This window comes from Ptychodera flava, chromosome 5 (genome assembly GCF_041260155.1).
Source record: "Ptychodera flava strain L36383 chromosome 5, AS_Pfla_20210202, whole genome shotgun sequence".
NCBI lineage: Eukaryota > Metazoa > Hemichordata > Enteropneusta > Ptychoderidae > Ptychodera > Ptychodera flava.
The window spans coordinates 23,847,667-23,972,967 of NC_091932.1; the positions used below are offsets into that span (position 1 = coordinate 23,847,667).

The 125,301-nt window shown below is 37.7% G+C and overlaps 3 protein-coding genes across 5 annotated transcripts; 1 reads left to right on the plus strand and 2 right to left on the minus strand.

Moving 5' to 3' along the window:
- Positions 1-10,347: 10,347 nt before the first annotated feature.
- LOC139133331 (apical junction molecule ajm-1-like) lies at positions 10,348-27,082 on the minus strand. The gene is made up of 11 exons (XM_070699874.1): positions 27,004-27,082; positions 20,541-20,738; positions 19,905-20,074; positions 18,989-19,170; positions 18,100-18,300; positions 17,395-17,594; positions 17,012-17,144; positions 15,853-16,020; positions 14,392-14,672; positions 13,522-13,707; positions 10,348-12,225 (listed from the first exon to the last, which is right to left on the minus strand). Exons 2-11 carry the CDS (start codon positions 20,679-20,681, stop codon positions 12,079-12,081), a joined length of 1,809 nt encoding a protein of 602 aa, XP_070555975.1. The 5' UTR covers positions 20,682-20,738; positions 27,004-27,082; the 3' UTR covers positions 10,348-12,078.
- A 215-nt stretch (positions 27,083-27,297) lies between these two features.
- Positions 27,298-62,786, plus strand: LOC139133332 (protein FAM91A1-like). Of its 3 annotated transcripts, XM_070699875.1 has the most exons (22): positions 27,298-27,517; positions 28,895-28,979; positions 30,360-30,569; positions 31,087-31,154; positions 32,557-32,586; positions 41,319-41,435; positions 43,004-43,093; positions 43,347-43,409; positions 46,381-46,487; positions 48,900-49,048; positions 49,501-49,613; positions 50,969-51,069; positions 51,525-51,611; positions 52,010-52,095; positions 52,618-52,746; positions 53,464-53,551; positions 54,735-54,845; positions 55,252-55,365; positions 55,858-55,921; positions 56,741-57,146; positions 58,013-58,082; positions 58,723-62,786. In XM_070699875.1, the coding sequence occupies exons 7-22, from the start codon at positions 43,006-43,008 to the stop codon at positions 58,867-58,869; spliced, it is 1,923 nt and encodes a 640-aa protein (XP_070555976.1). In that variant the 5' UTR covers positions 27,298-27,517; positions 28,895-28,979; positions 30,360-30,569; positions 31,087-31,154; positions 32,557-32,586; positions 41,319-41,435; positions 43,004-43,005; the 3' UTR covers positions 58,870-62,786. The 3 variants fall into 3 exon arrangements, with proteins under 3 accessions (XP_070555976.1, XP_070555977.1, XP_070555978.1); XM_070699876.1 differs by lacking the exon at positions 32,557-32,586; XM_070699877.1 differs by lacking the exon at positions 32,557-32,586 and having other exon boundaries at positions 27,315-27,517; positions 41,319-41,454; positions 43,022-43,093; positions 58,723-61,993.
- Positions 62,787-69,125: 6,339 nt separating this feature from the next.
- Positions 69,126-120,576, minus strand: LOC139133333 (acyl-protein thioesterase 1-like). The gene is made up of 7 exons (XM_070699878.1): positions 120,045-120,576; positions 103,119-103,150; positions 100,336-100,401; positions 81,794-81,912; positions 77,576-77,751; positions 76,127-76,291; positions 69,126-72,172 (listed from the first exon to the last, which is right to left on the minus strand). The coding sequence occupies exons 1-7, from the start codon at positions 120,105-120,107 to the stop codon at positions 72,119-72,121; spliced, it is 675 nt and encodes a 224-aa protein (XP_070555979.1). The 5' UTR covers positions 120,108-120,576; the 3' UTR covers positions 69,126-72,118.
- Between the last annotated feature and the right edge of the window lie 4,725 nt (positions 120,577-125,301).

The window sequence follows — 125,301 nt, forward strand, 5'->3', positions numbered from 1 at the left end:
AATCGATGCTTTGGCGTATCGATCATGCTCAGGTCGGGGACATCGTCACAGAACCGCTACGAACCAAAGCATAGGCTTTCACCAACTGGTGTTGCTGATTAATGCGATTAAGCTAGCAAAATTATGAAATATATTTGTTAGTCTTAATAAATCAACCTGTACCCGCCTTATAACTGAATATCTAAGACTCATTCTCTATTCCCTTCTAACTACCTTGGTTTTTTTTTTTGACTATTGAACTCTTTCAACCACACTGACAATACTCAGTTGGTTATCAACAGTAATTTTAAAACAGCGTCTTGAAAATCATGTGGTGTTGAAACGCCTTAGGCTGAAACAGTTAAACAATTGAGACCGTTCATCAGCAACTCTGCCATCCAGGCAACATGACACATAAACTAGAGAAGCTGAACATTGAATCCGTTTCTATCAAGCTTCGTAAATTGACTTATTTCTTATGTTTGGAAGTCAATGATCCAAAGCTAGATGTAGGACCTGGATAAAATGCTATCATAAACTTTTATGAATATCAGCAGTAGTGTATTGATCTTGCAGTATGCCCATTGTCTTGTCCGTGTCATCAATGGGACTGCAACCACAGCCAACGAGTCAATCGTTTTGAACTCTCTATGATCACAGGAATTACAGGGAATTTGCATCCAACACTCTTCAATTTCAAAAAATGCAAGTCCACATCATTATAGCAAAGCCACAGTGAGCTTATTGGAATTTTATAAGTATGAAGATAGCTTGTCACCTTGTCTTGTCCCACACATTTGATGATGTACACATTGTACATGCACATCAGTCTTGACAATACTAAAGTACGTACACGTATTTTAAAACAAAAGTGAAGTACTAAAATATGCGAATTCAAAGCAAAATGTGTAGCTTGATAGCTATTTGTGCCACACAATCTGTGCTGATTATCTTATCTTCTCTTCTCTTGTAATTGCAGAGAAAACCGCTACAATGTCGCTTGCAAGACCTCAGATGCGTGGTTTACTGCAGAGTAGGATCAAGCGTGATCTTCTAATCGGGACAGTTCTGGCATTTATTGGTGCAGCAGTAGTCAAATACACAGGTATAAACATAAGTCTTGCCGCTGCCTCCAAAATGTATTAACCCTTTCACCCCCAGTTCCCTGTATACAGGTCCAACTTTACCATAGAAAACAATGGATTTGGGACAAACCATGGTGGTGAAAGGGTTAAGAGTCCTCACTATGCAGATTTTGTTCACAATTGTAGAGCACAGGCGGAAATGCCACAAAGTTAATCTCCAGTATACGGGCACAGTACATTTAGTTCATCTCTTGAATGTTATTAGGCAGCAAACGTGCCACATTTATCAAGCGTGTCAATCATAGTGTGGCTCTCATTTTCAGTGCCCATTGAAGCCAAATCGGTTTCCTGTCCTGTACTTGCCATTACTTTACATAGGAATGGTCAAGGTATATGACAGTCAATAATTTAACTTTTCTAGGAGTAGCGTCATTACAATCATTGGCATACTGTACATGCATGCTGTAGGTTATGTTTGCAGTGTGTGATATCTGTACACTAGTCATATTTGAAGGGCTCAAAATGGTTTAAAGAGTACTTCGTGCAGTCATACAGCTTGGGTAAAAAAAACCCTGAAGTACCCCATGTATGCCAACAGGCAAAATGGGCGTCAAGTCGTCACTGAATATTGTTCAGTTTATGAAATGAACAATACCTGAAATTGTACAGGACCTGGTGTATGCCATTTATGCCTATCACTAAAGTAGTTGATATTAAAAAATCAAATTCTTTGCTCGTAAGCGCTCAGCTGTGGCAACATACACGACACGGTTTGTTCAACTTGTCCCTATTATGTTAAACTTTGTTATGTCACCAGTTGCTGAGCCCAGAAAGAAAGCCTATGCAGATTTCTACAAGAACTACGATGACCAGAAAGCGTTTGAGCAGATGAGAGAGGCAGGCGTGTTCCAGTGCGCACGACCTCTATCAGAAGTTGCAGAAGAGGAATAAATAGTTCAGTCTATGTGAGTTTTCCGACCTTTGGCATTGCGTCTCAGCCCTTGCTCTGTCACTGCCGTGCCAGGCATAAAGCACCAGTAAGATGTATCAATTATTGTTCATATTTTATATTTGTGACATATAATATAGGAAAATTGCCTATTTCCTCATTCAATTTGACTTTGCACATGTAGTTGTTTAACCCTTACACCCCCAGTTCCCTGTATACAGATCCAACTTTACCATAGAAACAATGGATTTGGGACAAACCATGGTGGAGTAAGGGTTAAATGTCATTCAAATGGTTGGGAAATCTTTACCACTAAACAGTAGAATACTTCCCATGCTCCTTTCTGCTCTGGCACAAAAAGCAGAGTACACAGTGACATTATTGGAAGTACGCAATCATTTTTTTGGTGAAGACATGTTCCCAATGGTATATCAATGCAATCATATTACGTGTCATTAGCAAATAGTTCCCCATTTCGGACCCATGTAACTTTGTTCCCAAACTTCAATAGCCAAAACACTGCTGCTAACTGGGAGTTTTGACTCGGTTTTGGTTAGAGAACCAGGAACTGTATTATACTAGTATATTACAAAAAGAACAAAAATCACAGAAATTCATCATAAGTAGCCGATGGAGCTGCAAGGCGTAATCAAAATGTTCCCATTTCCCAATCTTTGTAAAGAGCGGCAAGAAGTTCAAACATACAACAGTTCATGAAGCTTGAATGTGTAGAACGATATACATATACAGCGTTCAGTTTACATCGCAGAATACTCTAAAGAGATGTTCAGAGGAGAGGCCAGTATTTCTTTGATCATACTTGTACTTACAGAGATTTTTTTTCTCTCTCCTTACAGATTGCATAGTTTTGTTGTCGTAACCTGTGTGCAAGAGTTTCATCCAAATACATATGTTTTATAAGATGTTGTCCGGTCTTTTTAGAGTAGTGCAGACGAGCTAACTCGGTCCATAGTTTTCCGGGAAATGATTTGAAATGTATTTAATACATGTGTGCGATACATGTGAATTAAACTGTAATTTGTTTTGAATGCCAAGCCTGTGTTTTGTACACTATTTGCCAGTGTTGTTGTGTGTGTGTGTGCGTGTGCGTGTGTGTGTATAGTTGATCTTACCAGAGAGCCCTCGTTACCTCTAACTTATTCATAACTTTAACATGTCAGCTGGAAGGAAGCAAGGGTTTGATGTGTGATTTCATTTGTCACTGTTTGGAAACTGCTTGCTGTAAGATGTACTGCATGGTGCAGTACATGCAGGCCTGCAAGTATCAGTTTGCTTAAGTTGTGTTACAGTGTACTTGTATCTCTGAAAAAGGAAAAGTGTGTTTTGATTTTTGAATCCAGTGATGCTTTCTTGATCGGAAGCAAATTTGTATGAAGATAAATTGTCACCTTGAAGATATGTGGTGACAGAGAGCCATTGTACTTGTAGACAATCTAGGGATACACACATGTATGTGAGGCCCACTCATATAGTACAATGGAGAATGGATTTCTGTAAAAAAACAACAGAGGATGATCTTTTGCCACAACGATAGACTTGGTTAGACTGAAGATTCTGCTGTGTGTGGGGCAGTCCATCACCTTTATTAGTAAACATGTAAGGAGAGGAGGGCATGTAGCGTGTACACTGAAATTTAATGCTTTGCTTTAACTCCCTGTTGCCGTGATTTCAACAAATGAAAGTTCCTCAATTATCTCCACCTGTCCTTTGGGTAGGATTGCTATCAAATTTGACCAGTGCAAAACTTTACCTGGCCAGGGTCCTCTCCACAAAGGAATTTTCAGGGATTGGCCACCCCCCTCTGTTTTTGGAGCAATGTACTGTATACTAGTATGTTAAAGCCCCACTAGCTGTAACTCTTGAAATTTGTTGACCTCAACATATCTTCCTATTCTCTTTTTGTTTTCTCTGAATTCTACCCTCTGATATGGGATTTTACTGCATTAGGAAACCATTCCTTTGTGAAATATTTGACATGTAAATTCAAATTTTAACGGTCATTCTGATTTCCCCCCATTTTCAAAAATTGGTAATATTACAAAGGAAATGAACATACAATGTCACAGTTGAAAACATTCACCCCTATGCATAACATTTGACTACTCTGTGCAGTTTATGTGAAGATTTCAGTGCAGATATGCACAGTATCCATGGTTTTTGCTTTTCCCCATGGAGCTGCGATTTAATGTTTTGGGCAAATATTTATTCACAGTGTAATATTTATCTTGTTCAAAATTGCATGTACAGTCCCAGGGGGTAGTTAATAAGTGTATACACACATAAATTAGTAAATTCTCAGAAACTTATTTTAGCTTGAAAGTGCAATCATCAAAATAATGCTAAAAGATACAGCTAGTGGGGCTTTCATAACTGTACAATACACTTTCACAATAGAAGAATATGCAAATTAGGCATTGTCATGTAAATTGGCCACACTGTGGAAAGCACCGCTGCTGCCCTGAACAGGTAGCTACATGTACATGCCTTTTCTCTGGCATTTGGCAGTGCAGTAAAGGTATATATAATTGTTTTATGTTTCAAGGTGGCATTGAAAATGTATGATTGCCCATGAATGGCAAATTATAACTAAATAGTGGTTTTTGTGTTGAGTATGATACACCCCTTTCCCTTCACCCTCCTGTGTATGACCTCAAACATGTGACTACTAACTCTGTGATTTGGATGGACATTTTCCCATTGAAGGGGAGAAGTTGATTTTTGAAAATGTTTGAATGGAAACATGGCATGAAAAAACATTTCAGTCGTGCATGGCCATTGCTGATGATTTAGTCTTGCTGTCATTTCTTTACGGCCAATACAACTGTGAAATTGAAAGATATTCACAAAAGTTCGCTACATTTTGTGTGTAAATAACAGAGGTATCAATTAATTGATCCATTCTCAGAGTTGTTTTACTATGGCTAGGAAAAATTGCAGGACAAATGTAAAGAATCATTGGGGAGGGAAGTGCACACAGTCTACAGTTTAACTTGGCCTCTGATTTACACAGGTTGTTCCTCTGCTGTACGTGTCAGATTTAAATCACAAACTTTACCAATTTGAGGATAGTCATATGTGAAGCACATTGTATGCCACTATGAGGGTGCATACTGTGCTATGACAGCCATGGTTAGTTTAATTTGCTAAATTTGAACTGCAAGGGGCGTTCCATATTAATGACAGGCCGACGTTAACACATCTGGTTAGAGAGGCAGGACCTGCCCGCAGTTTATTTCCTTGAATGAGACGACACTACACAACATGAGTGGGTAAACCTGTTTTTGCGTTTTCTTGCTCTCAAAAAAAACCAGTATCATTCAGCCTCAGACTGTTGGTTGTACTGTATATTCATTCTATCTCATACAGCAGCACCAATCTTTGTAAAATCTGCTTGTTCTCTGTTCTTGTGAACCCTTTGAGTGTTCAATAATTTTTTCCCACCAAAACTTTCAAAAGTGCAACATTTTCACGAATTTTTCTGTTATTTTTTTGATGATTTTGGGCCAAATAGACATCACATTTCATTGGCTAAAGCTTTTCTTCAAAATGTTGGCAAAAAGCTGAAAAAATTGACTGGGTATGTTTTATAAAGGCAACAAATATAAAGGCTACAAATATTGACTTTGGCGCTAAATAAACTTTGTTGCCTCCACCCAGAAAAGATGCCGGCAAGGAACAGTGAAGGCAAGATGGTGTCATCTCTACGTCTACGTCTGACTTTTACTAGATTGAGATCTGCACTATTGTTTTACTCATTCAATGTGTAATAGACTGAAAACTCACAGGTTCAGCCAAAGTGAAACAGTTTGTGATTCCTGTTTTTAGAATCTTCTGCGAGAGACTGGGGCAATGAACATAATGAGTAGTCTGGGAGTCTTTGCAAGGTATCAGATACTTGCACTCAGCAAGAATCGTAAGCTGCAAACTTGAGGCAATTTTGAGGATCTTACAAGTATGACTTTTCACACAAGAGCTTTGGCAACATAAGTATTTGTTGAAAAAAAATGCTAAAAGAAATGCCAGGTCGATTTTTCCCTCGGCAAATATTCGCAATCACTTTTTTATTTGCAGCTTCTTTATTTTCAATTCCTGAACATTTCTGGATCAATGTTCCACATAATTGAATATCATTACTCATTTAATGGTAAAAACATTGTAAATATTGTTCACAATTGTTTTGTAATTGTTCCTTCTCGACAGAATCAACTGGTTTGACTATTACAACATTTCTTCTGTAAGTGAAAAGTGAAATTATTTCTCTCTAAATCTATTAAAACATAATTCAAAATGAATAGATAATTAAAGGGACATCAAGCATAACTTTGGAAGATAGTTTCATTAATTTGACTCATAAAAAAATAGTGTCAATGACACTGTTCCTCCATTTTGCAGCGATACTTACTACTAGTACACACATGACATTGCATTCTTACAGGTTGACTAAGAAAATTCCATTGCAAGTCCAAATTAATCTTATACCCCAGCAATATGAAATGCTCCATCTCATAATGACTTTTAAACGTCTGACAGAAAACAACTCTAGGATCAAGACTATCATGTTTTACAGCAATCCAACAAATACTTTGGGAGAAAATGATTTTTTGACAAAAAATGGGAAAAATTGCCCCAAAAATACAAATATGAAAATTTCACCACAATTTGAACAAATCTGACAAAGGTCAACCCTAGGATCATACATACAAGTTTTCAAGGCAATGGGATGAGCGCTTTCAGAAAAGATTTTTTGATAAAAAACGGGAAAATCGCCCAAAAAATACAACTTTCAAAATTTCACCACAATTGAAGAAATGTAACTTAAGTCACTATAAAGAGCCTGCATACCAAGTTTCAACCAAATCTGGCCAGTGTTTACAGAGTTTTAGCGATTTGCAGGATTTTTCCTTTTTTCACCTTCATTTGCATATTTTTGACTTTGACATGTTTATTTCAACAAATTCACATCTCCACCCCTCGATGCACCTGTCCACCAAATACTAAGATGGGAGGTGCTGTGATTTAGGAGTTTTTAACGTGACAGACATACATCCGCACATAATAACTAACATACATACATACATACATACATACATTACATACATACATACATGTACATACATACATACATACATACATACATACATACATACATACAGACAGACCATAGACCCTCCAAAAAACGCGGGTCTACAGACAGACAGACAGACAAACAGATAGACATGCATACATGCATACATTTATTTTTACGGCTTTTAACCTCCAACAGCCAACCAACTTGTCAATATTAGCTTGATCAACTTGATACTACAGCTTATAATAATATAAATGAGAGTTAATTACATTCTAATTAAAGTACAAGACTTGCTTATCAACATTTACGTCATAAAAAAACAGCATATCTGTTGGTTATAAAGAATCTTCAGCTGGTTATCTTTATCAGTATTTCATCCTATTAACCAAGCACATTTTAACTTTCAAATTAACATTGCAAGTAAGTTCTGTTGAATAAGTTGAGCCTTGTAGGTACTCAGAGAAAGCACACAGAAGAGACAAATGTTGCAACTTAAGAAGTCAAAGGTCATCAAAAGCATTATAAGGTTCCGTTCAGTTTTTACGGCGGCGGGGGGGGGGGGGCCGGCAAAATCCAGGGGGGGGGTCATCAAAATTTTGGAATCGCAAAGGGGGGGGGTCATCGCTTTTTCACTGGTAAGAAAGGGGGGGTCACCACATTTTCAAAAACATAATACCAACAATAAAGTTCACTTTATGCCATGGCCATGATCGACCCTCTTTACCGGCGGGCCCCTTCGGCGGCCCACTACAATAAATATACATTATGTATTACCCATGACCCTCTTAACAGGCAGACGCCTTTGGCGGCCCACTCCAATTAGGTTTACTTCATGCAATGGCCATGATCGACCCTCTTTACCGGTGGGCCGCCTGCGGCGGCCCACTCCAATAAATTGACTTTATGTATACCCCACGGCAATCTTAATGGCCGTGCGCCTTCAGCAGCCCTGTCCAGTAAAGTCTACTCTATGCAATAGCCATGATCGACCCTCTTTACCGGTGGTACCGGTGGCCCACTAGAATAAAGTTGACTTTACGTAATGGCCCATGACCCTCTTAACCGGAGGGTGCCTTTGGCGAACCACTCCAATAAAGTTCACTTTATAAAATGTCATGGACATGAGTTGTCTATGGAAATGAAGTTAAAAAATGCCTTACAGTCGTCCTAATTAACAGACGTTTCATGGATGTGGCTGAGAAGTTTGTGACACTGGCATCTCTGCTACACGAATAAAAGTGCGCGGCGTACCGGAGTTCAAATCCAAACCATGCGGGTAAATTTGACGTATGGGTTTTAGTTATTTTTAAGCGGGGGGGGGGGGGGGTCATCAATTTTTTCGTCTGACAAAGGGGGGGTCATCTTTTTTTCACGAAAAATGCAGGGGGGGTCTATATTTTTTTGAACACCGGCGACACAAGATTTTGCCGCCCCCCCCCAGCCGTAAAAACCTGGCATACGCTCCAAGGAATCATGTTAACACTTTCATTGCACTGTTTACACAGATTGCATAATTGCTATAAATAGCACATGAGGAATCTTACAGTCCAGCTTTACCATAAAAACCCTATCACTTGTGACCACTCTTTTAATTGATCACTCTATATTTTTCCTCAAAAAGTAATTTTATTTTATCCTTACCAAGTCAACCATAAATGGAAATTGGAACTTTCTCTATCTCTATTTATTTGACCAACCTATCATGACAAACTATTATGAGCAATTTCTTTTAGATAACATACAGAGCACAATATATGACGGTTCAGAATATGTCAAAGTTGGGATTCAGGAAAGTTGCCTTTACATGTTTTAATCCTCCAAGATGGTAAGCATTTCACCATGAACTGTCAAAAAAGTTGAACATTCTAATAATTCTACACTAAAATTATTTTGGCTTTGTTGATATCCTCATTAATTCAATTATTTAAAATTATATTATTTTTTTCTGGGTAGTTGATAGGGTTTATACAGTACAATAGTTACATACAATGTTAGTCAAATTCAGTTAAAACATCAATTACAGTCTAACATTGCATCATTCCTATAAATAGCACCTCAGCCTGGAACAGCACAATCATAATCTGCTCATTCACACAGGCAGTACTTGACTTTGAATGAATGACCTACTACATTTCACCTATGTACCAAATTTGATAGTATGACAAAAAGTACCACAAAATTTGCAAATTTCAGCTTGAGTTCACAGAGTCATCTTCAGGTCACTCCTAGGAACCTGCACACCCAATTAGAAAGTAATGGCATACACAGTTTTCAAAGAAGATTTTTTTTACCAAAAATGCAAAAATTGCCCAAAAATACAAATATGCAAATTGTGCCATAATTTTGATGAATTCTATTTTGAGTTTTCACAAGGTACCTGCACGCCAAATTTTAAAGCGATCCAACCATCGGTTTAAGAGGAAAAGATTTATTACTAAAATGGCAAAAAAAGAAAAAAAAAATCATTAAAAATAGAAAGCATCAAATATTGACATCAAATCTATATGTTTAAATGAGTTGGGCCCAGGTACCTAAAACCCAAATATGACAATGATCAGATGAGTAGTTCCTGAGTTATTGATTTTTGACCATTTTCGCTTTTTTTTCTACCTCATTAGCATATCTATGGGCCTAAAAAGTTCATTTTAACAACGGCACATCTACATCATATATGGCATCACTACACCAAAAATCAGCTCAATATGTGCAGCGGTTTTTGAGTTTTTGCGTTGGACGGACAGACATCCATACATACATACATACATACATACATACATACATACATACAGACAGACATCTCACATACAGACTTTTTTCAACCATATAACCTCCCATGCCCTATATGTATGGCAAATGGGAGGTAACAAGAACACTATCTTTTTTTCTTTTCTCCAAAAAACATGTTGAAATATAGAGTACATGTATAAGCTTTGCCCACACAACACTCTGAGTAAAATATGCAATGTTATTTGTTGACTACTGAATTCTACACTAAAATTCCAATGTCAACAATGAGTGCCGAAGTCAATTTTTGTCACCTTTACAAAATGTAACATAGACATTATTTTTCAGTTCCAGACAATTTTTTTCAGATTTCCCCCTGTAATTTTGATAAAAAAATGTAGCCAATAAAAAGTTATGTCAGTTTGGTCCAAAATCATCAAAAAAATTACAGAAAAATTCCTGATAATTTGAAAACTGATACACACAAAAATTTTGGCGGGAAAAATAGAGCACTCAAAGGGTTAAACATTCCACAAACACATGCTGTATTGATCAAACGGTCACTGGGCATTCCACACATGAGTCAAGGAGTGGAAAAAGATCCTATATTTTATCAAAAAGATAAAAATACTCGAAAATGCATCAAAAGTTATAGCAAATGGGTTGTGAACAGCTGTGGAAAATCAGATATATTTACAAATATAATATTTACAAATGATTGCCATCCTAAAAGTGTGGAATAAAATCTTGTGACAAAGTTGAAAATTGATTTATACACTTCAAGGAGTACACGTTACAATACCAGTATACCTTCAAAAATTTCCACACGAATGATTTTCCGCTGTAAAATTTCAGCTATTCAAAATACACGTGTTGGATCAAACTTGAAATTATACTTTGACCAAGATTGAATAGCTATATACAAGCTACTGTATTTTTATAAAATTTCGGTCCTTATTTGCACAAAATTACAATGTAAATATCTTGAAAATCTACACTGATTATACATCTTTATACAAAATATCATTTTTACCTTACAAATGCATTAAGGTAGTATGTGCCTCGAAAGTAAAAGACTCAAACATTTTGCTCAAATTTTCCTCAGGAATCTTTCAACTATTCCCTTTCAAATCAAGAATAACAAAATCAGGCGTCATCGTGCAAATTTTGGCACTAGAAAAACAAATCACCCAAGATTTACTGATATTTGAAATTCAAAATGGCTGCCATCCCTGTGTTAACTCTGTTGAGAAAAATAAAACTTTGATTTAAACTAAGACAGTGAAAGTTTTTCTGACTCAAAGGGCTTCAAAATGAACCCCCCCCTATAAGTGGTAGATCAAAAAAAAGAGTTGAAAAAGTTTGAGAGTCAAATATCTGTCCCAGAGGCGCATTCTACCTTAACTGTTGGAATGTCTTTTCATGAAGTCACCTGCACACATGTACAAGTACAGTACTCTTACAAGTAAACAAATCATGCTAGTCACTGACAAGAGAACACCTAGTGTTTGATATTGTGCACAAACAATCAGTGCATCCTACGGACGGAAAGGAGGACGGAGATTTCAGAATTTCTTTAAACCTTTTTATGGGCAACAGATTTGTTCTTGAGAAATGCCCTGACTGCTTGTCAACTATACTGAGACATGCTATCAAGATGGGATTTAAGTACACCTCGAACGTGGCTTAATTTCTTTGTCTATAATCAACACATATTGTACATACGCTGGTACAGATTTGTAAATGCTCAGATTTGTTTTTAGTAAAACAGATTTAAACAGTAAAAAAAGAGAAAGACACAAAAAATGAGATTGCTCAATCTCTAAACATGATGGACTGAATGAACTGTAACAAATTTTAGTCGAATGTACTCAAGTCTTTCAAGAGTGGTATTGGTCTCCTGTCTTTTGGAGAACAGTTGGATTTCAGAGAGAACTTCAGTTTTGCTCAACAAAATACAGTAGAACGAAACGACAATCAAGCTATTCAGAGTAAGTCAGCACAAATGCTCTAAAAGTGCCAAGGCTTGAAGTTACATCAGCCTTGAATTCCTGAAGACTAAACACACTTGGAAACAAAAGTCTTCAAAGCAAACGGTGGTTGATACTTACAAAAGGTTGATCACTTCAAATTCACATTTTGATGTCACTCATACTTTCTATGGCAAAAGCATATCTTTTGTAAAGGCAGGTTGGAAGAAGTGATCATTAAAAAAAAGACATTTTTATTTTTTTGCAGAGAATGCTGATTATCTAGATTGTGATTGTGAGTTTTCCTGTTTTCAGTTCGTGTTTGTAAGTCTTGGCTTCTCTCTTGCCATCCTTTGCTGGGCCATCCACATCTTCGCCAGCAGCTTTCTTCTCTTCTCTGTCCTCAACTTCTTCAACTGTGGCTGTTGCCTGTTTAAGGTGTATGGAGAAAAAAACAAATCCTGGATCACTTCTGAGTGAACAGATACAGGACTGTACACATGCATAATATTCTGATGGGATCAAAAATCAGGAAGTTGTGATAGTATTTCGGTCAGCTCAGCAAAAGGTTTGGAAACACGATAAACCACTGCCTGTAAAATAGCGAGCTCGTAATCTAACTTGTTTCCAATTGTCAGAAACAGAGTACTTGTAAAGAAGATCAAAAAAGCTCAGATTTTGTTCACAAAGCTGCGTACTAAAAACAGTTTGGATATTCTAATACTTATCATGAAGTGTAGCAGTCAACATCTAGGACCGTCATTTTCACAGTCATGTAATTTCAATTTTCTGGCGAAAAAAAACACCGGATGGATATTCATTGTAAAATGCTCCACTTTGTCGTTAGTTTTATTCACTTCTATTCGTTTGAACTTAAGATTAAGTTCAATAGCTACTTCATAAACAAAGTCTGGCTTAGGAGTTAAAAGTGCTGAATGTACAAGTATGGTGATGCCACAATCTCCCCTTAGCACGTTTTGGACAAGTTAGGTAGAATGTGGCTCAGGAGCAGTTTTTACAAGCCTTTTCTTCTAAGAATCTGCTGTTGTGGGAAGGGGGGGAGCTCAACGTTAGCTTGTGGAGTAAAGGCTTTCATCCTTTTGTTTCTGTGAAAATCCACAATTTAATTTTTCCCACAAGTTAACAAAGAATATACATGTAGCTGCCATCTTGAATTTAAACCATTGATAAAGTTTAGTTTTTTGTGTCCCTAATCCAAAACTGTGTGTGATATCCCTCTGAATCTTATTCTCGAAAAAGAGTGGTTTAAAGTTCCTATAAGCAAAGTTTGAGTGACACCTCAAAGCTTTCAGTTTCGGGACACATGTTACCTTTTGGTAGAATGCACCTCGGGGACAGATATTCGCACTCCCAAATTTTTTTCAATTCTTTTCTGGTCTACCACTTGCAGGGGTTCATTTTAAAGCTCTTGGAGTAAGAAAACTTTTCAATGGCTTAGTTTTTCGAAATTCGAAAATTTTATTTTTCTCCATAGAGTTAACAAAGGGATGGTGGCCATTTTGAATTTCAAATATCGGTGAATCTTGAGTTATTTGTTTCTCTAGTGCCAAAATTTGCACGGTGACCCCCAATTTTTATTCTTGATTTTGAAAGTAAATGGTTGAAAGATTCCTTAAGGAAAGTTTGATCAAAAGTTTTTAAGTCTTTTACTTTCGAGGCGCGAACTACCTTAATGGTGAAAAGACTGACATACAAAAGACTTACCCAGACATAAAAGACGGCAGCTCCTGCACTGGTGTCCCTGACTTCATCCAAGTCGAACTCATCTAGCAATGTTTTGGCTCGTTTGGCCATGTTGACGTCCACTTTGCTGATATCACACTCAAGTACACGTCTCTTCAGACCTTCCTTGCCAGTCTTGCCGACCAGAGCTTGCATCCTCTTCCACTCCTGACAACAAATATAATACAGATGTTTGTCCATGTTTTTATTGAGACAACTGCAATCACCTGGGCACATCACTATTAAAAATTTTGCTATTTCTTGATATTTGGATGCATGTACACATTACACCACAGATAGCATTGCACCATACAAAGATACATGTCCATTACAGGAGAATGATATTTTTTTGGATAAAAAGTAAACACTTGTCTGTTCTATTTATACCTTGCATACTTGCATAAGATTCAAAGTATGACAGATATAATCAAATATAAAAGAGAGAGAGAGAGAGAGAGAGAGAGAGAGAGAGAGAGAGAGAGAGAGAGAGAGAGAGAGAGAGAGAGAGAGAGAGAGAGAGAGAGGAAGGAGAGAGAGGGTGAAAAGGAAGGAAGATACGGAAGCACACACACACACACACATACACATACTTCAATGTACTCCCATGTATACACATCTGCACATAGAAATATACATATATACCCATTGTGACGTTATGATTAAGGAAATAGGGAAAAGAGAAAAAGATTCCTACACACTTCTGAAATACCAGTGCAGGTTCATACCTCCCCTAGGAAATGCAAACCTATACAGTACCATTGTATCTTTACATCACAAGCACTAGAAGGCAAGAAAATGCAAAATAGATGTAGAGTAAATAGCACAGTAAACACTTGTTGTCTGACCCCTGACCTTTGTCTCCTTCTCCTTGACACCAAGCAGCAGGTACGTTCCAATCATGACTTGATGGACAACCCTCGGTGGTTTCTGGTAACTACGGATTTCAGCCACCGTGGATTGTTTCAGGTTCATGATCTCGTCGCGCAGTCTCTTCAGACGCTTGAGTCGCAGCAGCATCTTGTTGGCCTCGATCATCCTGTGTGGCAGATGCACGTCGAAGCCTTTCTTCTTGACAAATGCAATTCCTTTGTCCAAGTCTTCGAGGCTTCTTCGCTCCATGGCATCGCGTAACACTTTGGAGGAGAAAACAACAACAGAATTACATTGAAGAAAACTGTCAGATGATAAGATTTCGCAAAGAATAAAATATGACTTCTCCCCATAAATTCTAATTTATGTGTACATGTCTCACAAACAAAGCTTCATGTACATGTGAAAACTCAGAATTGAGCCAAGCCAGTGATCAAAGATCTAGTACATCTTTTCCTTGGAACAGTGAGTATGGAATTTTCATTATCCAAACTGACCAGAGAACATCAAAGCTCTGATACATGTACAATAGAGAATGTGTGTAGGACAAGCAAAGTTGATTGCCAAACTGCTTAAAGGGGCAGTCCTCGATCCCTGGTTCACACATGAGTCATTATTGACATTGGGTGTTTACATGGTGTTAGCCCTTTATTTTCCATTGATTTTTTCAAGTCGGTCCATTTGCTCTGAACTAAAGCTGAGAAATAACCGGCCCCTGTAAATAAAGTTACTCAATACCATACTGAATGGACTTGTTCATCCCTGAACAACACTGCATTGCTTTGTTAACCCTTTGAGTGCTGCAATTTTTCCCACCAAAAGTTTAGTGTAACATTTTTCCAATTTTTAGAAATTTTTCTATCATATTTCCAATAATTTTGGACCAAGTAGACATCACATTTCATTGGCCACATTTTTTTAATCAAAATTTTGGCAAAATCTGCAAAACAATTGACTGTGGTATATTTTATAAAGGCAACAAATATTGACTTTGGCACTCATTGTATTGATAATGAAGCGAAACTCAAACCGCTCTTCAGACTTTCATGCAGTTATTTCACAGCTGTACATCTTACTTACACATGTTTAAACATAGCTAACATTTATATAAGTACAGTGCAGTTGTGTAACTACTTACATCACAAATCACAATTCACAAACATGCAAAGACATGCTTACATTGAGTCGGGCTGAGATAAAAGGTTTATTTGAGAATGTTATTATGTTTGTCTAATGAAAAGCAATATTTGAAAAATTCAGATTTATGTACAACTATTATTACATCAAATCCGGTAATACAACTGTGCCCCTTTTTTGTAGCTATGGAGGAAGGCATGTAGCACAGAACTAAAGTAAAATGTCATTGGCTTAGCACAATATAAATACACATCAACTGCTTAGCTGACCAATTAGGAAACACCTTTCAAAAATTGTACTACTTACTCTCATCCGCATCATGCACAGCCAGAATTCGTTCACCTTTGGCCAGATCACCATCATCATCTGACAGTTTGGCCAGCTTGAATTCTTTGACTGACCATTTAATCTTCTCTCTGTCTCGTTCCTTGATGGCCAACTTGAGGTGCTTTCTGATACGATTGTTTTTGGCCCCTGTCAGATAGATCAAAAGACCGTTCATAAACTCTGGCAGACTTGTTCACCACAATTTATCACTATTTTATTGTTGTTGGACAGATATTTGGACTCTCAAACTTTTTCAATGCTTTTTTGGTCTGCCACTTGTGGCGGCTCATTCTGAAGCTCATGGAGTACCAGTAAATAAGTGGAGTAGTTTTGTAAAAATTGAAAATTCAATTTTTCTTTTCCCCCATAGAGTTAACACAGGGATGGTGGCCATTTTGAATTTCAAGAGTCGGTTAATATCTGATAATGTGTTAATCCAGCACCAATTTTTTATTTTGCAGTGACCCCTGATTTTTATTTTGAGATTTTGAAAGGAAATGATTGAGAGTTTCCATGCGAGCAGTTTGAGCAAAAATTTCAGTCTTTCAATTTCAAGGCACATATAACCTTTAGTTAGAGTGATAGTCTGTTTCTTTCTTTTCCAAATTGTCTGAGCTGTGCATTGATTATCCTTTGGGATAATTAACTTTATTTTACCTGGTTCAATGCTATTACTAAAATTGGTGAACACATATTGGCAATATATAGTATGAGAAATTCTGTAACATCACATATTTTCCTTAGGGATTTGTCAAAGTACAGTTCTGGTGTGGTCCCACCATGACTGGATCAATTTTCAAGATTTACATTTATGAGCCCCATGAAAGGCCTAACAAGCAATACATCATTGCAAATAGTGATAACATGCAACTTTCACTTTTGCCAATATTTGAGTTAAGTGAGCTTTACCTCAAAAGACAAGATATTGAGTTCATCAAAGGATAAAAGTCTAAACTTATTCTGATGCAGTAAATTTGTTTGCACTTCATTCTCTATCACAAGGTTCTTTGCAGTGACTCATTTAGCCTTTGAAGGAATCAAGGCGGGGAATCTACAAAAAACGTCTGCTATGGATTTTCTCATGTGATTTCCCAACATCTTACATATTGCATTAAAACACGCAGGAAATGCAGCTTACTTCTAGCTTTTTCTTTCGCTTTCTTTTCTTCCTCCTCAGCCTGTTTCCTAGCGGCAGCATCTTTTGCTGCCAAGGCGGCTTCTCTTGCTCTCTTGGCCTCCTCTTCAGCTTCTTTTTCCTTCTTGATTGCTTCCTATTATCATTATTGCGATAAGGAAAATTGGACCGAGCTAAGTATGATGCAATGGATAGCTAGGGTTGTAACAGATGCACTGTATGATGCAATGGCTATGCTGCTCTGACTACAATTCAACAGTTTAAACTGACTGAATGCCATGATTATAATTCAACAGTTGCTTTTCAAGTTTTCAGTGAATGGAAATCTGTACAACCTAACTTTCTTCCACAAGTATGGAAACGTTCTCTGATCCCAAATAATTTACCTCAGTTTCTTCTTCAATATTTTTCACACGCTCTGCTTCTTGCTTCTCCTGCTCTTCCAGCGCCTCGGCTCGTCTCTTAAGTTCTCGCTCAACTTCCAGGGCATCTTGCACTTCCTCTATCTCGATACCACGCTCTCTCTCTTTCTCTTGAAGGATTCGCCGCTGTCTCTCCCTCTCCTCTGCTTCCAGCCTTCCACGCTCTGATGGATAAAGAATTAACCCTTTGAGTGCTGTATTTTTTCCCAACAAAATTTTAGTCCAACATTTTACCAATTTTTATGAACTTTTCGGTAATTTTTCTAATAATTTTGGACCAAATGAACACAACATTTCATTGGTCTCAGTTTTTTATCAAAATTTTGGCAAAAACCTGACAAAAATTGACTGAGGTATATTTTATAAGGGTGACAAAAATTGACTTTGGCGCTCAAAGGGTTAAAGTGAAAGACATTCCAGTGGCTTCAAAGCTGGAGAGATATCTCCACCAAACAAGCAACTTTTTGTTATCTATTTTCCATATTGGGAACATATTTCTTAGAAGGATACAGTACATACAGTACCAGTATGCAAAATTAATAACAAGATCTTAAATTCTGTCATCTAGTCTCTACTTGACAATATGGCAGCTTATGCTTTAACTCCAATTTGCATAATAAAACTTCTTTCTGTCATGCATGTGTTTGAGATTTTGATAACTGCACGCACCTTCTTCCTCTTTTAGCTTTTCAAATTCAAGTCTTTCTCGTTTCTTTTTGTCTTCCTCTTCTTTTCTTCTTCTGTCTTCTTCGTCTTGTTGTCTTTTGATTGCTTCCTGTTGTTGCTTCCGTTCTTCTTCCAGTTGTTTCCTGGCCAGCTCTTTGGCTCTTTCCTCGGCTTCCTTCTTCTCTCTCACCATTCTGATTCTCTCTGTCCAAGAAAGATACCGGGATGGTTTGTAAGAAACTATTGAAGAGATCTAGACTGTTCTTCCCAAAATTCATCGTATTATGTAACTATCAAGTCAAGTTGGTTAAAACTAAACAGGCATCCCTATGTTGAATTTTAACAAAGCCTTGAACATTTAAAGGCCCCTGAAAACGTAGCATCTGAAAACATGTTTGGGTACTGAGTAAACCTGCTATAACATCCCATGCGAATTAAGTGAAAATGTGCATATGTTTTGGCTCAATACCATTTTTTTATTGACAAGGTAGATGAGCAAATGATAGAACTTGCAGGACAAAAGGGATGATCTAACTTTTCTCCAAACAACTGTGGGTAACCACAGACAACCCTGAATTTCACATTCAGTAACTTGGGACAATAAGCTACCATCCTTGAGAAAATTTGATGCATAAGTGTATGAAATATGGATATTACATAGGCATGATTTTAACCTGTTCATCCCTAATTCCCTGTAGACAGGTCCAAGATCACCACTGATAACCATGGGTTTGAGCCAAACCATAGTGGCGAAAGGGTTAAAAAGTTTATCATTCAGTTGCAACCTAACAAGTAAATTCCTGAGTATCAGTAATTTTGAAGACTCAACTCACAAGTCTGAACAAACAATGTCTCAGTCAGCTTAGCAGCTGTATAAATGTGCAATATTTACCTTCTCTTTCTCTCTCTTCCTCCATCTTTTCATGCAAGATGTCTTCCTTGCTGGGAATGTTACACAAATCAACCTCTATTTCAGCAAGAGAGACCCTGCTGCCGGGTACTGGTCGGCTGTGCAGGAACTTTTCCCATTTTCTTTGTGAGAATAGGTTCCCATGCACTGACTCCATCATAAATCTGCAAGTCACAGAACAGAACACAACAGTATTTCGTGATCATAACGCTATAATAATATTTAATAAGAAAGCTTGATACATTGTCAAAGCTACCACACAAGTAGTTTATATGTACACTGTACTACCTATGACTTCTGTATTTTTTTTTAAAGGAAATATTGAGTGTAGACAAGATACCACTATTACTTTAGTATATAGTGCAATGAGGAAGTATTGATTAAGCATACCAAACCATTGCTTTGGCAATAATTGGTGTACAGGTACAGTAATTTTTCTCTCTAACTCCCATAATCCTTGCACCCCCCCCCCCCCCCCCCCAAACAAATTATTACCAGTCTGCAATCTGAAGTAGAGAGGATGCGCTGCCACTTGGTGATCAATGCCTTTGATACTGTCTTTGATAATATGCACATTACAGTTTATCAAACTTTACAAAGCTTTGTTCATAACTCTACTGGTTTCATATTATGTAGGCTTAAAGTATTACCATGTTATCTAGACCTTCTTGGAATACATGGGATTTATGGGTGAAAAATCAGGATTCACTGTACAGACTTTTGTGACATATTAAAGAATAACGGTTGCAACTTGTGTAGGTTCTTGTTGAAATCATGATATCTCTATGTGAAACCACTGTAGATTTTTTCACATGTACAATGAAGACCGACTCAGTTAGCAATACCATCCTTTCGACTTCAATGTGTGGATACAAAATTGAGCAAAAGATTTCAATACCGTGCTTGATCCTCAGTGATTGTATCCACCTGCTCCCTGTCAAGCAGCGCAAACTCCCACTTGAAATCCTGCAGAAGGTAGTACCTGCGATCCATCTCTTGCAGAACCTCAAACAGTTCACTGGGGTCACAGGTGTCAGCGGCACAGGTGTAGTGCATTGATGCAATCACCTGAGGGGGCAAATCACAATGCCATAATTAAAGACATGCATTGACCATCATTCTGTTAGTAAGTCTGGAAGTGTTGCAACTTAAAAGACTGCAATTCATTCTACTATGGGTATGGAAAGAAGCAAGGAAGATCACATATCTGAAGTGGTGGTTTAACCCTTACCCTGCCATTGTGCCAATTCACATGTCACCATCAGGTCAAGTTGGTTAAAACTAGTGAAGCATGACTCATGTCCCATTTGAAGGCATGCAAAAATATAGATCTTATAAACATGATTCCTACAGACTAAAGCTGCTATAACAGACCAAGCCAAGTGGGTAAAAATACATATGATTTCGGCTCAATACTGCTTTTTACTGCCTTTGTAAAGGGTGAAATGTTAACCACCATAACATGTAAAACACTGTAATTTTAAACTGAACTAGAAAAGGTCGGTTTTTTGAAACTGCTTGGGTCACTTCTCACCTGTTGAATACTAATGCCACCCAACCTGACACTTTCATGCAGCGACTGCAACTCATAAACGGTCAGTTCTCCTTTCATTCCAACATCATATTCCTGGAATATTTGGTCCATCACCAACCTTCTCTTTTGCAATTCCCCCATTGTGTTCCGAGTACCTGGATTATCTGGCTAAAGCATTTATGTTATGGTCTATGGAAGCTGGACAACAAAACAAAATATACATGATCATCCTCAAACCATGAAAAAGTCAAATCAAAATTGGGCGTTTTTTTACACAACACAGGAACTCCAGAATGACTTGAACACCAAAGTTATAGTGTGAAATTGCAATGAAGATAATTAGTTCTGGGCATAGACCTCTGGTTCTGCCTGCTCCATGATTGGGGTACATGTGAAGATGGTGGTAACATTTGCCAAAGTTCGATTTTTTTCCCCCAAAATTAACATATGATGATGATGACAGGGTTCCCAGACACTTCGCACCAAAACCACTTCGCACCATACCATCTCGTCCCATACCATTTCGCACCAAAACCACTTCGCACCAAAACAACCTCGTACCAAAACCACTTCGCCCCAAAAGTCACGTCCCCAAACCACTTTGCCCGAAACTTATCGCTAACTGGTAAAGCTGAAAATAACCACCTTTCTGTCATCCTGGGACTGAAATCTTGAAAGTGTACGCATTTCGCGAAATTGACATCGTGCAATTCCGCGCAAGGCACCTGAGTTGTAGCATTTGCGCGTTTCTTTTTTCTTATTCTATCATTTATGGTTTCATGCAAAAATAAATGGTTCGTGCTAGCCAAAATGTCCTAACACATTAATGCTTCAAGTTGCAGGTAAAAACAACCTTATGATACGTCGTAACATCGTTGTTTCAGAACGAGTCGACGGTACTATACTTTGGGCGAAGTGGTTTTTGTACGATGTGGTACTGGGGCGAAGTGGGGTTGGGCGAAGTAGTACTTAAGATGAGGTGCAGGGCCTGAAAATTACGCTTGCCCGATGCCCGGGACAGACTGATTTCTAATACGGACTAGCGCAAAACTAGCCCTCACTTGCCCGCGGGCAGAAAGTTCAGAGTCAACTCAGTGTTTTGCCAAGAGTGCATTCTTTCGTCTTTTGACGCAAATTAGAAACAATGTCCCCAAAAGTACCAGACATGGGTCACTCGGACGCACTCAAATCGGGGCTTATTTTTTTCGTCTCAACGAAAAAACTAAGAAAAATCAGTTACTCTGTTACAGTTTGTGATTTATGGTAAGCAATAGCCTGCGTACGATGCTGTGTGTTCCGCTACAGCTAATCGCCCCGCTCACCACAATCAGGTCAGGTCACCACAGTCAGGTGTTTGACACGGATCATTCTGTTATCCCTCGTGGATTTGAAACTTGTGGTGAGCGGGGCGATTAGCTGTAGCGGAACCACACAGCATCGTACGCAGGGCTAGGTAAGCAAGTCGATGTGCGTCCACTAGTCACTGGACCCTTGGCAAATGCAGGGCCACGTACTGCTCCACTCATTTTACATGTAAAATGTAACGAGATAATAACCAGACAATGATGTTGAAGCGGAAGCCTAGATCATTTTAAATAGAACAACTAACTTTTCACCAAACAATTTGGACAGTGAAACAGTGAAACAAACTTTATTGACAACCACGGTTACTCTACCCAACTAACCTGCTAGCTATATTTATAGTACACAGTGTGTATATACGGAGAATGAAATTTCTAGCCACACTGCACGGAGCATCAAACGGCACTATGTGGTGTGATGGAAGCTCACAACTTTACCTAAAAATATCAGTAACTCCAAATTTTGATGAAGCACTATATCCCTGTCTTTCAAAGTAGTATTTTGCCGTCAGAAATTTCTCCAGGAAGGAGTCTCATGCCACTCTTCGACGATGCTGAAGTTATTTTCGTATTCGTTTTCGTATTCGTTTTCGTATTCGTATTCGTATTCGTATTGGAGTCACTGACAAAATTTTTTATTTTTAGTCAAATTTCGTACGTATTATATAAAGTTCTGTCTTTACAGAAGTTAAAATGCTTTTTATATGACAATATATCAATACTTCAATATTTGAGAATGTAAGTTGAAAAAGATCCAATCTTTTAGGCCCTAGATTGAAAGATATCGTTGCTATAATTAGAGGAGAGATTTAAAAACAAACGGCCAGTACACAGGCACTCCTTAGCTGGGTAGTCTGTTGAATAGATCGATTTTCGGTTCGATCTATCGATCCCGTAGTCGATATGCGCGCCATTGTAACCAAAATACTCACTAGGTTACAGTGGCGGGCATACTGACCACGGGATCGATAGATCGAGCCGAAAATCGATCTATTTAGCAGACTACCAAGCTATTAGCGCCTGTGGGCCAGTAGTAGTCTTTGGAGGAAAGATTTTTTAAACAAACATCATTTTCGTATTCGTATTCGTATTCGTTTTCGTATTAACTTTATCACAACAACCAACTTAAACATTCTGTTGACATCATTAGTATCGATAATGGAAATTTAGCTGACCCGCCCAATTTGACGAGTTGTAAACTTAAAAGGTAATTTTCTTGTTTTAAACTGATATCTCTGAGAAAGTGATCGTCATAACGACAGTGAATGCAGGGCTCAACGTTATCGCATGCCCCTAAGTCGATGACATGCTATATTTAGACTGCTGTCGCAAAGAAAATATCATCTCATATGATGTGGGAAAGCGTCATAAAAGAAAACGAGATGAATAAAATGGTATCATAGGCCTATGTTCCGATCGGTACATTTGTTTCCCTAATAAAGATTAAATTAATGTGTGAGCTGTTGTCAGAGTCTTTATTTCAGTACGGCCCATCTCTTTTCTTTCCTTGCGTTTGCGTCAACTGTCATTGCCAGAACATGTTGATCAACTTTATACGTTATGATAAGATACACCAGAATGCATGGAAATTAATTTGTATCGCGAAATATCGAGAAATACCTGTATTCTATGATAAATAGACTTCAGCTAGTCTAGTAGCTGTCGCAACTGGCTCGATCGGTTTCCGTCATTTGTTACTGTGCGATCCAGTTTTAGTGTTACGCAGTTTGCCCCGCTCTACAACTCCGTTCTGCAGGTCACTCCAAAAACTTTCAGCAGTACTATTTGGGGGACCAATTAAGCCGCTAGCCGTAGATAGCTACTTTTTTCAACAAAAACTCTGAATAGAAATGCAGCAACTATCAACTTTCGATAGATATTTTGTAGGCAAGAGAACAAAACTCAAACGTATATGCGCATTTAATCCTAGCTGTGATATCGCAGCGGTACAAAATTGTGGCGTGTATCGAACTCGCTCGGGTCATTGAGGTCATCGCCACAGTCCCATCCATGGTCTGTTCTCTACTACCTCCATGGTTCTACATAATTGCAGTCGCTACCCGGCAGATTTGCCATGATATTTCAACAAATAAAGTTGCTTGTATTTAGATCTAGCTGAAAACAAAAACCTTTATGAAACAGGATAATCCAGTCAAAGCTTGATGAAATCGATGCTTTGATCTGCTTTCCAAAGGACGATTTCCGGAAATGGTCTAGCCGGTCACATGCCACTAACGCAAATATTCATTACGCACGTGAACGCATGAAACATGTTGCAGTTACTGGTTGCTTGTTTTCCCTTGTCAGCTATATTTTGATGACTTTTTATGCTGGGATTATGATTGGTTCAATTGAAATGATGTGACAGCACTAAAACTGCTTCTGATACTTGATTGGATTGTAGTAAATTTATCATTAAATTCATGGGATATTTTGACAGATCATTCAAGATAACATCAGCAGACACATTGGCAGGGCTGTGCAGTGGAGAGAACGCGCTCAAACCTTTGAGTAACTCCGCTCAACGGCTATGCTTATTCAATGCGTATTTTGGGGTCGTGGCCTTTCAGGACAATGCTCCGTGAACACTGAGCGAATATATGTTGTATTGATCACGTATACGGTATGGAGAAATGTCTTGAAAAAAATTCAGTCGCAATCTCATAAAATTTGGTCGCCTATGCGACTGAAAATGGTCGCTACTTTGAGCCCTGATTGAATGTAATACATGAATTATCGGTCGGTCCGGTTTTATGTATAATATTGCTCACATCTTTACTCTGAAAGATAAACTACCTATTGTCATTGATTTATGTTACTTTCTCCCCTGTAGCAGCACGTACAACTTAGTCGTAACTTGCAATTTTGTAATTTTTGCCTTACCGCACTCCCTGAGTTTTGTAAAGTATTGTATTGTATTGTTATTATAATTTATTTCAGGTCTACGTAGAGCCATATCAAAATCAAGTAAAATACTTGAAATACAAATTGTAAATGGATATGATTATTCTAAAGTGAATAAAAAAGGATGACCGGATACAACAAGTTTCACATTTTTTGTTTCGATGGTTGTCCTGGACAAGTTCCCCGTTCATCATAGCTTTCCAGTGTCACCCGTTTTGCAGTGCCTCACACCCCTCTGCCCTCCCCGCAAAATAATGGTACAGCCCGGGGCAGCTCCTTTGCATCCGCTCTCACGAGTCCCATTACTTGGCACTGACCACTGATTTTCGGGTGCATCCAGCTGCCCGGTCAGAGACATTGACAAGCGAAGATGCTGCCTTACCAGATCCAAACCGATTTTAAGTATTTTTTTTTCAAATAAAATGAAGTGAACAAAGTTCTTTGAAATCTACAAATGCAAATTTATGTAAATTTAACCAAATTTGGCAGATGAAATTACGAATCAAATTATCACAATATTTAAACCTCAGTAAATATCGTATATTGCACGTTTCATACCTGAAACCTGGACTAAAAATAACAATTTCTGTCAGTGACTCCAATACGAATACGAATACGAATACGAAAACGAATACGAAAACGAATACGAAAATAACTTCAGCATCGTCAAGCTTGTGTAGGTAACCATGCTGAATTCCTTATATGGTCAAGACCCCTATCTTGATTGTAGCGGACCTTAACAAAAGCCACCTAGCTTGTCAAAGCCGTCGTATGGCAAGCTATGCTAAGAGAAAGGAGTTCCTCTCAGATATTTAGCGTTTTCAACCTATTTTCTTTTGCAATTTCAATGAAAAAGTATCAATCAATTGGGCAATTATAAAAAGGAAGTGAACTTTACAGCACTAGTGAAAAAAAAAACCATGTTAAATGTCTGCATTATTAGACTATTGTCTTCAATCACTTCTACTTTTGTAGTCGTAAGTGTGATGAAACATCTTACTAGTATTATTTCTGTTAACACATCTTAATGCGGTAAATGGAAAGAATTCCTATAAACGACGAAAGCATATTCAATAATTTTCATTACAGTAATGTACTTTTTCACAATTATAAACTGTAGATACCACCAATTTGTCACAAACCATTCGAGGTCCCACAATCTGGTAAGAGCAGAAATCTTTTTTTTTTTTGAAAATTTTCAGGGCAAGTGAGTTTCTGCTATGGACAAGTAGAAAAATAGAGGCTACTTGTCCGGGGACAAGTGGATAAAAATTAAATTTTTCAGGCCCTGAGGTGGTTTAGGTACGAAATGGTTTTGGGACGAAGATGTGTCGGCGAACTGGTTTTGGTGCGAAGTGTCTGGACCCCTGATGACAGTCTAAGACAGTGCTTTTGTTAAAGGTGGTAAGCATGTAAATGTCAAAATCCATTTGACTGTGGTTCCCCTTAGTATATCAATGCCATCAGATGAGTGGACAGTAGCCCTGCGTACGATGCTGTGTGTTCCGCTACAGCTAATCGCCCGCTCACCACAGGTGAGCGGGGCTATTAGCTGTAGCGGAACACACAGCATCGTACGCAGGGCTAAGTGGACAGTAGAAACTTCAACGATGTTCATCAACCTTAGCAAAAACACTGTGATAATGATGATGATGATTATGATGTTTGTTACTTATGTTTCAAGTGCCTGAAAGATTGGATATTCAACAGATACTGCTCTTTGAAGCAGCGAATTGAATACAAGTGCGATGATTACGTTAACAGCATGACTACAGGGTACAGCGGTACGGTATTTGGTGGCACTTATTGCTTGCTGTTCACGGTTGTGTTTCAGAACAGTGCCGATTCCACAAAAATAAATAGAAAAGTCAAACCATCGGGACATCTATCCTTCAAGGAAAGTGCGTATAAATGGTGATGTGTTGGAAAAATTGCACACTCCGTTCTCTACAAATAGTGTAGTAGACACGGAACTGCGGTAATAAGAGATGCGGGGAGACCGGGCCCATCTGTTGTTGTGTTGTCAGCTGTGGCACTTTCTGTGCAACCGGTGTACGGTGCCAGCGTTTTGAAAGTTATGTGCGTTTTGCACGTCTGTTATACTTTTCAAAAACATATTCTTAGATAGAAAATTAGAGGATGGACTTTGTATAACGTAAAAGAGGCGAACATCCTGGCTAGCTTCAGAGGATTCTTACCTGATCCAAGAAGTTATTTCGTGAACGTCTTAGGAGGTCGGTCTTGTAATGTTGACACCATCTTGAAAATAGATACATTGACGTCAGAGATGAGATATGTCATTTGTAGACAGATTATTCGTCACGATAGGGGCTATAATTCCATTGATTTCTATAAGAATGAACGACTAGAATTAGTAAAACTTCAAAAGAATAACAAATAAAATAATTTAATATTAATATGGTCTTAAAATAGTACTTTTTTCGGAAATTTGATACTTTACATTGCTGAAAAGACTGTCTGTTTATAAGTGCATACATACGTATTGAGATTTGTCCAACATGGCGGTGTTCAAGGAAGGATGAGGTTTACTTCGCTCGTACGTACGTCGATGCACATGATTTTACGTTGCAAATATAAAAAAACCGATCGCCTGTTATACTTTTCGCTCAAACGATCGAGATGAATGCCGACGTGGAGTTCCACATCAGCCATAACTATCCGTGGGCGAGGCTGCCGGCTAACATAAAGCAGGTAAGATTTTCATTCACTGGACTGGATGCTATTCGAAGGCAATGTTGACCCAAATTTGTACACATTATTTAAGAATTTTGGTCAGTTGTGCCATTTTTAGCAATTAGTCCCATACAGTAGTCGTGGTGCCTACATTGCGAACGTAAGCGTCTATACATACCAACAGATGGAGTGTCTATTTTGTGTAAACACAAACACAAAATTAAGACGTTCATCTTTTATGAGTAGTCGCGTTACCGGTCCGCGGACTGTGCCACACCCCCTCACTACTTAGTCGTCAATGAGATGTCAGTGTGTTTGAAGGAGCAATGTTTGGAGTCCACGACTAGCTCGACATTGATGATCAATGTAAAGTTCATTTTTCTCATGTTGACATAATATGTCTGTCATCTTCAATGACCGACAAGAACTTGGACTTCGATCCTCACTTCTTCTGTGGACGTTGTACGTCATCTGATATGAGTTTTCATTGACTCATTTAGATACAATAAGCTCAAAATATAGTTTGATATTAAATTGGTATCTGTAAATTGTGTAACCAAACATTTTGACTTCAGTGTATTGCTACTGAGCAGTCCCAGACTCCAAACGCAAAATGGTACCTGACTAATCATAATCACATACTTTCCCTCTAGATTCTTGGAACCGAGAAAGGTCTTATCGATTTTGATGCAGCTGTGCAATGTAAAGAGGTTTCACTTACAAACACATAGGAGATTTTGAGTTAAGCTCTAGCACAGTGTAGAGTGAAACACATACCACTTCAAATCATCCTGTTACAGAGAGAGGGAACTGAGAGTTCTGACAACATTCATGGAAAAGAACTTTTGATCTGTTTGTCTGAGCAGCTTGGTTTCATGGTTTCATTTGGCTTATCATCTCCATCCACATGTGTGACATGAAATATTGTTGTCAGTTAATTCAAGTCTGGATGTAAACAGGTTTGTAAAACCTGAGAGTGCACATCGCACATAGACTAGTTGTGACAAATCAATTACATGCATCAGGTCAGATTACGTGAAACCATATAGGTGATGCAGCAGTCGGAGAAATGTCAAATACAGCAGTTACTAGGGCTCATGCAAGCAAGAATAAATATGTGGACATGGAAATTGTTTTACATTAATCATTCGTGGTAGTGACATACGTGTCACGGATAGGGACAGAGTACTAGCCTAAGGCCCTTGCCAACCTGTTTAGCTCATATCCACATGTTTGAGTCTACGTGTCTTGACAGGGGTCCTCATATGTACTTTGGAGTGATGCTAGTGGATGTTATGAATACCAGTATAGTCATTTAGCAGGTTGTAGATACACATAGAATTTTTCCCCTTGCCATCATCCATATCATAATTCATTTGTTTTGTTTACTCACAGTTACTTGGTAATTCACAAAAGGAGTATGAGAAATGTGTTTTCAACTTCAGTGTCAAGAATCAACTCAGATTCAAGAGAAATCTCAGTAAGTATGTTTTTCTGTATTGAAGTTCATTCGAGACAATCTCCCATTTGAGTGACAGATAATTGCATGCATGATTTAAGTTGTGTTAACTCGTTTTGACAGCATTATATATGTTGCCTGTGGCTGAAAGTGTGAATACTAAGATAAGTGAGTCTGACGGTATTTAGTTAACATGCATAGAATTTGAAATTACAGCTTCCTGTTATAAAAGGCAATGATGTGTGCATTCTGGGTATGGTTAGAGCTTCCCAATAACATCCTGCAAGAATTATTTTTTCAAACTCACATTCTCAGAAGGAACGGCACTGTAAATAATGAAAAGATAGCATTGTTCAGGGACACTTAACACACTAATTGGTCTCTGAATCTATAGCGTAGTTGACATTTCATCACACACAGGCTCAATGAGAGCATTCAATTTGCATATATGACAGCATGGGGGAGCAGAGTGAGACAGGATCATCATGTCACCATATTGATGGCAGTATTTTGTTGATAATATTATTAGAAACACACAGTCTGCGGAAAAAAACAAATTTTAAGACGGTGCAAAAGGACTTTAGCCATTTACCATTTTCCACTGTCCTTGTGTAAAGCAGAAGTGACGTCGACTACAGAGGTCATACCACTGCTGAAATCCCTCGGTAATGTGTATGCTGCCTTTAAATTACTCAGGAAGTGAACTATCCAGAGCAATATAGCAGTAGATTATAAGCCACTGCCCCATAACGGCAGCCCAGGGATACATTAACCCAAGATTATCCTATTTTGTTCAGCCAGGATTTATTAGTACAGGATTGCAGACAAGCTTTCTCCCTAGAACATTAATAGATAAACATATCACTGTGTCTAGCCGCACTATTAAATATTTGATGCATGCTCCCCAGAGTTGTAGCTTTCCCTTGTAACTCATATTACATGTAGATAATTAATTTCTTCTTTTAATGAAATCCATGCAAAAGATGGGTAATGGCTATATAACTAAGATAAGACAAAAGTAAGATAACTCTACGAGGGCTAATGAATCTTTGGAATATCAATCTCAGACGATGTAATACTGATGGTTGAGTTTTCAGCGACATTTGCAAAGGTTAAAGTGCATCTTCTAAGGTCATGAATATGTTCACCCTGATCAAAATGAAAGCAACTGATAACCTTTAGTCCTACCATATCTATCCACCGGACATCTTTGTAGATATTAATGTTGATCAAAGTCGATATGTAACCCTACTCCTATTAATGTCAGAGTATTTCCTGTGGGCATACCGGCATATTGGCTGCTCCTAATAATTATGTCCCCAAGCGGCATGTACATAGAGCTTAGAAAATTGGATATGACATTCTTATTTCATAAAAATTAATGTCATTCTTCGTTTTCAGTCCGGCAGGTCAGGAAAGATGAAAAGAAGTACTACGAGGGTTTATTGAAATACAGCCAAGAACACTTGATGTTGTACCCGTATCATTTATCCGATATCATGGTCAAGGGTCTTAGGATTACGCCGTTCTCGTATTATCTGGGAATCATGCATGACATCATGTCCAGTGAAAGAAGCTATGACTCACTGCCAAACTTTACAGCTGCTGATTGTAAGTATTGATTGAAATATTAAGATTTATTTATTAAATAAAGTAACATGTATTTCATTTGTGTATGTATGTATGTATGTATGTATGTATGTATGTATGTATGTATGTATGTATGTATGTATGTCTGTATGTATATATGCATGTATGTATGCATGCGTGCATGCATGCATGTGTGTATGTATGTACTGTTTATTCATTTGTTTATTTAAATTATTTATCTATTTAAATTATTTCTTTAGTTATTCGTTTGTGAAGAAGCTGTCTAGTTATTTTCATCAAAGAATACTTACGTGTAGTCACAAACAACATGAAAATTCCACAGCATACTGAAATTTTCAATCAATAGTTTGGTCAATGTTTGACAGACCTACAGTACTGTACATGTCTATCATGAATAATAATGTTGGATGCAAAATAGTTTGAAATCAAAACCGAACACCATCCTGACTACAGTGTGTTCACCTATTTTTATCATGTGAATATGATTTGTTTTCCTGTCTTTTTGATCAATTTCCAGGTCTGAGACTACTAGGCATAGGCAGAAATCAATATATAGATATAATGAATCAATGTAGGTCTTCAAAGGTAGGTGTTGGTGCTTTTTACATCAAGTCTCCTAAACTGGGATGTTAAAAACCCCTAAATTTTGAAATTTTAATTTAGAAAGCAAAAATTATACCTTACATATAATACATGTACCTATCAAACACAAACATACTGCCGCACAAAAACATAAATGTTTTGAAAGTCAGACTTAGTCAATAATTTTAACCCCAATGTCTCCATCTGTTGGTCAGTCAAAACTGTAAGAAACATCAGTCTTTGCACTGAATTTTGTAAACTTTCATCTGTCACTGGTCAGCTTTGACTCTTGAAGTTGAAAAAAATCCTGTGAAACTTAGGAGACGTGAAATAGTTCATGAAACACAAGCAGTTGGCATTCAAATGTTAATATGGTTTTGAAAGTTGGAAAATGTCCACAGCTACTGTACTGGACTAAACAAAAGGTTATAGCATATGCATATAATGAAGATTTGTACTTTAAGCATGAAATCAGTTCATGCAATTGGAACAGCCAGTGAGATCCAATCCTATTTGTAATATATATGTACTTAGATTTCCTCATGTTTTTCCCTAAAGCTATACATAGTAATAATAATGTCTGTAATTTGAGAGCCGGCTCGTAGATAAAACAAGGAAAATTAACTTGAGATACAATTTGCGAGGAAAATATGAAAATATCTAAAAAAACATTCAACATGAAAATAAAGAATAAACAGTTCAATTGAATAAGATTGATATATGCGTAGAAACCATTCTTTCATAAAAGTTAGATATTATTTGTCACCATGCTGATTATAATTTATTGTAGTCATTTTCCTTTCAAATTAGAAATGTTGTACTGGTATTTTCTTCTAAGACATTCATAAGACCACCACACGTACATCGTGTGGGAGTTGCACATATTTCACAGTCATTTTATCGCTGCTTTGATTTGCCGCAAGGCAGTTTGCAAGCAGTACACAGATGACATTTTAGCTGTTTACCGTACACCTACATTATAATCCAGTAAGTCCTACGGGATGTTTCACATGAAATAAACAAAGCAGGAGGGATAAGAAATACAACTCTTCTTTTTGTGCTTCTTCACTTTTGTACTAGTCGTGAAATCAAATTTTTTTCTTCTGGAATAAGTAGAATCCTAATACACATTCAAGGCCATGTTGAAAGCCTACTTTAGCCTTCTGTCGTCTGTTTAATACAATAACATACATTAAATACAGTACAACTATTTATCATGATTACCAATGCACATTAACAAAAAAAACTCTTTCCACACATATATGCGTACATGACCAAGTTTGCTTTTGTATAATTTCTCGACTGCATTCACAGCAAAATTTGAGTGAAAAAATTTGTTACAACCATTTGTTCGAAAATGATTTGCTTGTTTTGTTTTGTTTCGTTTCTTTATATGACATCACAGCCAACCATACAACGCCCCGGTAGTATACAAGTAAGTTTTGCCTTTCCGTCGCAGTTGAGTGTCGCCATAGTTTCATTCCTTGGATTGTATATTCAGCGATGTTCCTACTTGCATTTCTTTGTTTTTTTTCCCCTCACACTGTGTCCTCATGCACATACTCATACACTCATTCCTTGTCTACTTCCATGATCACCTCATACCAGTACTTGTAAAAAATTTGTTTCCTACTCAATAAAAAAATTACCAAGTTGACGGATCCCTCAGTGTAGGTGTGTGAACATTCTACTATAGTTGAGCGATCATCTTCATGTATTATCTTGGCTAACTGCTAAAACTCTGTATCTCGTTCAATTATTTTTCGTCAATTCTCACGGCGCTGCCAAAGCAACCATGTCAGTAGCTGCAAATCATAAGTTGTCATGTGTGGGTTTTGTTCACGCTTGCTTGTTTTACATTGTAACTTGCACCTTATCTTTGCTTATTAAACGTTGCGAGTGTTAGTGTAGATATAACGATAAAGAACACATATAAAAATTTTCGAACCTTATATTTGCTAAACATCGCCATACTCTACTGCTACATGTATTATGCGTCGTGTACATATGACCATCATAATAATGGACCAGGTATAATTAAATTTTATTGAACGTTTTGCAATGAAGTGATACATTTGTACCCAGAAGCAGGAAAAAGTCACACAGTAGTTTATGATCAAATGTGATATGAGTACTGGTACTGGAATCATGTGACTAGTACGATCAGCTCAGTGAACTTGTATTTTGAAAACTTGTACTTATTGGATTCTGAATCTGTGAACATAATCAGGAGCTACAGACCGCTGCAGAATAATTTGTTGATTATAACTACCATCTACCGGTACTGTTTGTTGTTTCTTTGTGGTTGAAGCTACAAAAGTGTCTGATTCTTACTCTTAGGTGCATGCATGCATTGATGTGTCAGTCAACACAGATGATTAACCCTTCAAGTCAATCTTTGTTGCCTAGATAGAATACATGCTAGTCAATTTTTTTTTTCAGATTTTTGTCAACATTTTGATAAAAAAAGTGTAGCCAATGAAATGTTATGTCCATTTGCTCTAAAGTTATTAAAAGAATACAAATAAATTCATAAGAGTTGGTAAAATGTTGCACTGAACTTTTTGCGGGAAATATTAGAGCATTCAAAAGATTAAAGGTATACAGTCACCTGTAATCTAAATATGCCCATATGTGGTCAAAGGGGCATTCCTTGGTATTCAGAATGCCCATGTGAGGGCGCTGTTTTTAAAAAGCAGCCACCAGCTTAAGGTAGCTTTCCGCCTTTGTTTTGGTATTTTGAGTCAAATACACGATTTTTCTTTTATCCCTGAAAAGTATTCCTATAATATTGATCTTCCTTGTGTGTAGAATATCTTCGTCGTGAAGTTCCTGTTTTTGGGTGAAATTTTGGAATAAAAATGTACGAGAGGCACAGGTGTACATTTTGGCGTTTGAGACTACCGTTAAGTCTTGATTGACAAGGGATTACGCTAAGCAGGCAGCGTCACAGTATTCACATGCACTTAGACAACATCCGCTGTGAAAATCCCATTAGCACCTACCGTTCACTGCGTGGGTCAAGACCATAGTGTGTACCTGGCAATTAGGCGTCGAAAGGTGGGTCTTACCGTTTTTCTCATAGGGGGGGGGGGGGCGCTCCCAAAAGATCACAATTTATCGACAAAATCGGACAAGGTCAGACTTATGACATTGTTGACGATAGAATTTCAGATTACACAAATGGCCCACACACTAAATGTTTTATCTGGGACATTTTTGTGCTTTTGTAAAAGCACCAGGAGCGGTGGATAAGTTTCGTAATGTATCTTTGAAGAGGCTGTCCCGTATACAGAAATGGTACGTTCCACTGGCGGCCTTAGTGACAGCGGGAACACTTGAATACCGACCGCAACAGACACCCTTCACATCTTCAACACTCAAGCAACATTCGGCCTCTTTCGGCCGAAGTTTCGGCTTCTTTTGGCCCCAAGACATTTCGACACCCCCGTTACGATTTATTTTTTCCCTTCAAACTTATTAGTGACTGACAGACCAGTCATATTCATTAGCGTGACCTTTGCGTTCTGACCAGTATGACTTTTACAGTGCCGTTTAGGCGCCGCTTTTCAAACTTTGACAGTGTCGGCGGCTATTGCTATTGAAAATGATATGAAACTCTTTTCTCACGGTTTTTCACCATGTTCTCACAAACTTTAAAGCATGTGAATGCTGACACTATACTTCTCAGTGTTTTGATTTGTAACATTTGGCACGAGTTCCCCAACCAGGTAGTGCCGAAACGTCTTTGGTCGCGTTGCCTAAACGTCTTGGGGTCGGAAATTGTGCGGCCGAAACGACTTTGCGCCAAAAGGTCTAGAAACCCGACATTGTCCGTTCGATGAGAATACTAAGTGAGTTGAACAATTGATGAATAAAAATGAAATATCAGAAATCGCGGCACTGGAACTACTTGGGATTAGAAAATACAAGGTGGAAACAAATTGCATGGGCTTCAAGACAGCGACAGGAAATTTTCCCAAGGCAAAATACCTAGCGATGCAGAAATCACACGCCACAAAACAATAGCTGCTTTTGTTTTCAGACGTTTTGGCACAATGGCAGTGAACTGATAATGTCGAAGTCGTTTCAATCCCGCGGTCTCGTTTTTCCTTGTCCCATTTCGTCCGCGTTATTACCCAATAAGGCCAAAGTAAGTAAATTCTTTGTTTTGCGTCCGCGCGCGCCTAGGTTTTTGGAGATTTTTCGGAAAAAAAACACAAACTTTCCTTTCAAAATTTCGCCATTGGTGGCGCTATTTTGTCGCAAAAACAAGTCGTGGCTTTTAACTTTGCGACGAAAACTCCTTTACGGCAGTAAGATTTCACTAATGGACCATGCGGTGACGTAAAACAGTACTCTCTACACATTTACACCTGTCGATACTCTCAGCCTCACGCCATGGCCTCAAGTTCTCGCTGTCTGCTGTGGCTTTGCCTGTTGTGGCTTTGTCGTCACGATAAAAATGGATGAAAGCAGGGAAATAATCGAAGTTAAAAAACAGGAAACCTTTGCACGGCAACTTGAAGGCATGGTCATTGCGAGCAATCGGGACTTGAACAGAGAGAGATTCAGTCGGCCGATTGGACTTGGGTACCACGACTCAGAGAGTATGGCAGACGGAAAAATCGGAAAGTGTTGAGGCGTATATCCTAGTTAATTGGTCTTTTAGGTTTGCCAAAAATTTGGTTAATTCGTGCATTTTAACTTGAAACAAAAAATAAACCAGTGATCAGTCCTGTAAACGAAAGGCCTTTACGTACTTTTTTGTTCAGTTTGGGTATGGGAAAGTATATTAGAATCCCTCTGTGAAAGTTCAAACTTGTAGTAGGCGGTCGTAGCTGCTCTTGAAGGAGGTCACACTTTCTGCATTAATGACATCGGCTGGTAATTTATTCCAGGTGTCCACAACTCTTGCTGAAAAAAGTACTTTCTTGTGTTAAGTCGAACGGTTAGTTTATGAAGTTTGGGACAGTGTCCTCAAGTTCTCGAGTCGGCTGCTAACTCAAGTGAAAGGTTACAGTGGTCATGGCCTTTGATAACTAATTCTAGCGTTGAATCATGTCGCCGCGAATTCTTCTTTGTTCAAGTTGTTTAAACCAAGCTGTTTAAGTCTATTTTGATGATTGTAGTGTTGGGGTTTAGGTTTTATTTGCCGTGCTAAGATTTTTATGTCCTTTTGTAGCCATGAAGACCAAGCTTGTACTGCATGTTCGAGCTGTGGTCTCACAAGTTGCTTGTAAAGACGAAGAATGACATTTTTTTTTATTCGATCGACAATGATCATTTGATGAGATCTACATTCTGTTTGCCTTTTTGCAAACATCACATTTGCCTGAAGGTTTTAAGGTAGAATGAAGTAGATCGCCCAAGTCATTTTCTTCAGTTGTACGTCCCAGTGAAATATTGTTCATTGAGTATTTATTGAAGGGGTTCTTGTAGCCAATATGCGTCCGCCAGTGTTCACTCATTTTTTGTCGCTTGTCCAATCAGCTTGTAGAATTCAGGATCACTACAATTTCGCAAGGGGTGATATGTCTTGGTATTGTCAGTAAATTTTTGAGTTCAGAACTAATTTCACCGCCAGTATGATTGATGTAGATTAGAAAGAGTACTGGTCCAAGAACTGAACCCTTTGGGACACCACTTGTGACGTATTCTCCATTCCAATGATGCTCCATTTATGACTACTTGCTGTTTTGTATTTGTCAATCATGCTTTGACCCACTGTAGAATATTTCCATTTATGCCATGATACTTCATCTTTTCAATCAATCTGGGATGTGGTACTTTGAAAGTGCATGGAATAAAGATGTGAAGCTTCCACCTAAATTTGGGTCTGATGAGTCTGTGTGTGAAGACTGACAATTGCGACATGCTTTCTTTTATTTGATGGATAGGAAAGGTGCTGGTTTTACGGATGGTCCCGAGGAAGCTACAGGGAATACTTTTGTCAATTATATCACCAATTTTTTCTTCTCTCTGATGCTATCTTTCTAAAATTGAATGCAGAGGCTACAAGTTACCATATCTGTCTGGTGTTTTTTCAAAACAGACACCTTTCAGCAAAACCATGACATTCCATCAGAGCATAAACATTACAAGAAACTTGAAAAAAGCATACAAGAACTTGAGGACAAAAGACCGCTACTGTATACTGTTATAGTGTACCCATTCCTTAAACTGTCCAGATTGAAGTAATTTGATGAGGCTGTCAGGTTGCTGTGCAATGGTATTGACATGTGGACACTTTGAATGCACAAGAAAACATATAAAACTAATAAGAGAAAAGCAAACGTGAAAGAAATTTGATCCATTTGTCATGAAAATGCATACAGTGATCATACAGTGTATCACACTGTTACAGGAGTATTCATGTGGTTTGAGAAAAATTGTCCAATACAGGCAAACAGATTTTGTGTTAAATTTTCTGTGTGTGTTTTTTAGCCTCTTACCCGCGTACCTTTTAGGATTTTGAGTGGACGCAAAACAAAGAATTACTTACTTTGGCCTAATCGTACAATGCAACCACCCTACCACTAATGAGAAACCGACCTTGACAAGGTAAAAAATAACGTCGACTAACAAATGTTCATCGTACACCGGACGAATGTGAATCAAATGATTTTATTGGAATGGACACGACAACATTGTTATCAGTTATCATGGCAGTAGCCAAAATGCTGCAGGACCGAAGACAAATTTCAATATGAATTTGACCGTCACAACGTAATAACGTAATCGCCCTGAGTTTTCATCAACATGTCATCATTGGTCGGTAAACCATTGAATGAGACGCTTACGGGCTAACTACTTGAATACAGTGCAAAACACCATCATAATCCTGAGATTTACATGTAATGAAGACGGGTCTGATATCATATTCGCCTGGAATCGATGGTACTCATGTTGGACACGAACAACAGCAGAGAGTCATCTATCTGTGACGTATGACACTTGACGAGCGGTCTATCGCATGCAACTTGCGCTTGATGAAATGACGTACTGTTCTCTATGTTCATGTTTTCTCAACTTCTCTCCTTTGACTTTTTTGCTGCCGACAGGCGATTGGTTCATTTTAGCATAAATGACTCCAGAAACTGTCTTCACCCACAGAAATGCTGTTCAGAGTGAGGACGAACTATTGTCTCACAAATGCTCGTAGTTGTTAATCGGTTTTCAAGGTGCGTGAAGATCTAAAAATGGCTGCTCACTAGAATCCTCGGTTACTCTAACCGTAATGAATCACAGCATGGAGCTGTTCTTTTTTATCTCCATGATCACAGACACCGCAAATGTACATCCACATACAAACGCAGATATTTTATTGTCAGCCAATATTGTTTTCCCTATATCACTCATCGGGCTCGCTTTCATTCCGCAGCCGTGAGTCGTTTCCGAGGTCGAATCGAATGCTGCCATAAACTTACACTGTAGTGTACGCTTGTCATGGAGGTAATTAGTCCAAGCGCTCGTGTAGACGGCATCGAGATGCCGTAGCAGTTCCGACAGTTAGGTCGAACAGTTAATACTCTATTTAAACCTTACAACTAATCAGTCAACAGATTATGCATAATCCCTTCCCTGGCACTCCCCAAGTTTATTTACTCATCAGCTACTGTGTAGATTGCGCTCTAAAAAGAGTACAACGCTCCCAAAATTCACCCTTTTTAGCCTCATTTCGACCGTTGACACTGATTTCAATGAGTGAATATACTGTTGAAGTTGAACACTTTGATTTCACTATCTGGTTTTAGTGTTTTGTCGGTTGAGTACATTGTTTATTGCCATTCAAGAGGAAAAAACCGAACCAATTTACTAAATCGCCTTTTTCTCAGTTCGGCATTTTGTCACATTGCAGCACGTTCAAAAGAGTTTAACTCGAGAACGCGTGAACGGAAGTTCACGAGATTTTCACAGACGTTTGTCAAGTAGGTTGTCTCCAAAACCGTGTCTCAGTTTCTTTATGAAGATTTTTAAAGTCGAGTTATTGCTGCTTAATTAGGCGGCATTGTAAGACTAATCGGTGGATAAACTTTGACTCAACGATGTGAAAAAACTAAGGCCTTTTTCAAAAATCTGAGACACGGTTTTGTAGCCAGTATTCTCAAGATCAATTGCCCGTTAACACCTAAACAATAGCCCCTCTCCGCTCAGACTTAAACTTTTTTACGTGAGACCACCCATTTTCTTTACACTTTCACTAAGATCTTCAAAAAAATTCATCGCACACTAATTTTTTTGATAAAACAAAAATATTCGTAGAAATAGCTTTCAGGTGATATATAATACTTGGGTAAAAGTACACATCTTGATGGCAAAATTCACGTTTGAAAATAGGTCGTCGCAAAGGCGGAAAGCTACCTTAAAGTCTGTGATTGTTTAGATTTTCTCTTTCCATGGTAACTGTGGCAAAATTGGAACAGGTGACAGTATGCCTTTAAAAAACTACAGGTCGAAGTTTGTCAGATCTCACCTTGAAGAAATATCTCAATTAAATTTGATAAAGACCTCTGCTTGCTTTTAAAGCACACTAAGGCTTGTGAAGTACACAACAGTGAAAAGTTTGAGATATTTTATGTATCAAAAGACAGATTGGAGCTTGAGTAAGAATGATCTCCCAAGGTCACTGATGGCGACAGTATCTATGCACGTGATAAACATGAATACATCAATAGTTTGGCAGAGGGATGTAAAGTCAGGCCAAAAATTATTACATTTTGTACATGTCTCAAAAGTGAAAGTTGTTCTCACACTTTCCTCTTGGAAACTTTACACCAATTCTTACGATCGTCAAGAATAAAAGTTGCTTGTCGCTCTGCAAATTTTGTTACTATAAAGGAAACAAATTATCTTAAATTTACCAGTATTTGAAATTCCAACTGGCCGCTATTACCTTTGTTAACTCTATGGGGAATAAAGATCATGAAAACTTCTGTTGTTTGAGTGAATCTGAAAATATTGAATATAGAATAACCATCTCTAAGGTGCTGTTACATAACCCATGCTATGACAAAGAATGAACTCTCAAACGGTCTCGGTTCTGATTTTCTGATCCTAAGTTTTGAATTTTACAAAACACAAGTTGCAGTTCCGTCAAGAATGGTATTGTATAGTTTCTTTTCACTGTACCATGGACTCCAGAGCTTCAATGAATCTAATTACACAATGAACTTGCAATAAGATAACAGAGTAAATAAGCTCTAAATGTGTTAAGGTAGTGGAAAAGGCTATTTTCAGTACACTTTCCTTTGGGAATAATACACAAATTTTTGTTTGAAATCATGGTAGTTTATTCAAACATATTATGTAAACGTAATCATTCTCAACATCAAAGAAAATTGTTGATGTTGTAATAATCATATACTTTACCAGCTTTAAATATATATGAACACAATAGTTATATGTGTCATTTTTGTGTATAATTTCAAATTTGACGTTAATTTTTTTCTGCTACTAGGTATAAACTATGCACAACATGAATTCTCTGTATGGCTCATGATTTTGAAGTTGTTTTCTTTCAAGTATATGGGGAAAATTGATGAGTTGCGGAGAAAATAGTTTTCATCAAGTTAGGAGATGAGTTTCAACAGGATAACCATACATACGTGAACTTTTAAAGGACTCCCTAGCTAATTCCTTAACTGCAAATTGAATTGAAATCTTGCATGTAACATCATATCGGCTGAAGGCACTCACTTCCTGTATATTTAATTTGTAGTTAAATACCTTGACGAAAGCAAATGGCCTGTGTTTGGTTTAAATTTCACTTGTTGCGCTAGCCTTTTCTGCTGCTTTAACATTAAATAGCTGCTGATGGATAGATGTCCCTATCAAACAGGTTCCTCTGATGATTGTGTATCATCAAAAGCTGGACTGTAATTTTTTTTGATCTTAGCATCAAATAGTGTTTGACCTATCTGCAGATTTTAAGTGAGCGCCATGTGTCTGACAAATTTGGTTTGCATTCATACATGTACATGTAGCAGAAACAGGCGCCTTAGTTTGTTGACCAGATAAAGCATAAATACAAAGTGTGTTCACTAGAATAGACAGAGCATCATAACATCTCAGGATTGATGAAACGGGCATGACGCTAAGACTAACACTTATCAACCGTAACTTGTGCTACACCAAGTACCTCTCTGTTGGTTCTTTTTTCGGCAGAAATTTTTCCGGCGCAAACCGATCAAAGACTTGTTACCAGCCAAGCCAGTGGAGGATGTGATTATTGAACAATGGTGGATTGCTCAGGCAGGGTACGTGACGGAGGATGATGTGAAGGTAATGTATTTGAATACTAGCTGTTCTGTTGCACAGACAACAAATAACAATGCTATTGCTACGATGCACTTGATGTGGTGAATATAAGTTTATTGTGTGGTGAGCTTTCATCCTTTATGCCATGCTGGGATGAGAATTTCCATATGATTTTATTGGTCAAACCAGTGGATCAGGGGTCAAAGGGTTAATGCATCAAACTGTTGTAATCAAGGTGAATGTACTTGACCTTTACTTTGGATCTTGATGATTGACATTGGGTGATACCTGTAGGTAGGGACAAAAGGACATTGAAATCTTGGTCAGGATATAGTCTCTTTCTCGAGGGTCTATGGTCAGGACAATAATATACTTTGTATAAATCACAAAATATTCAAGGGAGCACCAGTTTTGCTCAGAAGCACCAATATGTATAAATATGTGGTCATTAGTTGATGTCAATTTGAATTCAAGCATCACATTGTATTTTACTGATAAATGTGATATCCATATATTTGAACTGCGTCACCCAGCACAATACTAAGTATTTTCTTTAAGGTAGTATGCACCACGACAGTGAAAAACTTAAAATTTTGATCATTTCTCAAGGAATCTTTCATCCATTTACTTGCAAAATCAATAATAAAAATTTGGGGTCACCGTGCAAATTTTGGTACAAGAGAAACAAATAACCAAAGATTTACTGAAACTTGTTATTCAAAATGGCTGCCATCTTCGATTTTCAAACACTGAGATGAAGAAAGTATTTTTCACTCAAAGAGCTTCAAAATGAGCCCCATGAGTGGTAGATCAGAAAAATTTTGACAAGTTTGAGAGTCCAAATATCTGTCCCCGAGGCACATTCTACCTTAAGATACCGGTAGTTCTTGCAAGAAATGAGGCACAGCACAAAGAATACATGTACATTTAGCCAGTTTGCCAGGAAATGAAGTGAATATCTATACACTGGTGTACCAATCCTGCAGGTACATGTCTGCAGACTGGGGTATTCAGGGCTCGAAATACCTTTTTTCAACCACCTGTCCACTGGACAAGTCAAAATAAAAAGTACCTGTCCCAGTGAGAAAAGTACCTGTCCAAAATGGCATAATTTATTCTAAGAAACTATACTAATTTCTACTAATTTCAATTCAATTCAACAAACACATGTCTGTGTCGTATGCAAACTGGCGTAACAGTGCCCTCGGTGTCGAGATAGCTCTGAGAATCTCCCAATCTATTAGAGATTTGAGACGTGACCTTAGATAAATCAACATGGCTGCCTCCTGTAAATAGTGATTAGATATTATCGAACTTTCTTTTACTTTTTTCTGACAGGTAATATCCAAATAATGATTTTCAAAATTTTAAAAAGTACATAAATTTAAACTTGTAAATATTTGCTGTAGCCAATAGGTTGAAATACTGGTTGCAGGCTGAAAAAACCTACCTGTCCACTTGGACAAGGACTTTTCAAAACTACTTGTCCCAGGCCAAATTTCACTTGTCCGGGACAGGCAGACAGGTATTATTTCGAGCCCATGATCTAGGTTCAGAAACTAATTTTCTGGTTTTATGTTTTTCACATGCAGGCATGTTCTGTGGGAGAGAAGCATGGTATGACAGAATTATTGACAGTGGTCCCCAGCTAGCTGGTGAAATGGACTACAACATTGTACATAGTGAGTAGCACAATGTCAATTTCTATTTATTACCGTGTATTTATGTAGATGTATAACCTGTTCACCCCTAATTCCCTGTAAACAGGTCCACAATCACCATTGATAACAATGGTTGTGGGACAAACCAAGGTGGTGAAAGGGTTAAATAGCCTACATTGACCATAATTCTGTAGCTCATACCAGTATACTAATTCTAGCATTATCTTTGTTGAAAAGATGTCAGTTGACACTCTATTTGTTCGTGTCCTTTCAGAGCTTTATACCAAAGGATTAATTTACCTAGATGTACCAATTAGCGATGATGATTGTATTATTGGTAAGTTTGCCAATTTTTCATCTGTCTCTCAACATTTACCCCTGTGTGCTTTTCATGTACAATGCATACCTCATCTTCCAATGTTTACAGCCAGATACTTGTCGTCAGAGCACATTTTTTGGCACAATTGCACTTTTGCAACACAACAGTGTTGCAACTGTCATCATACCGTATGATGTGACTGTCATTGCTTCCGCGTTATACTGGTATACCCTCCACCCCCATCCCCTACCCCTATTTCCCAAATGTACGGTAGAGGTCCAACGATGCTGCAGAAAACAGGCTTCACTGAAAAGGCGGTGGTCGTCGGAACTGTGTGTTTGCGACTTTCTTGTTTACAAACAATGTATTTTATGCATGGTATCTACCAGTAGATGCATCGATCACGTCAACATAGCTGCAACATTTAAATTTTACGATATTCATTGTTAACCAACATGTTTTAACTTTCATGAATCGCCAACGTACTCTAGATACAGTGCGTACATTGGGTGTAGGGTTCCGTGGCAACCTTTGAGCAGAGTTACGACAACCGCCTCCCTTTAAATCTGCATAAGGAAGAAGGGTAGAGTGTGCAGTACAATAGATTACTGACAAATCTTCTTGATTTGCATTAACCCTTTGACTGCTGTAATTTTTCCCGCCAAAATTTTAGTGCAACATTTTACCAATTTTTATGAATTTTTATGTGAGTCTTGTAATAATTTTGGACCAAATGTACATCATATTTCATTGGCTACAGTTTTTTATCAAAATTTCAATAAAAATCTGAAAAAAATTTACTGGGGTAGATTTTATAAAGAAAACATAAATTGACTGTAGAGCTGAAAGGGTTAATGGATATTTGAATTCTGATTACGTCTTGTCCTTTAAAGAATCAGCTGATGCTTTAGCTTCAAAATTGTAATAAGATATATTTGAGAAAAATGTATTGCAGAAAATTTGATAAAGGTCATTGATAAATGGGGTTTACAGTAGTATTACACTGTTTACAATCATAAAATGAGTAACTGGGGCTCTACCGGTACATGTAGTAGGAGTGGAAATGTTAAACTGAAAACTTTCGTACTAATCTTAGTCGCATGCTTTTAATAAAACAACTTGCCTCTATCATATTGGCAGAATCAAGTGTTCTTTAAAGTTTATCTGCAAAACCACTGGAAACTTCCTCTGAATTGCCTCTGCCTGCCGCGAACAATTCATCATTTTCCAGTTCCTACAGAATGTGCACTTAGAGAGTAAAATGTGAGCCTAAAATTACATTTGAAAATTCATGAGACGTTCCAGATATGTAAGGGTAGCTCAAACCCCTGGGACCGCTAACTGGAATTCCCAGTTGGCTCAAAATGCACTTTGGGACCGGTCCCAGTTGGCCTCCAGGACCACTCAGTTCACTGGAGGGACAGGTCCAATAAGTGAACTGGGACCACTTTGAAAAAAACCCAGTTACTGATACTTCATATTAGCAATCTGTTAAATGTTTTTTACCTTTTTGGGACATTGTTGCAAAGGGGCGCATCCTGGCTGCAACACTGCAACTCATCAAGGCATACAAATTTTCTTTGGAAAAAACAAAACAAAAGGCTATACTAAAATTAGCCATGGTTCATAGAATTGCAGTTCATTTGAAGTATGAGTGATATCTTAATTTGGACCTAGTTTTATTTCTGAACAGATAGTGTTTGGTCTACAACAATAGAAATGCATGTAAAGGCAGAATCATTTCCTGTTATGAGAGGAAACATCAATGAGGTATGAATAGACAAATAAACAAGTCATTAATTAACAAGCATTGACAGCTAGTAGATATGTAGTATACATATGTTAATAGCTGTCTCAGTGTTTTCTATTTCAGTCTGTATTGTCTGTCAAATCTCTGTGGAACTATGAGTCCCAGAATTGAGACCTCATTGTGCTAGAGTGGAACTGGGATATTTTAGCTTTCCCACACAAACAACATACACTTTTCACTAACAGCAACAGAAGAGGAACAAAACAAATGCATGCTATTGCTACAAAAAAAAACATAGTTGGGTGAGAAACCTCTTTCCCATTTTATGGTTTCAGTTACATCTTAGTTCACCTCCAAGGCCAGTCCTAGAGTTGAACTTGGACTGGTCCTGGAGGCCAACTGGGACCGGTCCCAGAGTGCATTTAGAGCCAACCAGGAGTCCCAGTTGGCGGTCCCAGTTGGGGTTTGAGCTACCCTTTAATGCATACCTCGACTTTCCTCTGAATTTTCTGTGCGTAGTCAAGATTTCTCTGATTTCATGAAGTAATGATAAGTGAACAAATCATATTAACCTTTTTAATGCCAAAGTCAATTTTTGTTGCCTTTATAAAATATAACAAAGATCATTATTTTGATCAAACCTTCAACCTTTGAAAAGTTATGTCCATTTGGTCTAGAACTATCAAAAGCATTATAGGAAAATTTATAAAAATTTTGAAAATGTACCTCTAAAATTTTGGTTGTAAAAATTACAGCAGTCAAAGGGCTAATAGGCAACAGCCATTATCAAGTACTGTGAAAGTAGTGATAACTGTGTCAAGTACACAGTCTAAACTTAACCAGGGGCTTACAGCGTGAACATTTTTACATCTGCATCAGTTGTGTACACATTAATTCTAGTGTATGTACTTACACATACCCGTATATCCAACGAGAAATATGTGGTGCAATGGTAACGTATCTTCATTCTCAAAACTGCTGAAACTCCTGGGGGATTTCTGTAAAGAGAGAAGATTTGCTGACTTAAAAAAGCAATGTTAGAGAGTACAAATCATGTTGAATTGTGGGTAATCTCTATTGCTGCATTCATATACTGGTACATAAGTATTGATATACCGGTATGTGATGATGAATAATGTCGCCTTTTTTTGTCAAACCATTGCAATTAAACTGTGACTGTCTACAAACCCAAATATATTGAAATGTATAGTATGAAGCATTGTTAATGTTCTATTCCAGTTCCACCTTTGGAAGGCTTCGTCATGAACAGAGTTACCGGAGATTATTTTGAAACTTTACTGTATAAAATATTTGTATCCATAGATGAGCACACCAATATAGCTGAGGTAAGAAATACCATGATCATTGCAATTTGCAGGCAATGTCTTCTGCCTTTTCCCCTGTGAACTGTATTAACCCTTTGAGCGCCAAAGTCTATTTTTGTCCCCTTTATAAAATAAATCCCACTCAATTTTTTCTCAGATTTTTTTGAGAAAAAACTGTAGCCAATGATTAGAAATGAGATGTCCATTTGGTCTAAAATTATCAAAAAATTTCAGAAAAATTTATAAAAATTGGTAGAATTTTGCACTAAAATTTTGGTTGGAGAAAATTACAACCCTCAAAGGGTTAAGGTAGTATTCATGATTTGGCCTCCGAGACATGTACAATTAAGCTTTGATCATTACAATTTTTGAACAGAATACAGAAAACAATAGATTGCAATTCATGTACCGGTACTTACATGCATATAGGGAAACCTTATATAACATTAAGCAATTATTATTCTCTCGGTATAAGGTTGTGGCAGAACATTTTCATGAACTCTTGTAGGTACCAAGATAAAGAATATATGTCTTCTCTGAAATGGAGTATGACATAAAAATCTGATCTGTTAACATTCTCGTACAATACTGCAGAAATATGGTTTGGATTTTACAAGTCATGGGACTCAGAAAAAATTGTTCAGATTACAGCGACAAATTTGTCAAGTTTTCAAGTTTAATCATGCAAACATGAACTTATTACAGTTCTAACATTGAACAGATGAAGGGTAGTGAAGAAAAAAAATGACAAAAAAGATTTCACATGGAAGAGCTACTTGACATTGACAATCAAATCTCTTCTGTGTACACTGTAATCAATGTCAGCATTATATGCATATACACAGTCACAATACCCAATGATATTACCTTTCCAGGCCAGTTACTATGATTTAGTTGAGCATTTGACACATTCACCCATATCATATCATACGGTTAGTGTCATGGTACAAGAGTATATCAACAGCGACAAAGACCAGTGTTCGCGGTGACTTTTTTCTCCTCGCGTACAGCATACGCATTAGTCTGCTAAAATTGCGTAATGGCTGGATTTGAGTGCGTAATTTCACTTCCGCACTAGATTGATGAAAAAACTCACAGCAAAATACAATGTGCCGTTGAATAAACCTACACTACATATTCGGATTGTACGATGTAAGATTATTTTAATGAAAACAGTTTAACAAACAACTTGAACAATGTTGAAACTAACAGCGAAGGGTATACATGCAACCGTCACAACCCAAAAGTTAGAGTTATGGCAGCTTATCCAGACGGTTTCTGGACGTTTCGGCACCAAGTCGCTAGTCGCTTCGGCCCAAGACGTTTCGGCCTTCCAATTTCAGGCCCCAAGTCCGAATCGTTTCAGCACCGCAACCCAAGACATTTCGACACCGCTACCTGTGGGAACTAGTGCTGGAGCGTGATGTTACAAATCAAAGTACTAAAAAGTATAGTGTCAACTAACATTCACGTACATGCTTAATCTTTGTGAGAACATGGGAAGAGAAAAAACTTCATATCATTTTCAAATCTGTGACACAAGTTTATCGATATCAATAGCCGCCGACATGGCAAAAGTTTGAAAGCGGTGACGAAACAGCACGGCAAAATTCACACAAAATGCACATAAAGTACTGGTCAGAACGCAAAGGTCACGCTTACGAATATGACGGATCAGTCAATTACTAAATAGTTTGAAAAAAAAATCCGATAGCGAAATGTCTTGGGTTGCGGTGCCGAAGTGACTTGTGGCCGGAAATTGAGAGGCCGGCTAGGCCGAAACGACTTGGGCCTGAACGACTTGGTGCCTGAACGACCAGTTACCACCCAGACACTTCTGCAGTGTTCAAAATTTATCGGGATTCCGACGAGCTCTACCAATGAATCATTTTTTCACGGACTCGTAGAGCAAAGTTGAAAGAAATTAAAACAAATTTGTCTGCTTCGATGCCATGCTGCATGTGTGCTTGATCAAAATTTGGAAACAGCGAGACGCGATGATCGCGCACGGTTGGCATTTATATAATTTTTCGCAACATTTCTGTCAATCACTCACTTTCAGAAACTATCGCTCGCCTGAAAATTAGCAACGTAATTCATAGGCACAGCTGACATGATAACGTGCCTAACGTGATAACGTGTGGACAGCGATGCCGATTTTTCAGACAACGCCCAGAGAATCCGAAACTTTCCACAAAAAATGAGTGAATGACAGAAATGTGTTGCAACAAATTTCGTCTGGTTGTCGCCTAAGCTCAGTCGTGGGGAGTGCTTTCGGTGTTATCCTTTGCGTATAGAAAACGCATAACGATGAAAAAAATGCGTAGAGAGTCAATTTCAATGCGTAAATACGCACGATTTTTGCATAAACGCGAACTCTGAAAGACTCCATAAATTAATTTGAACACATAAAATTTTCTGTCTTTGATACAGCTGGCCAATGTTCTGCAGATTGATTTACAACTTGTTAAGAATGCAGTGTCAGTGTACTGTAGACTTGGCTTTGCCAGGAAGAAAGGTGTAGACACAGACTCCAGTAATGTGCATCCCAGCTGGAGAGATAAACAGATTGCGCCAAAGAGGTAAGTTTAGGAGGAGAGAGAGAGAGAGAGAGAGAGAGAGAGAGAGAGAGAGAGAGAGAGAGACAGACAGACAGACAGACAGAGACAAAGACAGACAGACAGACCGACAGACCCACTGACCGACCGACAGAGAGAGAGAGAGAGAGAGAGAGAGAGAGAGAGAGAGAGAGAGAGAGAGAGAGAGACGGAGAGATTGTGGAAGGAAGATAGAGGAGAGGGAGAGATATGGACAGACAATGTGAGACAGACTGATACATGGAGACAGATAAACAATGGTGACAGTTGGAATAGATACAGTTCTCACTATGTTGCTTTCAAAGATATGTGTATTGTAATTTTCATGAACCATAGCAAGAATTAACATTGTTACACTAGCATTTTGATTTGAGTGCCGTAACACTAGCAAAACAGTCCAGTTTTGTGAATTGCGTGCATGTACTTGTACCTTACAGACCAAATCAAGAGGAGCAGTTATTGATAGATTGGACGACGACAATCAATGAGAGGACATCTGCTTCTGATCCATCTGAAGATACTCCAGAGACGGCCAGTGTAGAGGATGCAGGTACAGTGTCTTATTAAAGGGGAAATTTACCCAGACTTTCTTAGGTAATCAGGTCATTATTTAGTGAAAAATAAACAAAATAGCATTGGTTTCATTCACTTTCACCTGCACGTATTAGCGCAGTGGCCACAAGCTGAACGCACGGAAACCGGAAGTGACGTATCAAACTTGCTAGTCACAGCGGGTTCAAAGCGAGGTCACTTATAACCAAGCTCTTCTACGCCAAGTAGAGTACGCGTACGCGGTACGCAAACCACAGTGCTCGACTGAAAATCATAATGGTGAAGATAATCGGTATAACTGCAAGCCTGAACGAGCAACCAATGATCCAAGACTGACATCGTCAGAAAGTTACAGCGACTCGAGTTCAGAAAGTGACTATTCTAGCTCCGATGACGAAGTTCAAATTACTCTGGGCAATCAATCATGCCTGTCACGTCATTGTCAATCCAATCGCTGTGAAATCATGCCGACACCGAAGTAATGCCAATGCTCTAAAGAGATCGACATTCATTCTAAAAGTGCAAGCATTTTAATGTGTTACAGAACACCCTGATGTAGCCATGATTAGTCTAGAACCAGCGGTCCTGTCTACAGCGTTCCGTTTCTAGTGCCTGAGCGTACGCACAGTCCCATATGTACAACTACAAGCAAAGCACTTGGGGCTGGATATGCCCCAGGCAGTTTTCTTTTAGGCTTGTAGTTCAGTAGTTGGACTTGCAACTTTCGCTAAAAGCAGCCCTTCTCAAAGTGGTATTCGCAGAAAACTTTATTTCTGCTCGACTTAAACATCGACACCGAGTGCTTGGCCCCTACATTCTGTAGCCATTCTATACACTGTAAGTGGAAAATCTTACAGTTGCACACGCCGACTGCTTCATTGACCAAGTTTACGACGTCACTTCCGGTATTTTAGTACACCGCTGTTTGTTAGCCAGTGAGTGAAAGTGAATAAAATCGACTCGAAAGCCTTTCAATGACCATATCAGTTTAATATTCCCAAATTAATTTTCAGGGTAAATTTCCCCTTTAATGAATCTGATCATACAGCCTATACTCACAGAGTTAAAATGTACTAATATCTCTTCTAATGCACCAGATGATGGTCCTTGTGTTTGAAATCAAAGAATTATTCAAAAGAACTTCCTTTAGGTTGTACTTGCATATATATTTTGATAAAGCAGAAAATTTAATGCTTGCTTGAAACATCCTATCTAACACCACAAGAGCCATCTCAGCTAATTTTTAAATCAGTTGTGCAGACGTTTAATAAAATGTTCATTTACGAAAGTTTGTAAGGTTTCATCTTTTATACATTTTGACTGTATTTTCTTGAATTTTTCCTGCTTTTTCAGAATCTGGAGTAATCGGCAGTAGTAGTGGACACAGTAAAAGAATAGCTTTTCTGTTTGATTCAACTCTCACAGCTTTTCTCATGATGGGAAATCTATCTCCAGTAAGTCATCCACTGAAGTACCTTCGAAAGGTTTTTTCAGAACTAGTGTGTGTCTGTTTGTTCTGTTGTCAAATGGAGAGAAGAATTCTAAATGAAATACAGTAATATATCAATATTTTAACCTGACTGCACTTTTTAAATAGTCCTAAAATGTTTAAAAGTAGAGTATAGATATATCCAGTTTGGATATCTGACCAGGATATGATTTTTGTAGCTGATGTAACATTACATGTATGTTGGATAGGAGATTTTCAAATGTGACCGTTTTGTGTACACCACTTTCCTATCATACAGAGAAAAGGTCTCCTATTCCACCGGAATAAGCGCAAGAGCATTGCAATACATGTATACTGTACTATTCATAGAAAGTGATGGCAACATCGCTTGAATTTCTGTAAATTTGAGCACAACCTAGTATCTGTTCCTGTAATACACTGCCTATGGTGCTTTTGCAGGGTTTGAAAAGCCACGCTGTGACCATGTTTGAAGTTGGTAAACTTTCAGATGAATCGCTGGACAGTTTTCTGACAGAACTTGAAAAGGTGAGGGGTTTGTGAATCAGCGAACTCCTATTTACTATATTACTTGTCTGCTTACTGTCTTGAGTTTGTTTTCTAAAATTGTTTCAGTATCATTATGCCATGTAACAGATCTCTGTATTGATTTATTGATTGATGGCTGTGATTTAGCATCGATCCGTCAAACAGACACCAAAAGAAAAGGCACCCTTTTCATGAAAGCAGATTAACTGAAAACTGAGCGGATAAGTTTTAGTCAGATTCAAGATGTAAGACTATGCATCACTTTTTGTATAATTTTGAAAGAGTTTGGTATATAACACACACACTGTACCGGTACTGGTAGTTTTGTCTCATGTCTTGTGATTTTTCCCCACATGCTTACACAGACCAAACCACTCTTTAATTTTTTTTCTCACAAGGTTCCCCAAGAGAACGTCGCTGAAGGAGAAGCTCAGAGATATTTTGATCATGCAGTAACTCTAAGAAATACTATTGTCTTTCTAAGGTAATTTGGCTTTTGCAATATCCCGGCCAAACCATTTCAAGCTTGGTTGGGGGTTGGGATGGGGGGGGGGGGGGGGGTGTTTACAGTTCACTTATTACCAGACCGAATTTTAGTGAATGGATAGTCAATTTTTTATAGTGAACTTGAATATCAACTTATTATCTATGTCATATCATTATTATATTTGAGAGGCGGTAGATGACTGTGTAAATGTGATGCATACGTGTTCAGTGATTTTTCAAGAGCAGATAGGGGTCTCAACCGTGATTGAATACAAGAATGATTTATTAATAATATCCATAGTTCATAATTATGATAGTCATATAATTTTTTTGCAGACAAACATAACTAATGAACCTGTGAGATAATTGCATAATTGCATACACATATATTTGTCCCTGTGTGTATACTGTGTGTCTGGGCAGACAAAACATATACCACAAGCAGCCATTCTTGGCCGGTAAAAATCAGTAGTTCATTTCTCATAATTCAAGTTTTCATCTTTTATGCTGTCATTTCCAGACACAACAAAGACATCACTCTGGATCCCGACTTCCAGAACGCCGGCATGAGTATAGACCTTCTGAGGTGTGAAAGCCTGTTAGGTTTGGACCCAGCCACATGCAGCAGAGTTCTGAACAAAAACTATGAGTGAGTAGTGGCAATGATTCACTACACCACTAGCCAAAGCAGTGCCTGATTTCATAAACAGATTTATTCATTTATGCAATGTGCGGTAATGAACATTGTCTGCATATGCAAATCAACCAGTGATTATTTAAGCAATAAAGCACACCCAGCAATGGTATATCACAAGATTTTGACCAGTTCACGACATATATGCACGAGCAATAGTGAGTGCATATATAAAATGAACTGGTCAAAATCGAGTGGTATACTGTTGCTAGGTGTGATTTATTGCTATCATATCATAACAGTGTATTGAAATTCTGGCGTGGAACGTAAAAAATGGATTTTTGCTCGAGCTTGAGAGCTCAGGCGTATGCCAGCCGTGGTATATTGCCAATATACCATGGTTCTTTTCATGTCTCGACCAATCAGATGGCTGTATTTGGGCCATCAATATACTGGTATGATATGCTACTCAATTTTGACCAGTTCACTTCATATATGCACTCGCCCTTGCATATATGTCATGAACTGGTCAAAATCTCGTGGTATACCATCGCTGGGTGTGCTTTATAGCTTAATCAGTAATCAGTTTAAAATCATGCACTATATACATTACACACTAATGCTCTGAACTGGATTGATATTTCAAACATATATTCATTCTTTTCATATTTTAATTGACCATTTCCAGGGTGGACTTGTCTTCAAATGTTTGGTTTGCGTTTCTGTTTACAGATTACTTGTTTCCATGGCACCACTGAGCAACGAAATCCGACCAGTCAGCAGCTGTACACCACAGCATATAGGACCAGCAATTCCTGAGGTATGTATGATTATCAGCTCAGTATTGGTCGTGAATTACACTATTGATTTATATTTTATACCAAGATATTATAATGTGTTCTTGTTGTTTATATCGTTATCAAGTCATTTCAAGTTCAAATCAGTTGTGTTTCTTCTTGTATTACACATATTCCTATGGCAAACTAGCACAACTTTGATCAATCAGGCCATTTCCAGCCTATGTATTCATACACACAACGATTCTAGCCAATCACAACGCAGCCCACCAAAATTGTTTTGTCTAGCAGGCATTCCAACCGAGCCTATATAAACATGTATTCCATGTATTTTTGGCAGAGTGCACTTCCAGTGCCCAGCACATGCATGTATTTTATGTGAGAGTAGCCATCAATAAACATGCGTTCCCAGTAACTGTTCAGCCGCAGGTGTCATTGTCTTGTATCGTCACCCACTCATTGCTGTGAAACGACCCCCCTCTATGGTAGCTTACCCATAGCATTTTCCTGAAAACTCATCTATGTTGCCTTTTGGAGAGCTGAGATGTTGGAAGCTGCCTTCAAATTGCTGAAAGTTGATTCGCTGAAAATTGCTGCAATGCCAGTTACTTAAAGTTTGTTTCAGACTGACAGCCATCATAATAAACACTTCTTCAAAGCTCCTCACATGCGCATTGGTACACTCACACCACTGTGCTCACACTAACACATCAAAAAGGAGTCAGATCTAGCGCACTTCTAATGTATCCTAACATGTAAACCACAGATGATATATGGTCCGTGTGAGCACTGCTGTGAAGGGTGTATTCATGGCAGCTGCTAGTTTCAGCAAAGCTGGAAGTAAACATACTGATAATTGTTACAGTTACTTGAATTACAAGTTGCCTTTGAGCAATTTCAAGTAAACTTTGAAACATCTCAGCTATCCAAATGGTGAGCTGCGATAATTTATTGAACCAATCTTTTTGAGATTGGGGATTTGGCCAAGCGGTTTTGTCTGTGGCTTCTCCGCTAGTTGACTGGGTAACGTACGTTGTGAGTTCTAACCCGATTGAAACCACCATATATTCCATAGTATATGTAGTAATCATGTTATACTTTTCACAATGGTGTGTTATAAACTTGGAACAATATCTCCATTATTCTGTATTCTCTAAGTTTGGTATTTTTTCATTCCTTGGATGACTTTTCTGTACCTCTTTGCAGGTGAACTCTGTTTGGTTCAAGTTATACATTTACAGTCTTGTCGGTTCTGGTCCTTCCACGCTTCTATTAGTGAAAGGTACCAGGCTCAGAAGGTTACCGGAGATCTTCCAAGTGAGTAGACAAAAATTGAAGTATTGCTTTAATACCAATGTGATATTCAGAAGAGTTATAAACAGACAGGGGTAACATGTAGAGAGACAGACAAGGAGATAGGCACATCTATATATGTACAGACATACAGATACTCTTATTGCCGTGGAGATGCCTACTTGTGCTGGAAATGCTTGAAGTATGGTGTTGAAATGGTCATTGACAGAAACTTGTAATTGGTAATAAAACTCATCCAGGTATTTGATGTCAAGAAAACTTCAGAAAACTAAGAACAGAATACAAAATTGGAAAGTTGCCCACTCAGTCTCAATTACTGATACACATATACACAACTGAGTTGCATCATAGATAGTAGAGAAACTACTATAGAGGTGAAACATTGTCATGGTATTTTCCTTCACCACAGGACTACGAAAGACTACTTATCACCACATGGGGTCATGACCCTGGTATTGTCAGTACGTCAAATGTCTTGCTAACGCTCAACGATGCCTTGACTCACTCTGCTGTTCTTATACAGGTAAGCTCTTAGTTAGACGTTGACTTGTTCACAGCACGGGCAATCTTTTTTATTTCTCTTACACAGCTATCTGATTTGGTATTTTGGAAAATTTCGGTGCAATTTGTGATATCACTTCAAAGCATAATCTTGCTTCAAGTGTGACACGAGTAAATGGTTATCAAAAGAACCTGAAAAGGAGGAACACTTCCAAACAAGTGAATCAGAAATTTATCATCGAGCATTTCCCCTCAACAAAGGTATCAACGACAGCAATATAAAGACAGTGTGTTATGTCACCATGTTGGCATTAGTTCAGGTCAGTGACCTGTGGACCAGACCAGTAATCATAAATATGAAATAGCAACTGGTACATAAACTACAATTTTTGATTATGAGTATAGCATTTGATATATCCTTTAATTTTTATAGTCTACAAATATGGGCATTGATGATGGTTCGGTCTACCATGTAAAAATGATGGAATTTTTTACATTTGATTTCTTGATCCAGGCTCATGGTTGGCAGAATGATGGTGAAGTAGTCTTTGTACCTTTTCCATTCAATAGTGTGTCAGGTAGGGTGGATTTTGATCATGAACATAATGACCTCTGACCCCATCTCTCACTTTTGAAAATGCAGCTGTAAAATATTGTTAAAAGCCAAACATGTAAGCCTATTGTAATTGAGACATTTTAAATACATTTGGAGTAGGACCTTATTGGACCAGAATAAATCTGTCACCCGTATGTATTTCTTGATATCTAGATGTGTCTATGTGCATAATACATGTCTCTGTGTCTTTCTGTGAGTATGTACCTGTTCATCTTAGCCCTTTGAGTGCTAAGGTCAGTTTTTGTCACATTTCTAAAATATAACGCACACAATTTTTTTCAGGTCTCACCATTTATTTAGATTTTCCTGAAAATTTTGATCAAAAACTGTAGCCTACGGAAAGTTATGTCCATTTGATCCAAAACTATCTGAAAATTTACAGAAAAATTCATAAAATTGGAAAAGTGGTGCACAAAAATTTTGGCTGGAAAAATTACAGCACTCAAAGGGTTAAGAAATAACTATGTCCAGTACAAGAACTTGAAAACCAGTGCATGTAAACAATAACAAGACTTTACCAAGGCCAAAATTTGCAGCATTTCTCCAAGTTTTAAAATTAGCCCCCACAAACAGCAGACCACAAAATACTGACAAAATCGAGAGTCCGAATATCTGTCCCCTAGGTGGTACTTTTTATTCATCGGATTTACAATCTCCATCAAAGCAGTGTACAGTCCCAGTACACCAACATATACTTCTCTTAGCGTCCTGGTATACTATATGTACTGTGTAGATGTTGATGTTTTCATGGCATTTTCACTCCCGTCACCACACTGTCTAGGTGCTTTCAGTAGGAGGAACATGGAGGTTCACCCAATCATTAGAAAACTCTCAGACAAACTGGACCTCAGCCACTCCTGTGGCTACATTACAATGCTCAAGACGGGCAAACCAGACGATACAAATTTACAGGAAACGCAGGTCGTCAAGGAGATCCAGGACGCCACACAAGAGCTTCCTGATAGTGAAGCAGAACAGTCGTTGCCTGGCAACCAAGATGAGGGTGCCAAGGCTCTGAGAGAGAAACTCACACTTGATGTGGAAGGAAGCGCAGCGAGTGCTGTCATGGAGACGGAGGAAGACTGGGTGCCTTTGGACTTGTTCTTTGGAATTCCTCTCTTTGATGATTATGCAAATAAGGCGGTCTGTCACAGGATAGCCAAGCATAAACTCTGCAGCAGGGAGAGGTGAGACACTATCAGAGTTATATGCAAATTCAATCACAATGACTGATAAGTTAGTTTTCGTTCGTGTGTGCTTAGACTCTCCCACAACCCGCATTTGCTATGCCACATGTTCTCTGTTGTACACTGATGATATGTCCTCAACAGTCTGGTCAAATGAAACCCAAAGGCACTGTTTATCAAAATATAGGCATGCTAGGTCACAGGGGCTAAATTGTCTCGTAGCGGTAGGGCAGTGGTTAGGGTTCCGGCTTTCACTATCAGAAGATGGTTGCCAGTACAACCTGCTGTCCAGGTCAGTCTTTTCAGTCTTAAGTAACCAGTTGAAGAGAAGCTAACCTGGCTGATGAGGACACCATAACCCAACCTACGGTGTCTTTAGAAATTTTTTGCTATGGTATAGCACACAATGTGAAAAGCATGTCCCGCATATATGAATGTTAATCCATGGATGTTCATTTATAATGTTACTGAATGTAGTGTGTTGAAATAATGCTCTTTAACCCTTTTCCTGCCAGACAGTATCACTTCCCCATCAGCCAAGTCAGTAAAAAGCGGTATTGAGCCAAAACATGACGTATCTTCACCCATTTGGTTTGGTCTGTTATAGCATCTTTAGTCAAAAAAATCAAGTTTACAGTATTTATGTTTTCAACAGCCTTAAAATGTACAGTATTATGTTAAAATACGGTACACCATATGGAATATATTGTGTTTCATTAATTTTCACCATCTTGACCTGATGGTGAAATATGGACTTGGCAGGAAAAGGGTTAATAATCATGACTGTTCAGGTTCAAATTCAGTTCTGAACATGGCATACCGGTACAAATTTTACCAGGATATTTTATTTTAAATTTATATTTCAGTCTGGCAAAGTTATTACATTCCAGTCGGAAGTTGTCTCTCCAGGTTCTTGGTTTCATAGACAGGCAGCAGGTATGTGTACATATGGATGATAATCTATTATGACTACTTGCTTTCTCGTTGTACCCCCAAATTACAATGCTTATGGTAGATAAGTAATGAGATAATACAGGTAGGAGTCTGCGTGAATCCTGGCAAAGTGAAACCAGAGTTTAGTCATGCACAATACAGAGAGTGGGTTCATTGGTAATGCCATTGGTTGAGATTTCAATGTCAAAGACATGATATTTTATTTAATTTTCATGAAATGTGCATGAGGTAAATAGCTTTTTGCTACCATGAGAGCCACAAAGCCAGAGAGTGTTCATTTGATTTGAGAAGAAAAAAAACACAAAACCCTACAGGAGTATTACTATCAGATGGGTACATAGGTTATATCGTGTACCGTACATACACACATTTAGAAAGTAATAGTCTATACTTAGGAAAGAGATGGACTGAACAAGAGACACTTACTGAAGTTAGAGGAACAAGGTGACACTAATGGAAACAGAGTAATAGAAACGAAAATGCACCATTGTTAAAAAAACTGTCCTCAGAAATTACCATCAAGAAAATTGCATAGTTTGATTTGCGATGCTGAAGTTAGAGCTGTCTTGGTATATCGACCAATCATGTAATATATTTCATCATTTTTGTTTTAATTTTGCAGAACACACGTGTCAAAACAGAGAGCAGTATAGACTCAACGACGACGCAGTCTGTGAATTTTAATCAAAGTACTGAATCCTGTATACCCCTGCCGACTAGGAACATCCTCTTCCATGATGGAAAACTGCAGATCTGGAATTACAACTGATCATGTCTATTGGAGTCGCCTCTTTACAACTGTAGCATTCTCACGACTCTTAAGAAAATTTCTGTACTTCATCAATTTTATTCACCTATTAGAACTATCGTGTCTAACACACACAACACATAAAAAAAAAGCACTCTAGGACTTCAAAACCTGTAGAATGTATATTTTATCTGTATTTTTCCGTAAATTGTAAATTAGAGCAAATTAAAAAAGAATTATACAAAGGTGTGCAACTTAGAAATCAATGATAGAGTTCATTGCTTTTTCTACGAGTGACCAACTTTGAAATTTTTCAACTCTTTGGAAAGCTTTTTTGATCAGAGAGGTGTGTAACAATAGGCTGACTTAGAGAAGAAGAGCTTTGTGATATTTTAGCCCCCATCAGTGGAGGAAAGTGTGTAGATCTAACAAACAAACAATCTTACCAAGCAGCCATGACTGTTCTAGTATTTGTGAATCTGTAAATGACGTCAACAGTATAAAATTTTTGGTCGCGTTTGATTATTTATTAATATTTACAGCAAATCTTCAACAAGTAGCCATTACACCCTGAAAAGACCAAATTCACCGCAACTTTTTTTCTTCCGCATGTGTGCACATGATCTTCATCATTCTGTCATTTAAAATTATTTTCAGTATATCTTTTTGCAACCTTTCAGTCACGTTTATGAGTGCTTTGTCCAGTTCCCAGGGGAGGACAATTGGATTGTACAGAGTATATTTGACAAATTTGTTAGTATTAACTGCCTTTGGATTTCTACAATGTTTTGAATAGTTCTATCTGCCAGTAGAACAAAGTACATCACACCTTACTCAAGAAAAATACTGTAAAGATAATAGCGCCGATCACAAATGACGTCACTGTTCTCCCTCATTAATATGATAAATAAATATTTGTCTGCATTTTCCACATAAATGACGAAAATAAAACCTGCTAGTGTTACAATGGCTACTAAAAGTCACACTTATTCACGTGAATTTGTGGCTCAGACTCAAGCTGCAACAACATCTGCGCATACAACGAAAAAATTTGTCCGAATTTTAGGCAGCGTTGTCCAAAGTCGTGTGCATGCAGCTATATTTAGCAACAAACCTAAAATTGCGATCAACTCTATTGTTTACAGTTGTTCTCTCATATTCTAAAAAAAATGTAACTAATGCCTTCATGATCTCATTACTTCTCTTTTCTATTCATGTCCAACAACTCCGAACTAAAACGACTAGATTGTAAACTTAATCTTATAATACATGTTGGCCCTAGAAATAGTTTTCTAGAGTCAAAGTTTCCACTACAATCTCATTACAGGTCTTTTCTATTGGTGTCCGCAACTCCAAACTAAAATGACCAGATTTACAGATGAAATAAGTGTTCTAGAAAACTGAAAGTTGATCAGCTGTGGTGATAAAGACGACTTATCTTACATTTACAGTCAACTCCAATTCCTTTCAAGCAAACATACTCTTTTCATGAAGTAAATATTATCAGGGTCAGTATAGATACAAGGTATAATGGGCTACTATGTAGGTTGTTTGTGAAAGAAGTCTTGTGATTGGCTATGCATTTCAAATGGGTTTCACAACATAGATTCGGATTGGTCAAGAGACTGCTTGTGTGCCGTTGGAACATTTAGCCAAACAGCTGAGTGGCGAGTCAGATTTGCCTTTGATCTTGTAAAATTATGCATAGATCTTTTGGAATTAATAAAGGTATGGTGTTTCTGAGAGAAGTCTGGTATTCAAAAGCCTTCAGAATTTTTAGTTCCGAAGATCAAATTTGTTACCAGCACTTTCTGCGCACATTTATAAACTGAGTTAAGGAGCATAGGACTTAAAAACTACTTAGCATATGACATGGCACAGTGCTGAGCTTCTTGCTATTTTGTTTGTGTATTCCCTAGGATAGTTTCAATCTGCATCATACAAAAAATTTGGAGTGTGTGGCTTCACAATTATTGTCAACAGTTACAAAAGTGCTGAATTCTTTTGTCATATGAAATGACTTTGCTTCCAGTAGTTGATATGAAAAATGCATTTGTCGGGATTCCTGCTAGTTAGTCTTTGTCCGAGTAGTTGTTTTAAGGTTCTTTCTGAAGCTAGTTGCCGAGGGCTTTCTTCTAAGTTCAAGTGGAAGTTTATTCCATATTTGAGGCACAGTACGCGAGAAAGTTTGCCTACCATATGACCCAAGATTGTAGCCTGGTTCCTTCATTAGACATTTAGCAGATGAATCTGGTATCCTGGTGCTTTGCTTCAAGCAAAGTTTGGAAGGGAAGTTATGTGCAATTGAACTGAACACACATTGCACATCTGTGTCAATGCATGGAGACACATGTATTTCCAACTCTCCATCATTTACAAACTTACTCAATCCAAAATTTCAAATTTCTTAAAATCTGATTATTGTCTTTGCTAACACATATCCAAGAGTAATGTACAGCTTTTAAGTGTTCAGGTCACCATGATTTGCATATTTCCTTATACGGTAAAAGAGGTGTGTCAACCATGTTCTACTCATAGATCGTCAGCATCATTGTATGCTATTGGTGGCGTCCTGTCTTTGTGTGGCAACCCAAGAGAAAATCTTAGATTTCCTACCATAGAAATATAGGTGAGAGATTTTCTGGTTTCGGTCAGAAATTCCAGTAAATAAGGGTTTATTTTTAAATCAGAAATTTATTTTGGCTGTATATGCATCAATAATGGTCAAACGAAAAAATCATGTATGATGGACCTCAAAAACACGTGAATTTTAAGTACAATCTGAAATAATTGTCCTTACACAATGACAAAAAGTGTTTGAAGCTCGAGATATTTATTCAGTCATTTTTGCTTTCTTTACTGCTGATCTGTGTGATTGGATTTTCCGCAATAGTACTGAAAATCAAAATTAATGTTAGAAAGTAAACAGTACAGACTTTGTTGTTTTCTTGTGTAATGTTGTAAGCGAGCAAATGTTAACTGGAATCCCAAATGACTTTAACCTGCACTCCCAATAGCAAAACAATTGTGTAAAAGAAGACATGAAAAAACGTCACCTTTACAAATCTTGGACCTGTATTTCATAGAGACCAAAAAAATAGTAAAGATTCAAAAAGTAAACGTTGTGGAGTCACCATCCTGCAAATGTTGTGGTATAATTATTTTTTTTTCAAGTTTTTATTGCAAAAATTTTTGTAACCAACATCTGTGAAAATTTCCTGGTTAACATTTTTAAGCCTAAGCCTTTATGTAATTATCTTGTATGTTAGTCCAGTCATGCAATTACATCAATCTTTACGAAGCAAATACTTTTTTTTTTTTCTTTTTTGCAAGTCTAAAAGACTCGGCCAACGCTTGGCTCTTGTACTATTCAACATCATCTTAGGGAGTACATTTGTAATTATTCGCAAAAGAAGACACCCCAGTATTCTTTAAGCGAACAACTGAATTGTTTTGCATTGTGATGCCGGGCTAACACACTCAAAAACAGGTGTGAAATGGTCTAATTAACAAGCTTATCTAAAGTGATAAATTTTTTGCCACTTTATAACTGTAAAAGATAACTTGAAATACATGGTTTTGAATACTTAAAGACAATGACAATACATATTATGTTTGAATTAGGTTTTAATTTTGTTAATTCCTCAGTTTTGATCGATGTTATTAATGATTATGTGCTGCCTATTTGTAAGATTTTGTAAAATATTTTCATCAAAAGGCCACTAGTCCAATAGACTGTATTCATGAAAATCCACTGTCAGACAGTACAGACATTTGTACAGCAAATGTTAACATGTCCAGCATTGTTTGGCCTAATGTTAAGTGCCTCTAGATTTCACATGCAAAAGCTTCCATTTCTTCTGTAAGATAGTCTTAATGCCACGCTATCAATGTACATTGTAAGCTTTCAATAAAATTTCAAAAGTTTGATGACAAAATGGCCTTGGTATGTCGTATTATTTCACCATAAAAATCGACGCGTACATGCATTGATATGAATTCTGTTTACATCGTGAGAGCTGAATTAGTGCTGAATACATTGTCTGGTCAAAACATGAACAGTTTTAGCTTGTATACAGCTTGAAACTTGAGTCAAGGTGTGATGTATGCAGTCCTTTGCATGGAAATTGTTTAGACTGATTTTGTCTCTTTTTGGCCTTTTACTTGTCACAGCAATATATTTCAGGCTGTTTTGTAAATGAAAGTCACTAGATTTTCTGAACACCTACCCACAAAGGTTTTTATCAAGTTACAACAAATGTTGGTTAAAAATAATTGTTTGTGGTGTAACTTTAATAAGTACATGTTTGCAGATGTGATGGGCCATGTACAATTTTAAATGTGTGTGCTTTGCTTTGACTAAAATTTCCATTGGTGACTCCGGATACGGTAAAGACAGTAGAATGAACAAAAATGAAAAAGTATCCAACATATTGCATTGACAGTTGAACAGTGATAGAGTTCATTAAGTATATGTGAGGGTTGCAAAAAATACTGTAGAATTTCACAAGCAGCACTCACCCTTGCCGGGAGTACTCAACTGTGATCAAGCTTTAAAACTGAAATTTTAACTTAAGGACGCCAGCATTGTTTATGGCCTGGAGGGGGGGGGGGGGAGGAACGGGAGGGGGGATTGAAAACTTTGAAGACGTGCTCAAAATGTAGAGAAGAAGAAGAAGAAGGGTACGTAATTTTTGTATCAAGTAAACAGAAACACCTGTCAGATTGCACCATTGTACACATCAATATCTCAAAATTTTTGATGTTCGTGCTCTCCCCCTTGGAGTGTTCTAACAGTGTTCTGGTAAAAGACAAATTGAAAACACCTCTTAGATTGCACCAGACTGCACCATTGCACACAGCAATTTCTCAAATTTTTCACAGGATCTAGGACAAAACTGAACTGTTGTGAATTTATCCTTTATTATCACAGAAACATATATTTTAATTGACTTCAGTTGAATAACCATTTTGAAATTTAACCATACCATATTCAGGCTTTTCATTAGAAGCTTGCAGCTTGAGAAATGACGTAAGGAAAGTCACAAACTTTTCCATTCCTGCATATTCTTTGGTCTTCAATCTCTGGCAAAATAAGAACTGTTTGAGTCATGTATTGTCATTGTTTGGTTGTTGAATAATGTGACTCAAACACTGATCATCTGAAGTCAAAAGCAGACAAAAAACCTACATTTTATGAAATATTTTTTGTCAAAAGTCTACAAAGGGCAAAAAAGGGAGGAGATATATATATATATATATATATATATATATATATATATATATATATATATATATATATATATATATATATATATATATTATATCTGACTGTTAGCCTTCCTACAGCACTGCCCCCTCTCCTACCAGGGGAAGTCCAGATCGCCAAAAGTTTTGATGGATCTGATATTGAGGGCGCCCTTTTCAACAGTTGCTCTACTGAGTGCTTGCCAACATGTACGTCTTCTACAGCAGAAACTTTTACAAAAACTGTTGCAACACTGATGTCCACTGAGGAAAGACAGTTTGACAACTCTGTGAGTGCCTCTAGATTTCACATGCAAAAGCTTCCACGCTTATCATTATATACTGTAAGCTTTCAATAAAATTTCACAAGTTTGATGGCAAAATGGCTCTGTATGTCATTATTTTACCCAAAAAATCGACACGTATAAGCACTGATGAGAATGCTCTTCAAGAATTAAATGGGTGCTGAATAGATTGTCTTAATTGTCAAAACATGAACACATGACATTATGTTACAAAAATTAGACTATTATGGTATAAGGGGGTTGCCTTTACACTGGTTCAAAAGCTATCTTTCAGAACGTAAACAAACCGTCAATATAAGCAATGTATTTTCGTCATATAGGTCAATTAAATGTGGGGTTCCACAAGGGTCTATTCTTGGTCCTATTTTATTTTTGTTATATATAAATGATATTGTAAATTCTACTGATATATTCGATTTTCGTCTATTTGCTGACGATACAAATATGTTCAAATTTATTAAAAACACAAGTGTCATCAACCTTGACCAGATTAATGTTGACTTTCAGAAGGCTTGTGACTGGTGCAGTGCAAACAAGCTCACTGTTAATGTAGAAAAAACAAACTTTATGTTAATTAAAACACCCCAGAGGCTGGTAAATACAGAGGGCAGCTTGAGTGTGGATGGAAATATGGTCTCGAATGTCTCGTCGACAAATTATCTGGGGGTAATTTTAGACCAGCACTTGACTTGGAAGGCTCACATTGATAAAGTTAGAAAATTAATCGCCCCGATGGTTGGAATTATTTCTAAAATTCGTCATATCGTCCCCAAAGAAATTTTGCTTTTGCTTTATAATTCCATGATTTTACCCCATATTTGTTACTGTATTGAGATCTGGGGGAATACATTCAGTTCTTTACTCCAACCTATCCTAATTTTACAGAAAAAGGTTGTCCGCCTTATCACATTCTCTGCTGCGCGAGCTCATACCGCCCCTCTATTTCAGCAACTGGGAATTCTAAATGTCCATAAGCAATGTGAATTTAATACTTGTACTTTTATCTTTGACCTTAAAAATAGTCATTTCTCACATTCGGTATATCGTTACCTCGATCCAGTGCCTCATAGTTATTCAACACGTCTTAAAACTGGTGAAAACTTCTATATTCCTAAGGTTAATCTTACTTTGAGCCAACATAATTTGAAATATGCTGCAACTATGCTATGGAACAAACTTCCAGATTCTATAAAAAAGTTAAATGACAGAAAGCACTTCAAACGTCATTTAAAAGACTGGCTACTTGCCTGTTGATACTATTTTCCCAAAAAGTTGTGGGGTTTTCTGGTCACGTTGTCTTGTTGTTTTATGATCTGTTGCTTTATGATTTCCCGTAATGTATTTTTGATCTGTCCCTGATATGAAATATAGTTTGCAAATATTGCTATAGGTTTTTCTGTCCATATCCGCAGATGTACACCTTATGTTATCTATATAGTATAAACATTAGGGGCCACAACTCGACTAGTTCAGAAGAACTATATTGTGGTCCCCGCTAGGAATACCTGCTAAATTATAGAACATAAATTTAGCAATTGTACCAATTTCTCTATCTTTATTTTTTTTTCCATGTGTCTTTTGAGTGAATGTAAGTTTATATTTCTAGCGAAATAAACTGAACTGAACTGAACAGTCTGCAACTCTAGTCGATGTGTGACGCCTGCAGTCTGGTGCATGGAAATCGTTTAGGCTGTTTTTCTCTCTTTTGGCCTTTTACTTGTCACAGCAATGTCTTTCAGGCTGTTTTGTAACTGTTCTGCCAGTCACAAGATTTATGAACACCTTGCAACCACAAAGCGCCACCATTATAGTATCGGTAAAACATGCTTTTATCAAGCTACAACAAATGTTGGTCAATAAACGTTGGTTATGTAACTTTAATAAGAATATGTTTGTAGACGTGATGGGACATGTAAAATTTTTGTGTGTGTGCTCTTTGCTTTGGCGAAAATTCCAATTTGGCGATTCTGGGTGCAGTAGAGACAGTAGCATATGATAAAAAAATGAGTGTCCTACATGGCATGAACAGATATGGTAGTATGTGAACGTTATGAAAAAATACTGAAGAATTTCAGCAGCAGCATTACCCTTGATTAGGGTACAGGTGTACCCTGCAGGGATCAAACTGCAAACTACAATTTTACCTTACTCGTAATTGTGGCCGGGGAGTTTGGGGTTTGTCATTAGTCTATAATTTTGCCCAAATACTTGGGTCAAAACTATATACATGTACTTGGTACACTGTACATGTATTGCAGCAACTTTAAATGCAAGGTCAACTGACTATAGGTCAAAATGAGTCAAAAACAATAAAAATACCCCAACATTTTATGCACTATTTTGGTCAAAAGTGTACATAGAGCAAAAAAAGGGGGGGATAAAAATCATGGTATATATTTGCTTGTTTACTTTCCTACAGCACTGCCCCCTCCCCCTCCCACCAAGGGAGATCCACACTGCCAAAAGTTTTGACGGATCTGATGTTGAGGGCGCCCTTTTCAACAATTGTTTTAAAATCTCCATTCTGCCAGTCTTCTGAGGAAAGACAGGTTGGCAATATGCGATAGAAATACAATATTTATATTCAATTGAAGACGCCAAGTCTTCACAAATTTTGTGGTGATAAATCAATTAAGCAAACAGAAGTTGGCTGTCGACAGACTGTGCGTAGAGTTTCACATCGGTAAATATCAGCAGGGCCAGTTCCAGCAAGCAGCTCTGCTGAGGATAATGGTAGTCCACAAAATTTAACTTCAGTATACGCTTACAGTGTAGTACTTTAGTCGTGCTTTACTGATTGAAGAGATTGGTATGCAATGGATCAAGCAGAATTTATTTTTAATTCTAATCAGCAATTGGTATTGTACATGTATAAATCACACTGGTCCTGCCCATGAAGACTGTGACAGTACAGCTGTTATGTGCAAATGGATGACATCATAGACGTGACGCAAATATTACATTGCATTTTTTTGGGTCAACACTTTTAGAAAATTTCACACAACATGCACCCTACTTATGAATAACCATACACCAAGGTAAAATGTGCAGAAATGATATTGTGCAGAAAGGTAAAGTACACAGACAGACACATGTGACCAGTGGCACAGCATAATCCCATACCGAATTCAGGCTATATGCTTTAATAGCTAGGCCAGAATCTGCTATCGTGAGGCAGACCAAGGAGGTAATGAAACTACCCACATGGGCACAGCAGCTCTACTGAGTCAAAAATAAGACAGGTGTATAATGTGATAAAATTTCATTGCATTTATTCAACCATTCAAGGATTTACCGCATTATCCCCCAAGCTGCATCATTGCAGAGATTTTATTAGTCCCCACGGACACCGTCCGGGGGGACTTATAGGTTTGGTCATGTCCGTGCGTGTGTGCGTGCGTCCGTGCGTGCGTGCGTCCGTCTGTGCGTCCGTCCGTTCACGCAGATATCTCAGAGATGCCAGAAGCAATTTCATTCAAACTTGGTACAAGGATTACTTCATATGTCGTACAGATGCACGTCGATTTGTTTTGTGATACGATCCAATATGGCTGCCAGGCGGCCATTTTATTACGATTTTTTCATGTACAGAGCCATAATTCAGGCATGTTTCAACTGATTTTATTCAAAGCTGGTACAAGGACATTGACCAATATCATAGATATGCACGTCAATTCTTTTTATGATACGATCCAATATGGCCGCCGTGCGGCCATTTTGTTACGATTTTTTCATGTACAGAGCCATAACTCAGGCATATCTCAACCGATTTTATTCAAATTGGTACAAGGACATTGACCTATGTCATACATATGCACGTCACTTTGTTTTGTGATACGATCCAATATGGCCACCAGGCAGCCATTTTATTATGATTTTTTTATGTACAGAGCCATTACTCAGGCATGTTTCTACAGATTTTATTCAAAGTTGATACAAGGACAATGACCTATGTCATAGCTATGCAGATCAATTTGTTTTGTGATATGATCCAATATGGCCGCCGTGCGGCCATTTTGTTATGATTTTTTCATGTACAGAGCCATAACTCAGGCATATCTCAACCAATTTTATTCAAACTTGGTACAAGGACATTGACCAATGTCATACATATGCACATTGACTTGTTTTGTGATTCAATCCAATATGGCCGCCATGTGGCCAGTTTATTACGTTTTTTCATGTCCAGAACCATAACTCAGACATGTATCAAGCAAATTTATCAAAGTTGGTACAAGGAGATTGACCAATGTCATACATATGCATGTAAATTTGTTTTGTGATACGATCCAATATGGCTGCTGTGCGGCCATTTTGTTATGATTTTTTCATGTACAAAGCCATAAGTCAGGCATATTTCAACCAATTTTAATCAAAGTTGGTACAAGGACATTGACCTGTGTCATACATATGCACATTGATTTGTTTTGTGATTCGATCCAATATGGCCACCATGTGGCCATTTTATTACGATTTTTTCATGTCCTGAACTACAACTCAGACAAGTATCAAGCAAATTTATTCAAAAGTATTTTTATCACAGACCTAATGAAGAGGACTCTTTCCTCTCTGAGGACCTGTAATCAAAGCACCCATTAACAAGTGGGGACTGTGTCATCAACGATGACTTGTTGACTCTATTTCCTGAAGCAGATATCACCTATTTGAATCTAAAGTGACAAGACTGCATGATGTGCAGATTGGTGTGTACAGAAACTAAGTGCATTTTGTAGGTGAAATCAGCTTAGAAGTTTATTAGAAGACAATCTGACCTCATTCTCTTGGTCAAAATTTACATAACTCAGCTGAGACATTGCATTATGGGTAACGATTCGTGACCTCAGACCCAGTGTGTTACCAAAAGTCATTGTTGATAAATGAATTTCAGAAATTCATTGGTCGATACCGGTATTTTGTCATTCAGATGGCTAGAATGTTCTAAAATTTATTCGAAATTGCAAAAATTATTGGTGATCTTCATCTTGTCTGAGACTGGCAGCCGCTACAAATACAATGAAGCAGTCTCATGGTTATATACATTGTAAATCACACACAGATCATGGTACAAAAGCAAAGAGGACTGTAAAATTTAAACCACATCAGAGTCTTGCTTCAATTGTTTCTTCTAGGTCAGCTGCCAGTGTCGACGCCCACGCTGAAAGTCATCAACAATTTAAGTAAATTTTCAGCAAAATTTTAAAAAGTTTCAGATATCCAAATAGCAGATTGCTATAATTTCTGCAGTATGTGCAATGTGATATCGGTGTTGATATCTGGCGTATGTAAATCAAGGCTAAATGACCTTTGACCTCACTATCTTAGAGCAAATAGAACTATGGAAGATCAAGAGAGGTGTCAAGTATTTTGTGTGTGAATTATGAAAATGATCTCACATAAAAACTGTGAATCATCACAAAGAAGATGATGTCGCCATCAATTTAAACCAGAATATGAAATAATTATATTTTCTTTCTCTTGGCAAAACCACATAAAACACCAAAACAACAATTGATACATATTTTTATCATTTACAAAAGTTCACAAGATGACAATACAATCAGGAATTTCTTTGCATTGAAAATTTCAGGTGCATTCCGTTTGAATTTGACAGTTTACAACAAACAAAACCATTCTTGACTTACAATGGTAATTACTCTACAACATTTCTACAGTAATCAGAATTTTCAGGGAAAATCCAGGAAACTATGATAAAGGATCTATTACAGCACATCTGCAATTCTTTACATTAACTTTTAAAAGTAAACCGCAGTAAATTTTTTGTTAGAATCCCGGGAAATATGGATAAATTTTCATTAATTGTTATTTCATTTGAGGTTTTTGGTAGTCCACAAGAGAACATTGTATCTAACATTGTAATTTAAAATGGCTTATTAACTTCAGTAGATGCTTCGAATTAACATTTTAGACTTCTATATGATTTTTATCATCAATTTTTCAGCCCCATTCCTGCTTGAAAAATGCAGTGAATAAAAATACACAACAAATAAACTTCACGGACTTGATTGAAGTATTCTTCGAAAGAAGTAGATGGTTGTGTAGAAGATCTAGAACATGTCTTGACAGGTAATGGAGACGGCAGGGTATCCAGTACGTTTTAACAGTTTAATTACCTGATTTGCATATTTTATGACACAGCTAGCTAGGAGACAATAAAGGCAGTTGCTTTGTTTACAAGCAGTTACAGACACACCCATTGTCAGATTTTAGGAGACGACAAAACATTTGAAGTCCTGTGAGACCACAAATCGGATTAACATACTAAAGACATGAAAACACAGATCAACTCAGATGTGAAGCAATAAAAAAAGAGATTTGTTTTTGGGTACATTAAACTAGCCCTTCACACAGACGAAGGGCTTCGCCAAAAACATCTGTTTTTTCTTGCTCTTCACCTAGTGTTTCTCTTTTGTGTTTATCTTGATTTTCCGGTTTTTATCACAAAAATCCAGTTTGTTGTCTTTATTCACACTAGTGTTTCAGCTCCCTTTTACAACATACTTTTATTGTCTTTTACCTCCATAAGCGACCGCCTATTGCCATCTCTGTTTTTTTCTGCACTTTGACGTGGGGTGATGTCAAATTTAATGTACAGAAAAAGGGTTTTATTATCTTCTTTGTTGGCATTGAGTAACATCAGACACTGAAACAACAAAAAATTTAACAACCAGGCAGAAAGGGAAAAGCTGGGCAGTGAACAGTGGAAAACAATAAACTTTATCCGAAAAAGGCAAGACTTCTACAATTGTGAAGACATTTCAATGGTGGCACTTAAAAGAGTGTGTTGCATATTCACTGTCATTCAGTAAAACTGGAATCTGAGAATTGGAAAAAGTTTCTTTTAAATTGATTTACTTTCATCTGGCAACAGGTTTCAAATCAAAGAAAAACAGAACACCAATATTTCTCAAAACTTGTTGTTTGACATAGTGCATTTTAAAGAAATATTGATAGTAGAATTATGACTACAGCAGGCATATCCATGTATTCCTTAAAACAAATATACAGGACGGCAATCCCAGTCAACTAGTTAATACAAATTTGTATTCAGGTTCAATTTCAAATATTTCCTTTTTAAAATCTTTATTCAAGAATCATTTTCCAGTAGGTCCAGATTTAGGTTGTGATTCAGATTCACAAAGCTACTTTCAACAATTGAGATTGGCAGATTCACTAAAACAATCATAATGTATGATCCATTGTTTTCAAGAAATGAGTCAAAATCCCTCTTGCATGAAAATTGACACATAATGTGCTCGTCTCCCAATACCCAGATGTTTATCAAGTATCCAGTACATATCTTTGATACAATATTATATATACATATATGGAATACCTAATTACCATAGACAAAGATTTACTGCACAAAAATTGCAAATTAAATTTCATATGAATTTTTCATGTTTAAATTATGTAGCTCTTACACCAAGATTTGAAATTATCTGCAGTTACTAGCCATGAACACTTCAAGCCAACATACCTACCAACACAATTTTTTTTCGAAAAAAGGATTAAATTCATTTTGAGACGGCCACACATGGTCAAAATCAACAATAAAATACACATAAAATGCATGGTTTTGTCAGATATTACCCAAAGTGTCCCTAAGAATGTGAATTTTTTTGTCTCCCCTGAATAAAAGTCTTGCAAATTGGTGACTTAATCTTCACAGAAGTATGTCTCAACCCGATCAATCAGTGCTACTCCAATGGTGGTAGGTTTTTGTTGATGAATATCTGTACGTCCCTCATTTCCTGTAAATTGAGCAAAAAATGCAGACAAATAAATTTTTGCAAAAATGTGTACCATATATTCTGTTAAAGATACAGTGATGTGGATTGTGATTGCTGGCAATTGAAATAATTTCTCTAGCAATGGTACGTGTATCTATTTTGAAGGACAACTTTTAGAAGCATGAATATCTTTTTTTCACTAAGCTACAAATTCTGAGATATCATGATTTCATCTAGATTTGATTCATTCAACCCTTTCATTTGGTTTGAGCCAAACCCATTGCTACATGTATCTAAGGTGATTACAGACCTGTTTACAGGGACATGGGGGAGGGTGTAGATGTACAGGTTAACCTACTTGTACTCCATCACCACTGGAATCAATAGGGTGTGATTTGGGTTGATGTGTTGAACAGGACGAATATTGGTAACAACAATGTAAGACTGAAAGACTGTACTAAAGTGGGACACAACTGTTTTACTGTGGCAATGGATGAGTAACGTCTTTGGATCTTTTATTGGTAAGGTTGTATTGTCAGCCACCAGACAATAAAACACATAAACTAATACCAAGGTGTTAAAACTCTGAAAACATTTCTGCTCCACGAAAGGAGTAACAAAAATGGAAAACTTTATGACTATTAGGGCACAATAATGACCTATGAGATGAGCCCCTTCCCTATCGTCCCCCACCCCCCGAAAAAAACCAAACAAAAGAAAACCATTGTTTCTTTGAGTGCATGCATCACTTGAGAGAAAGCCTCTGCGTTAACCAACTTTTTTCTGTTTTTGTGCAGCAGAGATCGATGAAAGAGCAATTGAAGTATTAGAGTCGCAAGATGTTGTGCTTTTACATGTACCTCTTCCCCTAGCATGCAAATAACCGGAATTCAATACAGCACATGAAACTTGTAACATAAATATGAGTAATTAGGAAAGCAGACTGACTGACCAGAAGCAAAAAAATTTTGAACAAAAAAATGTGCATCCTTGGGCTATTTTTGGAAAGACACCATAATCAAAGACAATTCCTTTCCTTGGTTTGGCCCAAGGATGAGTAAAATTCTGGCTTTGCTGATTTTGAATATCCTTTTTGTATTTGTTTCCTGACTTCAGCGATTTTTGCAGAGGAAATTTCCCATGTTGATGGATTTTACAGCTCTTAATAACATCCTGAGTGTATCCAAAATGGCAACGACGGATATGCAATGACTACCTCTAGCATTCATTAGGCGTGTAAATTGGATAAACGGACACTGCAAGTTAGCTTGACTTTTCTCATTTGGGTGTGAAACGTGGTACGTTTCCTGGAAACCTGATTGCTGAAAGCAATTAGGAAGAAAATTCTACAGTGACTGTAATTACGTTTATACTGCTGTGTGAGTCTATAGTAACACTAAACTTAATATTAGCACCTGATAGAAAGGAGGGTTATACTTATTACACACTCATACCACTTAAATTTGGATGTCAAATTTTTGAGAAAAAAATTTGCTGAAAATAATTAGTTTTGAACAGAAATTTTTCAAGTAATTGTAGGAAACTTTCCTGCAAAAGAAAATATTACTAAAAGGCAAATAATCTTTTATCATAAGTTGAGGAATGCAGGTATCACATTACTCAAAAGTGAGGAAATCTTTTTCTCATCATTAGCCGCCAGGCTACAAGTAGAAGTTCTTTCTCGTCATTAATTTTTCCCAATTTCACTGGCCTGCCGGGGTTTGTACTAGCCCTGGCAAAGACACTCCTTGACCGTGAGGTAAGATTAGTTGATTTGCTCAGCCTTGCATTAGTGTAATTGAATGTACACACTCTGATTTCAGTTGATTTATTTTAAAGGGCAAGTAGCTGTAACTTTGGATGATTTTTTCACTAATTTTGTCTTTAACCTGTTCACCCCAAATTCCCTGTAAACAGGTCCACACTCACCACTGATAACAATGGCTTTGGGCCAAACCATAGTGGTGAAAGGGTTAACCCTTTTCCTGCCAGACAGTATCACTTCCCCATCAGCCAAGTCAGTAAAAAGCGGTATTGAGCCAAAACATGACGTATTTTCACCCACTTGGTTTGGTCTGTTATAGCATCTTTAGTCCCCCCAAAAATCAAGTTTACAGTATTTATGTTTTCAACAGCTTTCAAATGTACAGTATTATGTTAAAATACACCATATGGAATATGTTGTGTTTCACTTTCATTAATTTTAACCATCTTGACCTGATGGTGAAATATGGACTTGGCAGGAAAAGGGTTAACGTCAACTACAGTTTCTCTTTAATATTCTATCCCCAGAGCATGTTGAGATACACAGTATTCAGCTCATGAACTCAGTCTGTACATGTGTAAACTGCATTGTTATTGTTGACAAGTGAATTCTGCCAGGTTAGGACTAGAATTTAAGTGAAAACAGTAACTGTGCATTTTACAGGTACATGTACCGGTACAGACACTGTGTTGACAAGCTGAATAAGTAGGTGTCTCAACATTCTTTGGGGAGTAGAACAAGAACTTGAAATTGACAGGCTAAGTAAAAAAAAGTGTAAAAAAATCATCAAAAGTTTACAGCTACATGTACTGGCTCCTCTAAAAATGGACGAACAAAAAACTGGAGGAAAAACCGGTACTTCCTGTTAGAAATCTTTGCTGGTCTGGGGGAGCCTTTCGTGATTATATAAATTAAGACATACGGTACATGTACAGTACCCCTTGAGATTCTATTCAACTGCACTACAGCCTAACTTGAGCCCAGTGTTTTGCAGTCTTGAATGAATAAGGTATTGGGTGGAGGACAAGACTGAAACACTCATAGACTATTCATGAAAACAATGGGAAACGGGGAGTAGAATTTCACAAATACCTGTACCTGCAAGTGAATGGGGGCAGTACGGTAGCTGTAATTTTTGATAATTCTTTCACTACATTTGTTATTTTTTTTATAACAATTGAAAGTTCTTGCTCTACATTCCACTGCCTGTTGAGACACCAACCATTTAGCTTGTAAACACAGTGCCTATAAGTGTCAAACAAGTCTATTAAAGGCCCAGGAGCTACAAGTCTGCAAAATTTATCCAACCTCATGGTACCTCCCGTTTTCTCAGATATTCATTGCAATCTACAAATTGAACGATATAGTCATTAACTATACCTCAACAATGCTTGATTGTAGCAGAATAGGCAAGATATTGAACAAATTTTTGTTCAATTTAAATTTCCCGCCATTTTCAAAATCTTGCCTTATTAGGTGAAAAGTGGAGTGAATCCTTTTCCCATCCTTTCAGTGGGTTGCACCATGTTGTATTTGTAAAGACATGCACCATTTACGCTGTTTATCATGGAGTTGTATGGAGGTGGCCATATTTTAGTGGGGCACCTGTTTATCAATCAAGTTAACAACAATGCTTGATTGTAGCAGAATAGGCAAGAAATTGCACAAATTTTTGTTCAATTTATTGCCATATTTTAGTGGGGCACCTGTTTATTATTTGCCTCACTGAAAACTCCCCATGCAGTCCCACTCACTGGATAATTATACTTGAGTAAACATCTCTGAGAGAGAACATTTCTATGAACTAATTTTAATCTAAATCTAAAATCATGAAAATAATGTCAAAAGTTGCTTCTCATGTGCCTTTAAATTTGCAATTCTAGTCCAGACCAGAATTCACCCATCAACGATATAACACGTAGTCTGAACATGTACAGGCCGAGTTGACAAGCTCAACTCTGTGTATCTCAACATGCTTTGGGGAGTACATGTAGAACAAGAAAATATAGTTGACATTAGAAACAACAATTTGTGAAAAAAATCATCAAAAGTTACAGATACTGGCCCTTGGATGAATTCTAGATGAGACTAACATGTAACCATAGACAGTAGAGGCTTCGCACCTCTACTGTCTATGATGTAACTATTATGAATTATTCACCAATCACAGGCCACACAACATTGCAAACATCCAATCAGGATTCACTTACTTCATCACATGATCCGTGTGCCATTCCTTTGTAGGTTTTAAAAGTCACTTTGGAATTCATTTTAGAGAGTGTCTGGCTTGTCATTTCCCCAAACGGAAGTTTGACCATGGGATCTGCCGTACCATGGCACTGCAGAATGGGCGTTTCTTTGTTTCCTTTAAGAGCCTGTGAATAAAAGAAAGTCAAACACGGGATTTATGATTATAACTTCTGGGTCAAAAATATCCTTCAACTTTCATCCTGTCAAGTTCATATGTCACATCAGGTCAAGTTGGTTAACACGGTGAGGCAAAACAAGTTGCATTTTACCAAAGACTTGGAAAATTTAAAAAGTCCCTAAAAACATAGAATAGAAACATGATTTTTACCGACTTGATCAGCTATAACATACATGTATGGCTAAATACAATAAGGTTATTCACAAAACTTAATTGAAACTTACTGTACGATGAAACTATATAGATTACAGATGCAGGTGTATAATAACATGTTTTACTGACTCTGCAAGACAGGGAAATGGCCTGTCAGGATGAGTTAACAAGTCATTGACAATAACATAGTCCCCACTTGTAATAGGAGTATAAAATCATGTTTCTATTCTATGTTTTTAGGGACTTTTTAAGAATACTCCACTTGTAATAGGAGTATCAGTCTTGATGGGGAAGGGAAATGTCATTAAGAAGTATCACTGGAGTGTACAGGTATATGTTGAGATCTATGGGCACATAGGTCTATGTCATTGTTCCAAATTTGAAACACATGAGGCATGTCCTAGTTATGGTTCTAAATCAGGAAAAAAGATCAGACCCCTAGCTGTATTGGCCAGCCAAGAAATACATATGCGCATAATAAATGAGGTACAAGATGTGACATCTTAAAGGTCTAATATCCTATCAAAAATTGAAGGGTATAGAACTTGTGGTTACTGAATTATAATCAAGGTCAAAGGTCATCGAGGTCACGTGACATTTTGAAAAATAAAAATTGTATTGCTAACTAATACATATCACATCATATGCTGGATATTGACAGCGCAACGAACTAAAAAGCAACATCCCCGGTACTTTTTCTACGTTAGTATGATCACTTATTGCAGAAGCAGCAGTACACATGTATCCCTTATCCTGCCAAGTTCATATGTCACCATACAGTCAAGCTAGTTAGATGCAGTGAGGCGTAACATGTCCCGTACATGTACACTGCATTTTCACAAAAACTTGAACATTTGAAGGCCCCTGAAAACGTTGGATACCGATATTGTAAACATGATTTTTACTGACTAAAGCTGCCACAAGATGCCATAGCAAAGTGGGCGAAAATACGTATGGATTTGGCTAAATATTGCTATTTCCGACTTGGCAGATGAGCAAGCGATACTGTCTGGCAGGAAAACGGAGTAAATTAGGATGTACAAAATACACCTTTCCATGATGTCTATATTTTACTGACCTCTGGAAATTGTTTATGAAGAGGTAGCCATGTGCTGAGCCCTACAACACCAGCTAATGGTTTGGACATCGTGAGGGCGGAATATAACGCAACAGCGCCCCCTTGAGAGAATCCTCCAATGATGACCCGGTTGCTAGCGATACCTTGTTTTTCTTCGGATTCAACCATGCTTTGTACTGAAAACACAAAAAAAACATGACAAAACAATGAGTGGAAAAGACAAACAATGAGTTTTTTGAATAAATGTTATTTACAGACCATGTCAAGTAACTGACATATTTTGATACTGTGTGGTTTTAAGGTGAACTTTGACCTACCACTACACAAATGTGTGCGGTTCCTCATAACAGAGGTCAAAGTAAACCTACGGTAAACTGTACATTTCTGTGTATCCGTTGGTGTTGCGGTCAATGATCTGGGTCAATGCTTCTGGCTGCACTGATGTATGATGTCTCACAAACTAGTGCATGAATCATCGCTGAATGTGACAGAACAGACTTAATATTTATGGGTAATTTTGTCGCAGGCACTGCTGTGCCAGCTGATTTCCACAAGCAAGCATACATGTAGTGGTGAAGATTTTGGTCAAAATATTTAAGGTTATTACATCACATCACTCTTGAAGTTTTTTGGGGGACTAGAGAATTAAAATTGTTTCTGAATAAGTAATGTGATATACCAAAGCATCCTTTTTATTCATCACTCAAATGAACGAGCACCTGTGACTCAATGCTGCCGGATTTGCGTGATCTGTCGACCATGGGTAATAACAGTTGATAATAATGGTCTATTGTTACAGTTTAACCCTTTAAACGAACATGGTTTGGCCCAAAAACATTGTTATCAATGGTGAACGTGGACCTGCTTAACAGGGAATAGGGGTAAACAAATAAAGTATGGTAATCAGCATAACATGTCAAGGCCGCATCTCTGTCATGAAGCCATCAACTAGTATTAAGCTACATGTAGGCTGCCAATATGATTGATAGATAAACACTTTTCACATGATCAAGTGGCAGGGTCAATGTCATGACCTGAGATGACCGCAGGAGAATCTAATGCCAAAATCCATGCAGTATTTCTTGAACAACAATTACAGCGTACAACACAGTTCAAGGGATTTTTTCACAGTCTAGCGGATTTGGACACCATCCAGTGTTCAAATGGGTCAATTGTTCACTGTATAATCTTGTCCATAGTCTATTTTAGGGCAGAGAAGACTGAGAAATGCGATCACAGAAATGATCTTGCAACCAATGGGAAGTCACTGGATTTTGTAGCAGCCTACAACTCAAGATTAATCACTTAGGACATTTTTAATGCGAGACTTCCATATTTTTTGAAAGTCTATCTCTTTCCACCTAGAGGGTGCTACAAAGAACAATACAGCTACTGGTGAAAGAGAAGCTACTGGTGTGTTAAGCTGCCAACTGGTTTAAGGTTAAAATGCCCCTGGGGACAGATAGTCGGACTTTCAAATTTCTACAATTCTTTTCTAATCTAGTACTCTTGGAGAAATAAAAACTTTCACTGGCTTAGTTTTTCGAAAATCGAAAATTTTATTTTTTCCCCATAGAGTTAACACAGGGATGGCGGCTAGTTTGAATTTCAAATATCAAAAAATGTTGGGTAATTTGTTTCGCTAGTTCTAAATTTTGCACGGTGACCCCCGATTTTTATTGTTGACTTGGTAAGAGAACAGTAGAAAGACTCCTTGAGGAAAGTTTGGGTAAAAGTTTAAATCTTTCACTTTCGAGGGGCATATTACCTTAAAACAGATTATCTAAACAGTGCATTCAATATGTACATACCGGTACATGTATTTTGATCAACTTTTACCGATATCTAAGCAATTATTGTCCATACAAGTATTCAAATCTCTCTTTCACATCATGCTTCCAATAAAAGAACACCACAATAATGATATAAAATTACAAATACACTGTATACATTACACAAAACAGTACAGAATAAGAAGTACACCGAGAAATGACAGATATTATTTCCTTAATACATTTGTTGTTACATTCATGTTTAAAATAGTTACAGATTATGGGATAAAGGATTTCTTAAAATATATTTTCCTTGCCCTATGCACAAGTCGGGATGTGACTGGTCACTGTAAAGAATCTAGGTCTTTCCTATGAATGGCCTGGTTCAATAATTCTCTGACCATATTTTTTTTCACTGTACCAGTATGATAAGTTTGTGTCAATATTGTGATGGATAGATCAATGCAATTTTATCTATCTTTCCCACGACAGTCTAAATTCAGATCAAGGGGTTACACTGTGCAGTGCAGAATGGCAATATCAACTTCCTCTCTTGCAATAACAAAACAATTTTTCATGTTGGTTTGATATTGGATGCTTGAAAATTAGAGGCACAAATGCTAAGAAAAAAAAAATTCTTTTTGTACTAAGGGACCACGTTGGACAAATTTTATTGACAGACGTGTGTGTATAGTACACAATGATAAATGTGCTCTTAACATGTGCAGTGCATAGCTACATGTATATGTACTTCATATTCATTCATGCAGCACATTCAATTCTCCATAACTTCCCAAGCGGAGAATAAAAGAAAATTTCATTTCCTGTCATACATGTAAATATCAGTCAGCAGATTATCCAGCCGCCATTTTGACCTGTGCTGCTCTGTGTATACTCAGGTTGCTGTAAAAATTTTACATTGCCAAATTTCTTGTTTTTTGTGCAAAGCCCCACGTCTTAATGGCGGAAGTAATTTCACGATGCGTGTGCACTGACTTTTCGCTGATTGTACAAGTCGATAATGACTGGGTGAGATCGTTATCACAATAAAAATAGGAATCCTTGCCAATGACTGTGCATCGTTTCCTCAAGATTGTCAATAGGATAGCTGGATCGTAGAATGTTGTATAAATGACACTGAAAGTTGTCATGGATGAGGGAATTACCTGTTACATGTTTGATTTCTTTGTACAGCTGCATTAACATGTCATACAATACATATATGAAGATGCTGTTGCTTGTTTGAAATGAAATGCTTAAGGTAGAACGCGCCTTGGGGACAGGTATTTGGGCTCTCAAACTTTTCCAATTCCTTTCCGATGTACCACTTATGGGGGCTCATTTTGAAGCCCTTTAAATGAGAAAAACTTTCATTGTCTTAGTTTTTTGAAAACCAAAAATTTTATCTATCTCCATAGAGTTAACACAGGGATGGCGGCCATTTTGAATTTCAAATATCGGTAATCTAGGGTGATTTCTTTCTCCAGTACCAAAAGTTGCACGGTGACCCCGATCTTTATTCTTGATTTTGATAGTGAATGGTTGAAAGATTCATTGAGGAAAATTTGAGCAAAAGTTTAAGTCTTTCATTTCCGAGGTGCATACTACCTTAAATTTCCTTAAATTTCACCACATACCAAAGTGACACAAAAGGAATTGTTTCCTATAAAACATCCCACACAAGTTAATTCAAAAGTTTGCAATAATTTTTAAATTCTCCATTTAAATTAAAGGGAGGGGTCGTCAGAACAGTGCGTACATGACTTTCTTGTTTTCATGCATGATATCTAGTGATGCATCATGTCAACATAGCTGTAACATGTAAATTTTATGAAATTCATTGTTAACAAACATTTTTTTTACTTTCACCAATTATCAATGTACCTTGATACTGGTACAGTGTTTGCATCGGTTGTAGGGGTCCAGGGATGTAGAAAATTTTGATTACAGGTGGCAAAAATAAAAGTACGGCGATTACAAGCAGTGCACACGCACATTAAGTTTGTGCAAAATGTCCTGATTTTTTACTAAAACTAAATTTTCACAGCCGGCAAATTTTAGCTGACAGCCGGTTGCTTTCGCCAGCTGCCGGCTATTTTCTTCATCCCTGGGGTAGCTGGCAGCCTTTGAGCAGAGTTCGGACGACCCCCCTCCCTTTAAAATAGAACGCCATAAATAATAGTTGAAAGCTTTGATATCATATTAATCTCAAATTACCAGCTCTCTACTGTTTGTCCATATCTTACTTATCTTTCTGTGATAACTGAATTGGTAACACTGCCTGTACCATAGCAGTGTACATATGCGGGCAGTCCCACTACTGTTACCATGACAACACGATTATGCCAATATTTATAATTCCACAACTGTTACCACAGCAACAGGAGTAAACCACGCCTGGCCGTTTCAAAAGTTTGTGAGTATTCACATGAACATTCTGACTTACATTTTTCTGACGCTGCCTTGATGCCCGCCTCATCCTCCTCACCGTCAAACGATAGACTCGCTATGTCAAACCATGACGGCATTCGGAATCCTGCATTAAGAGAGACTGGAATGACATCCCTGGAGATGGAAAAAGATCGAAGCTATGTAATTAAACATTGGAAGTTGGATTAAGTACTTTTTTCTTCTTCCCTAAGGGAGGAGAATTCATGTATTCCCATTGAGAAGTAGAGAACTTATCCGATTTGTCCACTAGAACTGTTTTGCTTTCACTGTCTGATTGACAAGAATTTCTCATCTCTGTCGTACTTGTAAATTCCAGATATTTCAGCCAATACTCTGCTACATGTATATCTTAGACATAAGTTTGGGGGAAAAATAAAATACCAAAGGTATAGACTATCACGGCCCCTCACAGGCTAGATATTCGCTGGTGTAACAGCTGGCTCAGCACAAGCCAGCGTACATGTAGTTGGCTGAGTGAGCTGGCTTGCTGAGACAGACTGCACCAGCCACAGTGCAGTGCGTAGCCAGAGGGGCTGACACAATACCAAAACTACAGAAAGGTTCTGGGCAAGCAAACTATGATTTGCACCACAACACACAATGCTGAGACAAGTACATGTATATGATATTTCAACTCGTGAATGCACCTCGGGGACAGACATTCAGACTCTCAAACTTTTACAACTCTTTTCTGATATATTACCACTTGTGAAGGTTCATTTTAGAGCTCTCGGTGTAACAAAACTTTTTGCTGCCTCAGTTTTTCTAAATTTTTATTTTTCTCCAAAAAGTTAACACAGGGATAGCAGCCACTTTGAATTTTAAATATTGGTGAATCTTGGGTTATTTGTTTAATCCAAAATTTGCACAGTGACCACCCCCCCACCCCCCCGATTTTTATTCTTAATTTTGAAAGAGAATGGTTGAAATATTCCTTAAGGAAAGTTTGAGCAAAAGTTAAAGTCTTTCACTTTCAAGGCACATGCTACCTTAAATGTACGATTACAGTGTTTTATAAACACTGTAGTCCCTGCATGTATTGAACTCTCTCAGTACAAGTAAATACACTCTATACTGATATACTGTTATAAAATACCATCTGCCACAAACATTTGCCACTCTATAATTTCTGCCTCAAAATTCATGCTCTGGCAGCATCCTGTCTTTGAGAAAAGTACAGCTGATGCCCGTTGTTAGATCAGGAGCATTTGGGATATAATATTGAAAGTGCCGTTGGCAACGCAGTGGGGAAATTATACGTTTTGTTGCGAGGAGGAAATTGATCACGCCATACTGAATGCAGATTGCTCTGACACAGTTCTGGCTCATTGTGGGATCACGATTCACCATGCAGCACTCTCACTGCTTACAATACCTGTGTCTTTAGATAAGTTTTCTTACAAAGGATGATGATGAAATTTCTCAATGACAATTGTTACAGACTTCAGTAGTCTTTCAAAGGACCCAGGGAACGATGATCCGATACAAATATTATTGTAAATGTCACACCACTGCTTTCTGACAGTTTTTGAAACATACTTCAGTGCAATAGATGTTTTAATGGGTAATGTGTTTATTCTTGATTATGGAAGAGAATGGTTCTCCTTGAGGAATTATATTCACAAAAGAGTTTAAAACTTTCCTTTTTGAGATACATGTATTTATGATTACATTAAGGCTGAACACATCTCCCAGATGAACAATCCAAGCTGTTTTTGGTTTACCACTTGTGGGAGCTCATTTTAAAGCTTATGGAATGATGAAAGCTTTCGTAGGTCTTTTTTTGTGAAAATCAATTTTGTTTTTCCCGCTCATAGAGTTAACACGGCCATTTTGAATTTAAGATGTTGGTTAATTTGTTTCTCCATTGCCAAATTTAGCGCAGCGACCCCTGTCCCTAATTTTTTTTGGTGTTACGTTTCCTTAATAGAAAGTTTGAGCAAAAGCTTTAAACTTTTCGATTTCAAGTCACATACTACCTTAATAATAGAACGGAGAGAAACCAATATATTAGCATAGAAAATACGAAAGGTTGAAAAACAATTTTCTTGGCAGCACACTGTGCATGTCAGATTTTGCATGAAAAATCTGCTTGCTTCCTGATATGTTCAGTGACTAGGTTATGGTACCAGTACTTGATACATGTAATTTATCAATGACATATTGTACGTCATCATCCTCATCATTAACACGCAAATCTCTTTCTCAATTGTTGACCATATGGCCTTTCTCAGTTGTTGAACATATGGCCATGATTTTGGTCTTCCTAGTATTTTACAGTTTTTGTACCAAAAGTTCAATTGCAGGGCCTCAAGAAGCTGCATTATGCATCTAGCTTCTGTGCTTGGCCCGTGGACTTCACACTGTCTGAGTTAATTTCGTTTAATTTTCAACAACAAAAATTACAACCTGAAAAAATTGTTGTGATACAAACACGCCGACGCAGAATGTTTTAGAATAGCTGAACTTGTACATAGTTTGGTATTATTCGATATAAATATTACGTGGTTTCAGAATTGTTCACAACGTCCACAAAATCCATTCACATTGTTTTGGAACATGTACATGTATATACAGTCTGGCAATCTATAGTACTTGCCTGCAGTATTGGTATAAACATGGACATGCACACATATGGCATGCACTGGGGCAGTTTGGGCCTCCATATCCGGCACCTACCAGTACATGTGTACATGTATGTGTCTATTTAAATTTGACAGACGTGTGCCTCAGAATAAACACACCTGATTCTGTAGTCTGTATGTGAAATCATTTGCTGTTGAACGCTTGTGGAGATCAATGAGTGAAACACGATAATTCAGTGTAACATTTACACATGAGATCTGGTTTCACACAATATCATGTTTCACTTTTCCATCTTATTCACGGCTATAAAATAGAATAGGAAACAAATTTCAGATCAAGAATATCTGATTTCAAATCAAGAATATCAGATTTCAAATCAAGAGTAAATGTATTTGATTTGAAAGACATTTCTTGAATTAAGACAATATTATGAAATTGGTCTCCTTCACAATGAGCATGCTTGTGGAAAAACAGCATGAATTGCCATCAAGGAAAATTATCAAATGAGGTTAAAGGTCACTGGAAAAGGTCAGAGTGTGTCCATCAAAGTCTCATTACACCCATCAGTCAGTGCCTCCTCTCCAATTATCGATATGACTGTACAATGCAGACACCGAGGAAAAGGCCAACATAACGCTTATAATAGCTAAGAAATTGTTGTTCATATTCACTAGTGCAACTGTAAATTGAAGAACTGACCTTTTGAAAAATCTCAAAAAAAAGTAGATCTCACAAGATAAAGGTTGATGATGTCCCCTGCGGAATCATCGCGTTACATATATGTGGTGATCCTTGAAATATTATTGGTAAAATAATGAATGAACCGTACCTTCCGACACGATCTGAAAATCGGTTCCTCACCAGGAATTTCTATCGGTTTGGTTTGTCATGTTTACGGTGATATGACATTGTGATGTCAAACAACACTGTACACACAGTGGTGCAGGCTGAAGTCCAAAACCTGGGCATCAAATCTTGGCAATTTTGACATAATTTTGGTAGTGTAACATGAAACTGGATTTTACAAACAGAACAATAACAGGCGAGCGTACATGAATTTCAAAAAAACTTGTGTCTGATGGAAATTTACGGAAATTTGCGGAAATTTAAGCTACTGGATTCAAAATACTGCACCACTCTCATGTCAATGATAATGTTGAACTCAAAGTGGTAGGGCATAGTTTCTTCAAAAAGCACAATACATGTACATGTACATGCATTTTTTTCTTTTCTGATACAATTGTTGTTGATCAAATCCAATTTATAAAGTCGACATGGCACCCAAGAGACTTTAAGACAGTTGATTAGGTTCACGCGTCTGTGAAAAAAAATGGCCAGAAGCGGTGGATTTTTTGAGAAATTGCTTCTAATTTGAAAAATGCAGATTTCTTCTTTTACACTGAACCGTTTAAATCATCATTCATTTTTTTTAATAACTGCAACATCTGTCCACAATATTTGAAAGCAAGTAAAAAAACAGCTCTTTGAGCCACAGACCCAAACTACAGAGTAACATACATGTACTAGTTTAAGCTGTTGGCTTGCAGCAACTGTATTGTACATCAATACATCTGTAAATAATGTAACATCATAGATGTGGCCCTTCCACTAATAAATCATTGGAATTTTATATCGGCTGTCGCATCAAACAGTAAAATGGCTGCCTCCATTTCTGCATCACTACATTCAAAATCAACCATAGATATTGCAGAAGATGGACTTCATGCCATGAGTTTCTGACATTGCACATTTTTAATGTTTTTAAATTCAAGGGCAATTATAGTAGTTTTAACTTTTCATGAGTTTTGTACCAAGTTTTTGTTTTCAATGTCTACTGCACAGACAGTTGGTTCTACTGCCTGTACAAGCATGTGGAGATACACAGTATTCAGCTTGCCAACTCAACATGTACATGTAATAATAATAATAATAACTTTGTTGCCATATGCATACAAAGCATTGGAAATTGCCTTTCGACATGCTCTCATAAAAGACAAGACAAACCGAACATACAAGTAAAATTATACATACTACATGTAAAAATGCTGTCAAAAACGCTGATAAAAAATACAATTGTTGAGCAAAACCTTAAAAACAATGGCGCACAAAGCTAGGATTGATTTAAAATGCGTATTGCGGATGGATAAAAACTATTATTAAAGCGGACCATTCTCGTTTTGATACTCCGATATCACCTACCTCAGGGTAACAATGTGAAAAAATTGTGAGCGGGATGACTCGAGTTGTTGATTATTGCCTCAGCTTTGCGGATAGATCTTGAGTGATAGATGGATTGTAAAGATGGCAATTCTGCCCCAATGATTGTTTGTGATACACGTACAACACGTTCAAGAGCATTCAATTTGTTCTTGGTGATATTGTTGAACCAGATAGTGATGCCATATGTTAAAATACTTTCTATTACAGAACGATAAAAAGTGACCAGGATAGAGCGATTCACACCAAATTTCTTTAAACGTCTGAGAAAATAGAGACGCTGCTGTGCTTTCTTTACTAGGTGTTCTATATTGTCATGCCATGACAAGCCATATGAAAGGTGAACACCAAGAAACTTGAAAACATTGACGATCTCAACTGCACTCCCATTTATGGTAATTGGGGTATGGGTAAAATGTACTTTCCTAAAATCGATATTTATTTCCTTGGTTTTGTTTACATTGAGTTCAAGATTGTTCGCATTGCACCAATTTCACTTCTGTATGCAGACTCCTCATTTTCAGTTATTAAATCTATGGCTGTGGTGTCATCAGCAAACTTCACAATGAAATTATTAGCATACAAATGAGTACAATCATAGGTAAAAAGAGAGTACAGCAAAGGGCTGCAAACGCATCCCTGGGGAGCTCCCTTATTGAGAACTGTCGACGAGGAAAGGTGGTTATTAATTTTAACAACCTGTGGTCTATTGCTCAGAAAGTTTAAAATCCACCTACACATGGAAGTACCGACTCTAGAGTTCGACTAATTTACTGACAAGCTTGGAAGGAATAATTGTATTAAATGCACACCTGAAGTCGATGAAGAGCATGCGTGCATAATAGTTGCGATTGTCCAGATGAGATAATACTGTGTGAAGTGCAAAAGATACGGCGTCTTCGACAGATCAATTAGAACGATATGCAAACTGATAGGGATCGAGAGTTTTTGGAAGTATAGACTTTATATGGTGAAGGACTAATCGTTCAAAGCATTTCATGATGACGGACGTGAGCGCAACTGGTCTATAGTCATTCAAGCGCTTGACTGGAACTTTCTTCGGTACGGGAATTATTGTAGATTTCTTGAAGCAACTTTACACCACACACTGAGAGAGTGAGGTATTAAAAATGTCCCTAAATACACCCGACAATTGTTCAGCGCATAGGCGAAGGGCACGAGATGGGATACTGTCCGGACCCGCAGCCTTGTGTACATTTACACGAGACAAACACTTCTGTACATCAGACTTGAGGATAATGAAGGGCGCATCGTCGTTGTCTGAGTCAATGCATAACGGGGGAACTAAGTTCTTTTTGTCAAAGCGAGCGTAGAAATCGTTTAAACGATCAGGAAGATCAGCATCACTGTCGACGATCGTATTATGTTTGCCTTTGTATGATGTGACTGCTTCTAGTCCCTTCCATAAGCGCCGGGAGTCCTTTTCTTCGAACTGATTTTCTAGTTTATCGCGATATTGTCGTTTCGCTGATTGGATTGCTTTATTCAGTTCATGTCGTGCCTTTTTACACGTATCAGAATCATTTGCCCTGAAGGCAACGGATTTTGCTGTAAGTTTTGTGCCAACGTAGCTGTTAAACCATGGCTTCTGATTGGGATAACTGCAAACTACCTTTGTCGGAATGCACCAATCGATACAGAAGTTTACGTAATCTGTTACCACATCGGTGTATTCGTTGAGAGCTGAAGATGAATCTTTAAAAACTGACCGACCGGTAGATTCCAGGCAACCTTGAAGACACATAACTGAATTGGCAGACCAGCACTTGACAGATCTAGTTGTTGGTTTCACAATCTTCAGGTTTTGTTTGCATGCAGGTATCAGAAATACCGCAGAATGATCTGATTTACCGTACTGAGGACGCGACAGGGAGCAATATGCACCTTTGATTGTGGAGTAACAATGATCAAGAATCTTCTGACCCCGAGTCGGACAGGTGACATTGTTAATGTACATATTGTTAATGTTGAAAAGCGAATTTTGAATCCGGATGGAAATTCAAATGTAAAAAATTTGACAGTGTACGGTAAATGTACATGCTGTGTGGAAAAGCTCAATTGCTGGTGTTTCAACATGTTTGGGGGAATAGAACAAGAACTTGCGGTTAACACAAGAACGGAAGAAAAATCATCGAGATAAGCTAATGCAAATTTACCCTGAAGATAATGGTACCGGTACATCATGATCAAAGGAATGCATTTTGTTTTCATGAACAGTTGAGTTCAAATCTCTTGCTTGGGAGATTAATTTTTTTTTCTAACAGGAAATACCTCCAGTACATACTATCCAACATTTGGGCCATGAATCAAATTGAATACCATTCAGCGGTTTGAACATAAGGGATTTAATTATTGAATAATGCAAAGTGGATGAAACAACATGCACTGCACCTGATACTCAACTTTCTCTCGAGTCGGATGTACATCTAGATCTGTTTGCTGTTTCAGTGTTTTTAAAAACTTAAGGTACATTGTAGTTTGTGCCTCAAAAATAAAAGATTAAACATTATCTAAAGTTTTCCTTTCCACAAGTAAACTCTCAACCATTCTCTTTCAAAATTAAGATTAAAAATCAGGGATCACTGTGCAAATTTTGGTAATAGATTTCCCAATATTTACCGATATATGAAATTCAAAATGGCATCCCTGTGTTACCTCTATGGGGAAAATAAAATTCCAGATTTTCATCAACTCCATAAGCTTCAAAATAAACCCAACCAAATGGTTGGCCAAAGAATACAAGTTTTAGAGTCTGAAAATCTGTCCCCTACAAGAATTTTACCTTTAATTCATGTAACCATGGCAATGGCATCAAACTAGTGAACATGTAATGCCTCGTATCACATAGCTTCCCTGGTGATGACTAAACAAGCTGCCAACAGTTCGGAAAGTTAAATTCCATGCAAGAGAAAGCCCACCAGCCTGAGAGAAGAATTGTTGGTTGGCTTGGCTAATCTCTGAATCAATCTTGAATGGACCTCAAAACTTTCATGGTTAATCCGCATTGTTCCTGTGTTGCCATATCCCTCATACAATGGTTGACATGTCACTTACATGTAGATGTACAATTACTTGTAAAATTTAATGCATTTTTCCATAATTTGTATTCTGTATGCAAAATAAAATTTTTGCTTCACTCAAAAATATCAAACTCAACCTTGGATTTGAAAACCAGGTCTTTAAAGTTGATACCAGAACATTTTGCTCAGTTTGTACAAAGCTGTAATTAACACTTTTCACATCACTTAGAACACAAAAAAGAAATGGAATTAGGGGCATATTGCCATGGCTACCAAAGAAGTTGTGATGTAATTTATCACAGAAGATGAAACATGATTTTATTGTCTCACATCCATCATTCTTCAAGATCAAAAATACATTAAGTAAATGGATAAATACGACAGCCAGCGTACAAAACGTGAAGTTGAACGATGGCAATAATCAAACTTGAACTACTTACGGTATTAGACTTGTTTATGTGGGTAATGTATATTAAATCAATTACTGGAGTATTCAATATCAGATGTAAAACTAAGGACTGTAGGTACATGTAATTAAAACATGCATGTAAAAAAAACAGAACTCATAACGTTTTATGGTATTAAAAATGTGCCTCAGGATAGATATTTGAATTCTCAAACTTCATGGTAACATTTCATTTTGTTCTACTACTTGGGGGGCCTCATATTAGAGCCTAGGAAAATATTAATTTTCAATGGCTTATTTTTGTGAAAATGGAAATTTTACATTTTCCCATAGAGTTAACACAAGGCTGGTGGCCACTTTGCATTTCAAGAGTCAGAAAATGTTGGGTACTCCATTTTTCTATTACAAAACTTGCCAAATTTGCCATGGTGCAGGGTTTTCTCTCGACTGCGCAATTGCGCAAATTGCACATTTCGAACCACTTTCTGCCCTGTAAAAAGTACTGACAGCGTGAAAATTGCACACAAAACAGAGCAAGCAAATATGCCCCATGTGATGGTGACCCAAGCGCATAGTGGAGTGACATGTGAATTTGCTGTTGTTTCTGCCCCCTAAAATGTCAAGTCTGCCCCCTAAATTTTGATCATTGGGGCAGCAATTTCCCCCTTCAGTGAACATGCAGAGAAACACTGATGGTGACCCACTGATTTTTATTCTTGATTTCGAAGGTGTATACAATATGAACTTTCATTATGGAAAGTTTGAGCAAAGTTTGAGTCTTTCATTCACGTTAGCTCTTTGCAAATTCACAATTAGTCTAAGTATATATGCAAAGGTGTTGCCATAGAAATACCGGTAGTATACCTGTACCTGATACTGAATCACTGTCAGGGTTTGTTTTGAAATATTTGCTACACAAAAGTCTACCAGAAGATTTAACTGCAAATAGCTTGTTTTTTTATTGTTTATTATGTTAGTCGGTTGGGCGCAGTCGATATTATTATTTTGTTGCCCTTCCAAAAATTTCCATTATGTGGAGGGCGGAGGATGTTAGCTGTCAAACGTCCTAAGTTTTGTTTGCCCGGTACTTGTTTTAATAATCAATGGTCCCTAAGGGGTGGACTATTTGATATCCTTGGGGGGAGTCTGGAAGATGTAAAAAAAAGATTCCCAGCAAAAAGTCAATGAAAAAATCAGCCAGAGAAGGCTTGACATAAAAAGATGGGACAGTGGGAAAAAATAATGTACAATGGATTAGGTAAAAAGAAAATAACACCACCTTATCAATCGTCCAGACCCCCCCCCCAATATTAAATGGTCCATCCCTAACAACAAACAGCAATATTTTATGAACCTAAGTGTAACAGCCCTAAATGCATCATAAATGATCATGTTACAGAATAACTATCCGGATAATCTTAAACAGTTGTCATTCATCAGTAGCTTCTTGCTCCTGTTAGCGAGGGGGATAGGGGAGGTAGATTGAGGTGGCTTTGGTCAAAACAAATACCATTTGAATAATTCTTTTACTGGTTCCATGACGCAGCATGCGCTCAGGTACACAATATAGGTTACTCATAGAGCTTTGTAGCCATAGGGTAAACACAGGGTACAGTATGTTACTCGTAGAGCACTATGGCAGGTTACGCCCTGACCTACATTTTTGTCAATGGACGAAAAATGCAAGAGATATTTTTTTGGCATTGAAAATTTGTGTCATTCCTGTATAACAAAGCATTGTACATCACAAAATCAGAAAGCTTTTGTTGTTTTGAGTGTGTATCCTATGTTTGATACAGTCAAAGCGATGCATTGTGGGATAACCAGGAAAAGGTATAATATATTAATTTGGCAAAATATATATTATCATGTATGAAGTTTAATAAGGCAACAATATTGTAAGAATGGTCACTGTCTGTATTCTGTATCTCTTTTTTTTTGCGATGTTTATGTAGTGTCTTCCTTACGACTTTTTGACTTGTATTTTCAGTGAGATTTCAGAGACACTCTAAATTTTTCTATTTTCTGAGTTGCTGTAACCGTCTTCATCCCTGCTATGTGTTTATAAAGCATATATTCAAGATGAACATTATGTGGCCATCAAACATTGCACCTCTGACCAGCTTAGAATTTAAAAAACAATACCCTGTACACCGGTACTGTCACTGAGAGGCGGCCTAAAAAGTCTGAACTTTATTCAAAATTGAAATCATTGTAAATATTGATTTACAATGTGGTAATGTTAGTGTATGAATTTTCCACGGGCAGAAGTGTACATGTGTAACTTCCGGACAAACGGGCCCATAACAATTTTACAGGCTGAGAACGCTCTTACATGAAAATCAAATGCCATAAATGATGTATTGTTAATTTGCAAGGATAGATTGATGGTGAAACCGCAGCAGTGTCTGACCTTTGACCGGGTTTAGATTGATGTATTCTACAGATGGATTAGGTATTATACATGTAACTTTCCAACTCTGTTTGTTAAATCATCACATGACATTTCATTTCCAACAACTGAATCAAATTTTATTCTAAATGTCACGTTTGTTATTGTAAGGGATACTCTATCTCCCCAAGGGTCTTGGTTTAAAGGGCCAGTGACTATAACTTTCAGGGATTTTTTTTTTCACTCTTTATGTTTTTGATGTCAACTACAGCTTCTTGTTCTGCCGCCCAAAGTATGTTGAGATACACAGTGTTTAGCTCATCAACTAAGCGTGTACATGTGAAGACTGCATTGTTACTGCTGCTGCTGTTGTTATTGTCGTTGTTGTTGTTCTGGTCCAATCTAGAATTCAAATGTCAACAATAATAGTGCATTTTACATATACATGTACAGACACTGCGTTTACGAGCTAAATAGTTGGTATTTCAACATGCTTTTGGGAGTAGAACAAGAACTTGCTATTGACATACAACACAAAAATGATGAAAAAAAAATCATCAAAGTTTACAACCACTGTAAAGCCCCCGCTCAATTATCAGATTTATCAAATATAAATATTATTTACTTGATGAAATATTCAATAGAATACAAAAGAATGTCAAACTGTTAATGGGCTGTTGACACATTTCCTAATGCGAGAACCTGGGATTGAGAAGGGCGCCTTTAAAGATATTCTGAGCTTTGAAACTTTCTAAGGCAGAATACAACAATTTTACCACATCGATAGCTTTGATCGCAATTTCAGGTTTGTTACTAAATATAGCTGCACATGCGCGACTTCAGACAACGCTGCCTAAAATTCAGACAAATTTTGTTGTTGAATGCACAGCTGTTGTTGCAGTTAGCTTGCAGTCTGAGCCATAAATCAATACAAATTACATATAGTGTGACTTTAAAGCCGCACTTTTCAATCCCAGGTTCTCGCATTAGTGGAGTTCTCCTCCCAGTCAAACGCTTGGCCAGTACAATGTTTGATTTCTATAACATTGATTACACAAACTGATCTCAACCTTTTGTCACATTTTGCTAATCCTGCAAACAGAGTTTATGCAAGCTTTTGATTGACGGTCGGTTCAAATTGCCAACAGTCATTGATTCCCCACCACAAACACTTGAATTTCCTAAAAAATTGTCTTCCAGTCGCGTTAGACTTTGAATATAACCACAGAGTTAGATCGGCAGCAACTTCGCGCTGACTGCTTGGCAGTCTGTCTGTGGTTTTGCGGCCGGGGAAAACTAAAAAGTTGCATTTTCTGGAGCGTGTGCCTGCGTGTTGCCTGTTTGGTGTCCACTTACACAATAAACGCCGCCATAGCTTGGCGTCCTTTTAAAGGGAGGCTCCGCCTTTAAGTAGCTATTTTAACAGTACATGTAGCAGGTTTTATTTTCGTCATTTATGTGGAAAATTTGGACAAATATTTATACATATTAATGCAAGAGAACAGTGATGCGATCAGCGCTATTCTTAAATTTCCAATGAATTTAACATGTGTCCTATCAAGTTCTTAAATATCCCATGTATGTAAAATATCAATGTCCTAAATGTTGGATAGATTAAAATTTTTAAATATTTTTAGAACTGAAAGTCTCGATGAGAAGAGGGAAATTTCTGAAAGTGATAAATTGACCTAACCTGTTAGTAAATTGAACAAAATCATGTGTATGATGAAAAGATTTAAAATCTCTTCATCATGTGAAATTGCATCAACGTGTTAAAATTAAAGGTTAGGTCAATTTATCACTTTCAGAAATATTTAAATTTTCGGTACTTGCCAAACAGTTTTCACATGTTCTCAACATCTTCATTGATTCTATATCTTCAGTAAATGTGCAGCATAACATGTCACATATTTTGATGCGTGCCAGTGCCAGCCTCAAAGAGATCATATTATCAATACGATCATGACCTTGTAGTCATACATCACGCAAGCAGACAACAGCTATAACTTTTGATAATGCTTTCATTATTTCTTTATCTAGAAGACAAGCCCATCATACATTTTCTGCTTCTTCTCGCTGAAGCAGTCAAACCTGTTTTGATAGTGGTCACCCATACAGAGCAGTCACCTCTTTAAAATCAACCAATCACATATATGCTTCCGAGCTAGCTGCACATCAGCAGCTTTAGGGTGTTAACTTGCAGCAGTCCTGTGGCATTGTACATGTTCAAGGTCCTCTACAGAATGGCCACCTCTCTTAAATGTATGTGGAATTGCTCCAATTTGGAACAAAACCTGTGTATAATGAATGGTCAGCATATTGAATGTGACCTCTGCCAAAAAATGCTTTGAGTGAAGTTAGCAAAAAATGAGTCAATTTTAATTGATTTTATAGCTACAAAATGACTCTTTCAGAAATTAAATGCATGCATTATGATTTTCAAAAGACTTAATATTATAGAATTTTATCATTGCTGCTATCTGTTTCTAAATTCTCCACGCCATGCACCTACACTGGAAGTAATGCCATGACACCCACCCTCTATACTGGCCACCTCCATATACCGATATAGTGGTCACTTTTTGTTGGGCCCCTGGGCGACTATAGGGGTTTGACCGTATCAACGTGGTAGTCTTCCAAACAAAACACATCATTTTAACTTCACTGTTGACAAATGCACACTGGTCCAGCTGTCAAAATCACACAAACATTACCACAAGCACAGTCATAATGGTTTCATAAGATGAATACCAGGCATGTTCAAGGACGTAATTTTGGGTGTAAACAAATAGCTGTATTTGATTGTTATAAACTGAACAAAATACATATCATATCATATGCTGGTATATTGACGGTGCAAATACAGCAATCTGCTCAGTCGAGATGAGGAATAAGCTACGTATTCACACAGCACAGTTACATGTAGAACATGCACAAGCTCTCAGCAAGAGAAAAATTCCTTTTGGGACATTTCACAGCAGAATATGCATGTACTCTTATGATTATTATGGCAATAAAACACATCAGTAACGGGTATACCACTGGGTTTTGACCAGTTATTACCCTGTTCACATTGCATACACTCGCTATTGCTCCTGCATATGTGTGAACTCGCCAAAGTCTCATTGTATACCCATAGCTAGGCGCTTTATTGCTCAAATACACAAGTCACATTTAGCTTTTTCGGTCACTTACAGTACAATATTCTTCAAAGAAAATCTATACATCTCAAAAAATATGATTACATCTAAAGCTACCTCTAATGTATACTTAGAGTAATCTGTCCCTTATCCTATTTAAGTTTTGATAGCATCTGAACATTACCATGTGAATGTACACAGTAGGGTGATAAAAATCTTGTGTGTTTGGGCACATTTTAGTTTGATATTCAAGTATGCGTCATCGCAATCATTAGAGACTCACTCACAGCCAGAATGATGGTGTATATGAAAGGAATAGAGGACATGTGGGCAGACAGGGTGAAAATAATGAGTTCTGCAGACGAAAGCACCGGGAGAGCCATAACATAAAGGAACTATTTGATTTGATCCATAAAAATTTTTTGTATGACAGAATGTACTTGTATGGTGCACTGCTTTGGGTACATTTTGCATTAGACACACTTCTGTGTAGCAATATTTCAAGATGCAGAACAACCTTCACATTTTGGTGAAATATTTTTAACAGTGTATTAATATACAAAACATGTAAACCCAACCAAATTACATGACCTAATCTAATCATGGAGGTACACTACCTTCATGATCTAATCTAATCTAATCACGTACGGTACAATTGCATAATTCATAATTGAGAGTGCTGTAGAGGTTTGGCAATCTTCACGGCATGCATATATGTCTTACAATGTATATGAAATGTAGAATCCAGCTTTATTTCAACATGATTTTATCACTAGTCTGTTTGCTGACATAGTTCTAGACTGACAATTTATAAACCATGTTGACACAAGTGTTTTTCTACCCTATGTTTCACGACACATTTTGCTTTGATTCAAAAAAAAAAAAAATCCATTGGGGCAAATCTCTTGAACATTTAACACCTGTTCCACATACAACAATGTTTCCAAGCAAACTATTCTGTAAATGAATAGAGGCGTCTATCATTGTTATGTGGACACCTGTATGATAAGGACACCTGAACCTATAGCATTTATAGAAAAGAAGGTTATCCATTGCGTACTGGAAGTCTATTTACTTTGATAAAAAGCCAAAGTTATCACTATGTCTTCATACTGAATTTTGTTATAAATGTATCTGATAACGTTGAAAAAATTTATGCCTGCATTGCTATCCATCTATCATCTCACAATGCCTACCTACAACCTTAAGTACAATTTCCATGGAAATTTCCATTCAAATCAAGCATAGAGGACAATAAACATTTTGTTAGATCATAGAATTTGAATCTTTTGACTCGGCTATTGAATTTTCTTTCGAAGAAAAAACATAAAACAGCACCAGAAGGGTGCTTTCTGGCTATACACAGTTCTAGCCTGTAGAACAAGACAACTGCAATGACCTTGTTGCAGTATTGAATATAAGTACCGTACAGTAGATCCTCAGGGCTTGTTCGATCAGATACAGTCATGTCTATGATTGCACAGAGCTCAAGAGTGTTAAGTTGTTGCCATTTATAAAATGTCAGCGATAAGAGAATGCTAATATTTCTGAAAACAGCTCCAGGACGTCATATTAAAAAATGCTTGTGGAAGCAACAAAGATCCCGATATGGCTGTAAAACTAATAAAGTATAATTTAAGAAAGACAAATGTAGTTAATAGAGTGAATAATTGGTTTGTTTTTTTTTTTATGAAAATTAAACATTGATAATGAGTTGTTATCATTATATTTGCATACTGAATGATGGACATTACATACACATGCTATAGCATTAGAGTGGCTTCCTTTCAGGTACAATGCTTCTCAGTGATCTATAGATGTTTTGACCCTCAAACTTTCACAATGCTTTTCTTGTCTACCTTTGTGGGGCTCACTTTGAAGCTTATAAAGTAATTATGTTTTTCACTGGAATCTTTGTGAAAATCAAAGACTGAATTTTTTCTCATAGAGTTAGCGTAGAAATGGCGGCCATTTTGAATTTAATGTGTCCGTAAATATTTGGTTGTTTTTCTAAATCCACATGGTGACCCCAGTGTTTTATTCTGGATTTCAAAAAGTAATGGTTTAAAGTTTCCTTACAGAAAATTTCAAGAAAAGATAAACTCTTTCATTTTCAAGGTGTGTACTACCTCAATCAAGGTATCTGCTGAACTGATGTGCAAAAAATGTAAGAAAGAACGCTAGATAGTTGAAAGTAGAAAAATAAATACACTAAAGACATATCAGCAAAGTGCACTGCAACTTAAACCCTTATCCTGCAAAGTCCATATTTCACTGTCAGATCAAGTTGTTAACCCTTTGAGTGCTATAATTTTTCCAACTAAAATTTTAGTGCAACATTATACCAAAGTTTAATGAATTTTTCTGTAATTTGTTTTTATATTTTGGACCAAATGGAAATCGCATTTCCATGGCTACAGTTCTTTATCAAAATTTGGCAAAAATTTGGAAAAATTTGACTGAGGTATATTCTATAAAGGCGACAAAAATTGATTTTGGCGCTCAAACAGTTAAACTAGGGAAGCACAACATCCACCATATCATAATACATTTGAACAAAAACTTGAACAGAAGATACCGTAAAACACGATTTTTACGGACTTATGTTGCTATAACAGACCATACAAAGTGGGTCAGAATATATGGTTTTGGCTCAATACTGCTTTTAACTGACTTGACAGATCAGGAAATGGTATTGTCTGGCAGGAAAAAGGTTAAAATGAGGTGTCAATACGTGATTTGTTTTTACAATTTGCCAGTATACAAAAAACATAAATGGCCAATTATCCTGGTTCAGAAATAGATGGGGCCAAATTACGATAGACAATCGTCATGGAGAAGCTATTGAATGTAAAAAAACATAGAAATGGAACCCATTATTTCAATAAAAGAGAAATTATTAGAATGAAATTATCCGTATATAAATTGGTAAAGCCTTCGTCATTCATGCTTAGAGTATCACCGTGACAACAAGGACAATCTAATCAATCAATAATGAAGATCATCACATCAAACAGGGAGAAGTCGTGAGATGAAGCCTTATCTCTACTCTAGCCACATCCCTGGATTCATCACACCATGTAGCTCAGTAATTAGCTGTATTGTAGTCCGTGGCTATTTTTCACGACCAAGAAATCAAATGATAACAGTGATTAGCGCACTAAGTCTCTACCAGTGCTCCTGCAAGCCTTAATTTTATGGTCTATTGTATCAAAGCACATGATCATGTAGATGATAAGGACGAACAAACTGCTTTTTTTTTTGATGAGTGGGATTGACAGATATGAGAAAGAGAAACCTTGATCAACTAGTTTTATCTTCAGTTTTCTCATGCATTACTTTTTATCTCAGGTAGGAAAGAAGGAACGCTGAATGGTGTGCGAGTCATGACACAGGTACATGGCTCAATGAGTTCACAATAGAGGGGTACTTCGCAACTTTTTCATAGGTTTACAATACACATTGTCTGACAGGTGTAAGTTGTTTGGGGCCATGGGGATGGGGATTTTTAGCAACAAATATTGCAAGCATTAATTTGAGAAAAAAATAATTGGCATTTTAAAAACCAACTATACATTTCAATATGATTTTAAGCATGACCAAAATCATATTCACAAAAGTTGTGGTTCAGACTGCTCTGTGAGCACATACCGGTAATGGCTACTACATGTAGAAACAAGTTGTTAAATTTATTATTGGCAGATCCTGAGGCCAAACTACATATACCATGCCAGGCTTGCCCAAACCAACATAATGTAGGGTCAAAAACATATTTTCCATGATTTTACTCTGTACTGGATGTTTACCTTCCCTGGCTTAATTCACTATGTATTTTTGATGCTAATGTATTGTCTCATGGGGTGTGACACTGCACTCTATCCACCCTCAATCTCACTCAAAATGCACTCTATCTGCACTTTTCTACCCTTTCACTTCCACTCTTTGGTTTAGTCCTGCTATTTTTGGCAGAATGATTGGACCTGTGTACACAATAGTGGGGGTGTATGAGTTAAACTCCACATCATCTGCATTTGTATGCATTTTTTTCCTTTCATTTTGTTATCATCCAATTTTACTCTTCCTGTGCTTTTATTAGATAATGGCTGCCTTAAAGCAATAAACTTTATTGCAGTGTTGGTCAATATAGACAGAAGACCAAATAGCTTTCACCTTACTTCACTAAGTAGGTATGTATCATAACGTCCAGATGTCATTTGATGCTGTATTTTGGCTGGCAATTTGCAGTGGCTTTGAAGCTTACTGGTATATCTTATTGCATGATCGCCATTATTTATAGGAGCTTAAGGAGTCTGAAACTAGGGCTATTCCCTATCTGATTGGCTGTTTGGAAACAATCCCATGGGAACAATAAGTTTCAGCCAATCAATTGGCAAAAAGCTTCAAAGACACAGCACATTACCCATATTTTGGAAGCCACTTTCTGCGGTGCACCAAAAATTATTTATTTTTATATAAAATTCAGCCATACATCATTGTTACATATGTATATAATAACAATCAAACACACATTTTTAATAAGTACAACATCATGACATAACATTACTTTGGCAATATAATCATGAAAATATTGAGAAATTCACAGTTATTGGGGGCTTCGAGGTATAGGGAGTCTGATATGGTCATCAGAAATCAGATGTGTAATCTCAATATCAGACCAAAAAACCAGTGTCGGGCAAGACCTGGAATACAAGCTGATGTGATTGAACATTTTAAAAAGTTTAACAGTTTACTTACGCTGTAGGACAGACATATTTTATATGTGGTGCCTTTATTGCAGCTAGGGCAGCAGCCCAGCCATGCCTGCAAATTGAAAAAAAATCACACAAAAAAAGGTCAAAAACAATAACATCTTCATTTAGGATTCAGTTTATCTATTTCTCTGGCTACAATTAGCAATTCTTTTCTTCTGTTTTATTTTTATATCAAACAACCCTTCATTTTTTAAAAAGAAGGTACAATAACTGTAACTCTTGATGATATATTAAGGTGGTTGGAAAGGCTAGAGCGTCAGTTATAAATTTCAACAAAACTATTAAAATATAAAAGTAGTCAACATTCTCTGTGGAATAAAAAAAACTAGACATTTGGGCACAAAGGCATTGCAGAGTTATAGCCTGTTAAAACTTCTGAAAAACTGACCAAATAAGAAGAAGTTAGGGAGTCCTAAGTGTATTAACTATGGTAGAGGTCCCCTAGCTTTTAATAAAATGTTTGAAAAGGGAAAGTCAATATTTGCTGTTTTTCAGGAAAGTTTGACAAGGCGGTGCTGGCATTCAGAGTGAGTGACTGCTATTGTAAATGCATTTTTAGATTCTTTGAGTGTCAAAGAGGTGTCAAAAGTGAGATTAACCAAAAAAAACTGCTCTATGACTTCAAAAGAGGGGTGCAAATATGGCTTGTTTTCAACATTTTTGACAGAATAACAGTTTCCTACAAAATTGTATTACCAATTTAATCCAACTTTGAAATGAGATATGGACATGGAATTTTTACAGCCTATTAACAAGGTTACAGATAAGATTTGTACGGCACAATTTTCCTGTATTTGAAGTACTTTTTGAAAAATCACATTTTGAAATTTGAAAGAATTTTTAATAATTTTTTGATATATAACCCATGTAAAATCATAAAAACAAATTTTATTTACAAATCTTGCCGTACAAATCTTACAATAAATAGTGTCAACATATTTATAACTAATTTGGTAATATTAATACTATCCAATCATTATTAAATTCAAATATGTAAAAAAAATCTGAAAAATTAAATTTTAATATTTACTGGTGTCATATTTCAAATCATGGCTGCAAATATACAATTTTTATATTCTTTGGAGAAAATATTAACTAAGGGAGTTATCCTGAAAATTTGAACTAAATATCTTGATTCTAACACTTGAAACTTGACATTAACTCTGATAAGAGAATTGGTGCAAAAATAGCCTTTCCAACCACCTTAATCTTTACAGCCCTGATGCCGGTTTTGTGGACCGAGGTTGTATTGTGGAAGGGCCCAAGCATGCTTGGGCCCATACGCCGTACGACCGAGGTCAGCAAAACCCGTATCAGGGCCGTAAAGGTTTTATCATATACCTTACGGAATGATCAATATTTAGTTAAAAAACATTGTGCAAACATTTTGAAATAAAAATATGAGCGATATTTCACATTTATCACCATTTTTGTAAATATGTCAGAAAAGCGATGACTGCATCACTGTCACCCGCATAATAAGAACGAGGAGCCGTTCGAATCTCGTGCTGCGCTTTGTTTAGGAATGGAACGTTTGCTGATAGTAACATGAGTTGTAACCAGAATGAAGCTGGTTCTGAAATACACACAATTGCCCGTATTTGGACGCGGTGTGCCTGATTACAACTGTAGAATCTCGCACTCTATTGTTTACAGTAAAAACTTTCTAAATACAAAAGTAGGTCCAGAATTCGACGTGTTCATCCAAATATGGGCACCGGGCCGGGGTGTGATACTTAAAAAAATGCACAGATGTGAGGGCACTTTTCCTCATAACTTTACACAGGCATGTAAATCTACATGTAGGTAATATATGATAACGCTATTTTTGTTACATACAACCAATACATTACATGTATCTTATTCTTCTCACCACAGTACATGTATGCTTTGACCTACACAGTACCATTATTAGCCCTGTACACTCAATGCAATATGCTTAGACCTACAAAGTACCCTTATAATATTAACCCGGCATACTACAGTAGCACTCAATGCAGTAAGCTTTGACCTGCAAAGTATCATTATTAACGCCCTGCATACTCAAATGTACATGTATGCAATTTTATTGTCGACAAATACATATTTGTACTAGTCAAATATTTCAACATGCAGATAGAAGAATGAGAAAATTATATAAAATTAATGAAACCACTATAAAATGAAATGACAATCATCTAATCTCCATAGTCATAATATGATGTCCTATGCAAAGTTAATACAGTGAATGACTAATTTGGTATAGCGTTGGGGCAGAATGTGCCTCAGAGTCAGATATTCTGACTCTCAAATTTTTCCACAACTTTTCTGCTTCTGGGAGTTCATTTTGATCTGGGAAGGAGCAGACTTTTAGCCATCTTGGTTTTGTGAAAATCAAAAATTTGACTTTTCTCTGAAGAGTTAACATTGGGATGGCAGTCATTTTGAATTTCAAATGCCAGTAAATGTTGGGTAATTTGTTTCTCTAGTACAAAAATTTACATCAGGAACCCCAAATATTATCCTTAATTTGGAATAAGAATGGTTAACTGTTTTCTGAAGAAGGTTTAAAGAAAAGTTAAAAGTGTTTCAGGTTCTTGAGGCGTACATACATGTATGTTGTACTTTACATATAATTTGTTGGTTATGAAATGAGACAAGAGAAGTAAGAGATATATTTAACTGTAATAACAAATTCACAAGACAAAACCAATGTCATGCAGCTAGAGTGCATACAAGTATCTGTACCATAGCATACATAAATGTAAACTGAAGCAAGGTACCTACCCAGTGTCTCCTAGACCATGTAGGAAGATGACCTGAAAATGAGACAAGAAAAATGTACATCAGTGGACCCTTCATGTACCAGTATCATGAGACACATAGTGTCTGAACAAAGAGTGACAAAGTATGCCTTTTACAGAATAATAATTCATACTGAAATACAATGTAATTATAGTTGGTTCTATTCCTAGGTTGATATGGATTTTCACAAACCTCCTGTTTCTTCCGAATTAAAGCATGTCAATGTATACATGTAAGCATAAATCCTTAATGGATGCAGGCAAATTAAATTGATCATAAATGTCATCATCTCTGTAAAACTATCACAGTGGTCAATTAACTAATTGATTGATTGAATTAGCACAATGTACAGAATTCATGAGTTCAGGTACATGTATTAATTAATGGCTATTATTCATAAATTGCTGGGAATTATACCATCCCCATGAATTCAAGGGGATTATACATACAATGTATGTACATGTATGGGAGAGTACCATTCTCTTTGAATTCCCAGAGATGCGCAGTATTATTACCCCCCCCCCCCCCCCATCCCCTACATGTATTTTCTTCATGTCCTCACTGAGTAGATACAAAGGATAAAGCTGATAGTCTGAATGCATGACACAATAGTGCAACCTCATGATTTCGTATTGGGTACCTGTCCTTCGTTTAACTTGACAAGTTGACGACAGATAATGTCCTTTCATTTCACACCTCAAAATGAATAACTTGGAGATGATCCCATCCTCATAAAGTATTGTGGATGCCACAATCTACATCCTGTCATTTGCTGGACCATCTACACATCAGGGTAAATTGCAATTTCTCTGTGGATTTCTGCAGAGAAATTTCTGCAGTGCAGAAATCCATGTACAGTAGTTGCACCATACAATATCTCTGTTTTATCCGCAGAACCAGCGTTATTTTTTCAGCAAATTTGCTGGAAGAGTTCAATTGCAAATTGTAATGGTATACAATTACAGTAATGGGCCTGCCAGTTATAATGACATTTCGTGGAACATCATGTGCTGCTCATTTACAAAAGCATCTAAGCATGATAGATGCTTTAATTCATAACCTAGGCTATGTACATACACAAAGCATGAATACTGTAATCTTGTTTCAAAAAAAAATGATTGTATTTACCATACACTGGTCTAGTGTCTACTCAATATGCTACAAACATGTTCGTCGATGGCAAAAGAAATTTCACAATTGATTTTCTTGCAATTTTTTTGCACGACTGTACATATCCATCAGATTAACTTAACTTTTCAGGAATGATGGATGGAATGTTAGAAAATCACACTGACCGAATGAGATGCTCCAAAATTTATAAGAAAAAAGTCTGTTTTGTCGACAGATTTGACGTCATTGCAGTGGGACAACGTGAAGCGATGTTCACTCGGAAGTCAAACAGACCATTACAATCAAAGCAGAATGATCAATAATAGAGCTCAATGTCTGCACGCTAACAACCTCACTAGTAATGATTTCTATGGCCTCCTTTCTGCTGAAAGTACCGTATAGCTGTCACTGAATGCGACTGAAATGACAATTTGCGGACAAATTACTGCAGTTTAAATTGTACCCAATATTACTTGATCTACAAGCACATCTAATGCTCAACTTCTCACATTAATTTATTCATTTATGCAAATTGAAATGTTTGAGTATGTAAATCAACTGATCTTTGGGAAACATTTCTTGGTGTAAAATCTTATATTATACGGGCAATTTGCAATACATTATACTCAAGCAAGCTGCTAAATAAAAATATCCTAAACACAGACAGACTATAATTTGGAAAGTTTGTTGGACTGGATGTGATTTTGTTTGTAATAACAGAACTCTAAATTTAGATGAGGAAATTTTTACATACATATCTTGTGAATTCTTTGCATAACACGTCATGTACAGTATGATGTGTATGTACATGTAACAAGGTGCTACATGTAAGTGGATCCATCGCACGTGTTGACTTTTGACCTGGATATTATAGCTCCATTCTCGCACTAATTACCCAGTTGAGTGGCAAGAACTGCATGTACATGTACACAACAGTACAGTTTAGCATTTTAAATTTCAACTCTGCCAGCTGTTTACACTTCATTGAACGGAGACCCTACGACTGGACAATCCCTAAACACTGGCAGAGCCTGATTTACTGCACCGGATGTATCTCATAATGGCTTCTAATTTGTAGCTCATCTTGCGTGTGCACCCATTCAGTACGTGTACAGATTGCTTGAATAGCCACATCACAGGCAATGTTTGCTTTAGTGAATCATGTTGGTGTACCAAACTGTTGAAATTTTTTTTCACTATTTTTCAACTCAACATATATTACATGATTGGAGGTACATGTACATGCAACATCGACAATGAATGATTGTTATTAATGTAAGATGTTAATATTCATTAACAAAATTTACATGGATCACTCTAGAAATCATTAATTTTACTTACTAGAATTACTCTAAATTTGATGATTTTGATTTTCTGACAGGAAACTTAAAATTTTACATCTCAGGCTCTGGCTTTGCTTTCTTAGCGCCAAGTTTTTCCATATTGAAAGTTTCATACGTGTTTGAGACTTGATAGGCTATTTTATGGTAAATATTGGTTTCAGCTTCATGGCAGTGAATCCCAAAGTTTTTTGCTGTAAAAATGAAATTCGATCAGTAAGGGACTGCAAATTTGCAAAATATCATGGTTCTGCCACTATACTGTATATCACACAACGTGGATACTACAGTGTACATGCAAATGTATATTGATCATATAACAGAATAACACAGCCAAACAATCGCTTTCGACAACTTTGATCTGAAAAAACTGGGCTGGTATTAAAGTGTGGTGCAGAAAAGGAGACTGGTGGACCCAGACAGTGTTTTGGCATTAATCGCCGGTAACCTATGGAGTCATTACTGTTATGAGTTTGGTTTGGGATACTGTACATTATTATTTTATTATAACTGACTGCAGAAAATACTGGCATAAGTGAATTATATTTTTATACCGGTAGTTACTGTTGCAGTACTATTCCCGCATAATTTCACGGGTCTCTTTGCCAAATGGAATCCTGGAATGGATTAGCAAGTGGGCATGTCATCAAAAAGGAATGCAGTCATCCTTTAACATCAGGTCTGAGAGTGAGGCAGTGTGTATGATTTATTTGTAGCAATGCCTAAATATACCTGAAATGTAAATTTGGGCAATTTAGAATTACATTTTTTTCTCTTATCAAAGATGTGTTCCATGTTTGTCATTGACGGTGGTCTGGTCTCTTCCGTTTTAAAAATGACTGACTTTCTATCTGATCTGATGTCCGTGGAACACAAAATATCCAATACAGACCAAAAAAATAATTTTGTCGTGAATGGGAAATAAAAGCAAACAGTAAATGGAAAGTGTGCATATGAGTAAAATCTGGTCAGAATTATCTCTTGACTGAATGACCCGGGGCATCTGATAACTGAAGGAGCAATACTGTGATAAGAAAAACTTCACTGATGAGAACACACGCAGAGTTCCAATTCTGCATTGCACTCACATTTTCCAGGTCACTCGCAGACATCCTGAATAACCAAATAAGCTGCGATTAAGCTCGTGCGGTTGTAATCAAAACATGGCAGCTCTCTATGTTTGCACACTGACATATCAATTGGGACGGACAGAAATAGCTCTCGTTCTGATGTGTCAAAAAGCTCTGGCATCTGTGACTGGAATTTTGTAGTAGGGATATTTAATGTTTTGTACTGATGGTTCTGAACATATAGCAAATACATTGCAATTTTATCCGTTATACATGTAGTTTTTTTCTAAAAATTCATTTTTAGAAATGAAGTATTTTATCAATGAAATTATGATTTAAAAATAATGAAACAAGTAATAATAAACACTTAATGTATGGATGCTAGGGAAACAATGAAGGATAAATGGTTGGAGCTTGCCTTGCTACATGTACATGTACAACGAAAGATATTCTTTATATATTAGACATGAACGTATTGTTGCTGTATTAAATTCTGGTAAATACTTGTTTATGGATTGCTTCATATTCATTCTCTGAGTTCTGAGATTGGTCAACACAGACTGTATAGACTTTCAGCATTTCATTTGCTGCACAATGTGACCCTCTGCTGGCCTGAGTATAAATGTCAACTAAGTATTGCCTGGCTCAGTGAGCAGGTGTTGCCAGCAATGCGTTGGCCACATCAGAACATGGTACAGATTAGAAGCTGTGCAGTGAACTAGATAGAGGCTATATGGGAATCTCAGGGGCAGTCTGTAGCTGATATTGTACGGCTTTTACACATGTCTCTACTGGATGTACTTGTCAACTAATGACAGGGAAATTCCTTGTAAAACTTTCTTGACTCGAATTGAACAGAAATGCTGCCGATATCTATGCAATACAGTACCAATGTACAATGTATATGATATCGTTATGCCGATAGTCATTTGTACAAAAATATTGTATTTCATCGGCGTTATCAATCATGATATGATCATGTGTGTTTCTAGTGGAGTATTGCCATATCAACCAATGTTTTATTTAAACAAATGATCAAAGCTTTGTGTAGATAAACAAAACAGAGATTATCAATTCCGTATTCCACTTTGTGTTGGCGGAGATGGTGCATGCCGGAGATAAATCCATGAATACTGTAAACACAGTCAAAGTATCCTGTTTTGTGTACAAGTGACCCAGGCAGCTGGTCACGATATAGCGCCACTGTTATTTATAGATGAAGACAGTAATAAACAAAGTGGACACATATCACCGAGACATCAACTACGAAGACAATTTTTTCACACTTTTACCCTTTTGACAGAAGGTAATTTTAAATTTAAAAAACTTTTGCAAAATTATTTATGACATTGAGCAAAAGGGCAGTCTCAGAGAAGAACATGTTTGACCAAAATAAATTGGCGAGAAAATTTACATTTGCAAGTTTCTTCATCTTTTGAAGTCATATCTGGAAATCAAATTTGATACCTGTAGCCCTCAAACAAGATTTTGCACAGATGATTTTTTTCAAGAAAAATGAACAAAAGACCCAAAAACTTCTCAAAAATTGAATAAGTCTCTCAAGTTCAGCCTTTAAAAGCTTCATGTATAAGTACAAGCTACATACATGTATATTGGATAGCAATATCAAAGAAGATATTTCTACAAAAAACGATGATACAGTAACCTTTGAAATTTGTATTACGGAAATTTCATGCTTATTTGAACAAATCCAAGTCATCCCTAGTGACTTGCAAACCAAAGCTACAAGTTTTCCCTGCATCGCTAACACAGTGTTGCTGATAAAAAAACACACTACATGACTCATTTTCTTGCAGTGTAAATCCACACTTGCATATTTGGTTAAATGTTTGTTTCAAAAACAAAGTCAGGAAGAGGAATAAAATTGTGTTTTCTAAAGTATACTAGCAGTAGTAGGGTTCTTCATTCCTAGACGTACCGTACATGTAAAATTCAATAAAAAAGTATATTCAATATACAACTTTTCTTTTCTTGCACCAGAGATGGCCAGCTGATTTCATTTGTACATATACATGTACATGCGACAATCAATTGAACGCATTTCTTTGTAAAACTTGAGAAGTAATTAAAGGGCCAGTAATGCTTACTTTTGATGATTTTTTTCACCATTTTTGTTTGAAATGTCAACTGTAATTTCTTGTTTTACTTGGCAAAGCATCTTGAGGTACACAGTATTCAGCTTGTCAACTCACCCTGACAAGTGTAAAACTGCACTGTTATCGTTGACAAGTGAATTCTGGGCCAGACTAGAATTCAAATGTAAACAATAATAATAGACGCTGTGTTGACAAACTACAGTTTGTACATAGTGTTTCAGCGTTCTTTTGTGAGTAGAATAAGAACTTGCAATTGACATACAAAATAAAAACGTGTAATTGACAAACAAAATAATAATAAAGAAAACAAATCATCAAAAGTTAGCATTACTGGCCCTTTATCTGATTGTAAATTCTCAAAAAATTCAAAAAAATTTTTGTTCCCAACATATTTCTTTGTACATCGTTGGTTGATGAATAGCCTATATCAAAACTGTCAACACAACAATCTTTATATGATTATTACATGTTGTTAACCGTTACTTCCGTATTCATAATAACAGTGAATTTGTAATTTCCACTTCTTCATTCCCCATCACTATTTGATTGCAGTTTGCAATGGGTTACATAATGAGACGATACATGTAAATACTTCCCTGATACTCACCACCTCTCAGTACCTAATTTTATGATTTGCCAATCAACAAAACTACTTGGGAGTACAATTTGCCAAACTAATTCTGTGGTTAACTGTTTGTGGTGTGGACTTATAGATGTGTAAAAATATTTTGTAATGAATTATTAACTAAGCCAGCCAGGGGTTTGTTGAAGGGCCAGCAATGCTCACTTTTGATAATTTTTCACCATTTTTGTTTTGAATGTGAACATTTATTCCTTGTTCTAGTGCAACAAGTCTTGTAGACATGCACAGCATTCAGCTTGTCAACTCAGCCCATACGACGTGTGTAAACTGCATTGTTATTGTTGAAAAGTGACTTATGGTCTGGACTAGAATTCAAATGTAAACAATAACAATGCATTTTTAATACACAAATAGCTACGCAAAGTTGACAAGCTAAATATTGGGAGTTTCATCATTCTTTGGGGAGTAGAATAAGAAGTTGCAATTGATGTAAAAATGAAAAATAATGAAAAAAAATACTAAAAGTAGCATTACTGTTTCTTTCAGCAAAAAAATCATGTATTTGGCAATTTTCATGGAGGTAATGAAACATACATGTAATGTTGTTCTGTGATGATACTGATACAGCAAATGAAATATTTATTTAACCCTTTTCCTGCCAAGTCGGTGAAAATCCGCTTGAAATTCGGTGTAGCTAGAATCTGAGCAGCCACGGCCGTTATCCTGCCAAGGCGGTGGAAATCGGGCTACTTTTTGGTACCCCCTTTCCTGCCTAGTCGACGAACTACTGTACGTGTAGCAAACCCTTGCTCGCGCTAGGGGTCGTTCGAGGACAGGTTTTGGGCGAGGAACGGCGTTTGCTCTCGAAATGGGTTCACAGAGAGTCCAACGACAGGGAAAGGTGCAGAAGCTACCCAGCCAGTCCCCCACCCCGTTGGGGGACTGGTTTTTTTGGGGGGGACGAGTAGCGTACTTGGCAGGTTAGCACGGTGACGTATCCTAGCGGAGTTTGGGCTAACTTGGCTCTGAGGCACTACATAGATTGCGGCCGAAATTGACCGTCTCGGCAACGCTAATCTGTAAGGCAACCGCCTAAGACCGCCTCAGCTGGCGGTGCAATTTTTGCCAATGGTGCGAGACGAAAATCACGGACTTAGTCCTGATTGACGGGAAGTGCGGACGGATTTGACGGACTCGGCTTGATTAGTCCCTGACATGGAACTGATCCGAACGGACTTGAGCGACATTTGTGAAGGGTAACCACCGCTTTTAACCGACTTGTTACCTTCTCGAAAAGACTACCCACTCAGATGTCGGACGTTGTCGGCTGCACTTGGCTCTAGACGTTCAAGCCGTGCAACGAAACACACCGCCTCAGCCTTGCCATTCACGAACATGGCCTCAAAATTTGATACCATTGTTCACCGACTTGGCAGCTGCGGTTAGGTGTGTGAACCGTTGTTCACCGACTTGTTACGCCTATGTTGTCCCTGTGAAGTTCGGCTAACGGCCGAGTCTAACGGGAGTTGGCAGACCTGTGTTTGGTTTATACTGTAGTATGACCGACTCAGGTAGAGGTACCTGTCGGTATATTCCGAGTTTTACGCACTCGGGCGTCAATGACGGGTCGTCATCACCGCTGATGACGTAGACGTGCTGGCCACGTTATTTGAAGGAGCCATGTTTGCCCAACGGACGAGGCCGAGACAGCTGTTGACAATTTTGGCATCCTTCATCTTTGACCGCCTTAGTTGGGTAAGCCGCTCGGCAGGCGACGGTTATGACCTAAACAAGCCGCTGAAGCACTGTTCGTTGCCGTACAAGAACGAGACGGCCAGTCCATTACTGCTTAATGGGCGATCTGTCGGGTTGGCTTGTCACCGACTTGGATGACAATACGCCCTGCGCAGGCGTACTTAGAAGGGACATGAGGTTAAAGATACGGGTTTCCCACCCGTACTAAACATGGGCTTGGGCCTGGGTGGCAGGTGCGCATGCCACGTACCCAGCTGGACGGAATGTCAAGTTGAGATGCTAATGACATTGACTATGTTATGCTAAGTGCTCGAGGGATTTGCATCGCAAATGAGTATTATTAGCATATCAAATGGTGCGGACAGGCAATTTACATGACGGGTAGGAATGTCAGCGCCGGTTGGTGGACTGATTGCCGTAGGTCCATTATAATAACAGGTGGCTGCATATATAAACACCCCTGCGTCCAATCATGTCCAGGGCTTTGTTTCCCTGTGGCTTTAAAAGGGTAGGGACCTGCTAGTCTGTCGACACTGTTCCAGACATGAGCTTGACGGACCGCAAAAGTTTTCTGAAGGCGAGCAGACGACTGAAGCTCAAAGATGCAGAGTCTCCGGGCGGTAGTGGTAGCGATCGTTGTGATGTCCCTAGTAAACGTTCTAAGAAGTCGGGCAAGAAACGCTCCCGTAAGGCGAAGCTATCTCCGGCTGAAAAACCCAGTGGTAAGCGTAAACGTAAGACTGATCGTTCTGCCGATGAGGATGATGACGGGTCACCGGTTGCCAGTGGTTCTCACCCGGCTGCTCCGGAGAGACTACTTCACCTGCAGAGACTACATCTGCTCTTGTGGGAGATACTTCACCTGCACAGACTACGTCTGCTGCTGCTAGTGAGACAGTTAGTAACGAGACGGCTGATGCCATTGGTTCTCCCCGGCTGCTCCGGGAGAGACACCACCTGTTGCGTGCACCATGAGCCCTCATCCTGCGTCAGGAGAGGTTCCTGTGCCCAGTGCGAAAGAGCTTGAGTCCTCGTCATCAGCAGAGGCTGCCCAGCCCGCTCCTGCCATAGTTTCGTGTGCTGCGATGTCCCCGCCGAAAAAGATAGTGTGGAGGGTTCGTTATCAGGATAGCCCACCTGATTTTGAGCCAGATATGATCCTTGATGCCGCTACGGGCGAGTTCAGGCCCAGACGCCCAGACGACGGTGATATCACCGCTGAGTCCGACTCGGAGGTTGACGAGGATGCGGCAGAGGACGATGACTTTTATGACAGGCAGTATGTAGGTGAGGCAAGCTCTAACGACGATGATGACGTTGCTGCTGTGTTGGCGGAGGACGACACCCCTCCTGTCTGGCGTATGTCGGAAACTACCGATGCTAATATATTTGAGGAGACCGATTTTGACCATGAGAGAGGACCGACTTTCCCCTTGCCCAGCCACTCCCGTGAGATCGATTACTTTTTTAAGTTTATTCCAGCTACACTGATCAGATTGGCCAAGGACGAGACTAATAAATACGCCAAATTCCACCAGCGATATATCGCTAGGAAAATAGATAAATACTGGCGTAACGCTGACTACCGAGAGGTGCAGGCGTTCATTGGCGTCTTAGTCTGTATGGGTATCGACCGTAAATCATCAGTGGAGGATTATTGGTCTAGCGATCCCTTTCTGAGAAACCAGGGTATTTCTACTGTGATTACCCGCAGTCGCTTTCAGCAGCTTATGCGATACTTTCATCTGGCAGACCCAGAGAACGATCCACGTTGTGATCCTGATGAGGCACGCCGCCGACGTCGGTGTCAGGAGGATCCCCTTTATAAAATCAATCCATGGATGGAGCCCATAGTTGACAGGTGCGTAAATAATTATAAGATGGGTAGAGAGATCTCCATCGACGAGGGCATGGTGCGATTTAAGGGCCGTTCTAAATTAAGCAGAGATTACCGCATAAGCCTGATCGAGACGGTTTCAAGATATGGCAGCTGTGCGACTCCAGCACTGCATACATCGCTAACTTTGCACCGTACCTAGGTGTGAAATTTCGGGATCGGACTGAGGGAGACGGCAGGAGCGAGGTGTGGTGAAAAGAATTACGATGGAGCTGGTCCAGCCATTCTGTGGATATAATCACAGCCTATTTTGTGATAGCCTGTTTAGCACGGTCGTTACTGCTAGAGAGCTGATGGAGACCGGGACCTACATGGTCGGGAGTTTTAACCGCCGTAATCGTCGCACCATGCCCCCTCAATTAATTCCGCCGGGTAAGAGGAAGTGCCTTCCTCTGTCTGTTGGGGATATGAAAGCCACGACCAGAACGGACTCTCGTCTTAACATCACTGCTTATCAGGATAGTAACGCTCAGGTGCTGATCTTGAATACGGTCTATCCACCCTTGGAGTGCGTGCCAGTGGGGGAGGGAGACGAGCAGCGACAAGTGCCTCTGTCGCTGTATAATTATCGCCGGTACATGGGAGGCGTCGACCGAGCCAACCAGAAGCGCAAGTACTTTCACACTGGGCGCAAGAACCACAGATGGTGGACATATCTGGCATGTTACCTGATTGATGTTGCCCTGGTAAATGCATATATATGCTTCAAGCATGTACACCCTGATAGTAAGCTGACCCATAAGATGTTCATCTGCGTGTCGGGAAACAACTCATTGGCGGTTATTGTGGGCGATCGCAGCCAGTGTGAGAGAGGTCGAGGCCACCGTTTCTCTTCCTCGTACATAAATCCACAAAATCAGCCGATGCACGTTGTCAGCCGTTTGGAGGGGCGGCAGAAATGCTGTAAAGTATGCAGCAGAGAGGGTAAGACCACTGCGAGCGGACGACTGTCTGAGACGTCCAAAGGATGTAGTCTGTGCGGGGTTCATCTTCACGAGGGCGAGTGTTTTGCGGCTTTTCATCATCGCATGATGGTACGAGGTAAGAGGAGCGTTGGCGTGCAGACCTCTACTCACACAACCCCGACGACACCCATCAGTAAGAGAACCCGACGTAAATAACGGACAGGGGACAGCTTCGCCTAACAGTGGCTTGACTGTATTCTTAACACGGACCATGATCACATTTTGAGCACGGTTGTGCCGTTTGTTTGTGCTTTACGATCCCGCTGATTGTAAATTGAAACACGGATTATTTTGTACAATCCCCCGATTGTAATCTTTGTAACACGGACCATGCACTCGGACGTCGAGACAGACTCCGAGATTTATTATTCGGCATAATGTAAATTATTCCCAAATAAAATACTATCTATGGATCGCATATTTTCGTTTGTTTTGTTTAGACGGATTATTTTGTACAATTTCCCCTATTATAATTTTTGTAACACAGATCTGCCACCCCGATTGTAATTTTTGAAACACGGACCATGCACTCGGACGTCGAGACAGACTCCGAGATTTATTGTTCGGCATAATGTAAATTATTCCCGAATAAAATACTATCTATGATCGCATATTTTCGTTTGTTTTGTTTTTACCTCCACTTTCGTTTTTGGCAGATCCGTAAGGACGCTATAGTAATGGATGAACGTGCGTTGTATCACGTGGGAGGGCACAGCCCAACGGAGGCTGTGCTCGTGCGACGTAGACGTTGTACCAACCATCTGTCGTTGGGTTAGTGCATAGAGCAGTTGCACTGTCCAGAGCTAAGGTGGTACAAAACTGCACCTTAGTAACAACTGCACAACTAACCTGTTAGGAAACGGTAACACTAACGAGCTAAGTGTGCACTGAACTGGCCAAACTACGTACACGCCTTCCTTCAATGGCGAAGCTATGTCGTTGACACTACGTCAAAGCAGACTGCACTGTGCGACTCTTCCAAGTCGTTCAAAGTGCGTGGCCAAGTGACACAACCCAGGGGAAACAGGACAGGTTTGAGGGTGCTGCCGCACCCATAGCACTAACCCCTGGGTCTTCTACTAACCCACGAGCGAGGTGATGTTTCCCCGGTGTGGACGTGCGTGCCGGCGAACGAGCTTTACTTCCGCAAAAGTAAGCTAGAAAAGGGCATAAAAGTGCACGTCCCCCGGGGCAAACAACGCCCAAGACCTCGTCATTTTTTCGACACAACCTCATCAGCGGTTGCCCCTCTATACGGGCATGCAAAAATTTTGAAGTCTAACACGTATATGGTCGGTAATCGTACCCGAAAATGCGGTATTTTCCCGCCAAATGCCTGGCAGGAAAGCGTGCAGGAGAGCCTATCTTCTGTAGACACGGAAAAGGGGGCCGGTTTTGACCGACTTGGCAGGATAACGGACAGGGGCGCTCGGCAGGAAAAGGGTTAACGCTGTTCCATTTGCCGAAGCAAATAGAATACCTTGATGTCTAGAACACAATTACCTTTGTACATAATACCAATATTTTGAAATAATCCGAAATATACTGATAGCGTTTTGTGAGATTAAGAATGCTTTTCTTTCTAAAATCAATACAGACTTTTGTGACAAACACCAAATTTATCATCAAGCTTCCAAAACAATACCCTAAATTTCAATAAGATAGGTTCCAACAAAGTTTGTGACCTTTTATACAAAGCAATCTTATGGGAATTAATTGACATATGGTGTTTTAGTTAAGGTAGTATGCGCCTTGAAAGTGAGAGACTTAAACTTTTGCTCAAACTTTCCTCAAGGAATATTTCAACCATTTTCTTTCAAAATCAGGAATAAAAATTGGGGGTCACTGTGCATATTTTGGAACCAGAGATAAAAATACCAAGATTTAGTTGAAATTCAAAATGGCTGCCATCCATGTGTTAACTTTATTGAGAAAATTAAAATTTTCCATTTTCGAAAAACTAAGACTGTTAAGTTTTCATACGTCAAGAGCTTTAAAATGAACCCCCACAAGTGGTAGATTAGAAAAGAATTGTAAAGGCTGAGAGCCCGAATATCTGTCCCCGAGGCACGATCTACCTTAAGGCCAACACTCCTGTAAATTTTACTGATATTCCAATATCATGTTTCTAGGTTCCCTTCAGAATATCAATTTAAGTTACGATGTTCATTAGAGGACAATTAAAATAGTACAGGGCAGTGTTCTCCACGGCTAGAAAAAACAGAGGGGTGGCCAATTTACATAACATAAATACTTTGCATATACTTTTGTAATGAAAATGTGTTCTTTTGTACAATTATTAAGATAAGAATAGTTTGCTCAAAATCAGAGGGGTAGCTCACCCTAGAAATCCCCTTGTGGAAAACCTCTGAGAGGTTCTCACACAGTATATCTTCCATTCAAAAGTCTTTTGAAAAACACTGCATACAAAGGGATTTAAAAATCTTTAGAACCAAAAATGCAAACTCGGAATTCACGCTAGATAGATGACACTACAATTCATGATGAATTGAAATGAACCCACCGTAGCTGTGTGCCTTGTCGTTAGGGGGTATCACTACCGGTGACACTGAGGATACACCAGTTCCGGTGAAAATCACGGACAAGACTATGCTCTGTACATATAATAATTTCATTTTGCAACAATTTGCGTCATCTGCAATGGAGAGGATCGATTGGATGACGTGGATTGCCAGTGCAGAGTACCGTATATGTAACACATGTTGCACTGAAGTGTGACACTCAAGTGAGCATTGGATTCAGATTCACACAACGAATTCACTTCACCAGCAAAGGGGTTTCAAACTGGCTCCATGTATGTCACTGAAGCTTCATAGTCAACAACTTTCTATGGCGATTTCTGGGTGGTGGTGAAGTCCGCCATCCAACATTACCGGGCCAAAATTGTGAGCTTACATAAGTGCAGCAATGAGTGAAGTTGACTTAGGGGCGACGTCAAAAGATCGATGTTTGAAAAAAAACTTAATTGCTTAAGTTTGGGGTGGGGGGTTTTGGCCAAATTAATTTCTGTGCAGTCAAAAACGATTTAATGTCTTTTGGCAAATTTACGATTTCAAGGCTGTTTTTGTATGCTAAAACCGATCCAGTCACCTGTATTTTTGTTACTTTATAATGGTTTTCAATTTTTATTTAATTCAATGGTACATTGGTACGTCGTTTGAAAGAATTAGTACAGGGTATGAGTCCGCAATGTTTTTCAATTTTAGGTCAGTTAAGTTAGAAGGGGGGGTGGGGGGGGTCTGAGGCCAAACTTAAGCAATTAAGTTAGATTTATTATATTGAACTTTTGATGTTGACTTAGCAGGTGTGTTGTCGGTGTGCGGTTACTTGCAAGACACACTGCAGGTTTCACTATCAGAAGTCATAAAACTGTTGTGTTGTGTAACATCAGTAACTTAGATGAGCTAGCAGCTCAGAAGGACGTCAGTGGCAAAAAATTTTTCTTTGAATTTTGAGTTTCTTGCAGTTTTTTCTTCAACCATTTGAGATTTGGGCAAAACTCTTTGAGTCAATTTCTAAATTTCTTGAAATCTACTTTGCCCTGTACATTCAACATGGAAAATTTATTATAAAAGTCAAAATAAACATTTGAGTCATTGGTACATCATACTGACTTTACAGCCAAACTGTTTTCTTGTATGTATCAGGATGATTGCTCATCTTTGGTATTTTACAATTCTGTTCAGGATCAAAACGATCTTCACTGATTTCAGAGCATGCACTTATCCAAACAAACTGCTCATAGTAATTATGTCACATGGATGTAAAACTAAGAACCTCTCAGATTTATAATGAGTTACGCAACTACATGTATGCATGTTTACATGAAAGTTCCCTTGAATCTGAAATTTGTATCTGACACAGGAAATATCACCACATTGGAATATTTTGACATTGCTATGAAATTCATCATCGTAAACCACGCGCCTCTTTCACAGCAACAGCTTGGCGCTACCTTGATTTTTTGCATAGGTCAGCCGAGTGGAAATCATGCCCTGGCTGGCATGATGTTTAAAATGTGAACACTGTAAACTTTATGTACAATATCAATCTCCATACATGACTCATTCCCTGATGATATGGTGTATTGAAGTACATGTACATTGTATACAGACTACATATCAATAATAAATACATTTTGCTCAGACCACCAAAGTTCTTTTACAGTGAAGTCATCTGCATGACAAGGTTCTTCTAGGTATTCTAGCGCAGGTCTGTGTACATACACTGTATGGTAGGTAAATGGTTTGGGAGCCTTGGCAACAGGGTTGCACATGTAATACTGTAGTATGATTGCAAATTAATGATTGTTGGAGAACCATGTTAAACTTTACCAAGGTGCGGCCCAAGACTTATCGCTGAATGTCGCACTGTTGATTTCAAGACAGGTCACATGTATCATCTATAATATACATGTACGTGTACATGTACATGTATGGCAAACAACATTCAGGCTAGGAATTTTTAAAGATAAACTACACATCAATGGATGACTAGCTATGAAAAGTTTCATTAAAAAGATCGAATTGCGTGTATACTGGGGTACATGTATGCATGCGTGTACATTTAGTTTCAATAAAAACCCAAAATATATATATATATATATATATATATATATAATATTATATATATATATATATATATATATATATATATATATATATATATATATATATCATATATAATATATATAGTGGATGAATAAAATCTATCTGTACATCTCAAGTATACATATATATATATATATATATATATATGTATATTCACACATACATATACACTATAAACATGATATCAGAAGTACTACTAGTCTATCGATCAACCTACCTACATGATCATACACACACACACACACACACACACATATACATATATATATATATATATATATATATATATATATAATATATATATATATATATATATATATATATATATATATATATATATATATATATATATATATATATATATATGTGGGTGTAGAGATGGAAAAATGTTCCTTCCCTACTTCTTCTCTCTAAGAGTCTGAGATACATTGACACATTTTGAAACAGTGACTGGTGCACATTTCTCATAAACATTACATCTGATATTACTTCTTCCACCTTCTTACAGCGTGGAAGCAAGCTTTCTTTACGTAAGTATAGGTTAAGTCACTTTCATGTTTTACTGAGCAGAGCAAACACAACTTCTTGTATCGAACAAACATGCATGACAGATTAAATAATGAAAGCAGATAGCATACATGTAGTTCCCCTAAATGGAAACAGAATATTGTGTCTGTAAAACGTGCACTTCAAATATCATTGTGTGGCACGCAACACCATATCATACCCTTCTTCCTGTCATGCAACTATAATCTTACTTGTATGCTTCTTTCATTCTCATTTGGGGATGTTTTTTCCCCGACTAAAAGTAGGTATGGGCTGTTAATGTGCTGTGGTCATTGTTATGCTAACAACAATATTACCCTTTACAGTAATATTCAAGATTTGGTTCATTTGTTGTCACCGTTTCACTCACTGCGCCAAATTCAACTTTTGTCGCCTTCGTGAAATGTACCCCAGTCAATTTTTTTCAGATTTTTGCCATAATTTTGATAAAAATCTGTAGTCAATGAAATGTGATGTCCATTTGGTCCAAAATTATCAAAAAAATGGCAGAAAAATTTATAAAAATTGTTAAAGTGTTGCACTAAAATTTTGGTGGGAAAAATTACAGCACTCAAAGGGTTAATCAGACTTCCACATGTACATTGTCCACTGTGACCAGAAAATGGGGGTAACAGATTTAACATGATAGAATTCCAAATTTCATTTTTGAATTTGTGATATCATAATTTTTATTGCACAAAGTTTATTACTCTCATCTTAATTAGTTTATTAATTATCATTATTATTATTACAACTGCTACTGTTGTTGTTGTTGAAAATTCTTAGATTGAGAGCGAAGGTTTCATTCTCGAGAGAGCAAGCATTGATGATATTTAAGACACACATATAAACATTGTTGTAATAAATATTGTTGTGATAAAATTTGTTACTTACAGTGGCTGTATGTTTAGTAGCCGCAGGAATCACAACCGGAGATGACATACTGTTCCCACACATAAAACGACAGTGCAACCCTTTAGTTTCTCCAGTTCTATTATTGGGGGAGCGAGGGTAATTTGCAGGAAAATCCCTGGGAACTTCTCGCTGGAGCCACGAACGAAAATACAGGAGGTGGTAGTGTAGCGAGCTTGTGTAAAAGTGCCTATAGGCGACAGTGGCCGGCTAGGTGCAACCAGTTGTACGTAGGCGACCTTCCAAGGGACACAGGCTATGTACAGCGTTCAAAAATGAACTCTCCGGGTTTAATTTTATATCCTCAGTGCTGTTACCTTCCAGTGCAGTGCTCTGTCTACCGCTGAGTTCTGATGCGTAATAACTATCTCGTGTCGTCAAATCCTGCGGAAGTCCACTCCTCCGTTGTCGATCAGTGCTTTCTACCAGCTTTGCATGCACCGGTCGCAGTGAATGAAACACGCAAGCGCTGATTACTATACTTGCTCTCTCGAGAAATCCCGTTAAGAACACACGAGAGTTTAGTCGCGAGAGTTGCTCGGAGCTGCATGTACAAGTCGGCCGGATGAGGGCTCCCCATAAGATTACCCTGCGACTATGGTCACACACGGTGCACTGCTGTGGATGGCGAGCCTTACATTCGAGTAAAACCGTGTGGGATGGGTGCTTGTTTGTTTGTTTGTTTATATTTTTATGCGTGTATGTTTGTTTATTTGTTATGTATTATTATTTCCATATGTAATGAAGAACCAATAAAGAGCTGTATTTGTGTTCATTTGTCAATAAAGAACGGTGTTTGTTATTTGTTTCGTTTGTTTTTTGTTTGTCGGTTTGTTTACAAGTGTAGTCAATAAAAGATATTTAATAAAAGTTTCTAATACAATCCAATATATGAAACAAAGCATACCCTGCCTTTGCCATGAGGAGTAAGCACTCATGTATGTCCACCACTCTCTCTGAATAATCACCCTGGCCTGTGAGTTATCAAAAACGGGTGAGTATTCAGGTGGCACGTGAGTATACTTCCTCATTGCAAAGGAGGGGTATGCCTCAGCTTATTTCATATGTGGGAGAGTATTACAGTTAGAAACTTTTTAAAGTGTCATTTATTGAATATACTTGTAAACAATGAAACAAACAAGCAAACAAACAAACAATCACTCTTTATTGACAAGCATGAACACAAATACAACTCTTTATTAGTTCTCTGAATATGGAAGTAATCATTAGGAGGTAATAAACAAATATGAATAAATAAACAAAAAAAACAAACATGGAACCAGGGTTCAATGTGGCAAAACAACAGAGACGAGATAATTTTTTTCAGGTTTTACGCCGGATACTTCTTCGTAACTTTTACAGTAGTATCCTAAACTTGTCACCAATAGACAAATATATATGGTTTTAACGCTTTTCATTGAAGAATTTGAAATTCAGTGTTTTATAGTGGCCCTTTGAATTTTTTCTCAACTGGGGTCTACGGTCATGTTAAAGGACGTACGTATTCACACGATTGCCACGCAGAAAGTCTCGGCTTTTCAACGTTTTTTTTTTTTTCTTTTTTTGTCTTTCTATCTTCTCTCAGAGCTGTAATCGTCTGGTAGCGATAGGTACGTTAAGACACCTAAAACCCTACCTGCTCCATGAGGCCACAATCATAGCAGCTTTCTGTATAGTCGGAATTCCTCCGACGTCAACGGAAGATTAGTCTAATCAGTTTTGGTAAAGTTTCAACGATTCTGTAAAGCCAACAATTTTAATCATCATACAAGGAGGTTATACATTTTTCTCTCTTACAATCTCCCCAGTCGCAATTGGGAAACTGAAAGAGCCGCGTTTATTCATGTACGCCAGGTTGCAGCTCTATATTTAGTAACAGCCGAACGGTTTTTATATGCTGCAAAAAGCCGCGAGGCTTTTTGTGGTTCTGAGGGCGACTGAGGGAAAATCTATAAAAGCACATAAAGAGAGATGGAGATGGTAATATTTTTGCGAAACAATATCATTCGGATCCGTTTTTTTAATTAAAAGAAACGTTCAGCACTGCACCATATCCCCAACGGAGCTTCGAAAGACACTTTCTTTTTTTCATGAAAATGTCACCTTTGTTTCTTTGTTTGTGTATTTGTTTATTTCTTTATTTTCGCTAATGCGATACACGACCTTCAACAAATAGCTATCGTTTTACTCTTGCAAGCAGATATATATTGTTGTAGCCGTGTTTTCAAAGGACTGTCTATCACAGACGTCGGCATTGTCATAGACTCAAATTTTACCAACTTTAAGTCTATGAGTTTGGAAACATTTGGATCAAAAAGCAGGGAGAAAGCTCATTGGTCAGAAGTTTAGTCAAAATAATGTAGTTTTTGAACGTGTCAAGAACGACAGTGCTTGTATTTTTATAAGGCTTAAGCGAGGCTTGACTCTGTCTCGAATTTAATAATTGCAGCTATTCTTTTCAGCTGATTAATTTCGTTACCAGACTCACAAAATAAATACTGAAAACGTCCGATTCGTCAGTCACTACCAGGCTTATACATATCTAATCTAAATATTGCATGCCTTTATGTGTACAAGAAAGTTAGGCGCTTTAAATAAAATTCTTTGTTTGCCGTCCGCGTGCTGCTAGGTTTTCAGAGAAACTTGAGAAAACAAACCAATGTTAGCACTATTACAAATAAAAGGATATTTTCCTAAGGGAAACCATATAAAAATTGACCTTATGTTAATACACTTGTGTTTTTTGTCTGTGTTTGTTTTTTTTCCCTGGCTGGCCGTAGGTCTTTCAAAAATCCAAGTACGGCAAACAAAGAATTTTTCTGTAAATGGCCTAATACCGTCGAATTGCGCTATTTGCCCGCTCTTAGATCTGTTTAACATAGTTCGCAACGCGACTTGCTGCTGTCGTGGCAGACATTTGTTGCACATGTCCAGTTGTTATAACTGCGGTTTGTAGTCAGATCATTATTCGACACGTGGAAATTCTCGGGAAAATGTTTAGTTTTGAGTAGGCCTATCAGTCATGGCTCTGATGTCATTAGAAATTAGCCCGGTTGCAATGAATTTTCGAATGCAAGCGCCATCAGGCGACAGCTTGAATCGCCAGGTATACATGTAAGTATAAGACGAGTTATTGGCTGAGTGGATGATTATCAAGACAAAAACTTGAAACTCTTCTAAAATAAAATTCATAGAGTTGGAAAATAAAGCAGAATACCAGGCTAATTCACCAGCCCAGAAGGAAATTTATATTTAAGACAGAAAGTTCCTCGAAACTGAAACACTGAACGTTTTGCTCAAAACTTGTATTGAGGAAACTTTCGACTATTCTCTTTTAAAAACAAAACATAAAAATCGGGGCAAACGCACAAATTTGGTACCAAGAGAACAAATTACATAAGACATTTGAAATTCTTTAATGGCCACCTGTCTCTTGTGGACCCACGGTGATTTTTGACGTCGACTTTGAATAAAGTAAGTCGGTGAAAATTTTATTTACGCCTTAACAACATGAGCCCTAATCTGTCCCGAGGTGCAGCTACCTTTAAACTCGTTTGTAAAACAGTTTACTTTTCTTTTACTTTTTTCCCTCCAAAATTATTTTAAAGTTATTTTCTTCGAAGATATTTGCATTTACTTGATTATGAAATTGGTGACCAGAATCATTAATGTTTTGACTGAACTATAAGCTTATGTGTTACTCTTGTAAGGGGTGGACCATTTGATATCCTGGGGGGGGCTTGGAAGATTGGTGGAGAGCCATTATTTTTTTTCCCATCTGCTTCACCATGAATTTTTTTTTTCTACAGGGCATATGCTGGCAACTTTTTTTTTCACTTTCCTTCTTCGAGATATATTTTTTTTTTACCAAATTTCGGTAAATGTTTGTTTGCTTGGTTTTTCACACCCAGTAACAAGATGCTGTTCTATCGCACACAGACTATATTCAAGAAACTAAAAAAGATATGTAAATACATGTACATTTTTGATTCACTTTACAAAAATATCAGTTTATAGATCTTATTTATACCATGGGTAACACACTGAAAATACAAATCAAACAACCTGATTACTGAGTTCTACATTAAGCATTAACAAACTTACAATGAAAACTTTTCTGAGAACATCACTGGTGTCATCAGAAGAGATGATGGTATCCTACATCAGGGCTGTCAATGTTTTTCAGAATAGAAGGGTACAAGGGAAAGAACAGGAGGGTACAGCCTTGTGCGAAGCGAAGCGGAGCAAGGCGTACGCGCAAGCTCACGCGGGGGGAGCCAGGAGGGGGGTGTCCCCCCTCCTGAAGCTGAAGCTTTTCTAATTATTCATCTTCAATTGGTGGCCTGTGGTGGCACTTTGAGGGCAATTTACTGTCAAGTATATTATAACTGAAGTATCAAAAGTAACATGAAATTGAATCTTGTGAAATAAATTATGAAAGACAAACAGAAGTATTTCAGAGTTTATATGTTTATTGATACACCAGGTTATTATTATTTGCATACAAATTCTGTTTAATTACAACCTGCTTAATAAAGATCATAATCTGAAAATCTTCCTCAATGAGACCACTTCATACAAGTTCTTGTTTTCAGTTGCTGAAAGCTACAGTGATAGTAGCTGTAACTTTTGACAATATTTCAGTGTTTTTGTTTGTGTATTATGTAAGATCCTCGTTTAATAAATTCTAAGTTATTGTTCCTCAAGCTTGAAATGGTTTATGCTTTATAAAACTCCAGAGCTACTGCTTGATTTTTATTGATCCTGTAGTGTGCATCGAACAATTGCCAAGATTTTTTATTCCGAGTCGCAATGGTCCATAATTGTTTTTCCATCAGCCACTTAAAGCCATATTTTTTTTTCGAGCAACTACCTGGCATCTTTTTTTCCCCCAAATCTTCCAAGCCCCCCCCCCCAGAATATCAAATGGTCCACCCCTAATGGAAGTCGAAAGTTTTGCTCAAAATTTCCTCAAGGAAGGAATATTTCAACCATTCTCTTTCAGAATCAAGAATAAAAATAGGGGTCATCATGTAACTTTTCGTACTTGAGAGACAAATCACCCAAGATTTACCGATATTAGAAATTCAATATTGAAATTACAAGTCATCGTTGATGACACAGTCCCCGCTTGTCCATTTTGTTACAATCTTTGGTGTCTAGGTAGCTGTGGTCTAGGTCGCTGTGGAATGACATTGATGCAATCTGAGGAACGTTCCATAAATGACTCATCTCTGCC

Coding starts and splice junctions, on each gene's coding strand:
- LOC139133333 (XM_070699878.1), bottom strand. CDS start 120,107: ATGTGTGGGAACAGTATGTCATCTCCGGTTGTGATTCCTGCGGCTACT. Junction 100,402..103,118: donor CATGGTCTAGGAGACACTGG/GTAGGTACCTTG, acceptor TTCAATTTGCAG/GCATGGCTGGGCTGCTGCCC. Junction 76,292..77,575: donor TTCATAAACAATTTCCAGAG/GTCAGTAAAATA, acceptor TTTTATTCACAG/GCTCTTAAAGGAAACAAAGA.
- LOC139133332 (XM_070699877.1), top strand. CDS start 27,446: ATGAATGCCGACGTGGAGTTCCACATCAGCCATAACTATCCGTGGGCG. Junction 30,570..31,086: donor AAACTTTACAGCTGCTGATT/GTAAGTATTGAT, acceptor ATCAATTTCCAG/GTCTGAGACTACTAGGCATA. Junction 54,846..55,251: donor GGTTACCGGAGATCTTCCAA/GTGAGTAGACAA, acceptor CCTTCACCACAG/GACTACGAAAGACTACTTAT.
- LOC139133331 (XM_070699874.1), bottom strand. CDS start 20,681: ATGGGGGAATTGCAAAAGAGAAGGTTGGTGATGGACCAAATATTCCAG. Junction 20,075..20,540: donor GTGGCATTAGTATTCAACAG/GTGAGAAGTGAC, acceptor TTGCCCCCTCAG/GTGATTGCATCAATGCACTA. Junction 16,021..17,011: donor AGCGAAAGAAAAAGCTAGAA/GTAAGCTGCATT, acceptor TCTATCTGACAG/GGGCCAAAAACAATCGTATC.